General features: G+C 34.1%; 8 protein-coding genes and 1 long non-coding RNA gene across 15 annotated transcripts; 7 read left to right on the top strand and 2 right to left on the bottom strand.

The window, feature by feature from the left end:
• The first annotated feature begins 20,286 nt into the window (after window positions 1-20,286).
• Window positions 20,287-21,535, top strand: LOC129883002 (uncharacterized). Its single transcript, XR_008765866.1, has 2 exons — window positions 20,287-20,499; window positions 21,180-21,535. It is a non-coding gene; the product is annotated as an uncharacterized LOC129883002 (long non-coding RNA).
• LOC129883001 (uncharacterized) lies at window positions 21,115-33,253 on the bottom strand. 6 transcript variants are annotated; one of them, XR_008765864.1, is made up of 11 exons: window positions 33,050-33,253; window positions 31,089-31,183; window positions 30,403-30,467; window positions 29,924-29,967; window positions 27,592-27,669; window positions 24,286-24,439; window positions 23,436-23,615; window positions 23,039-23,098; window positions 22,842-22,956; window positions 22,129-22,284; window positions 21,115-21,305 (listed from the first exon to the last, which is right to left on the bottom strand). XR_008765864.1 is itself a non-coding variant. In XM_055957534.1 (10 exons), exons 1-9 carry the CDS (start codon window positions 33,190-33,192, stop codon window positions 22,846-22,848), a joined length of 930 nt encoding a protein of 309 aa, XP_055813509.1. In that variant the 5' UTR covers window positions 33,193-33,253; the 3' UTR covers window positions 21,877-22,284; window positions 22,842-22,845. The 6 variants fall into 6 exon arrangements, 3 of the variants coding, with proteins under 3 accessions (XP_055813509.1, XP_055813512.1, XP_055813511.1); XR_008765863.1 differs by having other exon boundaries at window positions 22,111-22,284; XM_055957534.1 differs by lacking the exon at window positions 21,115-21,305 and having other exon boundaries at window positions 21,877-22,284.
• A 15,672-nt stretch (window positions 33,254-48,925) lies between these two features.
• LOC129883688 (uncharacterized) lies at window positions 48,926-49,717 on the top strand. Its single transcript, XM_055958300.1, has one exon. It carries the CDS (start codon window positions 48,926-48,928, stop codon window positions 49,715-49,717), a length of 792 nt encoding a protein of 263 aa, XP_055814275.1.
• A 5,499-nt stretch (window positions 49,718-55,216) lies between these two features.
• Window positions 55,217-59,183, top strand: LOC129883003 (probable serine/threonine-protein kinase WNK9). 2 transcript variants are annotated; one of them, XM_055957538.1, is made up of 7 exons: window positions 55,217-55,473; window positions 55,608-55,645; window positions 55,808-56,035; window positions 56,512-56,732; window positions 56,999-57,156; window positions 57,246-57,681; window positions 57,771-59,183. In XM_055957538.1, exons 1-7 carry the CDS (start codon window positions 55,399-55,401, stop codon window positions 58,808-58,810), a joined length of 2,196 nt encoding a protein of 731 aa, XP_055813513.1. In that variant the 5' UTR covers window positions 55,217-55,398; the 3' UTR covers window positions 58,811-59,183. The 2 variants fall into 2 exon arrangements, with proteins under 2 accessions (XP_055813513.1, XP_055813514.1); XM_055957539.1 differs by lacking the exon at window positions 55,608-55,645 and having other exon boundaries at window positions 55,376-55,473.
• An 8,392-nt stretch (window positions 59,184-67,575) lies between these two features.
• Window positions 67,576-87,498, top strand: LOC129883004 (uncharacterized). The gene is made up of 9 exons (XM_055957540.1): window positions 67,576-67,707; window positions 67,820-70,153; window positions 71,761-71,890; window positions 71,972-72,060; window positions 72,873-73,111; window positions 75,708-75,794; window positions 84,333-84,432; window positions 85,269-85,461; window positions 85,564-87,498. The coding sequence occupies exons 2-9, from the start codon at window positions 67,928-67,930 to the stop codon at window positions 86,661-86,663; spliced, it is 4,164 nt and encodes a 1,387-aa protein (XP_055813515.1). The 5' UTR covers window positions 67,576-67,707; window positions 67,820-67,927; the 3' UTR covers window positions 86,664-87,498.
• A 7,225-nt stretch (window positions 87,499-94,723) lies between these two features.
• On the top strand, window positions 94,724-101,836 carry LOC129883005 (imidazoleglycerol-phosphate dehydratase 1, chloroplastic-like). Its single transcript, XM_055957541.1, has 9 exons — window positions 94,724-95,056; window positions 95,367-95,488; window positions 96,671-96,775; window positions 97,025-97,117; window positions 97,752-97,826; window positions 100,523-100,585; window positions 100,736-100,845; window positions 101,288-101,355; window positions 101,465-101,836. Exons 1-8 carry the CDS (start codon window positions 94,816-94,818, stop codon window positions 101,313-101,315), a joined length of 837 nt encoding a protein of 278 aa, XP_055813516.1. The 5' UTR covers window positions 94,724-94,815; the 3' UTR covers window positions 101,316-101,355; window positions 101,465-101,836.
• A 1,636-nt stretch (window positions 101,837-103,472) lies between these two features.
• Window positions 103,473-106,829, bottom strand: LOC129883006 (photosystem II D1 precursor processing protein PSB27-H2, chloroplastic). Its single transcript, XM_055957543.1, has 4 exons — window positions 106,706-106,829; window positions 106,387-106,501; window positions 104,774-105,180; window positions 103,473-103,831 (listed from the first exon to the last, which is right to left on the bottom strand). Exons 2-4 carry the CDS (start codon window positions 106,463-106,465, stop codon window positions 103,694-103,696), a joined length of 624 nt encoding a protein of 207 aa, XP_055813518.1. The 5' UTR covers window positions 106,466-106,501; window positions 106,706-106,829; the 3' UTR covers window positions 103,473-103,693.
• A 2,565-nt stretch (window positions 106,830-109,394) lies between these two features.
• Window positions 109,395-121,202, top strand: LOC129883007 (uncharacterized). The gene is made up of 3 exons (XM_055957544.1): window positions 109,395-110,427; window positions 116,742-117,049; window positions 119,474-121,202. Exons 1-3 carry the CDS (start codon window positions 109,532-109,534, stop codon window positions 119,827-119,829), a joined length of 1,560 nt encoding a protein of 519 aa, XP_055813519.1. The 5' UTR covers window positions 109,395-109,531; the 3' UTR covers window positions 119,830-121,202.
• Window positions 121,203-128,706: 7,504 nt separating this feature from the next.
• LOC129883008 (FRIGIDA-like protein 4a) lies at window positions 128,707-132,612 on the top strand. The gene is made up of 3 exons (XM_055957545.1): window positions 128,707-129,691; window positions 131,247-131,422; window positions 131,907-132,612. Exons 1-3 carry the CDS (start codon window positions 128,788-128,790, stop codon window positions 132,369-132,371), a joined length of 1,545 nt encoding a protein of 514 aa, XP_055813520.1. The 5' UTR covers window positions 128,707-128,787; the 3' UTR covers window positions 132,372-132,612.
• The last annotated feature ends 8,740 nt before the right edge of the window (window positions 132,613-141,352 follow it).

Here is a 141,352-nt window from a genome sequence, read left to right on the forward strand (position 1 = left end):
AATATATGCATACTTCGAATATTTTATTTTTTATCATAAAATATTCAATCGCATCGGTTCCAAGTGTGCTTACATTAATATAATTGGTGCCTATCTTACATATTTTACTTCAAAATTAATCATGCGAAATATAATTCCCATGAAAAAATAAATTCTTTTCTTGAATGTAACAAATACTTATCTTAAAGTTAAATTTATTACACATCTGACTAAAATAAGCTTTATTCAGCCAACAATTGTTCATTTATTTGAAATATATTTTGAAAATAATGTTAATTTGTTGTACTATTGAAAAGTATTTAGTGCGGGAAATGCGACTGAGATGATTTGGGCATGTGAAGAGGAGAGACACAGATTTCTCAGTGAGGAGGTGTGAGAAGTTGGCCATGGATGGTTTCAGAAGAGGTAGTAGGCCGAAGAAATATTGGAGAGAGGTGATTAGACATGACATGGCGCAGTTACAGCTTACCGAGGACATGACCTTAGATAGGAGAGTGTGGAGGACTCACATTAGGTTAGAAGGCTAGTACATAGTCTCGTTATTCTTCCCTATTAGTAGGCGCATTAGCGCACTATAGTTCTGCTCATTGTTTATTGTCATTTAATTTCTGCATTGTATTATTGTTTATAGGTATGGGGCCGTTGTACTTTGATTATCTTATTTATTTATAGTAGTTAATGCCTCTTTCTTTCCGTACCATTCTACCATGACTTTCTCACTTTTGTTATTCCTTGTTTTCATCTGGTTTTCGATATGCTTATCCCTATCTGACCTTTTATCTTATTTTCCTCTCTTGAAGCCGGGGGTCTTTCGAAAACAGCCACTCTACCTTTTAAGATAGGAGTTAGGTCTGCGTACACTCTACCCTCCCCAGACCCCACATGGTGGGATTATATTGGGTTTGTTGTTGTTATTGTTTGGAAATTTTGAAGATGATTTTTCAAGTTTCAAAAGAGGTAAACTAGTTTTTAAAGTTTTTCATTTTCTTACTCACAAATTTTAGCTTCTTTTTAAGTAAGATGTGTGTCCATTTTTATTATATATATCATCTTTAAAAATAAATTTTAACTAAATTCACCCACGCAATCAAAGAATTTGAAATTATTATTATTATTAATAATAATAATAACAACAACAACAACAACAACAGCAACAACTTATAACTTAAAAAAAATCATTGATCGAAAAGACCAAATAAAAATCACTCATCCTTCAAAAACAGAAGTTGGTGAGCGACTTCTACCTCCTGCTGAGCAAGGAGAAGGTTCCTCTCGCATGCCTGCTTCTTCTCGAGGGCATCAAGGTACTTCTTAACTTTGGCGTTGTAAATCTCTTTTTTTAACTGTAACAAAATCGGAAATTATTAATACATGTATAAATCAAATCTGTTTACAAAAATAAAGGTGAATTTTAAGAAATAACCTGTTGAGTGAAGGTAGGGGACGCAACGCCTACAGTACTGCTTGAGTCCATAATGAAAGGAAAAAATTGATAAGAAATTGTGGTGTGATAAAGTTGAACAAGTAGAGATATATTTATAATAGTAGTGAATGGTTAATTATTAATATTATTACCTATAGTATTATTGTATAAAAGGTCTTTTTTTTACTTGTTTATTCTCCGAATCAGATACAAAATTATTTACTAATTCTAAAAAATTTCCTTTCAAATATTTGATTTGACTTTTCTATTAGTCAAATCATTACATTTAGATTTTCGTTGACGCACTTCTCATCGCCTATTTATTTCGTAATTTTAAAACTAAGTTATAAGTATAACAAAATTAATAACATACAGCATAGTATAGCCTGTCCAACTTGATTCAACTTTTCCCCCCTCTTTTTGAAGATCAATAAATATTTGTATTCACAAACAAGTTTTCATTCATGTTACTATTATGAAAATTTTAGAAATATATCTAATTTTGCAATCACAAAACATTATACTCCTCATTGATTTTAGGAAGAGTTTTTTGAACCTATGTTTTTTAAATATAAGATTAGAAAAAAAAATACAACAATAGTTATATAGCATCAGTTCTATACAAAAATTGATTTAAATTAGTCGAATATTAAAATGAATAAAAATATCAAGTGATAAATAAAAAAGAAAATTTATTTTTGTCATAAATCTAAAAAGCATTTTTGTTTATGTACTTCTAAATAAAAAAGGAAAAATTACCTAGTATGACAAACATTTGCTATATATTTACTATATGCCAATATAATTTGAAAGAATTACAATTTATAGCTATGATTAGGATTTTGTAGCTATTTTTTGTAACGATCCATTAGGTCGTTTTGAGTACTAGGGCTTTTATTCATAAAAGACTCACCCCGTAAATTTTTAATGGGTATTTTAGACTATTCGATAACTATGGTTATTTAATTTAGGGGTGAATTTAGATAACTTATTTAATTAATGGGCTAAAGTGGTAATATATTTAATACTCTATACTCCTTATTTATTAAAATAAATTAAAGGTATTTGTCACTTTTAATACATAAGAGTAGAAAAGAAAAGAAAAAGGGAGAAGAAACTAACTGCGAGCGAACGAAAGTGCGGCAGTGAACCACGCGCAAGGAGCAACCAATCAAGGTAAGAAATTGTAGCCAAAACCTCACTTTCTGTATGCATACTTATTGGTAGTCACGTGAACATGTAATAACTATGTATATAATGAGGTGAAAAGAATATTGGGGTAAATTGTTTGATTGGAAATTAAGGAATTGTTTTCATTATTAACTAATGAGAGTGGCTGTGATTGGATAAGGATTAGGAGAGGAGGGGTGAGATTGAAATGGTGGCAGTAGTAGCATTCTGAAATTGGTTTTCTTGATATGCCATTAGTTCGAATCAGTTGGCTTCGTTTTAAAATTTGTTCTTTAAATTTTTACATTATAATTCAAATTTTGATATATTGAGATAGGTAATTAATTTTAGGTGTATTATATTATATGAATATCATTAGATTTAGGTTATTTGGAGAAATTAAGGCTTAACCCTAGGATTGAGATTGAAGAAATTAACTAAAGTAATAGGGGTGTTGTTAGTTTTGAAATCTTATTGTGATCATTTATTTGATTAGATTGCACTGATTTGAAAAGCCTAAGGAAAAGAAAAGGCTCAAGTCTAGGAGTAATTGCTTGATCTCGATTCTTCGGTTGAGGTAGGTTATGATTTTTATTCTATATCATAGATAGACTCTTAATAGTGATTGATATTCATTGAGGAATGTGTAAAATTTACTATGCATTTAATTGTTGTGGTTTGGATGGTTGATATGTTGTTGTCATTGGTCAGAAATCTCGAGACCGTGAAATCCATAATCTTGAACTTGCTCTATCAAAAATGGTGCCTTGAATAAAGAAGGCTTGATGAAATATTGTTAATGAAGTGGAATGTAATCATGAAGACATGATAAATTAATTATATTTAGATCGGGTGTCACGTTCTGACATGGTATATTTGGATCGGGTGTCACGTTCCGACATGATATATTTGGATCGGATGTCACATTCCGACATGGTATATTTGGATCGGGTGTCACGTTTCGGCACGGTAATATTAAAAGAAAATAAATTAAAATGACTTAATACTACCCAATCTCCAATAACTCATCTTCCAAAAGAGTGTGATGTGGAGGCTTGAGTCCTCATGTGTGATCTTGATATTGTCGACTGGTTATGTAATTATTTATTGATTGCCACCTGTTAAGTGTTATTGTTGATTTCCCGCTATTACCTTATGTATATTAATTTCTATTTTGAGTCGGCCGATGATTCTACTCAGTACATGTTATCCTGTACTGACCCCTACTTGTATATTTTCTTGTTTTATTTTGTGGAGTGCAGCGAGTGTTCCACAGACTTCGAGTCGACCTCAGCTCTAGTCAGTCTCAAGATCATTGGATTTCAAGGTGAGCTATCCTTTTAGCTCGTGATGGAATCTCTCGGTTATGGCATGGTGTCTTTAGTTTTCGGACACATTTTGTTATTTGTTTATTCTGGTGTTTGATATTTCCAGACTTAGTTTTAGAATTTAGATGTCCTGATGACTTTCAGGTTTTGGAGAAAACGTATTTATTTAAGCTTCCGCGTTATTATTATATTTATTAGTTGGGATTTGTATCGTTGGTTCTCCCACCTAGGAGGTTAAGTGTGGGTGTCATTCACGACCCATTTTGGGTTGTGACATTTTTACTCTCCTTTCTTTCTCTCTTCATCTTCCCTTCGACTTTCTCCTCTCTCTACACTTTCACTCGCCTCTCTCCTCCCTATGTGCTCTCTCTCTTTCCTCATCCTCATTTCTAACAATTAATTATAAGAATACAGATGTTAATCAATTACTGATTCAAATACAAATGATACAAATATATAGATTTTCTTTGTGATACAAAATACAGGTACATACAAGGCAACAAATACATATAAATAATAAAAGGCAATAAATACAAATACAAAATACACATGGCAATAGATTAAAGCTCTCTTTCAGTAATACAAATATAAATACACATGAATACAAATGCAATTGTTATGAAATACAATATTGGTACAATTGTTTTCATTGAAACAAATTATATTTCGTTAATACACCTGAACTTGATACAATTTATTAATTGATACAAATTGTATTCATTAAATACAATTGTATTCATTGATAAATATACCAACTAGTTATATATATATAATTATCCAATTGATATACAAATAAAATATCACGATCGGAATCTGGATGTGACGGCACTCATCTCATCCTACCAAAACAAGCTATCCCAAACCTAAATAAATGCGGAAATAAAGCAAAAACAGTCTAAATAGATAGATAGATAAATATGTAAAAGCAAAAGTCTTAGTCATCTACAATATCCAAAGGAATGGTTGTCACATGTACAAGTCTCTAATACAATAGAAATGAAACATAAGTACAAGTCTCAATGCGTTTTTCGCTCGAACAGAATAAAACATATAAAAAGGAAACAAGAGAGATCACTGGCGTCGACAGCTACCTCTCAACTATCCTAGATAGCTGCGGATGAAGAAGAAGGGAAATTTGTATCACTGTCCGAGCTCAGAACCTACACAGGTGTAGATAGCAAGGGGTAAGTATAAAACAACATGGTACTCACCAAGTAATACAACAAACGCATGTAAAGCTAAATAGAAATAAGTACTCTTCATGCACCATCCGAACCTCCATAACTACAACATGCAAACAGAGCAACCCCATACAAATATAATTCATGTAGCACGTAAGTCAAAGTGTATCTCAACTGTCTAGACAGATATCATCAATATCGCATGTATATCAGTCACAATTACACATAGTAAGGGCAAATACTCAGATAATCAAAAAGATGCAATGAGATGCTAAAATAAAAATCACGACGGGTGGCACGTCTCTCGAATGCAATAAAGTAACAACCATGGCGTATAGCACGTCCCTCAAATGCATGCAATAAAGTAACAACCACGGCGCATGGCACGTCTCTCGAATGCATGCAATAAAGTAACAATCACGACGCGTGGCATGTCCCTCAAATCCTCTTTGTTTTTCTCTTTAATCATTACCTAGCCAGAATCATTTCACATCAGTATAATCATCAATTTGGACTTCAATGATAAGATTCAACCCAAATGCATATGAAATGCTAATGCAATCAGTGGGAATATAATGAAGTCCAATACCATATGCATTTCATATCAAGTATATCATAGTGTAATCTCCACAACGAGTCAACAATGACAATTAATTCAAATACCTCAATTCATTAGATCAAATTTCATTTTCATATCCCCAATAATCAACTTTAGGTGTATTCATGATTCATAATCAATCTAAACTCAAGTTCACATCAATACACGTAGCACGTAGCAAGAATACAAGGTTCTACAAAGCCTATAAAGGTTTAGAGTTTCACTTGCATTAATCAATATCCGATCAAATAGTTGTTTCAGTCTTTACTTTCCAAATAGACTCCAACTCACCACAATCTAGTTAAATTATAATTCACAATCAAGATACAAAACTAATGATATCAAAATCATAAAATTCGGATAAAAGAGTCAAAATGGCTCAAAATCCAATTTCAAAAATGAGGTTCAAATCTGAAATTTTTTGGATAAAAATATTCTTTGAAGTATTTAGAACTCATTGGTGAAAACCATTTTGAACATGGAGTTGTATTCAACTCAAAATCATCAAATTACTAAAATCAAGTTCTTCAATGAAACCCCCCAATATTTAGAATTAAAATCACTGATTTTCATGTTAAAAACGGGATATATTCAATGGGTAATCAACATTATAACATAAAGTCTCTTACCCAATAGTTTTCCATGAAAATTCCACTTAAAATCGCCTTCCCCGAGCTCTCAAAGTCCAAAATTAATGAAAATGACCTATTTCCCGATTTTGAAAATTATCTACTATTTCAGCTCACTAACCCTCCATGATCACGGCCTGAGGCCTGCGAATGCGGAGGTCAAACAGGTCACTTCGTGATTGCATCCCAGACCTCGCGAATGTGTAGGTCTAGAATCTGCTACCTTCGCGAACGCGACAAAAGTCTTCACGAACATGACGAAGAAAGGCCTGAGACAGATGACAACAACAACACAAAATACCAAATCACCAACTGGCCCCTTGAGATTCGATCGAAATCCTGTATACACAAACCATATATGCTACCATACTAATTTTGACGTTTCAGACTCAATAAAATTATCAAAATTCGAATTCAAGGTCTCCTTGTCCCGAAATCCGATAAATCACAATGAAACTAGTTTTAGGCCTCCAAAACACCAAAAATCAAAATCGCGACCTCAAAAAATTCAACTAAGATCACTCCTAGACCTAAAATTATCCCCTGAATCATTGAAATTCAATTCCAAGTATCGGATCTCCGAATGTTAACCAAAATCAACTCTATGATCAAAAATTCAAAAAAAATCAACTTAAGACGTCAAATCTTCAATATAACTCCAAATTTGATTCCGTCAACTCTTCTAGATCAAATTCCACATTTCGGAGATGATGGAATCAACGAAATTTCATTCGAGACTCGAAACTCCAAATGACATCGAATATCAGTATTTCACAACTTAAACCTTCAAAACTCAAATCTTTTCAAAAACCTTAACTTTTCAAAGAATTTCTCAAAACCAATATTGAATACTGATCAAACATGACGCGAGGCATCCAGTGGCGGACCCAAAAAATTTATGAAGGGCGTTCAAAAAAAATTAAATACGCTAATCATATCTATAAATAAATGGATCGGGTCAAATATACCTATTTTGAAAGAAGCAGAGGTCTTTCTACAAGTTTTTTAGTTTCTTTTGAATTCTCTTTAGCTCCTGAAAGTGCAAATGGAGAGAAAATATAAACTTTTACATTTAAAAAGATTTAAAATAAACACCATCTCAAAATAAAAATACTCTTCCTCCACCAAAAAAATGATATAAAATGGCTTCAAAACAATACAAAAACACCCTGAATAATATAACTTATTATATCTTGATATGTATCACAAAACATAGTAATAATTACACCACCTTGAAGGGGGATTAAGAAATCAAACATACGAATAAGCCTATCAAAACATTGTTTTACAATTGAAATTCAACCACATACACTATTACAATTGTATTCTACAAGATTTCATATCTTGAAATGTCTTAATAATAGCATAATTAGAAATACTATCAAATACATCTTTTTCTAAATAAGGCACCAAACAACCACTCAAAAAATCATCACTCATTTGGCTCCGCAAGTCATTCTTGATAAACTTCATTGTCGAAAAAGCTCTTTCAACGAAGGCAGTGGCAACTGATAGAAGTAGAGCAAGTTTCACTAAACGGAATACCAAAGGATAAGTAAAATATTTTTTTGTCTGAACTAATCTTTTGGAAAGATCACAAAGCCCATTTATATTGGAGAACCTTTCATCAACATCACGAGCATCAACAATATAACTTGTAAGTTGATTCTTAAGAGCACTCATATTAGATTCATTAAAGTCATCTGGTTATAATTCCGCCATTCTCATTATTTTTTTGATGTCAAAACTTGAAAATGAGTTAATTGGATTCAAACAAGCAATTCCATGGAGCAAATCTGTAGTCACCTCATCAAAACGATTATTAAGTTCTTGAAGTTATCAATGAATAATATTGAAAAACACTTCAACACGATAATGATGTGAGATTGTATAGTTAGCAAGCTTTCGTCGTGATCTTAAAGGGCTAATATATGGCTCCTCAAATTTAGGTATCAAAACATCATGTTGGATACAAAATGTAGATATCTTAGCAATAAGAGAGTCCCATTCATCATCCCTTAAAACTTGCAACCTTCTCTTTGTTACTTCAACAAGTAGCATGGCATTTGCAATATCTTGCTCCTTTTTTTGTAAGCATTTATTAAGCTCATTTGTACTTCCTAAGACATCTCTCATCAAATGTAACATGAAAGCAACCTCATATGTTCGGCAATCTTCGAGATGTCCCATTGCCTTAGCTCTTTCATCCAAATTTCATGCATCAAGAGCAAGTGACTCAAGAATATCAAGAATAGAGCCAAACATAATAATAAAATTATTAAAGGATTTATAATGAGAACCCCAACGAGTGTCACAAGCTCTTGAAAGACCAAGTTGTTGATTCAAGCCACTAGGTTGTAAGTTCACCCATATCTAATGCCTCTTTAATTATTTCTTTTTGAGAATCACGTAATTCATCCATACGTTTAAAAAATGATCCCAATACATTTAAAATATTTGAGATTAATACTACAAGTTTTCCCATTTCAACACACTTTTTAGAGACCCCAACAAGAGTTAGTTGAAGTTGATGAGCAAAACAATGGATGGAATGAGCCGATCTACTTTCTCGCCTAATCAATATTTTACGGCCATTGATCTCACCTTTCATATTGCTTGCCCCATCATAACATTGTTCACGCACACTTGATGGACTCAAAGAATATTGAGAAAGTAAATTAACAATTGCCTCCTATAGAGAAGAAGCACTAGTATCTTGAACATGAACAATGTCAACAAGTCGCTCCATCACAAATCTCTTTCTTTCAATATATCGAATTACAATAGCCATTTTCTCCTTGCGTGACACATCAAAGGATTCATCAACTAGCAAGGCAAAGTAATCACCATTTAATTCATCAAGAATAACTTTAACAGTCTCTATTTTACAAGCACTCACAATATCTTTTTGAATCTTTGGAGAAGTCATTTCATCATTTTGAGGAGCATGTTCTAGTACATAATCACAAATTTTATCACATTTGTTTGCATACCATGAGAGAATTTCAAGAAAGTTACCCCTACTAAGTGATGATTTAGATTCATCATGACCTCAAAATGTAAATCCCTGAGTTATGAGAAGTCTTACTACATCAACCGAAGCACTTAAGCGAATTCAATATTCATACTTGAGTTGATTAGATTGCCTCTCAAATGAAAATTGAATAGACTGTCGTTGTCGTAATAAATCTTGACATTTCTTTTTTGATTGATTATGTATGCTATTTGGTAGACCAATATGTTTGTCAAGAGTACTCTTTTTATTCCAACTCTTAAACCCAACACTTGAAAATACTTCACCTCCTCCTTGATGAATGCTATGATCTTTAAATAGATAACAATACAAATAATAGACTGCATCTTTACTAACACTATACTCCAACTAATCATGATATACATCATCAAACCATTCATGATTAAAACAACGTATTGATCCAAAAATATTTGTTTGAAGATACTTATGCATCGCTAAATGAGGTTGGCAAGGACCATTCAAAAGGTATGCTCTTTTAATAACATCACGATGATTTGGATAATGGTTCATTATTGAGATTCTTTCACCAAGATCAAACTTTAAAGAACCCAAATCAAATTCTTGAGAAGAATGTAATGATACTTCCAAATGATCAGCATTTTCTTCTTGGTTAGATTGACTATGACTTTGAGAGGCTAAACTTGATTTCCAAACTTTGGTGAAATACTTCTTCATTGAAGCTTGAGACTGAATCGTAAAGAATAAGAGCACATAAATAAGACAGTAAATACCATTATACCAAAGCCAAAGCCATATAGATTTCTGGAAAAAAATTCTGAAAATTTTAAGAACCAAAAAAAATGAAGAAGAACTAAGAACTACCGGCAGTGGCTGAGAGAAACGGATAGCAGCAGGCGCCGGCAGCGGGCAGTGACGGGCGACGGCAGAGAATAGACAGCAGGTCAGCAGCCAGCATCAAAGAGCAGCAGGGCTCAGCAGCAAATTTGAAAGAGAAGAGAAGAGTTGGAGAGAAAATGAAATAATGAATCCCTAGAAAAAGAAAAAGAGGGTTTTTTTATTTGTTGACTTTTCAATTAAAGATTGAAAATTTTAAAAAAAATAATATGTTAAGAAGTCATTTTTTAATTTACATTTAATTTTAAAAACGTCAAACACTAAGCCTAAAAACGTACCTAAAATTAGGAAAAAAATGTGCTTATTCAGATTCAAATCCGCGAGCTGTGACAAACTAAGGTGAAATATTGAACCCCCTTTGCCACTGAGCTAGTCTTTTGACTTATGCTCAGGGGGTTCAGTATTAAAATATACACATAAATTAAAAAATTAATCTTATATATACAGTATAATTTTTTAACGAAAGGGGTTCGGATGAACCCCTGAACTGCACGTGGGTCCGCCCCTGGGGTGTCACGACCCAAAATGGGTCATGAGTGGCACCCACCCTTAATCTCCTAGGTGGGAGAACCAACGATGTGAACCCCAACTTATAAAGTATAATAATAACGCGAAAACTCAAACTTATAAAGTAAAAATTAACAATCCACAAGAGTTTACTACATAACGTTCCCCAAAATCTGAAAGTCATCACATTAAGGACATCTAAATTCTAAAACTAAGTCTTGAAATATCAAACACCAGAATAAATAAATAACAAAATGTGTCCGAAAATTAAAGACACCATGTCATAACCGAGAGAATTCATCATGAGCTAGAAGGATAGCTCACCCTGGAATCCGATGATCTTAAGACTGACTAGAGCTGAGGTCGAGTCGAAGTCGGCGAAATACTCGCTACACTCCACAAAATAAAACAAGAAAAGATATAAGTAGGGGTCAATACAGGATAATCGGCCGACTCAAAATAGAAATTAATATACATAAAGTAATAGTGGGAAATCAACCATAACACTTAACAGGTGGCAACCAATAAGCAATTACATAACCAATCAACAATATCGAGATCACACGTGAGGAATCAAGCCTCCACATCACACTCTTTTGGAAAATGAGTTATTGGAGATTGAGTAGTATTAAGTCATTTTAATTTGTTTTCCTTTAATATTACCGTACCGGAACGTGACACCCGATACAAATATACCATGTCGGAACGTGACATCCGATCCAAATATATCGTGTCAGAACGTGACACCCGATCCAAATATATCGTGTCAGAACGTGACACCCGATCTAAATATACCGTATCGAAATATGACACCCGATCCAAATATACCGTGTCGGAACATGACACCCGATCCAAATATAATTAATTTATCATTCTTCATGATTACATTTCACTTCATTAATAATATTTCATCAAGCCTTCTTTATTCAAGACACATTTTTTGATAGGGCAAGTTCAAGATTATGGATTTCATGGCCTCGAGATTTCAGACCAATCACAACAACATATCAACCATCTAAACCACAATAATTAAATGCATAGTAAACTTCACACATTACCCAATGAATATCAATCACTATTAAGAGTCTATCTATGATATAGAATAAAATCATAACCTACCTCAACCGAAGAATCGAAATCAAGCAAGTTAATTCACCGGTGATTTTCCTTTCTTCGATGCCTCACTTTTCCAATCTATCAAGTATATAATATTCGTAAGTAAACGAGTCTATCAACACTCATATTACTATATGTCTAGCCCAGACCCAAAAACTTACTCGAATCTATAATTAATTTTCTAAAACTCAAGTGTAGGGTTAAGTTTTAATTTCTACAAATAATTTAATTCTAATAATTTCCATATAATACAATACACCTAATATTTAATTACCTATCTCAATTTATCAAAACTTAAGTTTATAGTGTGATCATTATACAAAGGATCTGGAAAGAAGGAAATAATAAGGCTATATACGATTTAATACCTTGTCGCTAAACTACAATTTGCAGAAAACAATTAAGTCACCCTATTATCCACTAATCATTTCAACCCTTACTACCCAATCATTGGCCATCATTCATTAATGATGGCCACTAAGACGCTGCAACAGAATCACTTATGCCCACAATTATTTGGCTTCTTTCCAATTCAATTAATATAGTAAAAAAAAAGATTTTCCATCACTCCACTTTACAACTTATCAATAATACCTTAAGTTCATATATAAGAAGATATATAGACTGATTCTCACCTGAATGTGGCGTGCTCCCGTAGCGCAGGTAAATTCTCTTTCTTTTTCTTTTCTTTTCTAAAAACTCTTAAAGTGATAAAACCTATTAACTTATTTTAATGAATATAGAATAAGTGGTATAGGGTATTAAATATATTATCACTTTAGCCCATTAACTAAATAGGTTATATAAATTCATCCCTCAACTAAATAATCATAGTTATGGAAAAGTCCAAAATACTCAATTAAAAATTTACGAAATGAGTCTTTTATTAACTAAAAAAAAAAACTCAAGTACTCAAAACGATCTTATGAGTCGTTACATGGGGGCATCTACCAGAAGGAGTAAAACGATCATTTTACAAAAATTATCAAAAATGACCTTAAAGGTCATTACATACAAATTATCTCTCTCCTCTCTATGCCCTCTCTCGCTCGCCCGCCTCTTTCCTCCCTTTTCTAATTTCACTCGCATCTCTCCTCTTTATAACATATAGCTATGAATTGTGATTAAACAAACTATAGCTGAAGAGCCTTATTAGATTTCTAGTCTAAGCTATTTTGAAATTTCCTCATAAAAAACTAGTACTAATTATATGGGCTAAATCTAGACTTGACAGATGAATAAATCAAAGAATTGCATGTGGCGAATAGATCGTGAGCTCATCTGTAAGGAGATTTCCACCATCTGTTACTAAACTATATTTATATTATATTAATAAATTCATAGGTCTTGCTTCAGATTTTAGACACCAAATATACACCAAAATTCTAATTCTTTCACTCCTTTTAACTATTTTCTGCATTTGTATTCAAAATAAAAAATATCAAAAATTGTGTGATTTGTTTTGCAATTTGAGTTTACCGAAATTCTATAAATTGAAGTGCCACTTTTAGCATAATTTTTCGTTCTAGTCTGAGAGGTACTTACACGGTGTTTACGATTTGGGTAAAAATCAAACCAAATCGATCAAACAAACTAATTTTTATTTAGTTTGATTTTACATTTTTAAAAACAGATAATATTTGGTTTGATTTTGATTTTGTTCAAAAAATTCGAACAAATAACCGAATCAAACCGACAAATTATATACATATTTTTTTATAATTATATATATTACTTTTTATGAACATTTTTATGCAAAAAATACAACACATTAATTTAAAATAATAAGGTATGATACGTCTTTTATTTGTACAATCATATTATTTAGTAAGTTTATGTTGTTTAGTACATTGGATTATCTAACAATATAAACAAGAAGTTTAACATAATTAAAGTTCTGGTATAAGAATTATAAGATCCAAAACATCAAAGACAATTTAATTTTTTTTGAATGAATTATTGTTTTCTTTTCTATTTGAATGAATCATTTCTTTTTTGTGTGTGTGTATGATTAATAACCGAATAACCGATCGAACCAAATCAAATAAAATCGATAACAACCAAACTGATGGATGTATATTTTATTTAGTTTGATTTGATTTTAATAATTTTAAAATTAATTAAATTATTTTGATTTTGATTTTATCAATAACCGACCTAAATCGAGCGGTGACCACCCTGCTAACACGTATGCCCTGAGCAACACTGGAGGAGTTAAATTTTTAAGAACACATAAGCAAATGTGGGCTTAGAATAATTTTTTTTGTTTGTTTATATTTCTATTAATTAACTAACATCTCTCCTTCTTGATTTTTTTGATTATGAACATAGCACATCAACAAGCTTAGAAATTTAATATTTTTGTATTTTGTTTGTGGAGATGAAAAACCTATGCGATTGTCTACTCCCAATCTTAGATATTAAAATCTATGAAATTTTTTCTAAAATTTAATACTTGATTTTAAAATGTAAAAATTTCACTGTTTATAAAATCTGATTAAGAAAACAAAAGGTTAACAATTAATTTGGTGAGCGTGGATGAGATGAACATTCAAATTGGATAAATACCTACTATTGGGGTCCTCATTTATCTAGTTTTCACTCCATAAATTTTTGCTGGTTTATCCTCTCTGAAAAATAGGTCAGACATTTACGTTTGAAAGTCGTGTCATTGTGAATATCGAACATCAAATGTCTGCGCCTAACATTTAGGATGACTTGCAAAGGTTAATTTTTAGACGTTTTCTATTGAGGTGCATGTAAAAAAACAGTTAAACTTCAATCATGTATGTATAAATCTTCTCATGTATGTTTACACTTCAGTCATACATAATTGAAATACATGTAAAAACGAATTAAAATTTCAGATATATTCATCTAGACAAAAAATATTAATTTGTTCTTTGAATTTCAATAATTCAACACTCAAACATCTCTAAATAAGCTCAAATTTGAAATATGAGTTCCATATATCATAAAAATAGTACACAATCATCAATTTATCATAACACAAAAGTTCAAACAAATTCATTTAATATCCTTTATTTTTTTCAAGTGTGCACTTTAACCATGCATATATGACTAAACCACATGTAAAAATGGGTTAAATTTCAAGCATGAGTCTGAAATTTTTAGTCAAGAATATATTAGTTTTATTTTTCAAATTTAAACACACAAATTTACTCTAAATAAGCTCAAATTTGATATTTGATATATATAAGTTTCAGATATCTTAAAAAACAAACTTTAATCATCACTTTGTCAATATATCAACAAATTTAACATAACTCATTTAACACCTTTTCAATTTTTTCATATATGTTTGCGCCCAATTGATCATACATAAATAAAATACACGTTAAAATTAACTAAAGTTATCATAAAAGGTTTTAAAAAATTACATTTTTTGGCCTAAAAATGATCTAATTACAGATATTCATACCAAAAAAAACATAAGATGAATACTACTTAAATAAGGAGACCAAAGTAATATACCCCGTAAATTTTGTACATAAATTATATTAGTGAAATTAATATATAAGTAACAATCGGGCCACATAATGATATGAAAACATTTACTTGGTAGTCCGAATTAATAATTTAAGAATTATGGTAAATTTTACCTACTTACCTCCAAAAGAAAAACAAAATAAATTTGTTTTTTTACGAAAAATTTCAGAAATATAGAATTACCAAATTTATATTACAAAAATATAGCTCAAAACTTATATTATATTTTTTTATCCCAAAATACAATCCAATATACAATATTATACATATAGTATAGATTAATATACAAAACTTCATTTATTGCAAAAATATTTAGAAATTTGATATACAATCTTATAAATGGATAATTATGCACAATGTTAGCCCATAAACTTTACTTACCATTTATTTCGCCCAAACATATGCAAATTAGAGAAAATGGCTGTTGGGCCATATTGTATATCAAAAGACTTGAAACATCGAGAGAATTTCATATCTAAAATCTGAGACTGTTTAAAAGAGATTTTGAATTGGTTGGGATTAAATAGTCAGTGTATACTTTATTTATAGTTAATCTATATTCGACTTTCTGAGTGTATCATAATATATAGTCAGCGTATATTTTCTATGACTTTTAGCTATTTTTTATATAAATAAAAATATGGCTATATTCGTTGTAAACTAATTATTTTATTGTATATATTTTAAACTATCCCTATAATACATTCAATATATAATATTATACAAAATTATAAGAGGTATTTATGCACTAATGTACAAAAAACTGTCTGTCTTCCCTTAAATCCATTCATCATATTTATTCAAAAACACCTCAAAAACAACATAAAATCACCCGAAATTTTAAATCTAGACTCCTTAATACATAATCGATATTTTCAACAATACCCATTCAAAACAAAGTTACAAAAATCTAATTTTCAAACTTTAAAACTTCAAGCTTCAAATTTCAACAATAATTAAACAACAATTCTCTCATGAAAGAAGACATTTTCTCCACCTCACAAAACTCTCAAAAGAGCACAAATCCAACAATCTCCAATTCCACAACTAATTTATTCTTTTTTTCAAACTTCTCTTACCTTACTTAAAAGAACAAATCCGAAAATGTATTATCTGATTGCTAAATGCTAATTAAACAGTAAACTATGTCAAATTTAATTTCAATTTTACTAGATAATGATCCCATATTTTGGACTTGTAGTTCTTCTTGATCATTCACAAGTCCACATCACTATATATATATATATTATTATTTTTTTAAAAAAAGCCAATTAAGAAGTGACTTGCAACGTTTATTGGGAGGAGTATTCAAGCATTTACCAATAAAAGGATTATGAAATTGAGCCAATTCAGTTGAGCATTGAAAATCTTGGCTAAATTATGTAAAGAAAAAATTACTTAAAAGATTACTTTTTAATAAATAAAACTGATTTTATTAATATTTTTTATTTATTATCATTTATAGCAATACATAGCAATATTATGACTGCACTTTACATTAAAAGTGAATATAGCATGTAATATAAATATATTATAAGTGTTTTAAAAATATATTATGTTTGCTTAGTAAAAAATCGACACAATGTATTATAATTGTATTAAAGTGTGTAATAAATGTATTACCAATCAATAAAATTTGTATTATAGGTGTTTTATAAATTATTTTTTGTAATATGTATTAAAACTGTATTATAAATGTATTATAAGTGTTCAGCGAAAATAAAAATATTATTACAATAAATGATAAATATTTTTTAATATAATATATCTACGTAAGTTTCCCTAACTTTATGGGCTACACTAAAGTATACAATTCTCTCTCTTTCTATCTATCTAATATATATATATATATATATATATATATATATACACACACTTCAGTGCAACCCATGAAATTACTTTACATAATTTAGACAAGATTTTCAATGCTTAACTGAATTGACAAAACTTCATGATTGTTTTATCAAACCTTGATTGTTTAAATCACCAGGAAGTATTATTTTGTTGTTTTATAATAAGAGTTCTCTATTTATTTAGAACAGAAATTTGAAGAAGGGCCTAAAAAGGCCATAACTATATATATATATATATATATATATATATATATATATATATATATATATATATATATATATATAGTAGACACAGGTGCCCGTGCTAGCAGGCCTAATATTTATTTTTTTTGTCTCAATTTATATAATATAAATAGAATTTAAAGAATTAATTAAATTTTAACATGATTTTTAGATGTTTAAGTTGTTAATCCTTCTGATTTATAGTATCTTTTACGTATTACTCTCCTTGTCCCAATTTACGAGGCACTGAATAAAATTTTGAGAATCAACCTAATTTTTTTATATATCTTTCAATTTTTATTTTTTTAATTATTGTTAATCTATATTATTTTTACGTCATTTTAAATAATATATGTTACTCATCTATTTCTATTTATGTGGCACTTATTCAATCGAACGTTTTATATGTCTTTTAAATATTTTTAGTTGTTAATTATTGTGATTTATAGTATTATTTAAGTAATTTTCAAATAATAATATATATTACTCCCTTTGTCCCAATGTATGCAATACAAATAGAATTTCAAGAGTCAATCAAATGTGGTTAATTATTGATATTTACAATACTTTTTACATAGTTTTTAAATTAAATAATACATGTTACTTTTTTTTGTCTCATTTTATGTGACACCGATACATTAATTTCAAGAATCAATCGAATTTTTTAAATGTTTTTAAAATATTTCAAGATGTCAGTTGTCATGATTTATAGTATTTTTTATGCAATTTTCAATTATATAAAAGCTAAAAATTAAGATGAACAAATTAAAATGGAAGAACCATCAAAAAACTACAGAAATACCCTCAAGTTGCTCAAACAGACATGTTGAGCTGCTGCCTGGTTGAGCACTCAGAAACTCCCTCTTATAGTATAGTATATATATATATATATATGATACACATCGGATACACACAAACAAATCATAATATGTGTGTGAGAGAGAGAAAATTGGTGTGTGATATACAACAGTGTACAAACGTGATATTCATTGTCACAATTGGAGTTTTCCTTTTAAGGAAAAACTACCTAAGTGGACGAATATTCTTATCATATTTATTAATTCTCCCTATAATTAAAATAATTATATATTGTCTCACTAATAAATATTTTCATACCAAATTTCAACTCATCATACATATATGTTTGCTATCAAATACACTAAAATAGGGAGAGAGACGAGTAAAGATAGAAGGTAGGCGAGAGAGATAGTCTATATATTCCAGATGTGAATCACGCCAGATGTATGTATCTGAGATACCAGATACAAGGAGAGTGGCGAGCGAAATAGGAGAGAGTCAAATACATGCAAATTCACTTGAATACTACTTCCTCCGTCCAACAATACTTGTCCACTATTGACATTGCACAATTCTTAAAAAACTATAAATAGAAGGTTAATTTTACCATATCATCCTTTGAATATAATTAATGATAAAGATAAATTAGAAACTAAATTAAAATTATCTCTCGATTTCATAAATTGTACAAGTATATTTTTAGTGAGGGAGTATGTCCGACCGAAAATTCGATAAAAAAAATTCATGTCCTTCCTATTCTTTAATATCTTGTCTAAACAAAAGAAAGGGAAGAAAGGTGCATTTCACTTGCCTTTTTCCCTTCCATTTTCCCTTTATTTCATTTCCTTCTAATTTGTAAATCCAGTCTAAACTTTTGTTTGTTTTTTATCATTAATTACTTATGTCAGATACACGCACCATCCCAGTTTGCCATTAAAAATATAAACAACAAAACAGTTATATTTTGCTGATTAATTCTTTTCTGTTCCCTTAAATGACTCTTTGATTAAGCCATTGACAATTCTTTTAATTAATGAAACAAAACTTTTGAGTCATCAAAACTAATTAATACCTTGTCGTTATGACTTGTGACAAAGGCTAAACTCTAAATGGAGTAAATGGACCGATAGAAGCTCAAAAGTTCAAACTTGAAGTAGACTCTATAATAGAAATATTTCCTTGTAATGCAATAGGAACCCCTCTAAAATAAAGTTTATCGCAACTTAAAAATTATTATTTCATCATTACTAATAAGTTCCCCTATAGTGCAAAAAAATATGCTAGCTACTTCAAGAAAAACTATATTCAAACATCAAGAATTCAAGATGTGCTTGCAAGTATTTGCTTCTTTTTTCTACTAACATACTCCAAATGTAGTTTAACAACTCGCGAGGGTAAATAAGACTCATTTCTTTTAAATATATACATAGTTGAATTTTACACATTCACTTATCATTACATTATTTATACTTGTAAAATCATGCTAGAAGTTTTATTTTCTATGATTTTTCTAATTGTTTTAAACTATTACTGTATTTTTTTAAAATATAATTTTTGTGTTATTTTGCCCACCCACCCAGTGCTAAGTAAAACGCTCTTCCTCACGCCCCAGCCTTTTAAAACACTGATACTAACAAATACTAAAAGGTATTTTAAATACCAGTTCCTCACCAATAGATCGAATAAATCGGAATAATGTTCTACAACTTGAATTTCATTTTATTTTTAAAATCTTGGATGAATTTTATCACAGAACTCATGCAACAACAGTGTAAGTTTAAATTCCCCAAGGACAAAGATTACTCTATCAAAGTCTGTCTTTTGTCGTTTCCCAATTTCTGCAATTTTCTAACAAATAAGTAACTTGAAGAATAAGGGATGTCAATGAAGGGAAAGAAAGGAGATAATAAAGAAGAGGGGATCATAGAAAGTGTGAAAAGTACAAGTGATTGGTAGAGTGGCAACTTCTTCTACAAGGAGACAAGTATGATAGAGACATAACACCAAGTGAAAAATTGTGAAAGTAATGAATGCATGATTTGTTTACAAGGAAAATGCAAATGTTTACAAGGATAGTGACCCAAACTTCACCCTTTGTCTAAGCAAACTAAGACCCCCTTTCTCTGAGTGTGTGTCTGTCTTATTTCTCACCCCCCATTCATTTTTACCTACCATGAACTTCATCTACACCCTCTTTTCATCATGGGATGGCTTCAATCCCTCTTCTCTCCATTGAAGAAGCTTTGGTTTCGTCTTCACTCTACTCCCAAGAAGAGTATGTCCTCAGTTACTTCTTGTTATATTGTCTTCATTTTTATGTACTAAAGTTATCTTTTGTCATAGATTTTGTATGTATACTTAGATAACTAGCTCTAATTACCAGTGACGGATCCAGAATCTAGACATTGTGAGTATTGGGATGTGTTACCTCCATCCATACTTAATTTTTGCATGTAAATATAGGGTTCAGCCCAGAAACATTATATATATATATATATATATATAGAGAGAGAGAGAGAGAGAGAGACTTCAGGAACTCACTGTAGGATCAGCCACTACTCCTTCAATGGGAAAAAGTCACATCTATAGAACCAACATTTCATTCTTGAATCAAGCTCAAGCCTATTTTGATAGCTGAAATCCAATTGTTCCTGAATTGGAATAGTGCTTAGGAAAGAACCAGAAAAATAAGAAGTTTAATTAGCCATAGCCCTTTAACTGCTTAGGGGAACCAGCCTTCTTCAATCGAACCCTTTTCTATTCTTTTATTAACTGATTTATGTATCGGATTCCATTCACCCCACGTTTGAGAATTAATGATGAGTTGATTCCTTTGCATCCCTATATGTTTTCTTTTATAATGTAAACTTCCATTTGTATATTCTTCATCTATTCATTAACAAAACTGTAACTTTTTTGCTTGTACTAAACTTACTTATTCTTGATTTGTTTCAGGAAGAGGGATATATATACTCTACGAGGATGTTAAATCTTGCCCTTGTGAAGATGTTCAAGTGCTTTGGTCCATACTAGTGGAGTCTCATCCACATTCTTTGCCACCACGAAAATGAGGGTCTTTACCTAAGCACACACAAAAAAAGAGGGGAGATTTAATTTACAGTCACATGTACATATATCACACCACTTTTGTCCCAACATAGGTTTTCTTTTTCTTTTCTTCTATTTCTTTGGTTTAAGTTTTCAATCTTTTGTGAGTGAGGTCCATCCGAAAAGTCTCTAAATTATTGAAACTTATCTCTCTCTCTTGTTTTGAGTTGTACATTCTTCAAAATGTGGTAAATATATATAAGCAATTTTATGGGGGTTGAGCTAGTGAATAGTGGATGATAAAGAAGGAAGAAAAAGAACTGATACATAATGGAATTGCAATATTAAATGCTCGTAAGAGATTCAAAAGTATCCATTCCAAGAGGATAGAAAAGTTATTTTAAAGTAAAGTTTCATTATCTTATTTTCAATTTGTTGCCCTGTCAGTTTCAACTGTTGATGAGTCGACATACTTACTAATATTAAATAAAGTTGACTTAAGGGCTAAAGAAAGGACGTTAGATTGAGACGTGATTGCCATTTCGACATACTTGTTGATACTTTTGACTTAACAATTATACTCTATTGACTAAGAACAAGTCTGTAACCACCAAACATTTTTATCATTTAACAATAAACACATGGTAAACCACACCATTTATTTTTTGATTCCAGATTTGATCTCCTTAAAAACAGGCAACTTATATTTACTTCTCCCTTACATGTGAAACTTAAAACAGGACAACTTTACAAATTTTATGATCTTAAGTAAATGTCTATGAAACATAATAGAGAATATCTTGCAGAAAATGAAACAAAGACACATCTGAATTCTAACCAGGGAGAAGACGCCCACATTGAAATGACATGCAAATGCACAATTCCAATCCGTGCAGACTCATCATTCAGTCCCTTGAGTCCATTAATCTCATCTCTACAAACTTTTTTTGTTGTTGTTGAGGAAACATTTCATCTCTAAAACTTTTCATCTGGCAAATTGTTCAATGATAACCTACATAATATTAGAGCAAGTTCAGACCCAGATTAACCATTATAAAGAATATAATCATCAGAAATGAAGACGAAAAATAATCAAAACGATGAAAAGCAGTTTCTTTTTATTTCAAAGGAATATGAAAGTAAGATAGTACAATGATTATAACTTTTTGATTAGTAAAAGGTATTTTATTGATGTGCAGCGAAGTGCTGCGAGTATATACAGTGGGGATAGCCACATTACAAAATATGTGACAAGCTCAAAAAATAAACCATGGCTTTTGTGTCATTTGCAATTGCCAAGTTACACCATAAAAACAAAAGAGAAATGCATCTACACTTGATGCTAATTACTTATTTCTTCCTGGTTTCAGATATTCTTGAGTTCCCTCCAAATGAATCACAATGATCATAACTTTGTCCCACTTGGTCAAACTTTACGGCATAATCAAAGTCAAACACAAACACCAGCTTCAGTAGCCAATTGAATATTATTGTTAAGATAAAAACAGATGATATAAACCAGCCTTAGGGTCACAAGAGAATTGGGTTTGACTTGGAGGACCAACTTACAGAACTACAAAGCAGAGGAAGGGTAATGATCAACAACACTGGGCAGCCAATTCTGAAAGAATGAAACAGCATCTGGCTCTGCTGGAGACAAGCCGCCAAGGGGTGTGACAGTAATCTGTGATAAATGACAGTGAAAATAACAATCATAAGTCTTTCTCATCGAAGAACTAACAACCATATAAAACAATAGTACATACGTATCCTTCTTGGAGAGAACAGTAGTCTGTATCACCATTCTCCACTAAAATTCTTGTAACCTAGAAAGGGAAGAGTAATATCAATATATTACTACATTAAAACCTGTATAAATTACTTTCCTATTTTTCTTCTTTAACTCTCAAAAGAATCAGGAACAAACAAAAACCCGGTGTGTCATACAAAAACAGAGTAGCATCTTTCAAAGGGATATTTTAGTGAAGTTAATATTTACAATGGTTGTCTGGTTATTTTTAATAAGGAACAGTTGCCTGGTTTTCATAAATGCTGGTCCTGTATTTGTTGTAAGCAGTCCCATGGGGGAGAGGGGAGAGGAGAGAAATCTGTGAGATAAGGATACAGTAATTGAACAAGCACCTATAGTGAAAGGGATCATACTCGTCTCTTAAACAGTAGATGATCTAATGGTACATTTTTCAAGGCTCTAGCATCTGTACTTTCTGATGAATTCATCTCCATAGTCATTGTGGACAAAACGTTTCCTCCTTCTCTTTCAGAAGTAACTTGCCTCCATCCCATTTTCACAAAACTTTTTCCTTGTCTGGTAAGACGGTATCCCTACGAAAACCAAGATTAACCTTTTGATGAAATAGTTAAGGGTCACTGATAACAATTTGTAAAATAAAGAATTCAAGTTTGAAGATCCACCTTTCATCAAAGGGAAATTCAAGTTCAAATAGGCAAGCGTTCAAAAGTAAGTTGAGCCAGGCACATTATGATGGCTTGACAAAGTTTGTCTTATAACTTGTACATCAAACAAGAAAAACCACAATCCTAGGGAAGCTATTTATTTACGAGTACAATTTAATATAAATGTATAGGATATAAAGACAACAATGAAGAGACTACTATTCAATTTTTGTTTATACAGAGGAGACATTTGGTGCAGTTTGTTCAAAACTACCATGTCCATCCTTAACTACTTCATTTATACAGAGACTGGCTTCAGTGACTTGAAATGACTCATCTAGTCAAACTTCAGCTGTCAATAGAAATCTAAATGAAACAAGAGTCCAACAGTGAGTGAATGAAGTAAAAAAAATCTGACTGCTGACAAGGCCACAAAGAGATCACATAAATGAAAAGGACATCAAGGTGAAGACCAACTTTTACATGATACTTTTGCCAATTAGGAAAAGTAATCCCAACATCTACATTAACATTAAAGTTCCCTTTTCTAGGTGATTGTCTATCATAAACAACAAAAACAAGCTAGCATAAAATTTACCTTGTGATTGACAACATCTGTTGGCACATCAATATTGAGAAAGCAATTTTGGGGATAGTGTTTTGTCTTTATTTCAGCCAGTATAGCGCTGATGATGGGTACGCAAGCCTTAGCAGCCAGTGTGAAGTCATTAACATTGCTTTTTCCACGAACCCTGAATTTAGCAATCCCAAGGAATAAGGAACAAGGAACGAAGAACAAGATCAATGAAGCACCAAACAATTGTAGAATTTCTGTAGTGTGCCTCATTCCCTGACTCGTAGCAATTTTAAGCGGAAGAAATTCAATATGCTTAGTTGTCATGTTTAGCAATTCAGCAGCAAAAGTTAATGTCTCGTTCTGTTTCGCAAAAGTTAATGTCTCGTTCTGTTTCTTTCTTTTCTTAAATAAATATTTTTATAAGTCAGAATTTTGCTACTGAACACCAAGTCAGTGTCAAAAGTATGTACCAGTTGTTATCTGACTCAACGCAAGTTGCATCCATTAACTTTAAAATTGTTTATATTTCATTCTATTATTTGGTGTTACTATCTAAAAAATTGTCAACAAGAACCTAAATAACTTGTATGTGGCACCACCATCAATAACTACTTTAGCACTCATACCATTACACTATTACAGTAAGTAGCACATCAAAAACAGAGCTATTTCAAGTACATCATAGTTGCCAAGGGACATTGTAAAATAAAGCGGAATTTGTGACAGACTACTCGTCTGGGAATGACTTCTTACATTTGGCTAGAAAGAAATGCAAGGCCACTTATCTTTTTGGGACAAAGTGGTCTTTTATGTTTCTTTATGTAAACGTGCTCGTTCAGAATGTGGCAAGCATAATACTGCAAGGTAATTGAAATGCTTGGCTTAGATGTCTTTCATTTTTTCTTTTTTGCACTACCAGTATCTTAGTTTCCTTCTTCAATAGAAGTTCTTTTTTCCACCAAAAGTAATAAATAAATGGGAATAATTTTAGAAACCTTCCTTCAAGTTTGGCTTTGTAACACTAACTCTGCTTATCTCCCTTATTTTGATTTTTCTACAATAATTCTTTTAACATATTTATTCTAAATATAAAAAAAATCATATTTTAACGAATTTATACTTACTAATTTAATCTTTTATATATCAAATTCTTTAAGAATGAAAACCTAAACCCATTAGCTTTGAGTTTTTATTTTAAAAGAATTTGTTAAACAAAAGAGTATATTAGTAAGGATAAATTCATCAAATTGTAACTTTTTATATTTAGAAAAAATATATTAAAAAATTGCTACAGAAAAAATCAAAATAAGGGAGGTAAGCGTAAAATAGTAAACCACAAGGGAGGTTAGTGATACAAAGTCAAACCTAAAGAGAGGTAAACATGATAAACTGTAGAATTTATATAGTGGACAAATGCAAAAAGAGGAAGAAAATAAGTAATGAAGACAGATCAAAGATATAGGGATGTCGATGAGATGTATTAGTTCATTCAGTCTCATCCTGCAACATTGCAGGGAAGAAAAAAGAGAAAAGAAGGAATTACAATATGGGCCTTGACAAAAAAGAATTGGGATAGGTTTCTATAAGATCTCCACACACACCCCACCCCCTCCCTTTCAAAATAAAGTGTGACAGTTCCATTCCATCCAGCTCAAGTAGGTACACCAAATAAGGAATGAGTTCTCATTTCAAACCCTACATAATCCCAAAATTAAGAGGTCTCCTCCTTACTCAATTTCCCATCTTTTTTTCGATAACTCATAGATCCCCGAGATGCAATTTCCCATCCCTCTCAATTGGAGAGGATAATTACTGCATGTCATATGATTTCTTTTTATCAAGTAATGAGGGATGCAACACGAGGACCTTTCAGGGGGTCACCCATCCTAGTACTACTCTGCCTGAGATACATTACGAAAGAAAGACATGTATATGTGATGTAAGATGTAGATTCCCTCCATCCGTCTCTCCCTCCCTCTGATCACTGAAAACTTCAACCCGTTCACCTGCTGCAACCAGGAAAGGTATATCCAATTACCCTTTTTCCCAATCTTTCATCATGATTGTAAATCATTGTGTCTATCCAGCTTAAGCATAATAACCTTTTCTTCAGTATCAAAGAAAGTTTCTGCCACCCCTCCTTTAGATAGTATGTTTCTTCGTCCATATAAGACTTTCAACATACTTGATCAAAAACCAAAAAAAGACTTTCAACATATTAAGGAGATAGCATTTTTATTCAGGCAAAAGTTCACCATCAATCAATTATGCTATCCTATTACTCCTGCTATATCACAAATCAAATGACAATCATTGATTTCAAGCAACATGATTAACTTTTTGACCACTCATACCAATCTATTTAATCGATTCATATATCTGACTGCATACCAATGACAGTGATAAGAAAGATAACTTAATCTAATGCCATGGCATCTGAAAAGTGTTTTGTACCCACCTCACTCTAGGTCAATAAACCCCCACCACATACAATGCAGCACTGTCTGGACAGTATTTGCAGCCACCCTTAATAAGTACCTCATTTTCTCTATTGATTGGACTACCACATTTGAAGTTTATAATATATATATGAAAACCGAGTACATAGATATATAATATAAAGAAGAAAAGGCAGAAATCAGTAAGATGGAACCAGAAACTTGGCATCTTATCATTCAAATTATGTGTTGACTTAGTTAAATTCACTTGTTTCCACATACTGATAACTTCTTGGTGGAGAAACAAATTATTTTGAGGGGAAAAAAATCTTCAGGCTAAAGGTAGGCAGGCCATTTATCCATAACTGACATTCAAACAGCATATCAGGTGGTTATATTTGATTAAGTGAGTAATACAACTACTCGAATTTTAGGAGGTTAAGCAATATTATCCCTTTTCCACAACAGACAGCTTTGGTGTTTCAAATTTCTTACTTATCATAACAACAACAACAACAACATACCCAGTGAAATCCCACAAGTGGGGTCTGGGGAGAGAAGAGTGTACGCAGACCTTACCACTACCTCATGAAGATAGAGAGGTTGTTTCCGAAAGACCCTCGTCTCAAATGTATCAGCCCCAAGTAAGAGAAAAAAACAATAGAGCAATGTGAATTCTACAAGACAAAAACAATAACAGTAGCAAAATAATGTGATAATCGAAAAACAACAACAATACAACTATGCAAGTTTCAGCACTATTTGACAAATTATTGTTCTAGAATTCATACAAAATCAAAATCTATCTAAAAATGTTAACTTCAAAAGGTAAAATGGAGCAGCTCTCTCATGAGAAAACAAATAGCTCGGAAAGTTCACCAATGCATACCAATTATATGATACAGACACAGCAGGAATACCATTGAAGAAAGCCTCCCTAGCGCCAGCCACTGTACCCGAGTATACTCTGAAAATTTCATCAAAGGGCACAAACTAATTCTCACATAAGCAACTATAAAATTACATGGTTGTAAGTATTAGGAAAGTAGCCATAGTTGCTGCTAATCTAGGGGAAATCCCCATATATGTCCCTGTTTGTTCAGCGTTGCTTTTGATGATAATGGCTCTTTTTCATTTCTATGTGATCCGAGGTTTGCTTTTTGACCTTCAGTATTGGAAATGGCTCTGTGTCTATTTATCCAAGGCAAAGTTTTAACATTTTCATGTTAAGACTCAGATTGTAAAATTAAGATGAAGTTTAAGAAGCTATAATTCATTGCGACTTTAATAGATTAAGATACCCTAATTTATTCAGCATTTATATTTTTGGACCAGTCACTGCTCCACCTCAGGTATTAAACTTCCTGTCCCAAAGTCAGGTCTGTACCAAAACTCCAAAAGAGCAAAAGAAAGAAAAATGACACTATTTCCTATGAGCCATTTAAGTAATCAAACCGAATTCACTCAGCTGATGGAGCCTCTCAATCTAGGACAATCTATATATTTTCTTTGTAAAATTCCTTTACATTTAACATTTTGACTTTGCTTGAGTTTCAATCATAAAACTAAATTAACTTGAATAAAACATTATTCTTCAATGTTACGTTTAGGAATCATCTAAAAAGCAACAAGATAATGCAGGTTGACTGTGGATTCCATTTGACCCATATATATAATGTGCTCAATTTTCAAAATAAATATTGTTGGTTGATTCAATACAAAGTTAAAGTTCTTGTGAATAATTTAGGGATGAGAAGAGCTATTTGACCAAAGGTGAAAAACGCAAACTTTGAGAACATAGGATAATAAGAGTCAAATTATAAAGAGTTAATACCTCAAAAAAAGGCACAATACATAAATAGGCCCTTTAACTTAGCCTCATTTCACATTTATGCCCTCCAACTTTGGGTATGCACAAGTAGGCACTTAAACTTGTATAAAATTAAATAAGTAGACACGCATGTCCTACGTGGCACAATCACGTAGGACACAAAATTGACATGTAGCATGTCATGTAGGACAAATGTGTCTATTTGTTCAAATTTTGGATAGTTAAAGTGCATACTTGTGCATTAGTAAAGTTAGAGATCATAGTTGCCAGCTGAAGCCAAGTTAAGGGTCATATTTATGTATTATGCCCCAAAAAAACCTAAACTATCCACATTTTGTTAGTTTAATACTTAAGCTATGGGGTGTTGTTGTTACCTCCTAAACTATAACATTTTTTACCTAAGAAAACCCTGTAATGCAAGTGGCATGAAGAGTGGTCTCACTCTCTGTATAGTGTGTGAGAGCTAAAAAGAAATAGGTCAAAAAGAGCATCTACGGGGCATTTTACATTATTTTTATTTCTAATATGTGGTTTAGTACTCAGTAAAGTGGGAGAACAATGAGCTTTCAGGTTCAAATCCTAGTGGAGACAAAAACACATTAGGTGATTTTTTCCATTTGTCTAAATCTGGTAGGCAAAGTTATCTAATATACATGCTGGTGGGAGGTAACAGTACTTGGTAAAAAAGTCGACATGCGGACAAGCTAGCTTGAATACCACTATCATAAAAAAGTTAACATGGATCGAGGACTCAAAGCATAAGGACCTCATATGAGATTTCAACACACATTACACAATGTTGAGGACATGCTCTTTATATTTTCATTAGATAGTAGTGCCCACTATTTAACCGGTTCGGAAGATAAACCAAAAAAAATTAGTAAGAGGTATAAGTGGTTTGATGTTGTAGTAAATACGTATTATAAAATAAATAGCCCAATGTATGTACGATATGGAATTAAAAACAATGGTATAAATGAAAAAAGATAGGGTATGGGCCTAATTCAACCCCAAAGTTAGCTCATGAGGTGAGGATTTCCCCAAGACCATATAAAGAGACAAGTAATTTCCTAAACCAAAGTGAACACTTAACACCCTCTCTCCACGCCCAGATCTGGACAAATGGAACGAGAAAACATAACATGGGGGGTGGATACTGAAAACACACTAATAGGGATGGGTTTGGATTAGATACCATGTGAAGAAAGATAAGACCTTGGGCCTAATTGCACCCTAAAGTTAGTTGATGAATTGAGGATTGCCCAAGACTGGACTATATAAGGAGACAAAACTCCATTTCTAAAACCAATATGAGACACTTAACAGTAAAGCAGTGAGATACTTCACTATCACCACAGAAACTGAATGCTAGTGAAGGAAATCTACTAACATGTGATAGCCGCAGTTGTCACCCATATTAACACCACTGATAACCTGAAACCATAAATTAAGATTATTGCTAGAGTTTTCTAACCAATAACTTTTAATTATGCAACGTCCCAAGGAGTTGATACCTAAAGCCTGGCATGGATAAATTAGTAATCGAGATATAAAGGATATAGAAAACTAAGTATTGAGAATTTGGAAAATCTCAAATTAGTAATCGAGATATAAAGGATATAGAAAACTAAGTATTGGGAATTTGGAAAATCTCCCTGTAAGGTACCAATAACTGAACTCTGAGATGCCATGATGAGGAAAGGGGAAGCAATAACTTAAAAAGGCATTTTAACGATACAAGCTAGGGGAAAGAGAGTTTTATGTGTATGTCTGGATGCATATTACTGATGTTCTTCTTTTTTTCAAGGAGAAATATAATCAGAAGACTTGTTAGTAGAAGGATTATATTGGTTTAGAAAATTCAACTACCAGATCAGGTACTGAAGGGAAAAGAGCTTTAGAGATTCCCAGGGAAGTGCAGTCTGCTGGAGTTCCTGTAAGAAAGAAAAGAAAAAGGAAAAGGAAAGGGAGATCAACATTCACATCTTCTTCTATTACTTCAAATCTGGGATCTTGAAGCATGACACCTTAAGCAATATCATGCTTTAAGTTGAATTTGATTGACCATTTCTGGTCCAGTATCCCTTGACAGATTCCTGCTGAAGTAAGGTTCTAAGAGGACTTGCCAAGGAAAGCTCTACAATCTAAATTACAACTTTCCTTGAGTTAGATTGCTCTATTTAAAGTCACAAGATTACGTTCATCAGTATTTCATCTATTCTAATAGAAAATAAATAGAATGCCAGATTATGTGGCATAATCTCAAAAAACCGCAAGCATTCTAGAAAGGAAAGATTTCTTCATAATTCATATATATAAAACCAGTAAGATCTCTTCATATATTTGTCACTTCAATTTCCATAATTGTTTGGTATAGAAGTATAGTTGATTGACTTGTTTTGCTCAATCCTGAGGACCAACATGCCATAGCAGTAAATAAAACAGATGACTGTAGCACTAGAATATTAGAATTAATAATCCAATAAACTTAAAGTCAAGTACTCTAGGTCAGTCCAGAAATCTAAATTAGTAATTTGTTGAAGATAACAACCAACCTGAAACTGCAAACGCTGTTGCTCCGCTGATGTCAACTTGCTTAACAGAAAGGGCATTACGCCAGGTAATGCTATGACTAACAGCTGACTTTTCACTGGAAGTAGCAATAAGCACATAAGATATAGCATGTCTAAATTACTTATACAAAATTGTATCTGTGCAAACAACAGATTTGGCGACAAATTACAATATACAAGCATAAGTAATCAACTAAAAGCCAGTTAACTCCTAACTTTAAGATTATCCAACGGACCAACGGTGTATCTGGAGATAAAGAATTGCATGTTTCATCTCTGTAACTTGACAGTATAATAACTTCAATATCAAACAATCCTGAATTCTAACAAAAACTGGAATAATTAGACAGATTGCAGACATAAGATAAAAATTATTGACATGATAACACATATCTTGGGTTCATAACTTGCTTCATTAAGCAATGACACAGACAGTGCCTTTTGCACAAGTGGCTCTGTGGATGGAAAAATCAAAGGTAAAAATGGTATCAGCGACCCGTGCATAAACCAGGCAAATAATCAAGCCAAATTTTTTCTCTGATTAATTGTGTAGTGCATAGCAAATCATTCAATAGACTTAGATCACTTCTACCCCACCTCCCCACCCCACCCCTAAATTCAAAAGAATAGAAAATCCCCAAAATAGTGAGACAAGGAAAAGCAAATACTCCTTATTGCTTGTGAAGCACAGGAAGAAGCAAGAAAAATGAAATTTTTATAGCTACTTAGTGCTATATTTAAGTAACGAAGGATTGACCTACCCTTTCAAAAGAAAAAAGAAGAAGAAGATGCTTTGTAAAGACCAACCAACAGATCTTACTCTAAACTTTTAGTTGTCAGAAAAAGATTTATTAGCTAATTTGCAACTTCAAGTTCATCAATTGAAGTGAGCCAATACATGCTCAACTCCATTTTTCCTTGGCAAAATCATATAAGATTCACATTATGCTAGACTCCGATATGTAAAATCAAATGCATTCATTATCTTATCAGTCACGATGCTATAAAGTGTCGATGTCCTGTCACATGTTCAAATAAAAAATTAACGGCACCACGAGAAATTTGATATGCTCTACATGAGAGTCAAAGCATTGAGCCTTCCATTATTTTATCACGGCAATTGAATATCACTAATTTCCTAAAGAAGACTCACCAAAGAAATAACAGAGATCGGTCAAACAATGAAACTCAAATTACCAAGAGATCGTCAATATGCAAATTTGTTATCTGCCTATCTCATTAAATCATTCTTTCAATTCAGGAATGTTCCAATGGAGTGTACTTTTAGACAATCAGAAACTAAGCTTTGTTGCACTCGACCCTTTAACCAATAAAATCGAAAGCGCCACAGTCACACATCGTTAGATCAATATTTACATACCTACTTCTATGCTATGTCATCATGCTAAAATACTAACTTTGGGATGGAGTGGTAGAACTCCCTACACGCCAATAAAAGTTTGAATTCCCTAATAGAAGAGAAAATTCCGAATCCTCACTGCAAATTTGAGAAAAGAATATGTACTTTTTTCCATTTACCTAGTTTAATTGGCCACACCGCCCAAAAAAACGACTTGATCATAGAGACAAATTTGCACAAGTTAACCTCATGAAGAGAGCCACATTAACGAACCTTCGTCGGAAATTATGTGGTGTAGAAAGGTTAAATGTTAGTTATTATGAGTGTATAATTCTGCACACCTTTTCCAAATTCATAACTCTGCAACTAGTTAGCCTCAAGCATTATTCAACAACAGTGTTACGCCGGAATATGGAGGCAACCGAACTAAGAAAGTAAACCTAAGCTTAACACAATATCCAAGCCTCAGTGCCACATTTATACAGTTAAAGAAACTTAATTTAAAAACAGTATTAATAAGTGCAATTAGAAGCAGGAAATTGATAGTGAGCGTGTGTGTGAGAGAGAGAGGGAGAGATCATACGAGTCAGGAGCACAAACGAGGACGTGAAAGCGATTGGTGGAAACAAGCACACTAACTAGAGCTCTCAATCCCGGCGCATCAATTCCATCGTCGTTCGTCACCATCACCGTCGGCCGATCGCCGGCGATAAAGTTAGCCTCCATTTCGCTTATCGGAGCTTTCGGTTCAGTGGAGATGCAAATGCAATTTAAGGCTGATGTGCTTGAATAGGCCCTTTGTGTAAATTGATTATTAGCTGGTTGAATTGTTGGCCAGTCAAACACCAACAACAAAAAAAAAAAAAAAAAAAAAAAAAAAAAGGAAACAGCTTATAAATTAATTCAAATGGCTTCTATATTTCGGTAGCTTTTGAAAAAAAATAATTAAAACCCCACTTCAAATGTTAATAACTGAATTTTGAATTTAATACATAGTACATGTTTAATAAATGTCTTAGTATAAATATATTATTTAAGTAAAAGCTACTGAATTCGACGTACTAATATTTGATCTTATAGCTCCTCTGCCACTAGAGATGAAATTGATTCGGTTGCTACAAAATTCATCTAAAACTACTTGATATTTGTTTGCAACAAATTTTTATAGTGCTGAAAATTAACTGCAGTCAAAATAAATTTAAAAAAATAATAATTTTATTGATGAATATTTGTTTGTACAATTCCGTTGTTCTCTTGATTCTTCTGTCCTAATATGTTTTAGTAATTCAAAGGCCGACAGTAGCGTATTTCTCGAACATAGGATGATGCAAGCTTCCTTAAGATGTGTTTGATCTCAAGTTGATCTCCGAGAAGAACTCATTGACTACTTCCTCAAACAACTTACATAGTTGATGTTGTAGCTTTCTCCAATGCTTGAAAAATGTCCTCAGAAAATTATGTAACCCTTCTATTTACAGTTGTAGCAGGGAGGTGGTCCAAATGGGGAAGAACTCTTTTGCCTTCTTCTGATTGGTTCCAGTAAGTCTTCAAGCTCGTCACAAATACTATGTGATAAGATTGTTTTTTGATTGGTTGTTGAACTTTGATCAGGATTCTCATATCATTTGAACACATGACATCCTCTTATTGGTCTTGAACTTGACTAGAATGTCAAGTCATCTTGACACGTGGCATGATCTTGAGTCTCAAGATAAAATGGACCTTGGACTTGAATTAATAAAATGGACGTATTCATTTGTGAAGCCCAAATTAATTATTCAACCCAAATGAACATGCATTTAATCCAAATTTTATATGAATTAAATCCAACAAAATTTATGTGTCTACAATACTACTATTAATTAATTAAAGAAAAAAAATATTTGAGTGAGTATTTTTTTAATAAATAATTACTAATTTTAGCGACACTTTTTATTTGTTACTATTTATAACAATACATAGCAACATAATAATAAATCTGCAATACGTATTAAAAGTGAATTATACACGTGATATAAATGTATTATAAGTGTTCTAAAAATATATTATGCTTGCTTAGTAAGAAATTGACACAATGTATTATAGGTGTATTAAAGTGTGTGATAAATATATTATTCATTAATAAAACTTGTATTATAGGTGTTTTATAAATTGTTTTTTGTAATATGTATTAGAACTGCATTATAAATATATTATAAGTGTTTATAAAAAATAAAAATGTTATTGCTATAAATGATAAATATTTTCATAAAATAGTACTCCATTTTTAATATATCTATGTAAGTTTCCCTTAATTAAATCCATAAGTATCATCATTTTTAATAATTCCCATCTTCTTCTTTTTCCAGAATTAGGATGAAAGCTGGTCTCATTAAATATTCTATTGATTTGCTTGATTTTTAATGGTTATACAATGTGAAGATATTCCAAGAATCAAGCATAGGAATATTTATAGTATTAGTCATGGCAACAATTCTAACATTTTTAGTTACTCTACAATTTAGGCCATGTTTTAAATATCACACTAAAAGTGGCTATCTGATGTCAATCTACATGAAGAGACTACCTTTGTGAATGAAACTTAGGCCCAATGTAATAAAGACGGGGAAGGCCCAAAAATGAAATTCTGGTTTTCTAGTTTGTTCTTTTCCATCTTTTAATCTTTTTTGACTTTCATACAACGTACTCATTATAATTTGACGAGTAGTTTTTTGGAAGGGTGATGCGTCTTGGCTCTATCTAGTGAGGATAAAAAGGTTGTTTTTATGAACCCTCAACTTAAACGGAGCATATAAAAAATAATATGAAAAGTAAGAAATAATGAAGAAAATAATAATAGCAACAATAAACATAACGATAATTGAAATTAAGAAAATAACATGTATTCAATGTTTATATCTAAATTATAATTATAATAATTTGCTACAGTCTAGTGATAGACTGAAGTAATACATATTAGTTAATTATCAATATATGAAAAATAAAAATAAAAACATCTTATCGACGTGAATTAGTTTTCACCAATTTATTTACTTCACTCATTCCAATTGAGATGACGATATTTAATAATTAAATACAAAATTCATAATATTAATTTAACCTAAATAATAATAGTGGTAGTATTAGAAATGCAAAGTTAATGGTTGAAATTTGTTTCCCAACCTTTTCCGGAGCCTGCATTAAAATCCTTATTAAATTTGAATCGTGAATTGCAGTGTCCATTTAAATAATTTTATCACTGGACCACAATCCATGTTGGTGATTGAAAATTAGTTAATTACAGAAAAGATTAGATGAAAATTCAAAACGATTAGATGAAAATTCAATCTTAATTTTGTAAATTGATAAATAATTTGGGACAACTATTTATAGTAAGATGGACAAATAATATAGACGGAGTGTGTACTTGTCAATTTTAAAAAATCAAGATAAAACTAATTACATTTTTTTTCGTTTCACCCTTACAATTAATTCTTTTTTTGAAAGTGTCTAAATTTGTAAAATTCCCCGAAAAAAGTTTCTTAAAAAGTAAATTAATAAACCTATTTTTTTTATTTATGATTTCTTAAACAACTTATAAAAAGAAAATTGGATATGGTGCGTGTGATTAATCAAGTTACCAGATAATGATACGTACGGATGAAGACTAAGTACGGGTTTCACCTTAATTAGCGGACAAAACACTTTGATGAGTTCTAGATAAACACACATAGTGTCATAATTAAGTATAACATATGTCACGGAGCCATGTTTCCTTGTCTTTTCCCTTTATTGTCAGATGTCAAAATTACTTTATTTGTTGTTTATTGAAAATTACCCTTCACCAAAACAAAATAAACTATATTAATTTATAGTTATTTATTGACCAGATCTATACTAATAATTATTATTATTATTATATGGTGCGTTTGATGATCTGAATTTTCCTATTTTTTCTTGAAAAAATTGTCCAGATCTATACTAATTAATTATTAATATATGGTGCCGTTTGATGATCTGAATTTCCCTAATTTTTTATTGAAAAATTACTCAACTTTGCAGATAATGTTTGCCATGGCTTGAATTGAATTGGATCAGTTAGTTGTCATTGAATCTTATTTCAACATAGGTTTTAGGGACACTGTAACTTACGACGAGTGCTAATTATCTCTAAAAATATATTTCGCAGCAATTAAATTATTATCGTTAATTATTTATCGTTAAAGATTATTCATAGCGTGGTGAGTAATAAAAAAGATTAAAAAAAGGCTTACAATTTTGCTTGCACAACATAACAAATATAGTAATCTATCCGTTTAAATTGATTTATTTGTCTTACTTTTCATTTTTAGAATATTTCAGAAAAAAAATGTCTTTTCTTTCCCTTTTTAAAATTTTTTAATTTCAATTTTCCACATTACATGTTTAAAATCACAAAATTAAAGGACATTTTAATATATTTTACATATTTTTAGTTTCGGACCACAAATTCAATTAAAAACTTAGAATTTCGAACCTATATAATTTAAATTATCGCAGCGTCTCTGTTAGTTCATTAAATAATTAATTAATGAACATATTACATTTTCTTCACCTAGCTAATTACGTTAACAAGTCAAGATCATATGCTTCGAATAGACTCAATTGATGAGTCACAAAAAAACTGATGAGATATATAATAATGTTAAGTGGAGTGTCCACATATAAGTGGAATGCCCACCACATTTTTATATTAAAGTGGGGCCCACTAAAAGTGGGCATCCCACTAAATTAACACCTATATATACATTACCATGAATTGGTAATTGATAGTTGTAAAGAAAAAAAACAAAATATTCTGTGCTTTGCTTCTTCTTCAGTTCTCCTATTTACTCTCTCTTTCAGTATTAAATTGTTAATTTAGTCTCATTTTACAACACGTTATCAGCACGAGGCTCCGACTAATTTTTCAAGGTAACAAAAAGTGGTAAGAAGTTTATTTAAATTTATTTTCATAAAATGGCAAATATTTCAAAAATTGAATTTGTTGCTTTGGATATCTCTGGAAAAGATTACTCTTCATGGGCACTAGATGCCGAAATTCATCTTGAATCGATGGGTCTGGCAGACACCATCAAAGATGATAACACGGCATCTAGTCAAGACCGTGCAAAAGCTATGATTTTCCTCCGCCACCATCTTGACGAGGGTCTTAAATTACAATATCTTACATTAAAAGATCCCTTGAAATTGTGGAAAAATTTAAAAGAAAGGTATGACCACCTGAAGTTGGTCATGCTTCCACAAGCACGCTATGACTGGTTAAATCTGAGACTGATGGACTTTAAAAATATAACTGAATATAATTCTGCTTTATTTAGAATTATAGCTCAGTTAACTTTATGCGGAGATGAAATCACGGAACAAGATAAACTTGAAAAAACGTACTCCACATTTCCACCCGCGAATATGCTCCTGCAGCAGCAATATCGCGAAAAAGGCTTTAAAAAATATTCTGAATTACTTTCTCACCTTCTTATTACTGAAAGACATAATGAACTATTAATGAAAAATCATGATAGTCGGCCAGTTGGTTCTTTGCCACTCCCTGAAGTGAATCAGGCAAATTCTAACCAACGAGAAAGAGGCCATGGCCCCAGTCGTGGTCGTGGTCGTGGTCGTAATCAAAGAAGAAATTTTAATCATGATGCTCGGCTGGCACCGAGAAATAACCAGCAATATAAAAGGCAGGGTAAAAAGCCAGAAGCTTTACCGAAGAATAATTCAGAAACAATATGTCATAGATGTGGAGGTGTGGGGCACTGGTCGCGGATTTGTCGGTCATCAAAACGCTTGGTTCAGCTATATCAGGCATCGTTAAAGAGGGCAGAAAATAATCCAGAGACAAATTTTATCTCTGAGGACAATATTGAGCCCATGCATCTGGATGTAGCTGATTTCTTTAATTTTCCAAAAGTAAATATGAATGTTGATAAGCCAGATAATATTTAAACAATTATCTTTGTTGTTGTATTTATTAAATATTATGTTTGTATTTTTCTAGATCCATGTAATAAAATAAAATTTTGTATAATAAATTATGTATTAATTATAATATTTACTTTCTTTCTTTGTGAAGAAAATATGGAAATGCGTCAAATCTTGTTTGGATCAATGATAAATCACGAGGATATTTGTGTAATTGATAGTGGAATAACCCATGCTATATTTAAAGACGAGAAATATTTTTCCAATTTACTTAGAAGAAAAGCTAATGTTACTACAATTTCTGGTAATTCAAAAATGATAGAAGGCTCCGGAAGAGCTACTATAATTCTGCCTAAGGGAACAAAAATTGTTATAGAAGATGCACTATTTTCTTCTAAATCCTCACGAAACTTGTTAAGTTTTAAAGATATCCGCAGAAATGGATATCATGTTGAGACACTAAATGAAATGAATATTGAATATCTTGGTATAACCAAGAGTGTCTCAGGCCAGAAATATATTTTGGAAAAATTACCAACTCTGTCATCTGGCCTATATTATGCAAAAATTAGTGCAATTGAAGCAAATATGATCGTAAACCAGAAGTTTACTGATCCAAATATATTTGTGCTATGGCATGATCGAATAGGTCATCCTGGATCAATAATGATGAGACGAATTCTTGAAAATTCAAATGGACATCCGTTAAAGAACCAGAAGATTCTTACAAATGATGAATTTTCATGTGCTGCTTGTTATCAAGGCAAATTAATTGCCAGACCATCGACCCTGAAGGTTGGCATCGAATCTCCTGGCTTTTTAGAGCGTATACATGGAGATATATGTGGACCTATTCATCCACCTAGTGGATTGTTTAGATATTTTATGGTCCTAATAGATGCATCATCTAGATGGTCTCATGTGTGCTTATTATCATCTCGCAACCTGGCGTTTGCGAAATTGTTAGCACAAATAATAAGATTGAGAGCGCAATTCCCAGATTATTCAATTAAGGCCATTCGCCTTGATAATGCTGGAGAATTTACATCCCAAGCATTTAATGATTATTGTTTATCAATTGGGATAAAAATTGAACATCCTGTTGCTCATGTTCATACTCAAAATGGCCTTGCAGAGTCATTTATTAAGCGCCTACAATTAATAGCAAGACCTCTACTAATGAAAACAAAATTGCCAATTACTGTTTGGGGTCATGCTATCTTACATGCAGCAGCACTTGTACGTCTCAGACCGACTCATTATAATAAATACTCCCCGTCACAATTAGTATTTGGTAATGAACCAAATATAGCTCATTTAAGAATTTTTGGTTGTGCGGTATACGTGCCTGTAGCACCACCACAACGTACAAAAATGGGCCCTCAACGAAGGTTGGGCATATATGTTGGGTTTGACTCACCCTTCATAATTCGATACCTTGAACCGTTGACTGGAGATTTATTCACTGCTCGATTTGCAGATTGTCGGTTTGATGAAACAATTTTCCCGCCATTAGGGGGAGAGAAAAAGAAACCTGAAAAAGAAAAAGAAATTGCGTGGAAAGTTTCATCACTATCACATTTTGATCCACGCACCCGCACATGTGAGCAGGAGGTCCAGAAGATCATCCACTTACAGAAAATAGCAAATCAAATGCCAGATGCATTTACTGATTTGAAACGGATAACTAAGTCACATATCCCTGCAGTGAATGTACCTATCCGAATTGATGTCCCAAAAGGATCATCTACAAGTATCATAGCTTCTGAATCTCAAACACGCCAGAAGCGTGGTAGACCGTTGGGCTCAAAGGATAAAAATCCTAGAAAAAGAAGCGTAAGAAATAATAAAGATGATACTACACAGGAACTTCCTGAAGAAGGTCAAGGTTTGAGTAATCCTGATATTCCTGAAGAAATCAGTGAACCCGATACTCAAGTGAATGAAGAACTTTCAATAAGTTCTACCGGTGATGAGATAAATTTAGATCGATCAAAAATTACGGTGGATAATGTTTTTGCGTATAATGTTGCAATTAACCTCATGCAAGATAGTGAAAGTCTTGAACCTAAATCCGTCGAAGATTGTCGACGTAGATGTGATTGGCCAGAATGGCAAAAGGCAATTCAATCAGAATTAGACTCACTTGCTAAACGTGAGGTTTTTGGACCTGTAGTCCAAACCCCTGAAGGTGTAAAACCAGTTGGTTATAAATGGGTTTTTGTTAGAAAACGAAATGAGAGAAATGAAATTGTAAGATATAAGGCACGCCTTGTTGCACAAGGATTCTCTCAAAGACCCGGAGTCAACTATGAAGAAACATATTCACCGGTTATGGATGGGATAACATTTCGATATCTCATCAGTTTAGCTGTACATAAAAATCTTGAAATACACCTAATGGATGTGGTTACAGCTTACCTTTATGGTTCACTTGATAATGAAATTTACATGAAAATCCCAGAAGGATTAAAATTGCCTGAAGCATGTAAAAAGTCTCGGGAAGTATACTCAATAAAACTCGAAAGATCATTATATGGTCTGAAACAATCAGGGCGTATGTGGTATAATCGCCTAAGTGAGTACTTAATAAATGAAGGTTATATTAATGATGTTATTTGTCCATGTGTTTTTATTAAGAAAACGGAATCAGAGTTTGTTATACTCGCCGTTTATGTTGATGACATAAATCTCATTGGAACCCCTGAAGAGGTCCAAAAGGCAATTGAATATCTAAAGAAAGAATTTGAAATGAAAGACCTTGGAAAGACAAAACTTTGTCTAGGTCTACAAATTGAACATTTAGCAGACGGAGTTTTTGTCCATCAATCTGCCTACACTGAGAAAATCTTAAAAAGATTTTACATGGACAAAGCACATCCATTAAGTACTCCAATGGTTGTTCGATCACTTGAAGTAGAAAAAGATCAATTTCGACCTCCAGAAGAGGATGAAGAAATTCTTGGTCCTGAAGTACCATATCTCAGTGCTATTGGTGCACTTATGTATCTTGCTAACGCAACTAGGCCTGATATAACATTTTCTGTTAATTTGCTAGCAAGGTATAGTTCTTCCCCAACGCGAAGGCATTGGAACGGTATCAAACACATTTTGCGATACCTGAAGGGTACGATTGATATGGGTTTGTTTTATACTAACAAAGGTTACGCAGACCTTATTGGTTATGCAGATGCAGGTTATTTATCAGACCCACATAAAGCTCGATCTCAGACAGGTTATCTGTTACACACGGAGGGACTGCTATATCATGGCGATCTACAAAACAGTCCATTGTTGCTACTTCTTCAAATCATGCTGAAATAATAGCAATTCATGAAGCAAGTAGAGAATGTGTGTGGTTGAGGTCGATGATACAGTTCATCAAAGAAAGATGTGGTCTGGAAAATAATGTTAAAGTACCCACAATTATATTCGAAGACAATGCCGCGTGTATAGCTCAATTGAAAGGTGGCTTCATAAAAGGAGACAGAACGAAACACATTTCACCAAAATTATTCTTCACACATGATCTTCAGAAGAATGGTGAAATTGATGTACAACAAGTTCGTTCAAGTGATAATCTTGCAGATTTATTCACAAAGGCATTACCAACATCAACTTTTGAGAAGCTAAGGCATAAGGTTGGAATGCGCCGTCTCCAAAATATCAAATGAAGCTTTCATCAGGGGGAGTAAATACGCGCTGCACTCTTTTTTCCTTCACCAAGGTTTTGTCCCATTGGGTTTTCCTGGTAAGGTTTTTAATGAGGCAGCAATCAAGGCGTATTATCAGATATGTAGACACAACATCAGAATAACTTAGTATATTATTTCTTGTAAAGTGTTTTTATGTAAACACATTACACGTGGACATCCAAGGGGGAGTGTTAAGTGGAGTGTCCACATATAAGTGGAATGCCCACCACATTTTTATATTAAAGTGGGGCCCACTAAAAGTGGGCATCCCACTAAATTAACACCTATATATACATTACCATGAATTGGTAATTGATAGTTGTAAAGAAAAAAAACAAAATATTCTGTGTTTTGCTTCTTCTTCAGTTCTCCTATTTACTCTCTCTTTCAGTATTAAATTGTTAATTTAGTCTCATTTTACAACAAATAATATTTTATGGTATAGTTTTAGGTAGTCACTATGTTGAAACTATTACAACTACCTTTCAACCCTCCTATAATTGTTGTCACATTTCGGAAAATATTATTAAGAAAAATATTACCTAATGTAATTGATAAGCTTCATAAATATATTTTATAGGTAATAATTTTAAATAATTCTAAATAGCTATATTTTTTTATTTTATAGTAAATATATTTTGATATACATATCTTTAAATTGTAGGCACGATTTTTATATGTGTGCGCTTATTATGTATATATTGTCACTGTATATATAATATTTCAGTGTATATACATTGCGTATGTGTATATATTTGCACATTAATATTGTATGTGCACACAGATAGTCTATATATTATGTTTTGTATTGTATGTGCGCACATATAGTGTATATATTATGTTTTGAAAGAGCAACATGGGCTATGTTTTTGGGGGGGTTGGTGGGGATATCACTATTTATTTATTTATTTAAAAAAGACACTAATCTCGCTATTTATAAAATTTCCCTATTTTAAAATTATAATTAAGTCTCTTAATCTTTTGATTTGTGTCCCATTACAAATTCTTTTTAGTGTTAATTCAAAATTTTCAAGATTTTTTTGGCATGAGAGGTCTTCTATTCAAATTAAAAATCTCTGTGTTGAACTATTTCCTCGTAGGACTTGTGCGTGTGTCATAAACTATTTAAAAACTTTTATTACTGTTATTTATAATTTTGAAACAAATTATAAATGCAATACTTTCAAATGATTAAAGGAAGTGGTATTTGAAAAGGATATGAAAATCACAAAAACATATTTGACAAAGAAATCAATTCCCCTATGTCTTTTTTCTCCATTTACCACAAAAAGTTTCCCCAATTAAAATAATTCTGACCTCATATAATTATTATAAAGGTATTGTTGACGTTTCAAAATGGCGATAACATTCTCAAAGCTTGAGTTTGGAATGAAGAAAAATAATTTTCAAATTGATTTCTCAAATAATAAATTAACTTCTTTATTTATTTTCTAAAGTCGGATAATTAGTAAGCATAATGTAAAATTAAGAAACATGTTTATAAGTTTAAGTAATTGAAAAATTAATGAGAGTGAATTCGTCGAATTGTAATTTTTTATTATCTTAAAATAAACAAGTTAAAAAGAATTCTTACCCAAAAAAATTATAATAATGACTGACGTAATTGTAATATCGTAAACCACAAGTGGTACAAAGCAAAATCTAAGAAAAAGACTCTGAATAATTATTTTTTATATATAATCTAGACAAACATTATAGAGGTGAATATAGAGTGGCCGGTGAGATAGTAGGATGTGGATGTCTATATGGGGGGTTGTCACGATTCAAAATGGGCCATGAGTGGCACCCACACTTAACCCCCTGGGTGGGAGAACCAACGATACAAACCCCAACTAATAACAATAACGCGGAAGCTCAAATAAATACGTTTTCCCCAAAATCTGAAAGTCATCACATGAAGGACATCTAAATTCTAAAACTAAGTCTCGAATTATCAAACACCAAATAAATAACATAACATATCCGAAAACTAAGGACACCATGCCATGACAAGAGATCCCATCGCCAGCTAGAAGGATAGCTCACCCTGAAATCTTCTGAACTGGAGACTGACTAGAGCTGAGGTCGAGTCGAAATCGGTGGAACACTCGCTGCACCCCACAAAATAAAACAAGAAAAGATACAAGTAGGTGTCAGTACAGGACAACATGTACTGAGTAGGTATCATCGGCCGACTCAAAATAGAAATCAATATGCAATAAGTAATAGCGGAAAATCAACCGTAACACTTAACAGGTGGTAACCAATAAGATCAAGATCAAGTGACAACACAATGAACAATTTCATAACCAATCAACAATATTAAGATCACACTTGAGGACTCAAGCCTCCATATCACACCCTTTTGGAAAATGAGTTATTGGAAATTGGGTAGTATTAAGTCATTTTAATTTATTTTCCTTTAATATTACCGTGTCGGAACGTGACACCCGATCCAAATATACCGTGTCGGAGCGTGACACCCGATCCAAATATACCGTGTCGGAGCGTGACACCCGATCTAAATATACCGTGTCAGAACGTGACACCTGATCCAAATATACCGTGTCGGAACGTGACACCCGATCCAAATATAATTAATTTATCATTCTTCATGATTACATTCCACTTCATTAACAGTATTTCATCAAACCTTCTTTATTCAAGGCACCATTTTTGATAGGGCAAGTTCAAGATTATGGATTTCATGGCCTCGGAATATCAGACCAATCACAACAACATATCAACCATCCAAACCACAACAATTAAATGCGTAGTAAACTTCACACATTACTCAATGAATATCAATCACTATTAAGAGCCTATCTATGATATAGAATAAAAACCATAACCTACCTCAACCGAAGAACCAAAGTAAAGCAAGTTAATCCACCAATGTCTTTCCCTTTCTTCAATGCCTCAGACCAATCTCAATCTATCAAATATATAATATTTATAAGTAAACTAATCCGTAAACACCGATATTATATATGTGTTTAACCTAACCCCAATAACTCACCCAATTCTATAAACACATTCCTAATCTTGATGCTACTTAACATGTCAACTCCCATATTTTATGAAATAAAAAATTTCAATTCTCAAAACGACCTAATGGATCGTTACAGGGGTGAGAGGAGATAATTAGCTCAAAAATATCACTTATTTTTTCATACTTTCGCTATAAAACTCATTTTCCGTCGAAATTCCGTTTACATTTGCTCCATATCTACAAGCCAAATTCCATGTCTAATGCTTCCATAAATAAATACATTTTTTTTAGTCGAAAGATGATAATTTTGTTTCTAGTATACTTATAAAAGTACCTACTGATGCTTTTGGTGAAAAATTAAATAAATTACAGAACACCTAAAATTAGGTATAATATTTAATGAAGGATTTTTTTAGGTTCGTTTTAATTCTGATTAATTATGGTTGTCCATAGTCTACCAATCTATAGGCATAATGGTATTTGCCTTATGTAACCGACAATATCTTACAAATATCCCAGTTGATATGATATTATTTTTATTTGAGAAGTGAACGATCAATGATTTCAACGGGTAAAAGTTATAAATCATCGATTTTGAGGGATAAAAATTAAAAACCGTTTTAAAATAAGGGCATAAATTACGTATAAAATATATGTATTATGTGTTAATTTATATGAAAATATACCTATTTATCGACGATTAGGAATTGTAATGTCTAACCAAATAAATCTATTAGATTTATCGATCACCATGATTATATGAGATTTCACCCACCCCTTAAATTAAGACACATGTACTTAAATATTATGCCACTTCACTTACAAGATGTGGATTCAAATTCTCCGAAAAAAGGAAAAATCACAAACTTTTTTTTTTGGTCAAATAATTATAAAGTAGACAAACAAGAAAACAAACTTGGTGTTATTATTATATGGGGTTCAATGTATCCTAACTCCCAAACCACCACACAATATGAGATAGGAATTAAGATGAGGATTCAATCACTAACCAAAAGTATCACTTTCAATTTGTTTTTTTAGTTCTATTATTTTATTTATTTTCATTTGACATATGTATGGTGGTTTGTTTGATTAGTATTTATTATTCACAACAATAAATTTGTTGTGTCCACTGCAAAAAGTACTTGCCCGTATTGAGATGCACTACGTTTTTTTAATCAATCAATAAAAAATAATAATTTAAAGAAGTACTGAAAAATGGTGGACCATTCTATTGATTTTTTTAAACGTTTGCACCCCCACATACTTTTCTTTGAATTTTACGAACAAAGATAAAACTGTTTTTATGAAGACAATTTGTAGTAAAACGTACTAAAATATCAACTATTCACAATATGTGCAAAATTAATGACAGTGCTTTTCAATTTAATTTTACCTATTAACATTCTTTAGGTTACCTGTTAATGTAATATATAGTACTTCCTCCGTTTCAAAAAAAAATAGCCTAGTTTGATTTTGTACGGAGTTTTATATAAAAAAAAATTATCTTGTGGTCCTAAATTAAAGTTATGTCAAATGTACTAAAATATCTTTTAATTTTGTGGTCTTAAACATGTCACGTGAAAAGTTAAAATTAAAATTTTATCAAAAAATGAATCATTTTTTTAAAATAAATTAAAAAAGGAAGGAAGCCATATTTTTTTTTTGAAACGGAGGGAGTATATGATTATGTATATGACTTAAAAACTTTTTAAAAAAAGTAGCGTTGGTACTCAATTTCTTGCTACAAGACTTACGTGTGGCCAACTATAAGTTCACACTAAACCACTAGAAACTCCACAAGTGACATAACTAGTCAAATCTCTCAAATTCAATAATACTATGATTTGATTTATAACATATTTTTAGTCATTCATGCAAATAGATTCAAGGTCAGACAACCTTGATAATGCAAATAATTATCGCCTATTAATTTCAAAAATATGTTAGGGTATTACTCACTAACTATAATTAAATCCTAAAAGTCTATTTCGTATAAGAAACAATTAATCATTAAGAATTCTCGATTAGGTCATTTTTATATAATCATATCTTCTTCTATGTTATTTTATATCTACAACTTAATACACAAGATCTATTGATCGCTATTCTAAACTTCACTTATAAAAAAAAAACAAATATTTTGTTAATCATAATCGCTATCAACGATTCCACATTATGGTTACTATCTTTTACTAGAACAAATTTCAATTAGATCTGCTTACCAAAATTTAGTTCGACATAAAGAAATCACTTCTCGATTTTTATCACAATATTGTACCATTATTTTGTTAGAGCAAATCTCAATACTACTAGTTTTTTTTCCCTTTTCCAGCTGCTTAAGAGAAAAATAATTGTGGAAATTAAATTTCTTTTGTACTGAAACAAGTTTAGTATGCAATGCATTTCACAATGAAATGCACTGTATACTGAAATTGTTTCAGTGACACACAATTTAATTTGAAAAGAAGAAGTGTATATTAAGTATGCAATACAAAAAAAAAAATACGAATTTTGTTGATAAATTGTTTTTACCTAACAGATTTTTCTGAATACAGCTAATTAGTCACTGTATAAGATTAGCAGACAAATTTTTTTATTTAGTTATTGAATTCACAAATTAGAAAACATGAAATTAGCTACTTTGTAGAATTTATTGGTAATATTCTCTAGCTATTTTTTTTTAGCTGATTGAATTTTTCTTAAAATTCATAGCTAAATGGGATTAACATGGATTTTGTTATTTAGCTTCAAAACTTTGTCCATCGCTAATCCTTACTTTCTAGTAATCTGATGCTTTTTTTTTTTGGCCCGGGGGGGGGGGGGGGGTGTGTTTAAATTACTCTCTCTACTCGCTAGTCCATATTAAGCGAATTGTTGAGATTGTTTTCATAGTTTAAAATCAGTGAATTATTCAAAATTTAAGAGATTACTATTGACTTTGCACAATTCTTAAGAAACTATAAATAAAAGGGTAATTTTATATTATCACCATTTGAATATAATAAATACAATATCTTGAAAAATGATAAGGGTAGATTAGGAATTAAGTTAAAATTATATCTTGATTTCATAAATTGGATAAATATTGTTGGACATCTATTTTTAATATTATGGATAAGTAAAAATGGATGAAGGAAATACTTAATTTATGTCTTTAAATATTTTTATTAAGAAATAAGTGTCAAAAACACGTTGAAGTATCCCTATTTTTTGAGTTTCATGCCTAAACTATTGGAAGTGTGAGTTTCAGACATAAACTATCATTTATTAGTTTGAAAAACACACATCTCTCTTTTATTACACTCTCATCTTGTTGTGTATTACATTCTCCTTCATTTAAATAAAAATTATCACATCACGCTCCACATGTGTATTAAATTTCTTTTATAAAAATTTCTGAAAATTTCTTACTTTATCTCCCCCTCCCCCTCAAATTAATAATTTAGATTTTTTTATTTTTTTTAGAAAAAAATTCTACACCTCCCCACCTAACCCTCCGCTTTCAATTTTTTTTCCGTTTTGTGTTAGGTATATACATATGATTTTAGAAAAATATTTTTTACTTCCTGCAAGACTTTTCTTAAAATAAAATTTTATGTCTGTTATATTCGGTACACAAGTAGGAAAAAATATTTTCTTAAAAATATATGCACATATTTAACACAAAATAAGAAAAATAGTTCTCTTTGGAATCCAAGCTTACTGGTCCCAATTATTCATTATACCTACAAAAGTCCTGAAACTCATTGAGGCTTATTGTAGGAGCTTCATATGGTCAGGTACCAACACCATCACCAAGAGAGCACTGATAGCATGGGAGAAGATGTGCTTGCCTAAATCTGCTGGAGGAATGAGGCTCATCAACATACACCTATGGAACCAAGCTGCTATTGCTAAGACCTGCTGGGATCTTGCTCATAAAACTGATAAACTATGGATTAGATGGATCCATTCTTATTATATAAAATCCCATACTGTCTTTAATGTTCCTGTACCTCAACATGCTTCATGGATGGTTAAGAAGATACTTGCAGCTAGAGTGATACCAAAACAGATACACACTCAAAGAGACTCACCAACTACTGCAAACTTTTATGTGCATTTGCTGGGTAATAGACCAACAGCCCCCTGGAAAAATATGATGTTTAACAACAGTGCAAGACCAAAGGCTATTGTTACAATGTGGATCATGCTGCAGAATAAACTCCCAACTACAGACAGATTAACCTCCTGGGGAATAGATGTCAACCAACAATGCAAACTCTGTCAACAAGATCTGGAAAATAGAGAGCATCTGTTTACTCAATGTGAATTTACTAGAGCTATTTGGAAGAAATTGCTTAATTGGATTAAATGGCCACTCTTTCATGCTGATGCATGGGATATGCATTTGGAATGGACTCTGAAACAATCTAAAGGCAAGTCTCACAATGCACAACTCTTCAAATTAATATATGCTGAGTGCTCTTATGCAATATGGATGGAAAGAAACCAGAGAACTTTTGAAGAAAAAAGAAGAAACTATGAAGAGATAACTAAGGAAATAGCATATATGTGCACTTTGAGAGCTCCTTTGGCGATTAGTACTCGACTACAACAATCTCTCCTCTTCTGAAACTAATTGTAGGTTTGAGGTCTTAATTTGAGTTTTATTTCTTGTTGGATAACAAACTGTGATGTAGTTTGTTATGATTATGTAAATATCTCTTGGTGATTAATAAAAACTATTAGTTACCAAAAAAAATAAGAAAAATATAAAAATATATATAAAAAAGAGTGGAGGGTTAGGTGGGGTGGCTATAATTTTATTTTATTTAAAATAAAAATTATAACATTTTTTAGAAACTACCCTCCCCAGACCCCACATTGTGGGATTATACTGGGTTTGTTGTTGTTGTATAACATTTTTTAGAAAGGAGTGGGGGACGGGTGCAGTATGAATTTTTTTTAAAATATTTTATAAAAGAAATATAAAAAATTTAAAAAAATTAAAGGATGGGATTGTGGGGGGAGGGGGGAGGGGGAGGATTGCGTGAGCAAAATATTTTAAATTTTATTTTTTAAAAAAATATTTTTTTTAAAAAAAGTAATTTCTTTTATAAAAAAAATATTTTTTTCGGAGATAGAAATATTTTAATCTTTAACTTTTAACTAATATTATGTAGAATGTCATGTGGCAAGATTTTTTTCAAAAAATAGAGAGAGTAGAGAAATTGTATTACACACACCACTAAGATGTGTGTTTCTCAAACTAATAAGTGATAGTTTAGGAATGAAACTCACACTTCTAATAGTTTAAGTATAAACCTCAAAAAAAAAGATTAATTTAAATATATTTTTGACAATTATCACTTTTATTAAAGAATATATCCAACCTAAAAATTCAGTTAATATAATAAGATCATTGAACGATACTCTCTTTCTTTTGAAGGTTATTACGTGTGGTTTTGTCAGTCAATATCACCGTCACTTGTACGTTACAAGGACTATTGGATTATTGGAACAAGAACAAAGTTTTGATAAAAATACACAACACATTGTACTGTCTCTAGAAGCTTCGTCTTTTGTCGTGTTGGTTATTATTGCTTCAATAACAAAACATTAAATAAAAAAAACTACAATAAAAATTGTAATTATCTTGTTGCCTAAAGTTCACTATAATTTTTTAGTTAAAGTGACACAAACCTTAGCTAATTGTCTGTTCATAAATACTTATATTGAGCTAATACGGAAATAATTATCTAACAAACGTTACCCACTAGCTAAGTCATGCGCTTCTAAATATACAGAATAAAAATCTGTTTTTTTTTTTTAAAAAAAATACTTTATAAAATTGAAAAAGCAACTAGAAGAGGAATTTCTCACCACAAAAAGAGGTGGGGGTGAGCTAGACTGCAAGTTGGCCTCGAATAAAAAAACAAGTTATTTATATATTAATTTTTGTATAATTTATATAATATTTGGTAGGTAGTTAGAAAATAAATTATGCATATATTAAATTAATACGATGTTTGATTGATAATTTAAAAATCTGCATAACTAATATATCTATAAATTATGACGAAATATATGTATTATAATATGCAGAATAAAAGATAGAATAACTAATACATGTATAATTAATCTCTTCATAACTAAATCTTGTATAAAATAATACATAAATTTTCTCATGACCAATCTCTACACTAATTGTAATTGCATAACTCTAACCAACTACCAAAAAACCTTAAATAAAGAGTTAAAAACAACATCACTCAAAACACTTCTTAATTCTTCTGGACATATGGGCGGTCATTGATATCAATTGAACATAGTCCTTTCAAAACATAAGCACTTTAATTATCTCAGATTAAATTGATTTATTTTAAGTGATTTTAAATTAAATTACTAGCAATTAAGCATATTTAAGTGTTTGAGTAAATTGTCCTTAAGAATATTCCTTCGAAAATTCAATTATATTCACCGTTAGGCCTTTGTCCATAATTGTTTTCCAGGTCAACCTCCTGTCAACAAGCCGGCTAGGAGAATTTTGCCTATGACAAATTGACAATTTAAAGTATATATGAACAAGTTTGGTATTTTTCCAAATAACCAAAGAGAAAGAAACTAAAAACAATACATAATAATAGGAAAGTTTTAAAAAATATACAATGAAACATAAAATATTATACAACGTAACTCAATATATAATATTATATTACATTTGAAGGGAAAACATTACAATCACCCGTGGAACTTGTTTTTACCTATTTTCACAAAAAAAAGTTATTTTCTTTATTTTTTAAGAAACTTATTTTCTGAAAAAAAAGATTTTTCTCTGTACCGAACACATCCTTAGTGTCCTTTTCCCTTCCTTGCTTCTCCTTTGGGTTCCCCTTGTAGTAGGTAAAAGGAAATTTAGCAATCAAATAGTGTGTTTGTGGGGTTACAAACTTAAAGTCAGCTAGCATTATCACTATTTCAAAGGATTTATTACATGGTTGGTGTAGCTATATATTTAATTAAATGATTCTTCTTATATAGTAATAAAAAACTTTACCCTTTGACTACATTTTAGTTTGCTTTACCCTTTGAAAAAACGTCATATTAGAAGTTTCCAATTGATTGGTAATATAATATAAGCTATAAAATTGACTATCAATAACCTTTTGCACCTATATAAGATGGAGTAGTTTTTTTATATTACAGACGGTTCGTAATGTAAATTTGAACACTTAGTGGACACCCATTCCTAAAGCATAGACGTGGAGACTTTCAAGAGAAAACAAAATTATCAATATAGGTGGTGAGATGGTTGAAATTTTTCTATCATTAATCCTATTGAGAGTGTCGCCTCTTGAAATAATGAGCTTTTCAATATGCGAATCTAAATTTAATCGGACTCTAAGATATATATCGAACACCATTTAGAAAGCAAAAAAAGAAAAAGAAAAATTGAAAACAACATTTGAGACATCTAGAGCCAATATTGAAGCAATAAAAATCCTTTCTAGATGCAACTGAAATTGATTCTTTATTGGTGCTCCATTCACTCTGTAATCAGAATTGGGCCTGGAGTTAAAATCACCCGCCTTTAGAAGTCTAAAAGACTGCGCCTAAACTAGCCGGACTTGCTTGAATCAATAGGCTTACCAATTTCTCGAAGCAACCCCCAGGATCCAAATCTAGGAGTCAACTTTTTCGCATGAGCATTCGCTACATGTATCAGTCCGTGGAAGAGTGAAACGGTCACCATTACGTACTAAGGATCCCCACTCCCCCAATCTTAGATAGGCCGTCTGAGGGTTCGCTGCGGTTCATTGCGTTTCCGCTTCTTCCTTGAGATTTGATCTCATAGAATTCAATTCCCGTTTTTAAACCATGAACAATATGAGCCGAAACTTCTTCGTAGTGGCTCCCTTACATCCATCATTTTAGAGGGAACCTCAAAATGGCTCTATTTTATTATATTTACCCGGTGCTCATGACGTGCTACGGAACCTCCACTATGCCGGGGGAGGGGGGACCAAGCAGGACATAGCTAGCGGCATAGGAGTCGGCTCGGCATCAGCGACTTCGGGGTACGCAGGGGTGGATCTAGCCAAGTGGATCAAGGTAGTGGATTATGAATCTACCACGCGCGGGAATTCAATCCCCATCGTTTGCCCATCAATAAATGCGTTGGTCGTAATAGATCGACTTTCATGCTAGTTCTTGCTCCAACATAAAAGTCTATTTCAGAAAAAGACGACGTACTATGATACTTTTCATTTTATCAAGCACTGCTTTGATATCTAATTTGATGGTTATACGATCTTCAACAAAAATCAACAGGCTAGATTTGGAACAATTGTCGCTATCCTCGAGAAGCTGGAAAGTGAATTATGCAAAATTAAATGATGAGTATATCTACAATAGAAGGTGATCCATTGTCCTTTGTATTGTGTTAATCCATTAAATATATTGTAAAGTTGTGATATTTTATTAGAAATATATTTGAAACTCTTCTTCATAAATCATACTTTGAATATGATATTATTAAATATTTATTAATACTCTGTCTTTTAGATATCGGATACTAACTAGTTATCCAGAAAGAGGAAAAAAAAAAAGATGTATGTGACTCACAAGTGACTTGAGGAGTCAATGCTCCAGAGAACCATGTTATCCAATCAAAAAATATTCATGACACACATTATCTAACTTTATTCTATACGACTACAAGTTGTAAATTGTCAGCAATTCAAATTCTAATTATCCCATCATAAACAGGAGTACGTTAATATATAATATATATAGTATTAGTACGTTTTTGGTCCCTGTTTTACAAGCTGTTGCAAGATTGTCAGTTCCTGTAGGCACAAATTGCCGAATTGCCCTTGGACATATCTACACAGAAAATGGGTACTGTCATACTGATTCATTTCATTTTATGATTGGGGTTTATTTAAGTTATAAAATTTTAAAAGGATATGATTGTAATTTTACACTAATGGCTCTTCAACACCTTAATGTGATCATAAAGGTCATCTTACAATACTGATCATTTGGTTGCGGATTAAAATTACATCTTTTATTCGGTATAAACTTATACATATTAATTATGAGAATTTCTGAATTATAAATAAAAAATAAATTTAATTTTATAAATAAATAATTTATTTTTAATTAATTATCAAATATTGTGTAACTTATACAAAAAATAATATAGAAACATATTACCTCTTTATTAGCTACCATACAATCCCTATCCACGTGAACATGTCATACGAGTAAATAAAGTATGAATATAAAATTAAAAAGAATTTTCAGATAAAAGAGAATTGATCAAGTAAAAAGATAGGAGCTCCTAGGCAGGAGTAAAAAAAAAGAATTTCCTGATATAATCCATTTGGATTAGACTAAAAACTAAAACAATATACTCTATTTATTTTAATTGATTTGTCCTATTTTTCTTTATAATTTATTTTAAAATGAATATTATTTTTCTTCTTATTAACTTTATGTTTTCTTTTTTCACATGGACCATAAAAAAATTCTTTTGCTTTCTGAGATTTTGTATTAAATCAAAATAAAAAAAAAAGTGAATAATAAAATACTGGATATATATATATGTGTGTGTACGGAGAACATCAGAGGGGACAACGTGGGTGTGTTTTTTCTGGAATTTACAGCTCGTGATGAGATAGGGGAAAAAAGCAGGCGAAAATAAAGGTGTTTTGTCATGATATGTCTGTTTAATTTTCTTTGGTGGGGGTTGGGGTGGGGGAGTTCATAGCTTTTTTTTTTAATTAATGTTTGGTATTTATATTGAATTTTAATTAAATTTAATTTTATATTAAAAAATTTCATATAAAAAGTAAAACGCTTTCTAATAAAGGCAATTTTATATTTAGAAACTCAAATTTAATTTAATTAATAATAAAGGGGTATTTACCATTCTTACCACGATGCTGATTGGTGGGGGAGTTCATTTTTTTTTTTCAGGGGAGAATTCATAGCCTTGAGAAATCTTTGCCATGTGGGCTGTCTATGAGTTGTTTAGAAAAAAATAAAAGTCCTTTTTCTATTCAATGGACTAACCAAGGCCTCTTTTTTTTAAAAAAAAAAATTATTTTAGTAACAAATAAGATAAACTTTTTCACAAACAACATAGTCCCTAGATTTTCTTCTATTAATCTTGGTTGAGTGCCAAATCATTTGCCTCTCTCTGTTCTCTCCATAAATCATAAGAAAAAAAAAGAAGCAAGATAGAGTGAGTAGATTATCCTTAAATACAAACTTGCTGCTTGAATTTTTTAAAAAAATTTACAAGGAATGAATGGTGTTATTGACTTTGAATCAGATGATTCTGAGTTTATTGAAGTTGATCCTACTGGAAGATATGGAAGGGTATGTTCTTGTGTATATTCCAATTGTAATTTCTTGGGAATTGAGCCCCCTTTTCTTGGTTTATTTTACTCTCTGTTCTTTTTTTCCAATTTTTTTCTCATCATTTGAGCTCTTTTTTGTTTTCTTGAGTCCAGTACAATGAAATTCTTGGTAAAGGGGCTTCAAAGACAGTGTATGTGCCTCTCTTTCTTAGTTTTTTCTTCTGTAAAATTTGAATCTTTTTCCATTTTTGGCACATGGGTAATTCAAGAAACAGGCATTGCATTTATCTCATGTTTAAAAGTTTCCCTTTTTGATATTTTTTTTCTTCATTTTGGGCTGATTTTGGATGCAGATACAAAGCTTTTGATGAGTATGAAGGGATTGAAGTAGCATGGAATCAGGTGAAGCTTTATGACTTTATGCAAAGTCCTGAAGATCTAGAGAGGCTGTATTGTGAAATTCATCTGCTTAAGACATTGAAGCACAAAAACATCATGAAGTTTTACACTTCTTGGGTTGATGTTACCAATAGGAACATTAACTTTGTCACAGAGATGTTCACTTCTGGTACTCTTAGACAGTAAGTAGAAATGAGGATCCTTAATCTTGTTCTTCTGTTTACTTTTAGTAGTGTAGCCAAGTAATGTATTTGGTTCATAATTCCTCATTCCTTAGAACATTTTGAGGTTATCTGATCATGGTGTTTCTATAAGTAGTAGTCTGTTGTGATGTCTTATTGTTCGTTCATATTAGTAGTCTTAGTATTGCTCATGTAGTTTTTTGTCCTTAGATTTTTGTTACTATTTGTTGTTTCTTGTAGTTTCTGTTGATGTTACTATTTGTTATTATTTGTTGTTTCTTGTACTTCTGTTACTTCTTTTTGGGAATGCTTTGGACTAATTTTCCTTGAGCCGAGTGTGTATCGGAAATAGCCTCCCTACCTCTAAGGTAGGGGTAAGGTCTGCGTACACTCTACCCTCCCCAGACTCCACTTTGTGGGACTACAGAGGTATGTTGTTGTGTTGTGATGTGGAACTATATGTTAATCTTGGACAGGTATAGGCTAAAACATAAGAGGGTTAACATTCGAGCCGTAAAGCGTTGGTGTAGACAGATCCTGAAAGGGCTTCATTACCTGCATAGCCATGATCCTCCAGTTATACATAGAGACCTCAAGTGTGATAACATTTTCATCAATGGGAACCAGGGCGAAGTCAAAATTGGTGACCTTGGCCTTGCTGCCATCCTCCGCAAATCCCATGCTGCACGTTGTGTAGGTAATTCTAATGCTATCATTCTTGATACAAATCTTGAATAATAATTGGAACTGATCATGTGATAGAAAATTAGAAATCTGTTGGTGCATATTCACACTCTATCCAGCTTAAATTCTCCTGGAAAATGGTTAATTGTAGTACTATCATGCTAGATGAAAACTCTTGAAGAATAATTGAAATTAATGATGTGATTCTAGATATCTTATTAGTGCAAATTCATACACTATCCAGCTGAAATTCTTCTGAAAAATTGTTTGTCCGACCAGGGACACCAGAGTTCATGGCTCCAGAGGTGTATGCGGAGGAGTACAATGAATTAGTGGACATTTATTCATTTGGAATGTGTATTTTAGAAATGGTGACCTTTGAATATCCATACAGTGAGTGCACTCATCCTGCTCAGATCTACAAAAAAGTGACATCTGTAAGAACCAAACATCTTGAAACTTGCTTTAGATTTTGCTCTTTAATCCATATCCATCAAGGTAGCGACAGAGATTTGTTGTTGTGTAGGGGAAAAAGCCAGATTCCCTTTACAAAGTCACAGATCCTGAGGTTCGTCGATTTGTTGAGAAATGCTTGGCAACAGTATCTCACAGACTATCTGCAAGGGAGCTTCTTGATGACCCTTTTCTCCAAGTTGATGATTATGTGTCAGACTCAGAGACACCAAATTATTTGCAAGATTCTGATGAATTAGAGCCTACCTTAGGGAATCGACTCTCGAGCATATGTGATAACAACTCTCTAGTAAATGGTTGTCTTGGTTATCTTGGATATGAACCAGAGGATGATTCGTACTACCATCAACTTGAGTATGAGGCAAATGAAATTGATCTATTCACAGATAATGAGGAGGATGATATGGAAAATGTTGATATCAGCATCAAGGGAAGGAGGAGAGAAGATGATGGCATCTTTTTACGACTCAGGATAGCAGATAAAGAAGGTTTTACTTTATTATGGCTTCATATCAAGTAGTGTTAACTGTTAAGTAGTCTTGCTGTAAACTAAATTGCTGTACATTTACATTTACAGGTCGTATACGCAACATTTATTTTCCTTTTGACATTGAGAATGACACAGCACTAACTGTCGCTACTGAAATGGTGGCCGAGTTGGATATTACAGAACAAGATGTTACCAAGATAGCAGATATGATAGATGGCGAGATTGCTTCCTTAGTGCCTGAGTGGAAGAAGGGGTTTGAGATAGAGGAAAGCCCTGACTACATGAACCGTGGCTGCTGTCACAAATGTGCTTCTAATGGTTCTCTTGTGAACTACCTATCGTCCAATAGTCCAGTACCGACTAGGAACTTGCAAGTGTTACATTGTACCAAGCATGGATGTGGTGCTATGCATGGTCGTTTTGAGGAGATAACTTACCATTTTGATGGCTCTGAACCATGTCTCACTGACCGTGCTCCTGACGGCTCATTGGAATCTGAAGGTGTACACTATACTGATATTTGGGCACAAATTGACAAATCAAAACCACGTCCACAAAGCTCTGGTGACAATCACTCTGATGTTAGAGACACATCTGTGAATGAATCCACATATGGTGGTGAGGAGGAGGCTACAAATGTCGACAAGGATGACAAGTCTCATCCAAGACTACAAGACTCCCCCTCTTCAAATTCTTCAGGAGCTAGAACTCCAGTAGAAGATCATGAGAATGAGATACGGCGAGAGTTGAGGTGGCTCAAGGCCAAGTACCAAATGCAACTAAGGGGGCTTAAAGATCAGCAATTAGGAGTTGTTCCAAAATATTTGAGTCAAAGGTCCAGCAACAAAATCCCAAGAAATGATAAGGTATCGTCAGATTCAACTCCATCAATAGAAAAGGATCAGCTTCTACTACAATCATTTACATTAGGCAAGCACTTTTCCTCAGACATCCCCATAGAAATCGAGAACGAAAGTTCTAATTCTAAGGTTAGAAGATATCCACTTGCATATGGTTCTTGCAGCCCAGAGCACATGGCCACTGCAAAGAGTTTCTATACAGGGGCATTGCTTCCCCACTCACTTCACAGGGCCACTTCTCTGCCTGTTGACGCCATGGATTTCTAAAGCTCGTCCCTTTATATGACTCGCTCAACCGGACATTCATCCAGAACCTCAAAGCAACACTGACTGGCAGTAGTTCTGCATGATTCATGTATTTTCCACGTTAAGAGTTTTTTTCAACTTGTAGACTCTTCCAAGAGAATATTACTTTCTTTTGGAACGGTTGAATGTAAATAACCTTGGTAGAGAAATCATGGTCTCACCAAATCAACTTTCTTGCAATTCAACGAGGGACTTGTAGTAATCTCAAACAGAAATTCTATACAACAATCATGTATCGATAAGTGAGTATACAATAGACATTTTAATAATGCATTTATTTGAGTGCTTAACCAAGAAATTTAAGTGCACTCAAGAATCAAAAACTTGTTTGACATGAACAGCTTTCTCTTCCGTTCTTCTAAACTGTTATATTGTTCCATATTGGTTGAGGGGATGGTCAATTGTCTCCGTCTATGATATTGAGCAATCTTTCATCTCGGGTTGAGTCAAGCCCAACGTCCATTTTCTTCTCACATTCCAAGACCTTGTTCAACCTCTACATATCCATTGTGAAGTTTACTCTATGGGAACTCATGGCATTGCTCAATTCTCTTAGAGAAAGAAGTGTAAAATGGTCTAAACTATTATGCCACAGTTGCAAATTCTCTGGAGTTCATTCATTGCAAAGCTTCAAATGAAGGGTTCTTTTCTTCTTTATTGTTATTCATTTCTATGTTTATTTTTATTTGGTGAGGGGGTTGAGGGTCTATATTTGGTTTCTCTCCCCCGTTTTGACGCTCGATTAATCCATATTCACGTCGGAAAGTCCTACTTGGGGTAAAATACTCCTTACCAAAGACGAATCCATTTTGAGGCCTTGATCCCTAGATGTTTGATTAAGGATGGATGAGTACTTACCACCTAACCGCAACCTTTGGGAGTAAAATGCCTCTTACAAAAGTCGACTCCATTATGAGGCCTTGAACCCTAGACATTTGATTAAGGATGGAGGAATACTTACCATCGCACTAGTCACCAAAACCTTTGGGGATAAAATGCTTCTTACCAAAGTCGACTCCATTACGAGGCCTCGAACCATAGACATTTGATTAAGGACAGAGCAGTACTTACCACCTCACCACAACCTTTGAGGGTAAAATGCTCCTTATCAAAGTCGACTTCATTTTAAGGCCTTGAACCCTAGAAATCTGATTAAGGACGATGGAGTACCTAGCCTTTTTTTTTTTTGGTTGAAAGCCTATGTTTCTCAAATAACTACTCCTAGAGGTTAAGTGTCTTTTCTTGAGTTTCAACTCATATACATAATGTGAAAAAAGTACATCTTCTTTTCTAACATGCCACTTGAACTAGGTTATGTAAAAAAGTGATAAATAAGCACAGGCGTACACATTCTTTTGCTTTATGTTTCCTTTTTTTCCTACTCAAGTTCTTGATTTCGACCTCCCTGTGGTTTGGTTAATCAGATTGCTATATGTGACAGCTACCACATACCTGCCGGATAAAAAAGATCAATTTGATTTTCTAGAAATGACCACAACTTTCATAATAATGATTAATGGATTTGACATTGAAAAGCCCCGCCCCCCCCCACACCAGTGGCGGACTCAGGAATTTTATGAAGGGGTTCAAAAAAAATTAAACACGCTAATCAGAAAAAAAATGTGCTTATTCGGATTCTAACTTAGACAAGCTAAAGCAAAATATTGAACCTCATTTGCCACTGAGCTAGTCCTTTGACTTATGCTCAGGGGGTTCAATATTAAATATATACACATAAATTAAAATTTTTATCATATATACAATGTAATTTTTTAACGAAGGGGGTCCGGATGAACCCCCTGAACTTGCCTTGGGTCCGCCCCTGCCCCCCACACCCCACCCCACCCCAGAGTCAAAATAGGATAACCAGATTTGAACTTTATGTGATAATAAAAACAGTGTAGTTCCATAAATGGGATTCGAAGAGGATAGAATGCACTCAGATGTTATCTCTATCTATGAAAAAGTAGAGAGCTTGTTTTTTATAGACTTCGACGAAACGAACTATGAAAAACAGGCTCGCTCTAGGATAACAACCCAAATGTTAGTAATTGAGTTTTTAATTTAATTTTTGTACATATTTAGTAAATTTTTAAACACATATATGACCCGAGCCAAAGTTATTAATTTCTACAACAAGAAGCTGAATTTTCTTCGAAACAACTTTTTACTTGGTTTTCCTCCTCCTCCTCCTTTTTTTTTCCCTTTCTTTTGAGGGGTGACTTTCTATGTAGTTACTAGTATAATAAAGATGAACATTTTTTTTGTAAATTTTAGTTTGAAAAATCTTCATTAACATGAATTTCTGGACAAACTACCTTATTATAAAGATCACAAATTCCATTCTTCATAATAAGATTGATTATCTGTTACAACAAGTAATTAAATGTGATTTTATAGTATAAGGTTTTCTCTTTACATTGTCAGCTTAGCAAAGATGACTATTAACCTGCAAAACAAGGTAAATGACCTATTATAACATATAAAACTACAACGATGATGTAAATAACACGGGAAATTAACAATCCGAGGATCTATAAAGCAATCCTTAGATATGCTTTCTCCGTTCACTTTAGACTTTGCACATTCTTTAAGAAATAATGATTGATCTGAGTATTTTACGGAAAATCGTTGAAGAAAGTGAAGAAGTTTTATTAGAAGTCTAAAGAAATGAAGAGAGCTTCTTCTTTTCTTCTATTTTTCTGGATTGGAACAGTACTTGTGATGATAGGTGAAATAGCTGGTGAGTATGATATGCTTTTTTTTATGGTGATGGTGTGGCAGTGGATATGTGAAAATGGGAAAAATGAATATGTATGTATCTCATGTATATAATACTTTATATTTTAATAGAAAATTACGCGGATTGGCAAACATTACTATTAAATTATGCGATAAGGGTATAGTTTCAATTATTTACCCGAATTGGCTACAGTTTAATGAAATTTTCTATTATACAAATCTGGGGACTCATATACAAATCTAGAAGTGAATATACAGATCTGGAAGTGAATATACAGATCTGAAAGCGAATATATAAATCTGAAAGCAGATGTACAAATCTGGAAGCGAATATATACAATTTCTTTGAAAGCTCAATTTGTATAATGCAACGAGCTATACAAAAGAGAAAACCCAATTTGTATAATGCAGCAAGATATACAAACGAAAATAGGCATAACAACTGAAACTATAACTATAAAACATAATTAAGTAAACTGTAGCTAAGGAATCTAATTATGTTTCAAATCTTTATTATTTTTGAAAGTTTCCCTAAACGAAAATATGTGTGTGATATATTTCTGATTTCAAACTAGTGATGTGTATTTGACTCATTTCAAAAAGATTGGATGTGTAAAGAGTCGTAATGAACGATTGTGTCACAAAAATTTGATCTCAAATTTCAGGGTAGACTAAAATAATAGAGGAATTTTGTAAGAGATATTAATTGGAATACAAAAAAAAAAAATCAGTCAACTTTACTTTGACTTTAAGCCACATACTCAAGATACAAAGGTGCCATTTGACCTTAAATAGTTTTTGGAAAAAACTTGAAAAAAAACTTATAATTTATCATTACTTGACAAATATATTTGACAAATATCCCAAGTCCTCAAGTTCTAGAAAAAATTAGAACTTGGGAACTTGGGAAGTTTTAAAATTTAAAAATTACCCTAAAGTTTTATATTTTATAAAACACTCACCATTTATTATCGGGAAGAGATTGTTCGTAAAATGTGGAAGATTTTATAAAAGAATAGTTTGTTATTATCTCCTCCGAAAAAGAATAGTTTGAGTGACAAGATTAGAAAAAAAGAACAATTTATTTTTAATTCGATTAATGTATTGTTCTTTCCCATATTATTATTTTGTTGTTGTTGATTGTTATCAATTATGTTATAAGTTTTTTTTAACGGTTGATGTTCATTATAACATGATAACACAAACTTATGGGTATTTTTGATATTTTTTAGAACTTATGGTACAAAATAATATTTTTTGAAATAGTCAAATATTCTTGAGAAAATTTGTGGTCAAATGCATGATGAAGCTTCACCAAAACTTCACAAAATAATTATTTGTCAAGAATATTTGAAAACTAGGGGCCAAATGCTAGCAAAATAACAAAACATTCCCAAGTTTTATATTTAATGAGAAATTTAGTTGAGTGATTTTATTGATACAAATATCGAAGTTGAGTGATTTTATTGATGGAAAAATTATTTAAATACACATCTTATTTTACCATAATTTCTAAAATTTTCTATCATTTAAAAAAAAATTCAAAAATCCTCGCTCAGATACATCACTTCCCTCTCGTTGATACACCCCTATCCCCCTCTCAGATACATCTCTCCCTCCCTCTCTGATACATCCTTCCCATCTCGAATACATCTCTCCCATATGTATTCGGATGTCCTATCCCCTCTGTAATACATCTCTATCCCCTCTCTGATACATCATCCCCTCTCGGTTACAACCCTCTCATATGTATCCAAATGTTTGTTGATGCATCTGTAAGTCCATTAATATATTCGAAATTCATAAATTTTAAGAAATTTTTGTAATTTGGATGACCTTTTAAAATATCCCTTCGCCTTCTTTAGTGGCCAAGTTGAAGCGTTCAACGTCGGCCTACCACCTTTTTTTTTTCAAGGTTGAGCTAAAAACCCTTCTCTCATAGGTCGTTACAGTTCAGACCATTTACGATCATTTAAATGGCCTTGTATTATAAAGTATAAAAAAGTCTATCCCACTTTAACTTAAAACAATCCTAAAGTTTTTAAAACTTGATCAAAAGCATCCCTTTGTTAACTTTTTTTCACGTATTTTAACGGAGCTTTCTTTATCGCCTACAGTGCTTCTTTGTTTTATCTTTTAAATAATTTTTCATGAACTTTTATAAAACTGCATGACTTGGCTGAGGTCTGTAGTGCTCTCATTGTCTGAATCCATAATTTTTCGATACAAAGTACTAAAATTTCAACAAATAATGAATTTGACCCTATGACTTTAACAATATAAGAAATTCAATGCAAAGAATCTTAAAGATTAAACTCATTAAATTTGAAGCATTATTATAACCATTTAGCAACCCCCTCCCTATTTCTCGTTTTCCTACTCTATTCGTTTGTATTCTTAAAAAAAATATCTTCAAGCATACTTTACTGTATTTCAAACTTATCAATTTGCTGAAAAAATGATCTCTGTAGCTCTGTTAGTTTTGTACTCCGACCTCCCTGTTTCTCCTTTCCCTACCCCCAATTCTTTTTTAAAAAAACAAAAAACTTTTAGCAAACGTTTCATTATCTTTATTTTTTAGGCAAAACTATTTTCCTCCTTCAACTCTATTTTAAAAATCAAATAACTCACCAAATTTTGAATAATTGATACACTAATTCTTTTGCCCTATATAATGCCTGTTTTTACCTTTACCATTATTTATCTTATTTATTATGCTGTATTTTGATAAATTTTAAACTAATTACCCATGTCATATGTATATTTTTTATATTACAAGTGATATTTGTTTTTTCCCTTATCTTTCTTGGCAATAATAAAAATTAGGCTAATCTTACTATAAATTATAATTTAAGTTCATATAAAGTAAAAGCAGAATAGTTCTTTGATTTTATCAGCTCTTTAAAATAAAAACTTGTCACTATTTTTCTACGACACTGAAAATCAATTTTTCTAAGCTAAAATTTTAAATTTGAACATTGTAAATTCGAATTCATTACATTTCATTTAATTTATTATTGGGTTCACAACTTCTTCTTTTTTAAGCTTTTCAATAAGTTTTTATTAGAAACTATTAAATTCAGGATGAATCTATGAGTTATGAACTATTAGTATCAAATAAGAAAATAATCACAGGTCTGAATTATTTGATCATCTGATTTACAAAATATATAGGTAGTATATATATATATATACTATATTAAAAACATAAAAGACTTAATAATGTTGTTTGAACTTTTTGCCCTTCATTAAAAGACTGCGCTTTAGACAAAATCGTCTTTTCCTATCTTTCTTTATTATTATTACTTATTTTTATTATATTTAATTATATAGCCACATAATAAGGAGAACGAAAAAAGTTAGCATTCCAAATTACTTGAAAAACTTAGTTAATAAGGAGGATTAGGCACTAAGATTGTCTATATTAGGACTAAACTGAAAAAGTTAGCGTCTTTTTAAAAAAAAATTTATATATGGACAATATTGCATGTCTAAACCTGCGGGTTTATTTTAAATTTATATATGAAAAATATTGCATATTTATAACTAAACTTCATAAAAAATAATAATTAATATCCTTTTTGATTTATTACTCCTCTACTTGTATAAAAGGATTTATATATGATTCCAATAACGTATTCATGTCCGTTGCTTTTTGTCGTTAATTGATATAATTTCAATAACTTATTCATCGTTGTAGCTTTTTGTCGTTAGTTGACATCTTCTTCTCAATTTTGTCACATCGTTCAGCTTTCTATCGACGTTTTGTTCTCAATTTGATCGCAATTTTGATTCAATTTTCAGGTTTTCTTTATCTTAAAATCTCTCTTTTTCCTTTTTGTTTCATATATATTGTCGCAACTTTGTAAAGTAATCTTCTCATCTCATAAAATTACTTTTGTTATAAAATTATATATTAATATTACTAGAAAAATTATGAACAATTTATTTTAGATGATCTTGCAATGGATTCTGAAAATGATTTGATCAGCGAAATTGTGTCAATTAACATCTTAAGAAGATCCTATTCTTATTGAATAATAAACGTCTTAGTCATTGAAAGTAGAGCAACAAAAGAGGAACAAATGAAGGTACATTAGTTGATCAATTTTTTATTCGTATTATATTTTATATTTTTACCTATTACATATATATTTTAACTATTACAATTTAATGTTTTTTCATAGGGCACAAAAGTAAATTCTATGCTTTCCAAAAAATCATGTTGTAAAGTGGGAAAAATCTTTACAACAAGCCAAAATTTGTTACGTCATAAACAGACGAATTAATGGTTCTAATCCTAATTTTCTATACAGAATATCTACATTAATATATATTTTGATCATATTAGTAAATTAATTGGCCGAAGTATATATATTGGTGGATTTTCTTTTCCTATTCTATTGTCGAGACGGATGCGGCAAATCCAGATGACTATCGCATCAACAAGAAATTATTCTTGTCCCTTTCTCTTATATGTTGAAAGAGATATTTTAATTTTTACGTTAAATTAAAATAAGGTCGTGTTTTTTCTATTGCAGCCAAGGCAAGAAAGTTGCTATTAGACCATGTTTATCAACCAAAAAATGTTATAACTCTGGAAGTGGTTATTTTTAAGGTTTATATCGTATTTGTTTAGTTATTCTTTAAATAGTTTATGCATGTCAATTTGTCAATAATTCTTTTAGGTGAAGAGAACATTGTTAGATGTGATCTACGTATTAATGAAGTTGGATAAAATTATAAAATACGTTACATGCATAATTCACTTTTAATACATAGTAGATATATTATAATATTGTTATACATTGCTATAAATAGTAATAAATAAAAAATATCGCTAAAATCAATAATTATTTATTAAAAAAAAAAAATTCTAGTAATTTTTCCATATGAAATTGTATTTGATAAAAAATATTCTACACGTAAAATAGAATTTCTTAATAAAAAAATAAATTAATGGAACTCTCTAATACGAAGTCAAATGAAAAAAGTCTCAACTGATGAACAACGGTCTGCTCAACTGACACCAGCCTCCACATCTAGAAACTCCCATTTACAGCTCCTATCAAATCCATTCTTGGATTCTACTGTTCCTCTTTTTACCCTTTTTACTACTACCTGCAATTGCTGCCTCAAAATTCCACCTAATTAACACTTTTTCTTCAGTAAATTATAATTCCTCTGTTTTATAATAAGTTATGTTTTTAGTTTGGATACATTTTTAAAAATAATTATTCACTAGAAAGTAAGAAGTTTTATTTATTTAAGTAAAGATAAAATCGAAAGAAAAAAATAAATGTCCTTTTGATTTTACAAAATACTAATTATTTTGAAATAAAGTAAAAAGATAAAAAATATTACTTATTTTGAAACAGAGAAAGTAAATGCTTATTTACGTGATTCGAATTCGAAACATTTGGTTACATCTCATCACAATCTTGTTGATGAGGAGAACTATTTCTTTCGTTCTATATTAGTTATCCAATTTTCATTTCAGACACCATTTAAGAAAATTATAAATAAGATGAATAGTTAGACTTATCTACCTTTTTTCATCAATACCAAGTATGATTCAAAGTTAATGAAATATCCCTATCAACATTATTTATAGTGTTAAAATAAAAAAAATTAATCAATCCTATTTTAATTTTATAAATTGATAAATAATTTGAAATAGCTAATTTTAATAATATGAAAAATTAATATGGGACAGATATTTGTGACTCAACATCAGAATATTTTCCATAAAAAAAATCAGAATATTAACATATTAATTGAACTCTTTATCTGTTCAAGATACAGAATGTATCAAGTTTAGAACTACATATGAATAAATATCAGAATTTAAAGATACTAAATTAGTTCAGCTATTAACAAAAAAAAAATAACTATATTGTGTGCTACAGTATTTTTTTAAATAAAAAAATAATATCTTTTTGTGTTTTTGGTATTATATTGGTTCTGTAATATTGCCCAGAACCAATACAATTCCTCTCTTTGCTTCTTTCTCTATCTTTCTTGTGCGATTCGCTTTCTTCGCCGGAGAATTACGTCACTGATCGGATCAAAAAGGTAATTCTGCCGCCGATTCAGCTCCCAAACTTTCCGGCAAGGTAAAGATCGTCGCCGATTCTTCTCATGCAAATCAAATTTACTGACTGAACACAAGGAAATTTCCCCAATTTTTGTGTAATTGAAAAATTTGTGTTTTTTTTTCTATTTCAGATCTGTTAATGTTAGATAACTGAACGAAGAATTTGGATATCTGAAAGCTCGTTCGAGAATTTTTGGGGTGAATTTGCAATTTTTTTCTTTATGAATTAAGGTTTGAGTATGGAGGGTAGTGTGAGATCAGGGGGTATAGTGAAGAAGAAAAGTTCATCTGGGTGTTTGATAATTAAGAAGAAAGATGATAGAATGGGTATGGGTGGAGGAGGGGGTGTGGGTTCTTCAAGGGGTTCACAGAAGGTGAAAAAGAGGCCTAGAAAGGTTGAGAGTGATTCGGAGTCGAGTGAAGAGTTACTGGAGCCAATTAGGAGGAAGGGTGGAGAGAAATTTCACAATGGGTCAGTTGGCAGTGTAAAAAGTGGTGTGGAAAGTAGAGAATTTGGTAGGAATGGGAAAATTGAAAGTGAGAGGAAGAGAAGTAAGTTAGATTTGTTTGATTTTGACGAATACGATGAATTCAATGAGGAGATGAAGTGGAATGCTGCAAGAACTGGGAGTTCTAGGGAGTTTGTAAGTGGTTCTAGTAGGAATATGAAGATTGAGAAGAGGAAGCACTCTAATATTGATAGTTCTAGTAACTTGTCAGCTAGTAAGACTAAGGGCGATGAGTATGGTGTTAAGGAAAGGCATGATTTTGATGATGACGATGAAGCACATATGCCAATTTCATTTCTTAGGTTGAAGAGTCAGGAATCGTCTCAAGAACCAATCAGATTTCAAGGGAAAAATGGAGTCTTGAAGGTAATGGTGAATAAGAATAAGAAGATAGACTTATCACACAAGGATTATGATGTTGAAAGTAGGAAAGGTTTCAGTTCTGATGATGTTGTCAAGAAGGATTTGCTACGCCCAGCTTCTTTGCACTCAGATTCTAAACGTCCTGAAAAGCCACCATTGTCCATTAAAATGGAGAAGGCTGAGTTGAAATCACAAAAATCTTTCTTGGCAAAAGGCATTAAGTCTATAGACTCTGAAAACGATGGAACTGATACATCACTTAAGTTGGCACCACCTAGTTCGCAGCCTGCTAGTTCAAAGACGAGGAAGATTAAGGAAGAAAGAAGGTCTGTAGCAGCTGAAGATGTTACTCCTGCTAAGAACAAAGAAGGAAAATTGAAACGTCGTGGGAGTATGGAGAAGCAGCAGCTTCAGCCTGCTAGCTCAAAGGCTAGGGTGATTAAGGAAGAAAACAGGTCCATAGCAGCTGAAAATGTTACCCCTTCCAAAAGCAAAGAAGGAAAATTGAAACGAGGTGGGAGTACTGAGAAGCAGCAACTGCGAGAGAGAATTAGAGGAATGCTTATTGAAGCTGGATGGACCATTGATTACAGACCAAGAAGGAACAGAGACTACTTGGATGCAGTGTATATTAATCCTACTGGAACAGCCTACTGGTCAATAATTAAGGCTTATGATGCACTGCAAAAACAGTCAGGGGAAGATCCAGGAAAAAGTAAACTTGATGGTGGCTCTACTTCGTTTGCTCCATTAGCTGATGATTTAATCAATAAGCTAACCAGGCAAACACGGAAGAAGATTGAGAAAGAAATGAAGAAAAAAAGAAAAGATGATGCCAAGAACCGAGATTACATGAAGTCTACTATGCATGAGTCTGCAGAGGACACTGATGATGATCAGCATGAGGAAAGGCTAAGTAGCTATGTAAAGAAGAAAGGTAAGTTTCTGAAATACAAGTCGCATGCAACAGATCAGGAGACCGATGGTGATACAAGTGGTGATTCTTCAAAGGGAGGAGGATCTAGGCAGGATATGTCCGGAAAATCTTCTATTGGAGCTGCTTCCAGTGAAATAGAGGGAAGAAAAAGTAGGATACTTGGGCGATGTACATTGTTGGTTCGCAGGTCTGATAAGGAGCAAGATTCTGAAAGCGATGGCTATGTTCCTTGTACTGGAAAAAGAACCTTATTGGCCTGGATGATCGACTCTGGGACAGTGAAGTTAAGTCAGAAGGTTCAATATATGAATCGTAGGAGGACCAGAGTAAAGCTAGAAGGTTGGGTCACACGAGATGGCGTCCACTGTGGTTGCTGCAGTAAAATCCTTCCAGTTGCAAAATTTGAGTTGCATGCAGGAAGTACATTGCGTCAACCATATCAAAACATAATCTTGGAGTCTGGTGTTTCTTTGCTGGAGTGCTTGGTTGATGCATGGAATCGGCAAGGAGAATCTGATCGTGAAGATTTCCACACTGTAAATGCAGACAGTGATGATCCTGATGATGATACTTGTGGTATATGTGGTGATGGTGGGGACCTTATCTGTTGTGATGGCTGCCCTTCAACTTTTCATCAAAGCTGTCTGGGTGTACAAGTATGTAGAATATGCTTTTTTGCTCACTGTTAGCATGTTTCCCCTCTTAATTAGTACTGTGCCTTCCTGCATTGTTAATCTTTTCTTTTTGTGGTGGTAAATATAAAATTTATTGTCATCTTTTCTTTTCCTCTATACTTGGTTATTGGGTAGTTTCCTCACTTTTAAATGTATGAATTTCTTGTTTTCCTTTGTGCGAGGATGTTAAAGTGGCCCTTTGTCGTAGGAAATTCTTTAGATTTTTATAACTACTGAGGAGATGGAGACAAACAGTAAAGAACAGAGTTTGGGTTTGGGGAAGGTCAAAATCATAGTCTGAGACTAACATTTCATTTGAGAAACCACCATAGTACTATGATAACTAGAACAATAGGAAGAACCAGGTTACAGAAATGGAGGAAACAATGTATTTTGAGATCATCTTGCAACTCTATACAACTGATCTACAAGATATGTAGTTTCCGCTTTGCTGAATTTCCAATGAATGGTTTCACTTTTTATTAACACATCCATGTGATATTTACAATAACTGAACAGAACAGAACAAACAGGTTAAAAATGGAAAGGTAAATTACAACCCTGTTGAGTTGATAAAGAAAAGAAAAGACAATGGCTCTACTCCAAGTCTAAAAAGGAAAAATAAGACTTGTAAGAACTTTAGTAATGATGAAAGTCCTCTACTTAAGTACCCTAGTGTACGGCCTAGTGGTCAATGAAGCAGGAAGAGAACCATGAGGTTCAGGTTCAAATCTAGTAGAGGCAAAAAGCACTGGGTGATCTCTTCCCATTTGACTAAGTCTTGGTGGTCAGAGTTACCATCGGTACCTATGCTGGTGGGAGGCAACAGGTACTCGCTGGATCAGTCAAGCTGTGTGCAAGTTGGCCCGGACACTCACGTCAATTAATAAAAGGTCCTCTACTTATTAACAGTAATGTTTTTGGCTGTCTTGTAGCTCTTTGTGAGCAGATCAATGTTCTTTAGTGCTTCATATGAATCGGTTCTCTTCTTGTTTCTTGGGGCAGTTATTCCCTTCTATGATTCCTGTACCACCATCTTGGTCAACAGACTTGAGCTCCATATGCTAGTTGATTATCTGAAATTATTGAGTGCACATGTCCCTAAATCTCAAGCATAGATGCAACCATAAAGGAGCCATATGACAGAAGCCAATCAACCGCAGTATGCAATCTAGCCCATTTTGTGTCCCTGATCTTGCTTCAACATCTGTCACCAGACATCCTTATAGCATAACTGTTCAGTGAAACCGATCAGTAAGTCATTCCAAAATAACTCTGTCCTCTTCTCTTCCACCTGCAAGACTGTTTTAGTTTGTTGAATATATCCTTAAAAGAATGGAAAGAAAGATAAGTGCATAAATATCAGTAAAATTAATTGTGTAATATGGAAATGAGCATTAATTAGGATATTTATTTCTTAGAATATCATACTCTACCTAGGCATCTCCAAAAGATGCAACATATGCAGGCTGGGATTTTGAATTTTTCTGTTACTTTATAATATTGTTTATGTGCTTATTCGAAATAAGCCTAGAAGATGACATCTAGTCTCTATAAGCATTCTGTTTACATGTTTCTCTTTTCTGCAGATGCTTCCTCGAGGTGATTGGCACTGTCCAAATTGCACATGCAAATTTTGTAAGACTGGCAGTAGTATCACAGAGTTAAGTGAGGGAGCTGTGGATGAGCTTCTCTGGTGCAGCTTCTGTGAGAAAAAATGTAAAGCTGTTTTGCTTTTGGAGGTTTGGTCACTTGACATCTTCTATACTTGAGCTGAATTATTGAACTTTCATTTTGCAGATCACAAATCATGCAGTCTGGATATGAGTGCTTTACCCTCTAGTTCTAATAATCCATCTGTATCATTTTGTGGGCAGAAATGCCAAGAGGTATTTCTATTATTCTGTTTGTGAGTTCTCCTGTCTGATATATAGCATATTAAGAATCACTAAGCTGATTATCAAGCTTCAGTGTTCACTATTTTGCAATTGTTGTCCTGTCGCAAATCCTAATGGAGTTAAGTTTCATTTACCTTCATATCAAACAAATGACATTTGGCATAAACCCTTATCCATGTGTTGAAAAATGCAATCATGATCACCCAAGCTTTAGAACCGTCAGAATTGAATTGGTCATTGTCATTACATCTCTCGCTTTTCAGTCTCTTGCCAAAGAAGCTGAGTTGAAAAGCGAAAATTCTTCTGCATTAAGTGCCTGCTGGATGATATGGACATAAGGCATGTCTTTGACATCTTTCAGTTCTCTGGATATTAGAGCACCTTTCAAATGAAAATTTGAGAGCATGTGGAGGGAGTGAAGGGGAAAAAAATTCAAGTGAGGATTTTAAATTAAGAAGCACACTCTGGAAGTGCTTTCTTGCGAGCACTTCTGTTATTTTATTGAGAAATTGAGAGCATACTGGAGTTTATTTTCTCTCAGAAAGTTACCATGCAAATGCATGATCTCCAAAACTACCAGCTTTGTAGCAAATTCAGTTGGACTTCTGTTATTTTATTGAGAAACACGCAATTAACGTTGAATATTGTGTGTCCTGAAATTATAATTTTTTCTCTGAGAGTTCAATACTGTTTTCAAGCTCGAAAATAGTGAAACTATTTATTGATCTGAGATAGTCTGTGTTGCCATCTCTCACAGGATGTGTTTGAATAGTTTGACTCATTTCTCTTCTCTGTTTTTGCAGCTGTATGATCATTTGCAGAAGATTCTTGGTGTCAAACATGAGATTGAAGCTGGATTTTCATGGTCCCTAATTCAACGAACGGATTTAGACTCTGATCGTTCTCATCATGCCTTTTCTCAACGGGTGGAGTGCAATTCTAAACTAGCTGTTGCACTGGCTGTTATGGATGAATGTTTTTTGCCGATTGTGGATAGGAAAAGTGGCATCAATATTATTCATAATGTTCTTTATAACTGCGGGTAATAATCTCTTTACCTTCTATATTCCCTGTTGTACTTTTGTAAATGTTGTGAACAATAAAACACCCAATTTAATAATTGAAGACCCATTATTTGATTAACTTCATTAAGCTGGCTGAATAATTTAATATCAGCATTTGCTAATAATGTAAAATGTCATAGAAATACGAATTTGAAGATTGATGTACTATCATTTAAGATGAGAAATGATCACATCACATATAGGATGCAAGTAATGCATAGAAGATAAAGAGCTAGGAGGTTGCTTGAGATAAACTAGACATATCCTCTAGATGCAGAGGTTCATAGGTGTGAAAAATTATGGTGATGGAATGTGGAAAAGGGGAATGGATTCACTATAAAGAACAACTTTTCAGGATCAATACAGATTTAGCTAACAAAGAACACACTGGAAGCACAGGATCCATATAGGAAATACCAGCTAATAGGGAGTAAGGTTTAGTTGTTGATACACTTAATTAAGTGACGTCCGGTGCTTGTGAGGAGGACTTTTTATTCTAATAGAAGACTTGAATGTCCATATAACAGTAAATTTGTGATTTTAGAATGTAAAGTTTTAGAAATTCCTTGTTTTGAAAGACCAAATAGTTAGTATTTGAATGAAGATTGAATTGAGAATGAAATAGAGGATTTTAAATATTTATTATGAGAGTGTTTAATATGTTTTTTTTAATTTCATTTAATTAAAATTCAACAATTAAAATCAAAATATTTTTTTTGATGACAAGGGAAACCCACACGCGCTACCCTTAAGGTGCGCACAGGGTAAACCCCCCGTTCCTATGCAATAACCTGCACTAGGCAAGCCCAGTGCGACGAGCTCGACCCAGAAGGCAAACCCTTACTTTCGCTGGCAAGGGGTTTCGAACTTGAGACCTCCAATATGGAAGTCCCAAGCCCAAACCATTGGGCCACCCCAAAGGGTAAAAATCACAATATATATATATATATATATATATATAGAGAGAGAGAGAGAGAGAGAGAGTCTATGAGACTTTGGTCATAGATGTGTTGTGGACAGTGCATGAGGTTAGTTGTTGCCCATTGGGGGATAGTTTGGTAAATATAATTTTTTAGTAACGACGTATATGTCCCGGAAAAATGAAAAACAATTTCTACTTCTGCTTCCAAGGAGAAGCTATCTTCATCAAACTTCTTCCTCACATCAAAAGACATTTCTGGTACTACTCAAAACACTTTTTTCCAGAAACTTGGCCAAACATCATAAATCTCCCAGATAAGCATTTGAGAAAAAAAAACATTTTTAATATCCCCAGAAGACAAAAGGCTATTATTACTTGGCTAGCGTTTGGCCATAGTTTCCCAAATATTTTTGGCAAGTCATTTTTAGGTGAAGTTTCACCATGTGTTTGGCCATAGATTTTGGTAGAGATATTTGATTTTTTTAAAGAAATACGATTTATACCCATAAATTCTAGAACTAGTAAAAATACCCATAAGTTTGTATTATCATTTTATAATGAACATGTTTTGTGAAAAGTCAGGACAATGAACACAATTGATATAAATCTAAAAAAAAGGAATAAAACACAAGGAAAAAACCATTGATTTGTATACGAAAACTACTATTACTACTTGTAATTGGAAGTGACTTTGGAGAGCAAGCTCCGATAAAGACGGTTGTATATAACTATATAAATTTTGTACGACGAACTAGGACTGAAATTCAGTCCAAAACTATAAATGATAAGTGTTTTTATAAATATAAAAGTTTGGGGTAATTTTCATTTTTTTTTATAGTTCCCAAATAATAGAATTTGGCCCAAATACTAGTTTTTTTCTAGTATTTGGGAATTTGGATTTTTTGCTGAAAATATTTGCCAAATAATGGATGAGTGTTTTTATAAATATAAAAGTTTGGGGTAATTTTCAATTTTTTAAAAATTCCCAAATAATAGAATTTGGCCCAATACTAGTTTTTTCTAGTATTTGGGAATTTGGATTGTTTGCTGAAAATATTTGCAAGTAATATGGACAAACAATATTTGCCTAGTTTTCCCCCAAAATATGGCCAAACGGGTCCTTAAAACTGGTCCGACTGATTGCCAAAGCCCAAAGGTAAAGCAGGACATTCAATTTGAGAGGGGAGGGAGTAAAAAATAGATTATGCCCATGCCTTTTCTGTCACCAAATAAACCCCAAATGGCACTGTGATGTTAAAAGCCATATTCATGGGAATGTGTCTATTCCTTCTCCATTTATTTGTGATTCTTTATAATATAGTTGCCTGTTAGAAAAATGATTTATTTATTTTTGTGGATTGGGTTTTTGAAACCCCAAATATCTGCGATCACCGAGGGCAATATATTGATTTTATTGGAGCAACCCTTATTTTAGCCGAATTGTCAATCTAGCCACAGACGATTTCTATTTTGATGTCTGAGCACAATATTTCCCTATTTGCTTTATCTTTTTGCGGAACTATGTGCTTGCGTGTTTTTGGATTCATCTTTTACCAGGTTGTTGTGTTCAGAGTTCTTTCCCTTTTTACTTTTCTTTGAATTTGGCTGTATTATTCAGCAGTTATCTGATGCTGTTTTCCCCCCCAATGAAGCTCAAACTTTACTCGGCTGAATTTTCGTGGCTTCTATACTGCAATCTTGGAAAGGGGCGATGAAATAATAGCTGCTGCATCCATAAGGTATACTGGATTGCTCAAATTGTTTCCATGTGAAAATTCAGTTTATTTTTCAGATAATGATAGAGTTGGTGCATGAATATGGATATGTTGTATGGTTGAACTATCTCAGCTATCTCAGAACTTACAATTGTGTTCCTTGCATTGGGATTTATGATCTTTAAGGAAATGTAATTGTGCTGTATCAACTAGTCTTAGAATTTATTGCAATAGTGGACCATCCTTTTTGCCAGCATTTAACTGAATGTATCTCAATGGCAGCTACTGCTCCAAATTATTCTCAGAAGCAATTTCTTGTTTTATGCTTCTTCCTTCCATCTTTTGGCGTATATTTTGGACTGCTAATATTTTGACACTATTCTACTACTTTTTTTTGACGATGTAAATAATTTTTTTTTAACATTTGGGAGAAACCCCATATACAAGCCTTATACCAAAAGAAGAGAACCTACACCAAAATATGGTTCTCAACAAAAGAGATCCAATCCTCTATACAAATTGAGACCTCACAAGTACACCAAAAAGAAACTAGGGACAAAACACTACTCCGCATTTTTATAAAATCAAGTTTCAGCCCATCAAAAGCCCTCCTATTCTTCTTTTTCCAAATGACCCACATGATTGCTAAGGGGGCAACGCACCATGTCCTTAGGCTTTCCTTCCTCCTATATGAGTCCAACTTTGCAAGGCCTCCTTCACTGTACCTGTCATGACCCGTTGCATCCTAACAATTTAGAGACACCCTCCATAACCGACTAGCCACCTTACAATGCAAAAGAAGATGATCTACAGTTTCACCTGCACTTTTACACATGAAACACCAACTGATATAGGTGATTCTCCTCTTCCTTAGATTCTCCGGTATTAATATCACATCCCTTGCTGCCAACAATACAAAGAAACACACCTTTCTTGGTTCTCTAGGGATCCAAATGGAGTCATGGGGAAAGGTACCTTCCTCTCTCACTAGCAACCTCTTATAAAAAGAGCAAACATTGAATAAGTCGTCATCACTCTCCTGCCACCTCCATATGTCCAATAAGTTGTTTGGTGTGTCTAGCGCATACAAAAGCTCTATCAGATTGTGAAATTCTTCCATTTCCCAATCATGAAGGTTCGTTCTGAATCTTAAGTCCCAGTAAATAACACTCTCATGAGACCTACAAATTTGTTGGACTGTCACCTCTCTCTGGCGAAAAATGCGATATAAATTAGGGAAGGCTTCCTTCAACTCGATCTTGTTGCACCACTTATGTGCCAAAAAACTAATCCCAATTCCGTCCCCAACCTTAAAAAGTGATTTGTCCACTAAAATCTTCCTACATGATACTCCAAAAATCACATCCAAATGAAGTTACAATGTTTCTTGTCCACCATCCACATACCATATTTTTCCTCTACCACCGCCCTCCAAAAATTGTTCTCCTCCATCCCAAATCTCCAGATCCACTTCCCAAACAAAGCTTTTTTGTACACCTTGAGATCTTTCACTCCAAGCTCTCCCATCTCTTTGGATGTGACAACTCTCCAATTCCCAAGATAGATCTTCCAAATGCCTTCTTCTGAGTCCCATAGAAAGTTACGTTAAAGTCTTTCCAGTCTTTCTGTCACTTTGGCAGGGCCTGCAGAAGTGACATGAAATATGTAGGAATACTAGAAAGAGTGCTTTTGATCAAAACTTCCTTTCCCCCCTCGACAAATACCTCTTTTGCCGTCTCGCTTGCTGCTTCTCAACTCTCTCAACCACTGGATTCCACACTAAGAGATCTTTGCTAGAGGCTCCCAAAGGTAGTCCCAGATATGTAGGTAGGTAGATTACCCACCTTACAATTCAACACCTGCCCAATCTCCTCAATATTATGTACTGCTCCCTCCGGTGTGATTTCACATTTACGGAGATTGATCTCTAAGCTTGACATCATCGACAACCAAATAAGGATCAAAATATCATCTATGAACAACAGATGTGTAAATGTCATGTTGCTCTGCCCTCTAAATAAAGCATCAAATCCCTTCAGAAGATCTCCTTTGATTGCCCTGTCCATCATTTTGCTCAAAGCTTTCTTTACCAAAAAGAATAACATAGGAGATAGAGGATCCCCTTGTCTCAATTCTCTCGAACTCCCAAAGAGTCCACATGGACTTTCATTTACCAAAACAAAGAATCTGGCAGAAGAAATGCAAAACTTGATCCATCTCCTCCACTTATCTCCAAGCCAATCGTCAACATAATGTAATCCAAAAAATTTCAGTTGACATGATCATAAGCTTTTTTCAAGATCCAACTTACATAAAATTTCCAGTTCACCTTTCTTCATGGAATCAACCACCTCATTTGCTACCAAAGTTGCGTCTAGAATTTGTCTTCCTTCCACAAAAACATTTTGAGAAGAAGACACCGTCTTGTCCCGGACCTTCTTGAGTCTGTTAGCAATCACCCTAGATATAATCTTGTAAATGCTTCCTACTAATCTAATAGGTCTATAATCCTTTATACTCGTCACTCCTTCCTTCTTTGGCACATGGTGATGAAAGAAGCATTCAGACTTCTTTCTAACTCTCAAATTGCTTGGAATTCTACAATGGTCTCCATCAGCTCACCTTTGACTATCCTCCAACACTATCAGAAAAAAGCTCAAGTGAAACTGTCTGGTCCCGGAGCCTTGCCACCCGCACAACCTTGCATGGGTTCCCACACCTCTTCTTCCCCTATAACCCTTTCCAATCCCTCCCCCCCCCCCCCAATTTTGGTTGCCACCTGACATCTTCCTTAACGAATGTACATATTTCTCCTCATATTTGCTAATGCCACCCTATGAAAGAATTTTGTATTAGAATACCCCTCTTTCAACCACAACACCCTCGATTTTTGTCTCCAACTAGTTTCCTTAGCAACCCCATTCGCCTCCTCTGTAATTTTCTCCCTCTCTTCTAACCCCCTCAACCCTTCAACATGCTTTATCTCCCCCATCTCATTTATTAACTCCCTCATCTTAACTTCCACCCACCCAAATACCTCATTGTTCCACCTCCTTATTTCTCCTTTTAGCATTTTCAACTTGCTAGCAGGTCAGAAAACAGGTGTCGCAAAAATTTTGTACCTGTTCCGCCACACATTTGCTCTATCCAAAAATTCTGGTGCTTTGAACCACGTGTTCTCGAATATGAATGGAATGCGCAAACTCCTCCTCCTACTCTCCTCTAGCAAGATAGGCGTATGATCCGAGGTCAATCTGGGTAATGGGACTTGCGACACATCTAGGACCAACTCTTGGTGGACACCAAGAATCTATCAAGTCTAGATTTGATGTGGAATCCACTTGCTCTGGCCCGAGTATATTTTCCATGTCAAAGGAAGATCAATAAGTCACTGGTTATCAATAAACTCCTTTCACTCCTCCATCGCCCGGAAAATCACGCTACAATCCACCCTCTCCTCCTAAAATCGTAAGTGTTAAAATCCCCCCCTAACGCCCAAGGGACCTATCTCATGATGCCATGCCATAATACTGGACATCTCTCCCAAAAGCTCAGCTTACTTCCCTCCCTTACCGAGCCATATAATCTTCCCCTGCCCCCCCCCCCCCACACACCAAAAAAAAAAAATCCACTCTTCACCACTACCCAACGTTTTTACCCGTATTTGTGATCATGAACTCCCCCTTACTATGATACCCCATGCATTCACTTATGTCAAAACCCAATCATATTTCACCACCACCGCATTTGTCACCACACTTGACACTGCTTGCTAAGGAAACATTTGGAAGGATCTTTTTGTGGCTACCTTTTCAAGAAGAATCTTTTTTTATAGCTATTAGGAGCCGTTTGATTTTACAAGTAAGGAGAATAGTCTTCTCGCTAAGTTCTACATAACTTGTATATTGTTTGGTCGCTTGAATAAGGAGAACTCTGAAAATCAATAAGAACAGACACTTCTTCTACTTTTTCCTTCCTTCTCCAATTCTTCCTAAAAAGTTCTATTGAAGGTTCTTTGAACGTTTCTCTCCGAAGATTGTGGAACGAATCTATAACAAGCCACGCGCCGTCACGCGCCGCCAGCAGCCCCAGATCTGCGACGCCACGCGCTACACGCTCCGGCGCGTGTGGCAGTTTCCGGCCATTTTTCGGCTCCGTTTTTTCTCCCAGGGTGGTCGCCTCTGCATTCCGAGGCTGACCATATATTTGTATCCTGTTTTCCGGCGAGTGAACAGTGCTCCGGCGGGTGAACAGTACTTTTCGGCAGTGAACAGTACTTTCCGGCAGTGAACAGTGTTTCGACAGTGATCAGGTTTTACTAACTTGGAGTTGGTACCTCCAATAGTCCATTTCCGATATTTTAGCCTATAAATATTTATTGCAGTGCCAAATTAAGTACCTGTCTCACTGTTCTTAAACAATTGCTAACTTGTGCTATACTATTGATCGTCCGTTTATCTGAGAATTACCTTTCAGTAGCGTATTTCTGCTTTTCTGGCTTTAGTGTGCGATGGTAGAATAGGGTCATGTCCTCGGTTGGGATCAAGGGCCAGGGTTGGGAGGGCTAAGGGGGCGGAGGGAGCTTCTAGATTGAGAGTAGGGTCTTGGAATATTGGGACCTTATCGGAAAAGTCCATAGAGTTAGTTAAGATTCTTAAGAAGAGGAAGATTAATATAGCTTGCGTCCAAGAGACTAAATGGGTAGGACCTAAAGCTAAGGAGGTGGATGGGTTCAAACTTTGGTTCTCGGGCAAGTCGAGGTTTAAGAATGGAGTAGGGATATTAGTAGATAGCGAGCTTAGAGATCAGGTGGTAGAGGTTAAGAGGACAAATGATAGGATGATGACGATTAAGTTAGTCGTTGAAGGGATCACCCTGAACATTATTAGTGCCTATGCGCCGCAAGTGGGGTTGGACGAGGAGACAAAAAGGCGCTTTTGGGAGGACTTGGACGAAGTGGTGGTCAGTATACCGCCTACTGAGAAGCTATTCATAGGAGGAGATTTCAATGGGCACATTGGGTCTGTTTCGACGGGCTATGACGAGGTGCATGGAGGATTTGGTTTCGGGTGCAGGAATAGTGGAGGAGCCTCACTCTTGGATTTCGCAAAGGCTTTTGGTTTAAGGGTGGCCAACTCGAGTTTCCCAAAGAAGGAGGAACAATTGGTAACCTTTCGTAGCTCGAGGGCGGCGACGCAAATAGACTTCTGGCTCCTTAGAAAAGAGGATAAAAGCCTCTGTAAGGACTGCAAGGTCATACCAAGTGAGTACCTTACGACCCAACATAGACTATTGGTCATGGACTTGGAGATAAGAAGGAAGAAGAAGAAGAGGGTCGTGGATGACCGACCGAGGATTAGGTGGGGTCGTTTGACTCCGTCTAGTGCCCTAGAGATGGGGGAGAAGCTGATGGCTATGGGGGCGTGGGATAGTAGGGGGGAGGCGAGCAGTATGTGGGATAGGACGGCCAGCTGCATTAGGGAAACAGCTAGAGAGGTGCTGGGGGTCTCACGAGGCCGCCATGGCAGGCACCGAGGGGATTGGTGGTGGAATGGAGAAGTCCAGGAAAAGGTAGAAGCAAAGAAGCAGGCATATGCAAAGTTGGTATATAGCAAGGATGATGAAGAGAAGCGAACGAACAGGAAAAAGTATAAGTTAGCGAATAAGGAGGCGAAGATGGCAGTTTCGACGGCCAAAACGGCAGCCTTTGAACGCCTTTATGCAGAACTAGAGGAAAAAGGCGGGGATAAGAAGCTATTTAAGCTTGCCAAGGCGAGAGAGAGGAAGTCACGCGACTTGGATCAAGTGAAGTACATCAAGGATGAGAATGGTCAAGTACTGGTACATGAATCCCGCATTAGACAGAGATGGCAGTCATACTTTCACGAACTCTTGAACGAAGGAGGGGACAGAGACTTTGTGTTGGGAGACTTGGAGCACTTGGATAGGCGTCGCGACTTTGGGTATTGTAGGAGAATAAAGGTTGAGGAGGTTAAGGGAGCTGTTCGTAGGATAAGCAGGGGAAAAGCGACCGGACCTGACGAGATCCCTGGGGAATTTTGGAAGAATGCAGGTAGGGTAGGATTGGAGTGGCTGACTGCGCTGTTTAATGTCATTTTCAGGACATCGAAGATGCCGGAAGAATGGAGGTGGAGTACAATCATTCCCGTGTACAAGAACAAGGGAGACATTCAAAGCTGCAACAACTATAGAGGTATCAAGCTGCTAAGTCACACTATGAAAGTGTGGGAAAGGGTGATAGAAATGAGAGTGAGGAGTAGTGTGTCTATTTCAGAGAACCAGTTTGGATTTATGCCGGGGCGCTCGACTACAGAAGCCATTCATATCTTAAGGAGATTGGTAGAGCAGTATAGGGAGCGGAAAAGGGACTTACACATGATATTTATTGACCTAGAAAAGGCCTATGACAAAGTTCCAAGGGAGGTCCTATGGAGATGCTTGGAGGCGAAATGTTTACCTGTGGCATACATTAGAGCGATTAAAGACATGTATGATGGAGCTAAGACCAGGGTAAGGACGGTAGGGGGGGACTCGGAGCACTTTCCTGTTACGATGGGGTTGCACCAGGGATCGACTCTTAGCCCGTTTCTATTCGCCCTGGTGATGGATCAATTGACTAGACAAATACAAGGTGAGGTGCCTTGGTGTATGTTGTTCGCGGATGACATAGTCCTGATTGACGAGACTCGCAACGGAGTTAACGACAAGCTGGAGGGCTGGAGACAGACGTTGGAGTCTAAAGGATTTAAATTGAGTAGGACCAAGACAGAATACTTGGAGTGCAGTTTCAGTGGACTGCCGCGTGAGGCTGACGGGGAAGTGAGGCTTGGTACCCAGGCCATTCAAAAGAAAAGAAGCTTCAAATACCTTGGGTCTATTATACAGGAAGATGGGGATATCGACGACGATGTTTCACACCGCATCAGTGCAGGGTGGATGAAATGGAGGCTCGCCTCCGGAGTGCTGTGTGACAAGAAAGTGCCACCAAAACTCAAAGGCAAGTTCTACAAAGTGGTGGTTAGACCGACCCTATTGTACGAGGTGGAGTGTTGGCCAATCAAGAAACTTCATGTCCAGAAGATGAGAGTCGCGGAAATGCGAATGCTGCGGTGGATGTGTGGGCACACTAGGATGGATAGAATTAGGAATGAAGATATCCGAGACAAGGTGGGAGTGGCATCGGTGGAGGACAAGATGCGGGAAGCGAGACTGAGATGGTTTGGACATGTGAAGAGGAGAGACACAGATGCTCCAGTGCGGAGGTGCGAGAGGCTGGCTATGGACGGTTTCAGGAGGGGCAAAGGGAGGCCGAAGAAATATTGGGAAGAGGTCATTAGACATGATATGGCACAGTTGCAGCTCTCCGAGGACATGACCTTAGATAGGAGGCTATGGAGGACTCGGACTAAGATAGTGGGCTAGGTGGCCGATCGGTTCTCCATAGTTGTCGTAGTCGCGCTCATCTGTCTTAACATATGATTTTGCATGGGATTACTGCTTATATTAGTTGGCCCAGTCTACTTTGGGTATCCTATTTTATCTATAGTAGTTAATGCTCCTTTATCCCCGATCTTTCCTACCTTGACTTTATCGCTTTATCGCTCTCATTATTCATATCTTTATATTGTCTGTTATATGCCTGGCTTCACTGACCTATGTCTTGTTTTTCCTTGTTTCTCCTCCCTTGTTTCTTCTCTCTTAAGCCGAGGGTCTTTCGGAAACAGTCGCCCTACCTTTTAAGGTGGGGGTTAGGTCTGCGTACACTCTACCCTCCCCAGACCCCACATGGTGGGATCACACTGGGTTCGTTGTTGTTGTTGTTGTAATCTCATCATTAAATTCAGCAAAACTAATACTCCCTTGGTCCCAATTTATGTGACACTCTTCCTTTTTAGTCAGTCCCAAAAAGAATTATCAGTGGCCTATTTTGGACCACAAATTTCAAAAGTCTTCCTTTCATTCTTAAACTTTGTGTTGGGACGGAGGGAGTACTTTGTTTGGTTCTAATTTTTCCTCTTCTTATAAATAATATACTATAAGTTATGCACTAAACTTTGTATTATTTTATATGGGGTGGAATGTGAAATAAGAATACATGAATTTAAACTACTAAAATGACAAAGATACCTCATCTCTTAACTCATAAATCTTCCTCCAACAAGAAATAACCCCTACATTACTAATCTCTAACCCCAAATAACCCTTGCGTTACTAATCCCTGCATTATTAGTCTCTGCATTACTAATCTCTAATCCCTGTATAACTTGTCTCCAAATCGAGCAACCTTTTAGATATTTTCCTTGGTTGGAGGGAGCTTTTATTCTTGTGATGTAAAGGAACTTTCTAAGGCATTTGACTTTCATATAAAGGAATTTTTTTTGGGGGAATCCATGTAAAGGAACTTCTCTACTCATTATTCTCTGAATTTAATTATTCTGTTAGATAATTTCTTGTTTCTCTTTTTCCTTGTTAGTTGTCTTTTGCTCATGTTTGTTTCATCGTGCCTTACCAATCAATAAACATGTTTTGGCTGTAATTTAGGATCCATGGAACTCAACTTGCAGAAATGCCATACATTGGGACCAGGAATATATATAGGCGCCAAGGGATGTGCCGCCGGCTTCTGTCTTCTATTGAGACGGTACGAGAATAATTATTGCCGCCTCACTTTATTCATCTAAGTGTTTTGAAGATGGTTTTGTGTACATAAGAGATCATTGAGAATATGTCACATACTTTCATGTGCATTTATTGCTATGCAATTTTAAATGAGCTATTGAGAGTCATCATTTTGTTTACGCTAAAGGATTCATCGGAGCAAAGGACATCCTAATTGCCTTTTCGTTGGAGTGCTGGTTTTCAGAAGTAGAAAATAGATAATTTTAATTCAGCACTTTGTCAAAGTGACAGCTACAACTGCAGTCACTTGATGTGTATGTAAGAAACATGACAAAGCAAATAATTGTGTGGAAATGTATGATATGTTAGGAAATGTTGTAATACTAGATGCTCTAGAAAAAAAAAAGCAATACTATCTATTTCTTGAAGTAACATTTGAATACATAAGAATGTCTTTAAGTTCCCAAGAGTTAGTCTCCAAAGAGGCTAAGTAGCACTGGAAAGTTGTATTCTTACCGAAAGAAAATGGTGACATTGTGAAAGAAGAGACAGGAACCTGACTTCATCTATTTTGAAATTCTGTTCATTCTTGTTGCTGCTTTCATTTCCCAGTGACGGGCATATATTTACGTTCTAGTATGTAGGACATCTTAAGACTTGAATTTCTTTGTGCTTGCTAAAAGTACAAGTGATTTTTCATGATGTTTAATATGCATGTCATACCTTTTCCAGCTATCCATGCATCTGCTTTCAGTTAGTCAGGCATTTTGTGATTGCATGTCGATTATGTTCTTTGTATTTTGGTCTTCAATGTTGGAGTGCAGATCAACAGTTTAATTTGTGGTCCCATCTTTCCAGGTCCTCTCCACTCTAAAAGTTCAGAAGTTGATTATTCCTGCTATATCTGAGCATATGCATACTTGGACCGTAGTTTTTGGATTTAATCCACTTGAGGAATCACAGAGGCTAGAGATGAAGTCCATCAATATGTTGGTGTTTCCTGGGACAGATATGCTACAAAAGAGGTTACTAAATGGAGAGACCCTAGAGGGTAATGCTATTATTTTTTTTGCTCGCCTTTTTAGGAAAACAAATTGATATTTAAATCTTTACTGTCCATGTTTGTGATTTGGACTTCTGGATTTTTCTGTAGCTGGTGTAAATGCTGGTGATTCGAAGTATAGTGTTCCTCGGTTGCCTGCTTTGGTTGAAAAAGCTGATAAGGACTCCCCTACTAAGTGCGACGGGAACTTGCTTGATCAAGCCTGCGTAGAAAAAATTGATGATGGTGTTAGTGCTTCTGATTCTCCATCTACACCTGTCGATTTAAGTGACAGTGCTATGGTTATAACAGAAAGTACTGATTGTGGATCGTATAATCGAATCACCAGTAAGGAGGCTACATCTGTCCAATGCAATATGGAGAAGAAGCTGCCTGAATCGACCACAAAATCAATGGCCTCATCTCCTTCCAGTGCAAGTATAGGAAACGCTGATTCGGGAGATTCTTCATCGGGTCCTTCCACAGAAGTTGATGACCAGTCATTTGAGCCGGTCCATCAAAAATTGTGCATTTCATTGGATGAAGCTTCTGCCAGAAACATTGAGGTAGAGAAACAGAATGAGGAGGTTTCAGATAATACCTCCATTGATGCCAACGGGAAAGGTTTATCGGCAGATATCAAAGATAGCTGTTTTCTAGAACCTGCTGCATTAAGTGCAGAAGAAGAAACTTACAAGACAAAAGTTTCAGTATGTGTATCTGCAACTTGTGAGAGTACAAAGCCTGCCATAAATGTCCTCTCAGACTCTACTCAACTAAGTACACCTGACGTGCAGAATGGGCGAAATGTGGCTTTAAAGCAAACTTCTGATATTAAGTGTCTTGGTGACGGAGATGTTTCCCTGGAGGAGGGTAATTTGGATGCCTCTCCAATTGGTGATAATGAAAATAATGGTACTGAAGTTTCTTCTTGTAAACCTGCAATTGATTCCTCGGTTGAAACTTCTTTGAATGCTGCCCCAGAAAATAACACTGACTGTCAACTTTCTATCTGTCCTGGATCTCAAGCATGTGGCTTGAACCCTTCTGATAGCTGTTCTGAAACAAAAGTTTCTCTTGATGAGAAGATAGTTTACTCTGGGCCTAGTCAGGTAGAAACTCATGAACTAACTATGGCGGGCAGTTGCAGTGGAACTGTTGATTCTTCTGCTGATGTTTCTGCAGAACTTGCTGCTGAAGAAAAGATTTAGACTCTGGTCTAGACCTATTGATGCTAATCATTCTGACTATGCTACTTAAACATCACCGTAATCAACATAAGCTTGATGTAGGATTTTACACGAGGTCTCCTATGAAGTTGTTTCCTCACCTGAATTACCTTTGGGTAATCAAGGTCATCTGACGTTGCTGAAGCTGTTCTTGTTTTGTCAATTGAACCAATTTTGATTCTTCAGTGTGTTATGTTGTAAAGGGAAAAAAGGAAACAGTTATTCAGGAAGGCTATAAAAGAATTGGTCTAGAAGTTGTGCAATTTCTGTGCTGTCATCTAGGTGGAAGGTTTCAGAAATGTATAGCAGCTTTTGGTTGGATGCGCTGAAACCAATGTCCTAAACCATCTGTGGAAATTGAGACACTCGGTGCCCTTCAGGAACTGGTGTAATGGAAATTGTGTTTATGGATGTATCAGCATAATGGAGTGTCTGTCTGGTAGTAGTTTGGCGGTACAATCACCAGCCTATTAGTAGTATCATTATCAAAAGGGCATGTGAATTGTACCTCGTGGATAAGGCAGCAAATTTTGTGGACCTTGTGGATTCCGTTGGTGAGACACTGACGAAGATTTTGAATGTACATATGTAGTTTTGTGTAGATCTAATATTCTATTACGAAGGTCCTCAGTGATCCTTGTAATTCATCAATTGAAATGATAATAGCACCAACATATTCAAGTTTCTGGTTAACTTCTTCACAATGAGATACCCCGTATTTACTTCTAAGGACTCTGCCTGATCTTGCTAGCTACACAGATTCTTGTGAGGTACATATATTTTTCACTTATTGAATGGTTTTGAGTTCCTGTTGCTATCCGGAAGTGTTAACTATTTACAGTCTTCATTTCAACAGATATACCAAGTTTTGGTATTTCTTTCCGTTTGTTCATATTTGATGGAATGAGTTAGATACATTTATGTTTGAAATTTTCTTTGTTTTATCTTTATCGATTATCCAAGAATCTTTGAAGGTGGAAATTTATGTTTATATATCATATTCACAACAACTGACAAAATAATTGTAAGATGGAATCTGTCCCAAATTCTTGTCTGGTAAGGATGGATGTGGATGAACTTTTGACATCTTTATGCACACACACATGTACTTGACTTCCTTGCTATATTCTTTACTGGTAACTCAGAAATTGATAACAAACACAGGACGTGCAGGCATGTCTACTTTGTTCTCTTGTCCCCCCACCTCCCACCCCTATAAATGACCATATCTATCTTTGTAGAGTCAAAATTACAAATTCATATCATGGCATACAAGAGATCTGGGATGGATTCATACACAGGTTTAATACCTTATCTTCATGGTGTAGTTAAGAGAAGGAAATATCTCCAAGGATTTCAAAGGCTCAAGAGAGAGAAAATCCTTTGTACTTCTGACGAAGAATGGAGACATAATAAGTTGATTCTTTCGAAGAACAGGGAACAACGAAGCATGATGCCAGTTTGTGGATTGTGGAAATGGTAGTAATTCTTGGAAACATGGAAGACAACCTATGATATGTATTTATCAGAATTTGGATATTTCTTTTTCTGAGGCTACTTTGAATCTCTAAAATGTCTCTCCATAATTGATCAACGGATTAATAAAAGTTGTCCATCACTAGTTTCTTTATAATTCAGGGAAATCTCTCTTGTATATTTTCCGAGGGTTGTATAAACACCTTAATAACATGTATTTATTTCATCTTTGAAAGGTAACTTTACGATTTCCTGTAGCATGAAATACCAATCATAGTTCATGAAATTGATTCAACCAACATCTCCAAAGACTCCAAACCAAGACCTAAATTCAATATGATTACTGTTGGAAAAGAGGAACACTGCATCAGAAGAAGAGAAGAAGAAGGAAGAAGGCAGAAGAAGGAGCTGGAAGTTGAAAAATAAAGCAACAAGAAGAAGAAAAAGAAATAAGAAGAAGCTGAAGAGTTTTACTCTTCAGCACAAATCCTCTGGCACGTACACGTGGAGAAACCCTCTCCACATACAATTATATATATATATATATATATATATATATATATATATATATATATATATATATATATATATAATACACCACAAACAGAAATTAACATGGTACATTTAATATATTTATGCCCATACAATTATGGGCAAGTAGAGTATAAATTTTGTACAAATTTGTAACCCATACCTTCTTGTCTCTATTATATAACTCTATATAAACTAATGTACATAGTATCAATAATACACAGAAAATCTATCTTAGTCTCTTTCTCTCTTTAAATTCTAACATGGTATCAGAGCATTCCTAAGCTCAATTCAATTCTGTGTTTATCATCATCATCACTGATCTGTATTTGCATCATCATCACTGATCTGTATTTGCATCATCATCATCAGTTTCAAAATCTGTGTTTGTATCATCATCATCAGCTTCAAAATCTGTGTTTGTATCATCATCATCAGCTTCAAAACCTGTGTTTGTATCATCATCTTCAAATTCCTATTGAAAATGCCTGAATCAACTCAAGTTAAGTCAGGAAGTGGAGAGAAAGGAACCACGTACGAAAACAGCCATCCTTATCACTTAAACAATTCAGACTCACCTGGCATGACGCTAGTCAACAATGTTTTCGACGGAAGAGGATATCCAGGCTGGAGGAGATCCATCCTCTTGTCCCTATCAGCTAAGAAGAAGCTTGGCTTCATCAATGGAACCTGCAGGGCTCCAGAACTGGAATCTGCAGATTTTGAACAATGGAGTTGTGTTAACGACATGATCATATGTTGGATATCAAATGCACTCTCTAAGGATATTGCAGATAGTGTGATGAGTTCCAAAACTGCTAAGGAACTTTGGGACAGTCTGGAGCAGAGGTTTGGTAAGTCAAGTGGAGCCAAGATCTACCACCTACAAAAGGAATTAACGAGCCTAATACAAGGGAATAGTGACATTGCAGGTTACTTCACCAAACTTAAGAGACTATGGGATGAATTGGATGGGATAAATGTAATTGTTTGTTGCTCATGTAAATGCACTTGTGATGGGAAAGCAAAATTAACAAAATCACTAGAAGATCAGAGGTTGATTCAATTCCTAATGGGACTAAATGATGTATATGCCCAGGCAAGAGGAAATATACTCATGATGAATCCCTTACCTGGAATGGATGTTGCATATTCACTGCTTTTGCAGGATGAGAATCAAAGGGAAGTATATGCAAACACAAACTACATCTCTGATTCTGGATCATTCCTGGCAGCAAGTCAAGCAAAACAACAGGACAACAAGCTAATTGCTGAATTTGCAGCATTCATGGCTAGTGGACAAGGAAGAAGTACACAGAGATTCAAACACCAAACAATGAGAGGAACAAACACATATCAGAGGTACACCAATCCAGGTCAGAACCAGAGACATGATAAGTCACAGAACAGGTTTAAGGGCAAGAAGAAATATGATCCAAACCTGTCATGTACTCATTGTGGAAAAACAGGGCATGTACATGAGAATTGCTACAGACTGCATGGGTTTCCTGCAGATTTTGAGTTCACCAACTCAAGAAACTATCAGCCTCAAATCAAAGCAAATGCAACTTTGACTCAGCAAGCAGATGAAGACTTCAGGAGGACAGATGCTGAAATAACTGACAGAAATTTTGAGGAACAGTTCAACAAGCAGCAGATTGCAGAGATGATGCAAATGTATAAACAAAGCAAGTTGACACAAACAAGAATCAATGCAAATGCAGTAGCTGGTACCATTTTTAAATACTCAAATTCTGTGCCCACTAATCTTAAGCAAAACACTTGGATAATTGATTCAGGAGCCTCAGAACATATGTGCTTTGATCCCAATTCCTTCTTATTTCTAAAACCCCTACCTATGCCTTTGAACATTAATTTACCTAACTCTTTCAAGGTAAGTGTGACCCACATAGGTAGCATCTCTATTTTGCCAGGACAGGTCATAACTGATGTACTGTTTGTGCCAGACTTTAAGTATAATCTACTTTCAATTCATAAGTTCTGTGTTCAGTTTCAGTGTGATGTCCTATTCACTGCCACTGGATGTTTCTTGCAGGGCCTTTCAGTGAGGAGTCCTCAAGTTTTTGGTGAAGTTAGAGAAGGACTCTATTTATTGGATTCCAACACTGACAGCTCTAAAAATAGTTTCAATGATGTATCTCCAGATCCCATCCCACAATCATTTTCAGTTTTTAATTCAGTACATGTTAATGCTACTCCTAGTGTGAAACTTTGGCATGTAAGGTTGGGACATCTTCCATTTTCAGCAATGAAGCATTTAAGTTTTCTTCCATGTGAATCCATTTCTGATTTTGTTTGTGACATATGTCCTAGAGCTAGGCAAACTAGACAACCCTTTCCTACTAGCAACATAAAATCCACACATATTTTTGATCTCATTCATATAGACATTTGGGGACCCTACAAGTGTAGTACTTACAATGGTTTCAGATTTTTTCTCACCATAGTAGATGACTACAGTAGAGGGACATGGACATTCTTACTAAGCACTAAAAGTAATGCCTTTCCTGTGCTAAAAAGCTTCCTATCCATGGTAGAGAGACAATTCAATGTCAGGGTTAAAATGATCAGATCTGACAATGCTTTAGAATTGGGGAAAGGAACACAGGAAGCAGCATTCCTTGCTTCTCAAGGAATCTTACATCAGTTGTCCTGTGTTGCTACACCTCAACAAAATGGAACTGTTGAGAGAAAGCATAGACACCTCTTAGAAATTGCAAGAGGGTTGATGTTTCAGTCAAAATTGCCAATGATTTACTGGGGAGAATCTATTCTAACTGCTACTCATATCATTAATAGACTACCATCTAGTGTTCTAAAGGGAAAAACACCTTATGCAGTACTAGTTGGACAGGAACCTACCTATGCCCATTTGAGAAACTTTGGCTGTTTGTGTTATGCCTCTACACTGGGACAAGGGAGAAACAAGTTTGATGAAAGGGCTACTGGTTGTGTTCTCCTAGGATACCCTTTACAGCAGAAGGGGTACAAACTGTTATCCCTAGACACAAGGAGGGTGTTTGTCTCCAGAGATGTCAGATTTCATGAATCACAGTTTCCTTTCAACTCACCTAATATCTCCCACACACCTACTTTTTTGAACTACCCTTCTTACTCAGATCATGATCCCAATTTCCACAATCCTTCAGCCCCACATGTTCATGATCCTTTATACCCATCTACACTATCAGTACCTCCACCTAATACTTCTACCTACAGCCCCCAATCCGAATCCACACTTCCTCACCAAACATCTCCACCTGCCCCAGATACTCCTACCCCTGCTCCTATCACAGATATACCAAGAAGATCTAGCAGGATGTCTCATGAACCTGGCTACCTAAAAGATTACATTTGCAGTAGTGTAATGTTTACTGATCCATGGACAACTTGTCTTGCTCACCCTCACAAGCCGAAAGGCTTTGCTTTCTCCTCTCTATCCCTCCACAATCAGAAACTGCTCCACTCCCTCTCAACTATCACTGAGCCTAGCTGCTATAACCAGGCTTCCCAACATTCAGCATGGAGAGAGGCCATGAACTCCGAACTTCAGGCCTTGGCAACCAATCACACCTGGGATGTTGTCTTGTTGCCTAAAGGAAAGAGAGCCTTACCTTGCAAATGGGTATACAAGATAAAACATCTCTCAAATGGAAGGATTGAACGACTAAAGGCCAGACTAGTAGTAAGGGGGGATATACAGAGAAAAGGTATAGATTATGGAGAGACCTTTTCACCTGTTGTGAAGATGACCACTATCCGGTGCCTACTTACCATTGCAGCTAAAAAGAAGTGGTCTGTTTCACAATTGGACGTCAACAATGCATTTTTGCACGGGGACCTCCAAGAAGAGGTTTTTATGAAGTTTCCAGCAGGACTCACACCTCCTACTCCTAACCATGTCTGTCTTCTGAAGAAATCCCTATATGGTTTAAAGCAAGCTTCCCGGCAGTGGTATGCTCGCCTTGCAGGAGCCTTAGCTTTCAAAGGCTATTCCTCCTCTTTAAACGATTATTCCCTCTTTTTCAAACACAATGGGAAACTTACTTCTATCTTAGCAGTATATGTCGACGATATTCTCCTCACTGGAAATGATTTGTATGAACTCGACAATATCAAATGCTTTCTCAACACAGAATTCAGAGTCAAAAACCTAGGCCAAATTCATCATTTTCTTGGCATGGAAATTTTGCGAGAAGATCAAGGTTTCATTGTAAATCAACGGCAGTTTACCATGGACCTTCTTCAGGAATTTGATGTCTCTCATCTGCCTTCAGTCAATTCTCCGCTGGATCCCTCCTTCAAACTTCGAGCTGACGACAGTCCTCGCCTGGATAATCCCACTCTCTACCGTCACTTGGTTGGCAAGCTGAATTATTTGACCAACACTCGCCCAGATCTATGCTTTGCTGTTCTTGCTCTGAGTCAATACATGCAGCGACCCTGTTTGTCTCATTTCTCGGCTGCCTTACGCGTTTTACGCTACCTGAGCACAGATCCAGCTCAAGGCATCCTACTTTCCTCCGATCCCTCTTTTTCCTTGCTGGCTTTTTGTGATGCGGACTGGGCATCCTGTAAAGATTCACGCAAATCAGTCAGTGGTTTCTTTATTACCCTCGGAGGGGCTCCAATCTCTTGGAAATCAAAGAAACAAATCTCGATCTCCTTGTCCTCCGCAGAAGCAGAATACAGGTCCATGCGTCGTGTTACTGCTGAACTTACTTGGTTAGTTCGCCTTCTTGAAGATCTTTCTGCTCCGATTTCCCTTCCGATTCCGCTACGCTCAGACAGTCAGGCAGCCATCCACATAGCTCGAAATCCGGTCTTCCATGAGCGCACCAAACATGTTGAGCTTGATTGTCACTTTGTGCGCCAACAGTTTCAATCTGGTCTGATTTCACTCTCTTTTGTTCCTTCCAAAGACCAACTCGCCGATCTCTTCACTAAGCCCCTTTCTGGGGTTTCTCATCAGGCGTCCCTGCGCAAGTTGCAGGTGCTCACACTCCCCTCCAACTTGAGGGGGGATGTTGGAAAAGAGGAACACCGCATCAGAAGAAGAGAAGAAGAAGGAAGAAGGCAGAAGAAGGAGCTGGAAGTTGAAAAATAAAGCAACAAGAAGAAGAAAAAGAAATAAGAAGAAGCTGAAGAGTTTTACTCTTCAGCACAAATCCTCTGGCACGTACACGTGGAGAAACCCTCTCCACATACAATTATATATATATATATATATATATATATATATATATATATATATATATAATACACCACAAACAGAAATTAACATGGTACATTTAATATATTTATGCCCATACAATTATGGGCAAGTAGAGTATAAATTTTGTACAAATTTGTAACCCATACCTTCTTGTCTCTATTATATAACTCTATATAAACTAATGTACATAGTATCAATAATACACAGAAAATCTATCTTAGTCTCTTTCTCTCTTTAAATTCTAACAATTACCAAGGAAGAGTGTAATTTTCTAGTAGTGAAAAGCAGCAAAGTCTGTGTAGGAAAAGAAAAGGAACATAAAGTTACTTAAAATAGAAGAAGTTGGGATCCCCCAAAAGAGTGGCCAAGTGGTGGAAAAGATGTCGCAGTGCTAGAGAAATCATACAAATATGATCAAATTTTCAGAAGCCTTGGGAAAAAATACTAGGTGCTTAGAAATAATCAAAATAGTTGAATAGAAGGATTACTCGCTATGTTTATCAAACACAGATTGCCCTTCAATCATTTGCAGTAAAATTTTCAAATTTATTTAGTATGAAAATATCAGCACAAAAAGGCAAATTATCATTATCTATCAATTTTTTGCTCTATAATGATTTTGAGAACTAATGTATGAATTTGATGGAAGAATACCTTGTTATTTTTCAAACTCTCGACAAAATTAAAATCCAACTTCAAGTTGAATTTCAAAATTTTATGCCAAAATGTGTCTTTCGAAGTTCACACTCCCTCCCCCAAGACCCAACCCCAACCCCAACCCAAAAGAAAGTTGATATTTTTCCATTTTGTGTAAACGAAAGTGGCTCTTACCCCTACTTTTTGTTCCTTTGGTCAAATAGCTCACAATCATTTTTCACTCTCTTCTAACATATGGAGCTATCACTTTCCTCTCATCGTCTCTTCAACTCTTCTTCTTCTTCATCATCACTACCTTCGCTATTCAATTCAAGAATTAAGTTTTCACAAACCCCTCTCTTCTCCTTAAGCAGTCATCACCAAAAGTTACAACTTTTCACTGTATTACACCACAAACTAGCTACTTCAATGGAACCTCAAACAAAGATTCCTCATGCTTTCGATAATGGGTCTTCCATAACTTCCTCTGAAACAGGTAACTCCATTTCCCCTATCTACCCAATAATGGGTTTTTGATATTTGGTAGGTTTTTACACTTTTTTAATCAAATGGGTTTCTTTATAATGCATTCATACATCCGATTCTGAGTAGTTGGGATTGCGTGCAGCGATTGATGTATCTTGTTGGGTTTCTGATTTTAGAAATTGGGTTTATATTATTTTTTAATCTGAAATGGATTTTGATAGAACTGTAATGAAATGTGCTGAATGGAGTTTATGTAGCTGAGTTTAACTAGTTAGGGATTGAGACAAAGTTGGTTGATGTATTTGTTGGGTTTTTGATAGGTCGAATTGGGGAAGTGAAGAGGACTACGAAAGAGACGAATGTGCATGTGAAGATAAACTTGGATGGAACAGGTGTTGCGGAGAATAATTCTGGGATTCCATTTCTTGATCACATGTTGGATGTAAGTGATATTTTTTCTGATGAAAAGAGACTTTTTTTTCCCCATCTCTTACACCTTGTTTGGAGAGTTGTTACCCGTTGTAGTGTATTGTATTACTTAAATTTGATTGTATCGTATCATTTAAATTTATCGTTAGGTAACAGCGAAAAGTGTGATCGCGTCGTTACCTTAATATTCTCTTCTTATTTTGTCTTTATTTAATTTAATAATCTTAGTTTATCATTTACTCTGCCTTGTCATAATAGCTCTACCTCGTATCCTACTTTTCTTGTAGGTTTATCATTCAAATTGGTGATTTGTGACATTATCTAACGATTGAGAACGATACAATTTATACAAACATTGTATTCATTAAAACAATACAGTACGATACGATACAACACAATACAATACGATATAATACATTATGAAACAATAGCTAACAACCATCTAAACAAAGTGTTAGTTGATAAATAAATAAATAACATGGTATGTTGCAGATTTAGAATATAATGTCTCTCCATCCTTCAATAGAAAAAAATACACGAACTTGACTTGGGGGGAAAATCAGGTCCACACTTGAGGTGTGTTGCATATTTAGTATATAGTGTTCCATATCTAATATCCAAGATTTTAGAGGGTAAAACATGCTAAATTTCTTGAAGATCCTGTATGGTGTGTTATACTCGAACATATTGATAAAGGTTAAACAATCTGAGCAATAAAGAATTGTTGGACTGCTACTGTTTTTCCTTTTCTTTTGTATAAAAATATGAACTTTGTTGAAATCTTGTTCCCCTGTTCTATATTAAGAGGCTGTAGAAATAGTAATTATAGAGATTTACCTCAAAGGAAAAAAAAAGGTTCATTTATACCTTTTGTTTCAAGAGTTCTTATTCAGGTAGACCATTAAGAAATAAGAAAACTGCAGAATAATAGGAGAAGGATTGCATTTGTATGCTGCGATTTTAAGAAAAGAGTTGACATAATTCAATAGTTAAAGATTCTATCTTTGTTCTCTCCTTCAATTACATGTTAATTTCTACTTTTTATGATATAGTTTTTATGAAGTTTACAACCTAATTTACATTGTTGGATGTGGAGGAGTAGCTATTTGATTTCTACTTCTCAACTCAGTTGCTGACTACATCTGCATTGCTTCTGGTATTATGCTAGTACTGAAACTTGTTTATGTTTTCTTAGCAACTCGCTTCACATGGGTTGTTTGACGTACATGTAAAAGCTACTGGGGACATTCACATTGATGATCACCACACAAATGAAGATGTTGCACTTGCCATTGGAACTGTGAGTTCTCAGGGAGCTTAAAACCAGTAATTCAGAAGTATATTCAGAATTACTTGTTTTCTTTCCATGTGTTGGTCTCTTTACTCATTTTATACGTACAAAAGTGGGTGCAACATCCATTTTGATGGAGATGCTCTTTTACTTGCTTGAGTCACTCTGCATTGTGTGCTGCACTCCTTATTTCTTTCTCTTGAGAATCTTGACTTCTATCTTTTGGTGACTTCTACTTTTATTTTTTTGGCTATCCAGGCATTGTTGCAAGCACTTGGCGATAGAAAGGGAATCAATCGCTTTGGTGACTTCTCAGCTCCATTAGATGAAGCTCTGATGCATGTTTCACTGGTAAGGGATAACCTCTTGGGAACTTGAAGTCACTTATTTTGTCAAATATTCTCTGTCTGAAGGGTATTGCCCTATCAGCCTTCTGCAAAATTACAACTATAAATAAGATTACATCTCAAGTCACCACTTTGGCAGAATTTCTACATACCTCCATAAAGCAAGATCTATAAATTCTTGTTTCTTTCACTTGGAACATGGCGTCATAGAATCTTCTGCATTCACTGATTAGACAAGATGAATATTTTCTCTGGTATGGGAACAAATATTTCTTTGGTTGTAGATATTGATCTTTTTATGCAGACTGAATGCTAGGAAAAGAAGTTCGAAACAGTCCCATTGTGCTATGATTCTTGTGGAGGGAAAGAAATTACAGGACTTTGAATTTATACAAAAGTTGAATACTCTTTGGTGTTTTAGTTGTCTTATGGTGTAAAGAGGAAATTCTTGTTTGTGTAAATAGTTGGTTACAATTTTGGGGATATAAAGGCATAACTATATTGTTTCATTTTGTTACAGTCACACCAACCTGGTGAGATATTAATAAAATGTCATGATTTATCAAATAAAATCATATTGTCCTATCTATGATTATAATCTGCATTTATAATAACTATTTGATATCTACTTATTGTAGGATTTATCAGGAAGGCCACATTTGAATTTTGATGTACAAATACCTACTCAGAGAGTTGGAACATATGACACTCAGGTTTGTCTAATATTCTCGTTCTACTATGAACACAGTCAGTATCTCCAAGTTCCTTCGTCATTTGACTTCTATTGTGAATTAACATTTGTCTCTTGTAAGGTCGATGGAAGATTTTCTATATTCCCAGTATTAGATAGGTTGTCTCCATGGCTATCATCTGTTTGGATTTGGCTAATCCAATTTTAGTTGTTGAAGATAGAAGAAGTTTCTACTTTTCTTTATACCAAAAACACAAAGAAGGAATACCGTTACATTTGGTCTTTTGTATGGAACTGGATCTTCCTTCAAAGATCCTATCATTTCTCTCCTTCCATATGTTCCACCAAATACAAGCTGGTACTGTTCTCCACCACTTTTTTTGACTCTTGCGTCCACCCCATCTGATCCAGCAGCTCAGTATATCTGCAGTATGTTCTGGCATTGTCCATTCCTCCCTCGCCAAACAGATGAAAAGAGCCCGGGCTTGTGATGTTACCTTACAATGTAGGAACAAAGGGCTATTAGTTTCTTCTGCCTCCATACAAAGAGGGAATCTAGATTCTATCTGTATTTTCCTCCTCTTAACTGCTTCAAGAGTGAGACATGCTTTCTTCACCACCAGCCATGAAAAGCATTTCACCCTTGATGGTGCCATGCTTTTCCAAATAGCTTTCCAAGGACCCTTAAAACTTCCTGCCAGCTCATACAGTCTTGTACACTCTGTTAACTGAAAATTGCCCATCTTAATTGTGCCTCCATCTGATAATATCAGGACTAGTAGTTATCCCAGTAAAAGTTCCCACCCTTTCTAACAGTGCAGCCACCCTTTCCACTTCCCAATCATACAGTAATCTCCTGAAAACTATATTCCAGCCCTGTGGTGACCAAATTTCTCCTATTGTAGTATACTAGTGTCTGGATTGGTGCATATAAAGAACCGATCATGGAAGGTTTCCTGCAAAGTTCCTTTCCAGTCCAATTTTCCTTCCAGAAGTGTATCTTTCTACCATTGCCCATATAGTAACTTATATTCCTCCTCAGGGGTGTCCAAAAGGACCTGATAGTTAATCCAGACCCCTACTCCAAAGGTTTGTGACCTCATCAGTACACCATTGTCCATTCTGCCCATACTTATGTTGGATCACATTCTTCCAAATAGCTTGATTCTCCATATTGTATCTCCATAAGTCAACTGTTATTCTGTAGTTTCAAGTTTCTAATCCCCATTCCTCCTGGCTTTCAACTCTGTTGTACTATGTCCCATTTCACCAGGTTAAAGCGTATGGTCTCTTTATTATCATGCCAAAGAAAGTTCCTTCTCAATCTAAATAATAAGGTGACTAAATATTCTACAAGTAAACACAAGATATCCTAAGGTATCCTATGAAATATTCGATGTAATTTTCCTTATTCAAGTACAATAGACCTGGGACATGTATAATCTAGGCACATTCTCTTGTTCTGACATATTTTTCCAAACTCAAAGTGGGGAAACCAACTTGAGTTTCTTTACTTTGAAAATATAGAAAGTTGACACTGAAATCTCGATGGGATTCTGTACTATCAACAAAAAGAGAACCGATTCTGGAAATCTTTCCTCCAGAAAGTCGTTGGTTGGTCACTGCACAAATAAAGAGAGTGCTTCTTGCCCTACACACGTAAAGGAATCTCTTATCAATATCCAAAAAGAGAAATGTTGTTGCAAATCTCCAGAACATTATCAATGTAACTTGATTTGGCATAACACTGACAAGAAATTCAAAGTTTAGAGGACAGTGTCAGTCATGTACATAGTAGCAACGCTGCTTGCCGGATAAACGAGTGGTGCATGGGCAATCCTAAAGAGAGGAGTGGCGTCGATAACGTGTGGGCTTGATTCTTTCAAGGATGTGGCTTGATTCTTTCAAGGATGTGAAAATTCTTTTTGATAATGGCATAACACTATCAAGAAATTCAAAGTGTAGAGTATGGCACCAGTCGCGAACAAAGTAGCAGCGCTGGTCGCCAGAAAAATGAGTGAGTGCACCACACAGACACGGACTCCATTGTGCTTGGTCATCCACTCCCATGTGATGTTCTTTCTCCTTGGTGCATGAACGATATGGAAGAGAGGACTGGTGCATGAAGCGGATTTGATTCTCTCTTACGATCCAAACATAAGAAAATTATTTTTGATAATGGGTACCGGTGAGACTCGAATCCAGGAGCTCTACTTCCTTTGATACCATGATGAAGTGTGACCATCTCATCTAAAAGTTTAAGCAATTAGAGAGGCCATGCTTTTATTTATTATCTCTTCAACATTAGCTTCTAAGTTTTGATCAAATCTATTGCTGAACCTTTTCATCCCTCTATTAATGTATATAACAAAATTTAGTTTGTGTACACTAGGTTTTTCATTGGAGAACCATCATATCATGGTTTGGATTCAGGCTGTTTAATGTATGAAGATTGAATTTTGGGATGATATAAAAATTAATAATTTTCTATTATTGAAGTGATTCAATTTAAAAGGTTCAATGATAGAACATGTGTCAACATCAGGTGTACATGCTGAATACTTTTACACCTACTTGTTATTATAGTTGAGAAAAGAAAGAAATTATGTGTTCTCCTGGCCACAAAATATTAATTGTTTAAGCTATGTCTCAAGTTTATGCTCATTTCTATATCTGCTCTTTGGATCCCGCTGATTTGAATCGCATTCTTATGTTTAGCTGGTGGAACACTTCTTTCAGTCCTTGGTCAACACGTCTGGAATGACGCTCCATATTCGACAGGTAAATGCTTGTATGACCTTTTTAGGGGGTTGTTGGGACGATGGAAAAGGGCGCTTTTCACTTTTTCGGTCACTTACCTATCTTTCTTCCCTTCTTTACTCTGGTTTTATGTTCTTACATACTAAGATGTTTGAGTTTGTCTGGTCACAGCTCGCTGGAAAAAATTCTCATCACATCATTGAGGCAACTTTCAAGGCGTTTGCTAGAGCTCTTCGGCAAGCAACTGAACATGACTTGCGTCGTGGTGGAAGTGTCCCCAGGTTTGGTTATTTTTCCTCCCCTTCAAGTTTTTAACACAGCTAATAATGTGTCTGAATCATGGAGGTTATTGTTTAGGGTGCCTAAATTTGGTCTTCCCTGCAAGTTTGTAGAACTACTTGTCTAAAAAAATCATTGGGCTTGAATTGTGTAAATGTCTTCTTCTCTTCTTCATGTTACCATTCTTTACCGCATATATTCATAAGAAAACCCTTTCGTTACACCAACACACCAGCAATTTCTGCGTCATCCTAGCATGGTTTTATATCCAAACATGAACCCAGTAGACTTACATGTCAGAACAGATGCACAACATGATAGGAACTAGCGTGTGTAAGCAAGAATGGAATTTTTTTTTCCTTTCTTTTTTTCTGAAACTCAATTTTTTTTGTTTATGAATGGGAGTTGCTGAAACTCAATTTTCCTCCTTTTTACTGTTTGCAGCTCAAAAGGGGTTTTGTCTCGATCATGAAATATCTTTTACCGCAAAGATTCGGATTCTTTGAGCAAAGGTCGGTACTTCTGTATTTTGAGATATACAAATGAGTTACTTTTGTGGATGATCCTTCTGAAAATATCAGTGGGGGATGATTTCTGCTTATTTCTATTTGTCCCTTGCAGTAATTTACCGCACTGCTATTCTACAAGGTATATCATAATTATTGAAGCTCTGTAGTAGTAGAAGGTGGATTGAAATGCATCAAACGCTTCTCTAGCTCTTTCAAGAAATTATTTTGATATCCACAAATGCTACAATATGAATGGAATTGCGGGCAGCTACTTTCAGTATTTCAGCTTTTATATTTGAAATGTTGGAGGTCTTACTGGTGATAGAGGGCATTTGGCTTTTGATTTGGTTGTATACTTTTTTTTTTAATTACCAATGGTCATTTGTATGTTTTGTGACCTTGTTCTTTTAAGTTGCCTATTACAATGATGATATTTCAGGAGGATATATGAATGAGTGAATGATGTTTCTCTCTGCTCTCTAAATGACGCCTTTGGAATGTCTGCCGCTATCTGTACCAGCAAAAAATGAGATGTAACTTGATGCTATGTTAAGTCCAAGCGATTGTTTCTGTATCTTGTGGTTACATGCAACTTTGAGCTTCATACGTTCTGTATTTTCATAATTTCAATTTTTGGCGTTGATAGTGAGTGCTTCATAGTGGATGCTGTTAATGGGGAAAATAGCACTTTCTAAACCATCTATGCAGTATGTGACAAAATGCAGTCTGCATGGCAATGCATGTTGGGGTGTGGATTGTGTTGTCTTGGATGTTGGACATAGCGTAACATTAAGAGTTGTCGTGTAATCAAGAGGTTGGAGTCTAAGCCGTGGAAACAACTCCTAGCAAAAATGCAAGATAAGACTGTATAATAGATCCATGAGGTGGTTTACTGGTTTACTGAATGGCTATAATAAATTGTGTGGTGGCTGGATTACTCATGTCCTTGGTACCTTCCTATTTAAGGTCGTGTCCTCATAATCTGAAGATATGTCATATCCTATCTAATGAATTCTCCTAGTTCTTTTTCGGCTTACATCTACCTCTCCTACAACCTGCTATTGTCACCTCTCATATCTCCTTACTCGTGCATCCGTACACCTTTTTACATGCCCGAACATCACCTTGTCTTGTATAACTTTATTTCTAATCCAATCTCTTGTAGTATGCTAACACATTCATCTAAGCCTCATACAACTATGTAGTCTAACCTCAAGCAGAATTGTAGTAACATACATTATGAAGTAGTTAAGGTCTCTCACGTTCAAAAGATGAAAGTTGCCGAGATGAGAATACTGAGGTGGATGTGTGGGCATACTAGGAGAGACAGGATTAGAAATGAGGCTATTCGGGATAAGGTAGGAGTGGCCTTGGTGGAAGACAAGATGCGGAAAATGCGACTGAGATGATTTGGGCATGTGAAGAGGAGAGACACAGATGTCCTAGTGCGGAGGTGTGAGAGGTTGGCCATGGATGGTTTCAGAAGAGGTAGGGGTAGGCCGAAGAAATATTGGAGAGAAGTGATTAGACAGGACATGGCGCAGTTACAGCTTATCGAGGACATAACCTTAGATAGAGGGTGTGGAGGACCCACATTAGGGTAGAAGGCTAGTACATAGTCTCGTTATTCTTCCTTATTAGTAGGCGTATTAGCGCACTATAATTTCTTGTTCCCTGATTTCTGTTATTATCTATTACTTTCTATACTTTGATTACTTTATTTTTTTTGTATCGCTTTCATTATTTGCTTTCCCATATCTCTTTGAACTTCTTAGCCTTATCTGACCTCTTTTTATGCTTTTATTGAGCTGAGGGTCTTTCGGAAACAACCGTCCTACCTTGGTAGGAGTAAGGTCTGCGTACGCTTTACCCTCCCCAGACACCACGTTGTGGGTCACTGGGTTGTTGTTGTAATATACATTATGAAGTAGTTGCATAACTTACACTCATGGTTACACCCAAATGAAAACTTTGAATTGAGGAGAACTTTTTATATTCAGATAATGTTCCTTTCCTTGTCTAGTATCTATTTGTCACAAAATTTAGGTCACGCTCAGAACAGAAGATTACGCCACTCGCTATCAATCAAAACATCATTGGCAGGGCTAATGAAAAAAAAATGCAACTAAAAATAGTTTGATAAAATGTAAGTTTATCAAGAAGAGTAGATCTTATGGAGCATACTGCAACAGAAGGTAATATATTACATTGGCCTCTTTTGTTATGTATATCAAGAACCATGATACAATTCTTTTGTTCTCTTTTATATAATGGTTGTGTCCGAGCCAACTTGTATACACCTTGACTATTACACCGTGTGCCTGTGACTTTCCACCCCATGTTACAATCCTTCTTCTGCTTTGTTTAGATCATCTAAGATCTCTGACTTTAACTCTTCTGGAAGTGCAGCAGATGGGCCTGCCTTTGAATAAAAACTGGCCAAAGATCTAATAGCTTTCTCTAGCATAACATATGACTCCTGCAAGTTGAGCACTATGTCAAAACAAAGACCAGATGAAACAAACTCGGGAAGACATGGAGAAAAACGCACTAAACTATAACTCTTGTTTTGCATGCTAGTGCAGATTGATGCACAAATGCATGTCAACAATTCTACATCATCCAGGTATAGACAAGCGTGATCATCACAGGACTCGAGGAAGAAGCCCCGTCTAACTCCTGCCAGCAACCTTGGTAGAAGGGGGCAAGTGTTCTTTCGAATGACTGGCTTAGGTCCAGGAAAGGAAGGGATTTATACTAATTGATCAGGTTATATCACAAGATCTCTAAAAGTTCTTTCAGACAGTTGATTTGTACAAACTCTGAAGCCATAACAAGCAACAGTAATTGCTGCAGAGGTGCATCAGCAAGTTTGCTTCTTCCGTCTTCTTTTCTGCAATCTGTGCTCTAGCAGCGCAAAACTCAAATGCATTATTGGACTGGTAGAGTCTGCTTATCGTACAACTTGAATTTTTTATGGTGCCACAAACATATGACTCTAAAATGAGGAAACGGCACAGCTATTCTAGCCCTCCTATCCAAATAAGTCTAAGAACCATTTAACAAACAACATAATTTAAAAATTGTATAGGTAGATGTTCGAGAAGAAATAACCTCATTCATACTGACAGTAGACAACTAGAGGTAACTGCATATAAGGACTGGGCACCTAAAAGGCGCTGAGAAACCAGAAATAATCTTTGAAATGTCATCTAATTATAATAACAACCTGAGAAGTCGAGGATCAATATAATTGAAATTTGAAGTCAGTAGGTCATGTTTGCGTCCTTCTTAGTCAATTATGTTTCAAATTTGCTAAACATTTTTGGAACAACGAATCCACTGCATTGTGCAAGTACTGAACTTTTCAGTGAGCTACAGTGCAATAACATCCACTTTTTGTTTGTTGAAATAGGATTACCTCATTGACTACTAACTTTTGTCCTCTCCATCCACCCAAGTATCCCCTGATGGATTCCTTTGCTGCATCAGCTGTTCGTCTGAACTTAGACATGTCGTTTGGGTCTTCCTTTAATGATTCGCGCAATGTCTTCACCACCTCTCTTACAGAGTTCAAGTAAGCCTTTGGTAAGACTTTTCCTGACTTTGTTGTCTCGTTTGGATCAAACAAGGACTTAATAGCCCCAACCACACTTTCATCCTTGTCTTGAATCTCTTGATCCTCTGCCCAAGCTGGTAGCACCGTTAAGCTGCAGTTGTATGTTAAAAGCGAAACCAAAGGACTGGCAAAACCTACTGCAAGAAGCTGGCGACGAGTTGCTTCTCCTTTAGATGATAAGATACCAGAACTCCATGATTGTAGTTTGTCTGTTATGTTAAAAAGAATCGCAATTAGGAAAAGAAAACTCTCCCAAATCAGGAACAATTCAATCACGATACTGTGTGGATAATTTAGTATGTCAAGGACACAATACAACATAAGAAAAAGAAGAAAAAAGATCAGACTGGACATTGAAACAGCCTCGTGATGATTGAAATCGGAGGGACAATAAAAATGAAGCCGAGAGGCAATTAGGTCTTCTCCATTGGACATAAGAATAAGGAAGGAGGACAGATCCCCTGGTTAGCTCTGACTTTTGACTTTCAAGCTGTAGGCAATAACATAGTTAATATTTTTGAACAGTCCGGTCACTTCATAAAGCATTTTCTCACAACATTTGTATCAAGGTGATCTATATAAAGCTTCTCAGCATGTTCACATAACAGAAGTCCTAGTAATCGTATCAAAGTTTTATTCCTTCGTTTTTGTTATCCTATATCTATCAAAGTCAACTTGTTTCTCCAGTGCCTCACTCCTAAAACAATCATAGTCAGCCAATTGTAGGATAACAACAATTGAACTGTTGCAGTCCAAGAGAATGTGTGTCTACAACAACTATGTCTACGGCTATATGAATCTTCACTATCCATGTAACTTGATATAAGCCCATCTCTGTTCACATTATAAAAACTTAGTCTCTTTAACACAACAAGAAGAAAGTGTTGTGCATCGTGGTGATAAATTATACTCCTTCCATTTCAATTTGTTTGTTTGGTTTTGACTTGGCAGGGAGTTTAAGAAAGTAAAAAAAAAACTTCTAAATCTTGTGGTATTAAATTAAAGACATGTAGAATGTATCAAAATGTTATTTAATCTTCTGGTCTTAAACATGCCATCATGTGTGAAAGTTGGAATCAAAGCGTTGCCGAAGAAAAAAAAGGAAAGAGACATTCTTTTTAAACTGACTACAAAGGAAAATAAGACAAAACAAATTAAAACTGAGGAAGTAGTACAATATTGATGGCCATAAACTAACCAGACCAGAGACTGAGAATATACAAATGGGATCCTAGGTATGTAGTCACAAGTAAGACATGCATTACATAAAAAGAGAAGTCGACGCTTATATTGCTTAACTAACAATCAGATGGACAGCATTTTGGGTGTTGCAGGAGGGCGGGGCGGGGGGGGGGGGGGAGGGGGTTGTTGCTGTTGAACAGAGAGAACTGGAACTTCAAACATGAAAATCTTACATTCATCAGAGCCTTGAATCTTCTGACTAGAGCAGGAAATGGCAGATGGACATACATTCATTGGAATGAAGAAAGCCATCCTAACTCAAGCTACCCCATACACATCAGAAGAAACCTTCACAAAATAAGAAACAAATTAAGAATCAGTAGCTAATTACCTCATCAACAAGAAAGAATCAAGAACATATAAATGATACTTTCACAATATAATTCTTTCTTCTTAAACATAGAAAAGAGGAATTGGGATAGACCCAAAAGTCATAAAGGAGCTTTCTTTGGGTAAACTAGTTCCAAGAAAGCAAAAATATAGAATACCCACCAAAGAATAGGCACACAGAACACTCAAGAAGCTAAAAGACTTCAACTTGGGTGGAGAAAAGAAAATCTGTAGATGAAAATTGACAGAGAAGAAGAGTAGAAGTGGCAATAGTATGAGATAGCTTTCTGTTTGGTTCACAGGTTGAAGGGACAAAATTGTAGCCAAGTTACAATAAGCACCCTCGTATTACTTTTAAGTTGCACTTTGGTACCTTCGATAGCTTAAAAACATTTATCTAATTACATATTGATAGGAGTAATAAATACTATTAAGTGATAATAAATGGTGAATAAAAAATTAATTATATTAAGTTAGATTATATTGATCTGCGAGGTATATAACCACTATTGTCGGTCGTTATCATGTTTATCACCTCTATCATTATAAAATATAATTATATTCATCGTCACTATTATTGTCGTAGTCACCACTATCACTCACTACTATTATTGCGGTGAATCCCTACTTCCAATCACCTCCACCATTATAACTAACAACATCGCCATTTATTACCAACACATCGTCAATCACAACACATTTTTCAACCAACACCAACTACTAATCTCAACCAATTTCACTAATACTGTCAACCGCCATCATTACGAGGTATTCATTCAGATTCAAACATCTTGATTTTAATGAAAATATATAAGGCCTAGGTATGTGTTTGACGATATGATTTGGGATTCAAATTTGAAAGTTTGATTTGAAATCAACATTTGTTTATCAAATGTGAATAAAACCTCAACTTCAATTTTAAATTTGGAATTGCATTTCAAATTTTAAGTTATGATGTCAGTTTTCTAAAATGTAAAATTTGACTTATACATTTATATTTTGTAAAAATAGATTCATTATTTAAAATTTACAAAAAATAAATTAAAAAATGCTCGACATTATTAATAGATTATATACTATTTATTCCACTATTTTTCTTCTTTGAATCAGTTGATCTTTTGTAAAATTATGTATATTTAAAAGAGATATCTCAAAAAAAAAAATCCTCAATTGCAAGAGTTAGTAGTTATGTGCTTCTAGCTCTCTTTGATAGTAATAATGCGATGACAAACATCTATTTATAAAAAGAAGATAAAAATATATAATTTATTAATGCAGCATTTTAAAATATTTTGATATTTTTATTTATAAATTATAATTTGCGGATTGAGAAATTTTTGAGTCTGACTGAATAAGTGAAAATTGACACACAAAAGCGATAGGTCGAATATGAGTCATCGAAAGCAGCGATGGAGAGACTTGGGAAGCAGTATTATCCATGAAAAGTTCAATGTGTTATCATTGCTAACCGGTGTTGTGACTAGAGAGAGCCCATCTAGCTTCGGAAATGTAACTGTCCGTAAAAATTGAACTGATTAATAAATTGAATTAAAAAAAATGTTATTGATTTATTGTTATTGAGTTATTGTTATTGAGTTATTGGTTAATAGCTATTTAATGGTTTTATAAAAAATAATTATTAGATTATCGATTCGGTATTAATTTATTATATTAGGTAAATCGATAATTCATTAAGAATATAATAATGTACTAATTTAATTTTTAATTTTTTTTACTCATACACAAATATCAAACAAAAATTATTAATATAAATTTATAATCAGTTAATTACTATATAATATACTATTTAGTATTTAGTATTTTAGTATTTATCCTTTAGGCTTTGCCATTTTAGGTTCACCGCAAGGGTTTGCAAGTTGCTATGACAGCAGCTCCAAGATTCGTATATTTATTTTAAAAGTTTTTCTTATTGGTTAAACCGATAAACCAAATACTGATAATAAATATCTTATTATTTCGTTATCGATTTAACGTATTTAAAAATTGAAAATCGATAAATCAAATCGATAATACTTAAAATCGAATCGAATCGACCGATAAACACTCCTAGCAACGTCGAATGCAAGACACAAATCGAATTGGAGCTGTTTGAACAATCAATTATTACACCAAGATTTTGAGATCATTGCCAGTAATTACTCAACAATAATAATAAATAAATAATAAACTTTATAAAGGTATGTTTATGGATCTTGTTTTTTTGATAGTTAGCTATAAATACAGTTTTGATTTCTTAGTAGAAGACATCTAAATTTCATTCTTTCGCAAGCATTATACTGTAAGTTTTAAATACATAAAATTGCTAAGTTGAAACATTTAAAAGGCCTTTTAAGTCACCGTTTGTAGTAACATCACCGATCAAATTCTTCGGAGCTCAAGATAAAACTACTTTTTGTCTTAATTTACACGGTTCTAGTTCATTATTGTTATAAAATAAATTAACTTAACAAAATAAAAATAGAGAGTAAGAAAAAATAAAAAAAAGCAGATAAATTTTTTGTATATATATTTACATTTGCAGTGGGCAAATGAAGAAAGCAACAAATTGATACAATTACATAATAGAAAAAAAAGGAAAAACGTAGAAGCGGAAAAGGCAACATCCAATTACATAATAATTATCTAATTTTATAAGTTACCTTATCATAATCTCACTATCTGATCAATTCAATTTATATGTCTTTAAACCATATATATAAATTTAACTGTATCATTTTCAAGAAAAATGGAAAAGTCTTAATAATTTTTATACTTATGAAAAAAAATTAAGATTTTCAAATTACATGTTCAATCAAAATTTTAACTTTAAAAATAAACTTGATTTCAATAAATGAAGACCCTAAAAAGCATCTGTACCTTCTTTCCCTGCACCTTGAATCTTGTTTTCTCCTGCTACTTATAACTGTGATGATCCCTCTCAACTCTTCCCAATACTAGGTTTCCACATCAAATTATTACCCCAAGAGGATGGCAGGAGGTAACCCTCCAAAACCCTCCTCCAATAAGCCAGATCCTTCTTCCGCCTCCGCTTCACACCGTAAATCCCGATGGGAATCCACCACCGGAAAAAAACCTTCTTCCGATTCCAAAACCACCGCCTCCACCGCCGTCGCCGTCGCCTCCGCCTCCGGATCGGGCGATCCCAAATCGAAGCCCTCTCCAAAACCCACAAACCCCAATCACCCTACGACTCCAAATCCGAAACCCATTAACAATCCATCACCAAAACCCGACCCGAATGCTCACTTTGGCTTACCCCCTTTCCCTTTCCGTGACCCACCTCCACCCCCTTTATACGGGTTTCACATGCTTGAACGTAGAACCATAGTTCTTGCTGATGGTTCTGTACGCTCTTACTTCGCATTACCCCATGATTATCAAGATTTTCCAGCTTTTCCCCGGCCGGAGTTTCGTGGGCCGCCGGGGTTAGGATTTGAGAGGCAGTTTCTGGATGATGGGTTTATGAGGAATAGGAATCCGGATCATTGGAATCCCATAGGGCTAGAGGGGGGACGTGTTGGTGATAATTCAATAAAGAGGAAGTTTGGTGACGAGGGAAAAGATGGGCTTGAGAGGTTAAGGCAACAGGTGTTGGAACACGGAAATGCAGGGGCGGCTCCACCCGGGTCGAGTAGTTTGTATATGGGTAGAGGAGGAGAAGAAATGAATAGGCCTGCAAAATATATGAGAAGTGGAGGTTTTGAAGGGAGTGCGAGTAGGACTAAGCACAATGAGGTGGATCAAAGTGCATTGAAGAAGTCATTTTTGCTTATGGTGAAGTTAATTTATGATAATGCTAGTCTCAAAAGGAGTTATTTGGCTGATGGAAAGCAGGGGCGTTTGCAGTGTCTTGCTTGTAACAGGTGTGGGAATATACTAGGGTTATATTGCATTTCTAGTGTTTCTAGATTGTTGATGTGTAGATTGAATGCTTGTTTTTGTTGGTTCAGTTTTGAGATAGGACTGTCTTTGGATAGGTAGTAAATTGACCTTCAGTTCAGCTTTTCTTCAGTAGATGCCACTTTTCATGCACATATAAAAGCATCTACTAAAGAAAAGTTATTCTATGCTTTTGGGGCCACACCTGCATCTGTCTTAAATCTACTCATCAAGTGCTTTTCCCTAGATGCCCAAGCTAATTGGTTATTTGTTTAGTCCTCTAAGCTCTTGAATTAAAACTTTTTATTCAATATAGAGCTGCGGATGTCAGTAGTGTGTATTTCAGGTTTTGGTTTTCCGATTAATCTCTGTTAAATTTGGACTATTGTAGTAGAAGGTATTGTAGGTAGGGATTAAGGGCCTTTGGCAGCTAGATAAAGAACTATCTAGCTCCAAGTTAATTGGAGAAAGTGTTTGATTCTTATAGAGCAGTGATATAACTAACTTTAGTTGTTAGAGATGCTGATTTAAGGTGCTGCCATGGTTGAGCTTGTGTCTTGACTTGTCAACAAATAACTAGGAAGCTTCAATTTAGAATAAGAACGACTCTGCTTTGCATTGTAAATCAATCTTTGTTGGTTAACTCGTTACCTGCGGCACTTTGAGTTCTGGTCAAAATTTTTCTTGGGGCAAAGATTGGATGGCTTGTTTTCTGGTCTGCTTTAATTTTAGATTCTTTTGATAGGCTTTTGAATTTAGTTTTGTCGTTTCCTTTGAATGTTGGAAAATGTGCTAGATCCCTCTCTCTCACACATGCTCTCTCTCTCTCTCTCTCTCTCTCTCTCTCACGCGCGCGCGTCAATCTTCATCTCCTTGAAGGCGTTATTGCAATATCACTAAAAATAGATATGTGGTGGTATGTTATGTTTTAGAAGGTCATTTGTTTTACCTCTAGTATATACTAAATGTTGTTTCCCAATTAGTATTGGATTGAGATGTTGTTGTTGGTCCATGATTTATTTGTGAAGGTATCATTGTGAGTCATTGTCTCTTGTTTTTGAGATAGCATTCTTGAAGCCATATTGTTTGCTAGCTAAGCTACCTTTATTACTAATCCTATCTAATTCTCAAGCTAATGATAGTGTATCTAGTTCCATGGTAAGTTTGCCCCATAGCGACCTATGTTACTAAAAAGTGATTGCTCCATGCCGGTGAAGCGGAGTTAGGGCCTATTCCTTCTGATGTACGAAGCAATGCAATATAGAGAAGCACGTGCTTAGGATGCAAATCAATACAAGGGAGAAATGAAATCTTTTTATTATTTTATTGGATCTCAAGAGATGAAAATAAAAAGAGTAAAAGGTAGGAAAAGATTTGGCCGTTTGTTATATGATTTCTAGGACTCCTCCCTAGTTCGTTTCAATTGAGGTACAATTTTGTCATTTGCTTATTCTCTAGTTTGCAAATACTTTTGGTTGGGTGCATTTCTTGCATTATTGACTATGCAATTCATGCTTCTTCTTGTTTGAATGTGAGAATTGGAAGGCACAAAGTTTCCTACTAACTTAATTGGACTTGTCTAGAACCATGAGATAGTTCCGCAATAGGGTGAAAACTTTTCTTTTGTTTGTGGCCTCTATTAAAGGAGTTATTTTTTCCTTCTAACTTGAAGGTATTCTTAAATGTGTACACTAATAGGTTCAACATCAAATGCCAATAGTATGAGAGATATGACTTTTTTTGAATCCCCTATAACATGTGACTTCACGTACCTTTTTACTTTAGCTAATAAAATTTGTCTAAATAACCCAGGCAACTTGTTGCCTACGTTGCTTACTTTTTTTGTTGTTTCTTTTAAAGTTTTTTCCCCATTTTGGCTGTGTGAGAATATTTATTGAGAGAGGATGGAGTGTATGGGGTCCGGGGAGGGTGCTACCTATTTAAATCAAGCGTAGAGTGCATTATGCAGTAAAAACACCTTCGTTCTGTAACCTTTCATGCATCTCCTTGATGTCTTTCTAATACAACTTCTTATTTCATAAGAAGAAAACACCTGATTTCTTGAGGTGGGATGAAAACAGTTGGGGACCAGAGTTCAAATCCCAACACAGGCAACCAAATGTCAGGTGATTTCTTTCTATTTTTTCCCAAGACTTCACGGACAAAGTTACCTTGTACTTGTGCTAGTGGGAGTAGCCGGGTATGCTCTGAAATCCCCCGAAAATTCTTAACAAATAGTCAAACCAATCAATTACCCACCTAGTATTGTGACGTAATACCACTGTACTTTCTCTGTCTGGCTATCATAATTTATTTTCCACTTCTATTCTATTCACGTGTTCCACTTTGCCTCTTTTTTTGCTTCCATTTTTTTTAAAACATTGGTAATACAGTATTCCTCAGCATTAAGGATATGCAGGTGACCTCCCAAAATTAGTACACAGAAAGACTAATGACAAGGATCCTAGAATATCCACTAGATGCTCTACCTCCTCTATACAATCCTGTACACCAAAAATACAAATATGCAATACAATTTTCTTTAACTTTCTGTATGGAGTTTGATTTGTTCTCATAGCATCTTTCATTTCTTTCCTTCCATATTGACCACCATATGCAAGCTGGAATCATTCTCCACCGCTTCTTTTGGCTTTTGCTTTCTCCTCTCCTGGTCCAACAACTCAGCATGTCAGCAGTATGCTCTGGCATTGTCTATTCACTCACTGTACTTTACTTCTCTTTTTGACTGTGGGAATACACGTTCCGATTTCTTTGAATCTCTATTTGAATCTCTATCTCCACGAGGTAGGGGTAAGGACTGCATACACTGTACTCTCCCCAGACCCTGTTTGTGGGATTTCACTAGGTATGTTGTCTTTTCCTATGTTGCTCGGACTCTTCAACAATGGTAATGGGTGCATGTCGGATTCTCCAAAAGTAGTGTATTTTTGGAGAATCCGACATGGGTGCGGCATCGAAAGTGAAGAGTCCGCGCAACTTAAGTCTTGCCAAACCTAACTTGTCTTATCTTTCTATGAGATGAACATGGACCCAACTCTTCATTCATGCTCTCTTAAAAAAATTCAAATTCCCTTTCCAGAGTTTGAAGTTGAACTGCCTTATAACCCTTTATTTTTGGTGTAACATGTCCTCCCAAAAGAGGCGGAGGCTATTACTCACTTTTTATATAGTTTAGGAGGGGTATAGATGATAGTTCTTTTGACTTTGCTTACTGTATACTCCTGATGTTACATCACTACTGAAATACACCTTTGGTGTATTGCTGTCTATAAAATGTAAACTTTATCAACAAAAAAAAATCAAATTGTTTGTTGTCTAATTAGGAGGTACATTTTCCTAGATTGATCTTAGCCGTTCGGAAATGATTTCTAGTTGTCGTCTAAGCTATTTCTTGCTCTCGTTGCTTATTCTGAGTTCTCATTCTTAATCCCTCTTCAAATTCAATAGCGACTCACATATTTATTTCCTTGTTCTGATAGTCTTTTTGCTTTACTGATTTGCTGTGAGTAGATTATATACTTTATATTTCGTGTAAGATTTTTCCTTGTTCTATTTGCACCTCTAATACTGATTTCTTCAAAATGATCTATGCTCGGTATGTAAATTAAGTGTTGGAATAAATCGATCAAATGTAGGACTAAGTTAACTTAGAATTTTGTAGGTTTTAGTGGAGAATATAGGATTGTATCAGGGAGCAAACACAATATAGGGTTTATAGGGGTGTTATACTACACATATTGTAACAAGTAGTCTCTATATCTCATGTTTAGTTCATAGGATCCAAGTGCATTGGTCGAGGTTGGAATCTGTTCTAATGCACAAGAATAATAGTTGTTTAGTGGAAAAATAACCCAAAAGAAGACTAATATAATGAGTAGAGGTGGGGAGTAGTTGGTGGTTCAGGTGACATAGCTCAGAGATCGTGAAAGGATGTTGAGTGTACAGGAAAGGGTTGTTTGAGTTTCTTATTTTAATTCTGAATTGACAGAGGTTAACAATAATAGAAGTAACAACAATAATATTTTCTCAACATTCAAAATTTGTTCTAGAAATGTAAGTAAAATAAAGCATTGTAAGAGACCCACCCTATTAGTTACGAGTATCTGTTGAGGCCTCATTTGTTTATTGTTTTCATCTTCTATCATTGTCCCAGTTTACGTATTTTACTTAGACCTATGATTGCTTTAAAAAGTACAATACTAGTGGTATAGTCACAGATATACGAAGCAAGGGAGGCATGATCCATATACACGTTTCGGGAGAGAGAGAAGGGAGGGAGAGCCTTTCATATTTGATAGACAGTTATAGCTTAGTTGCTGCATGTGTAATGTAATTCATTAGTTTCTCGAGATTAGCTTTTAGCTATACGGAGCCTTATTGTGTTGATTCTTTCTTCTTTGTGGTGAGGCATTTTAAGCCTCGGAAGCTACTCCGTCATTGAAGCCTTGGAAACAGCCTCTGGCAGAAATGCAAGGCAAGGCTGCGTACAATAGACCCTTGTGGTCAGGCCCTTCCCCGGACCCCGCGCATAGCGGGAGCTTTAGTGCACCGGGCTGCCCTTTTTTTTTTAAGCTACTCCGTCATTGATTGGTTACCTGAGCTATAACTCTTCCCTGCTTGTCCTGTGTGACGATCACCATGAAACTCTTACAGATTTTTTTTCTGAAGAGCTTTATTCTATCCATGAATTAGATGGTTGATCACATTAGTTTGTGATGAGTTGAGTTGCCTTTTTGGTTCCCGAAGGTAGAACATGAAGCAAAGATTCTAGCACCTTACCTGCTTAAATGCTTGACTAGTGGTCCTTTATGCAATAATACAACTGCGTTTGACTGAAGTTTTTCTTTCTCATGTTTTAGATGTATGTGGATTGACAATCATGATTTGACTATTTAACATATGGAAATTTAGTCATTTGTTTTCTTTATAATGGGTGTGATGCAAGTATCAACTAAATAACTTGAAGGCAGTCAACCTTCGTAGAATCCCACCAATGTGTTCATATTTTGTAGGCACAACTCTTTCAGAGTTTTCATTATTTGAATAGGTTTCTTTCATAGATTACTAGGCCGTAGAAAAGCTTTTCTCTGTACCTTGTTCTGAACTTTGTCAAGAATTCTAATTTTATCTCATTGTGAACAAAAAAAGTTCTTGTTGGTGAAGGAGTAGCTTCTACTTTCACAATGTTGTGTTATCTCTATGTGGCTGAACCACATTTTTTTTGGGGGGGGGGGGGGTAAAGCTGGCTGAACCAGCTTGTTGCGTTCCAAGGAAGATGAAAATGGTAGGTTATTGTGTGGATAATTGGAGCATTTTTTAGTACATTTACCACTTTTTAGTGTGGCCACTCTTTTAAGTTTCAACAGGTCAATGCGTGCAACCAAATCATGGACTTCTTGTTTATGAATTTTTGTTGTGTAATTGCTGAACTTCTCCATTATCTTGGTTGTGGTTGGCTTTTTCCATTTGGTGGTCCACCTGGAAGGGAAGTAACTCTAGATATTTTGAGAGCAAAAAAAGAATCTGTTAGATAGTCCAATAGAAATGTATTTCTACACCTCCTTTTTAGTGCAATTTGGCTTCGTTTGATGATGTTGAAGCCATGATTGAATCTTTGAGCACTTTACACAACTTGTACTGATGCTAATTGCACTATCTTCAGCACTCACTGCTAGTAATTAGTATATTTACCCTTTTACAGTAAAAATATAGTATGACAAAGGCTGTTTGTAGAAAACTAGTGAAGGAGAAAAATCAAATAGTCATTGTCCTATTAATTTCTTCAGCTGTGGTTTTCTCCCCATCTTGGTATAGGACAGAAAAAGTAGTTAACACTCATGGTTCGTAATGTAGTTCATAGTAAGTTTGCAATAGGTGGTATGTGTATGATGGTAGTTTGTACGGCATGTTCTTTAATCCTATCGCACCGTGGAGAAAATCTCACTGTTCCATTCAAATGAGACTGACTTGTTTGACTTCCCTTTTCCATCTGTAAAGAAATTTTTTTCCCTTCGAAGTAGGTGTAAAGACAATTTGTTAATTGGTGGCAATTTACGTCTCATGTTTGGGTGAGTTTTAGCTGTGATGTGCGACCTGTCAAAAACTCAAAAATAGTGTCATTGCACCTTGTTGAGTTTCACACCTTGAAATAATACTGCCCAACTTCCCTTTTATTGCTCAATGCTTTTGCTTTTGCTTACACTTAAGTTTATCTTAACTTGGAATTTTGAGGAATAACTCTGAAGCACTTCGTAACTTTGACATGAAAACAACACAGGACTTCAAAAGATTGTCCTGATATGCACTCTCTCATTATGCACGCCTACAACTCGGATAGTGCTGATTCACTTGTGGAACATTTGGCCTTTCACAAAGCATTATGTGTTCTGATGGGATGGAACTATTTGACACCTCCTGATCACTCAAAGTCATATCAGATGTTATCTGTTGATGAAGCAACTGTAAACCGAGATGATCTAATTTTGTGGCCGCCTTTGGTTATAATCCATAACACTATCACAGGAAAACGTGATGATGGGCGCATGGAGGGTTTGGGAAACAAGGCAATGGATAGTTACCTTAAAGGTAAGCCATCCATCTCTGTTTCTTATCATTTCCATCGTTTCATCAAGGGAATTTTCCTGCTTTCTGCGCTTATCTGTTTGCAGGCGTATAACAGTCATAGCTACTTGCCACATTTAAAAGATCTCCACCCAATATCTATGGTCCTTTTTCAGAACTACTTGCTTAATTTGTCTGATCCATTTGATTAATTTACAATGCCCTTTTTGCTGATGGTCTGTGTTTCGGCATTGTCAGTGGTCACTTAATCACCACTGTCTTGCACACTAGCGGTCTCTGGCGATTTATTAGTCTACTTTCAAGTGTGCTCTTTGTTAGTGTTCTGCGAGGGGTACCTCTTAGACCAAGAATCATAGGATCTGAGGCAGTTTAGAATCTTAAATCTGTTAATCACGTCTTGCAGTAGACTGTAAAAGCAAACTTGGTGGCTTGTACAATTAGTTTACCGGAGCTTACACCTAAATTTTATGTGTTTTTGTTGATTGGATGATTGTTAAAGAAATTGACAAGAAAGGCCTCACAGAGGAGGGAGAGAACATCCTATCATGTTTAGGGTGTTAAATCACATCTGAAAATTGATATTAGAGATGGTACTTGTAATGGCATTGCAGCTAACTTATTTTATGAAAAAGCGCTCTAAAAGCTTGTCAGGTTTTTTCTTTTTGCGGTAGAAGTTCAAATGTAAATGAAATAGATTCCCTCGTAGGTTTCCTTAGTTCCTTACATTTACAGAGGGACACTGAGTTTTTGCATTGTAAATACTCCAGCACCTTCGTGGGCTGCCCTTCAGACGAGATGAATCATCTACTTGTCAAAACATTCTATAGTTGCTACTATCTGGAATGAAATCATAGTCAACTTCTTATTTTAGAAAAGCCCCTTGGCTCTTCTTAAAATTTCCATAATATAAGAACTCTGTTACCTTTGGAGAAAAAATGAATTTGGCGGATTGCATGCCAATTGTAGTGCTAACTAGTAGCAGAAGCAGCAAAAAGCGTTGTTTATAGGCAGATATGCTCATGCACTTTGATGACAAAGAATGTATATCTTCAGTCATGTCACTATACTGGATCTTTAGTCAGCAACCAATGCATTTTTCAAAGAATAATGTGGATTGCATGGGATCCAGCGCAGCCTGCCATTTGTGTTGCTAACTTGTATTCAGAGCATGAAATGCATTCTCTTAGACTAATTCTATTCTTCATACATTTTTGCGTAACCATATCTGTTCTTCATGCATCACAATGACCAAAGGCTGAAATCTTTGCCAATGATTGGTATAGTGAATCTGTAGTGTGACTTCAGTCATGGTTCTACTTTCAGTGAGATGTTTGGCGATTGCTATAATTGATATCTTCCCAGAAGTAGAACCTGTGGAATTCTTTGTGAGGAATTCGGTGATATGATTGTATTTTAATTGTTTGTTTCTACATGGTCATCATGTATGAGATTGCAACTTGATTTTTCTCATCTTCAAGAGCTTGGACCTCAGCTTCCTGAAGTTCTTCTATACATCTCTACTGTTGAAATGCATCTGGTTTGGGTTCAATAAACCTTCTTTTCAGCAGGGGTAGTATCTTTTCCTGGTCCATGCTAAACTTGGTTCTGGATACAGTGAGAGGTAGTTTTGTGCGCCCGTTCTAGTTTACTGATGTGTTTTTTTGGGTAATGTTAAAGAGACTTGATGGTTTTGCCATCAAATTCATGAAGAATATCACTGTACAGTTGGTTTAATGAGGAGCTGTTTGCATCTTGTTTCTATTGAGGAATCTTTATTCATAGAACTGGTGCAGTGCCTATTTTTTTGAGTTCCATAGACAATGATTAACTTGAGTTTGAATCCGTTTTCTGAAGATGCTTTAATGCGAATTCAGTTTGGCTTTTTGATGGTTCCCATTTCTTTGTGAGCTTGAGAATTTTGGTGTTCTAGGAGTTACATTATTATTGTTATTATTAATATTGTTGCTATTATTATTATCACCACCATACCACTTCTACTGGTCATCGAGTGTTGCTAACTATGGATTTTTCTGTTGGAGGATTCATGACATGAATGCCCTTGTCAATGGTTTCATTCTTGGGTTCATTATCAGCCCCTCTTCTTTCTTGTCCTTGCCTTTTTCACCTTTTTCTGAAATGAATAGCTGAGAGTATAACTTCAGATTGGAACTTCATGTTAAACATTTGTTATCATTAGTGTTTGTGTGTGGAACTGCGCTATAATGATTGTTGCTTTTAAGATTATATCTTTCTTGGCACCTCCTATGCTTCATTTTCCTATTTTTCTGTAGATAGTATATTGCCACCAATTTATGCATGTGGAACTGGTTATAAGGCACCAGTGTCATCCTTTCTCCAGGCTTGGTTTTACCTCTACGTCTGCATTTCTTGACGTTTCTGTACTGCAATTGCCAATTTCTCTTTCAGGTATTGGATTTCATGGTGGCAAGGCAAAGGCCTTGTATAGCAGAGACGGTCATCTAGGTGTTACCCTGGTTAAGTTTGCAAGTGACCAATCAGGTTTGATGGAAGCCATGCGGTTAGCTGAATATTTTGATAAAGATAACCGCGGGAGAAATGGTTGGGCTCGACTGCAGCCCTTGACTCTAGGCAAGGATGATGAGAACAATCCTGACCTTTGCAAGTTTGATCATAGGACTGGAGAGAAGAAGAGAGTCTTCTACGGTTACCTGGGTACTGTTAACGACTTAGAGAAGGTTGATTTCGACTTTCGAAAGAAGATTACCATTGCTAGCCGATTGGATTACAAGCCATCTGGTTAGAACCACTTCAATAGATTTGCCTTAAGATGTGCTTCAGTTGAGAATATTACATTTCCCTGCACTAGATATTGTGGTTTCAGTTACTTGTATTGCCCATAGGAATTGGTGGGCTGGGGTTCTCAGGGATAACAGTAGAACTAAGTTATAAATGCCATGCATGTCTTTTTTCTCCTCTTGTAGTGAAACATTTCTGGTGCAAGGTTAGCGGTTTTGAGGTCCAACAAGACTCACTGATGGTTCTTGTCCTTGTCCGTCCCACTTCCTCAGTTTGAGGCTGGGTGTACCATTTGGGTGTGGATAAGTTCATGGTTCAAAAAATCGACCTGAAAATTGGAAATTCATTATTGCCGGCTAAACTCCCAAGCACTAGTCACTAGATTGAAATCAGTAGTAGTAAGTTCTGATGCAGTTTAGACAAAAAGTATGGTGCTCCTCCTCAGGCTAAGCAGCAGCAGCATCTTGGTCTTTGCCTTTTGGTGGTTTTCTTTTACTGATAAGTTTAGATAAAATCTTTTTTTCCTCTTTATATGTGAAAAAGTTATTATTAGAAGATAAGCATGGTTTGAAGAGGCTCTTATACGGAACATCCCGAAGTAATATCAATTAATTGAAATTCCGAAGCCTAAATATCACCTCTAGCATCAATAGGGGTATTAGTTGGGGGCATTGTAACACAAACCTAGTAAGGCTCAGCCACAGGTATCTGAGCAATTCTTCCAATTACTTTTTACAGAATTCCTTGTATCAACAAGCGATTGCCCATTGATACAACATCAACATTATTCGACACAAGTATTACGAAATCTAGTGATGAACACTCGTTCAAGATATATATTTGCTGCTACCACTAAGATTGGCATTGATAGTAGTTGTTCCCTGGCTCACCCCCAAGGTTTTTCAGCGACTGTCGTGCCCTCCTACTCATCTGGGGCCTGACACTTGCTTTGATGGCTGGGTGGTTGTGCGTTTAAGTGTCATCCATTAATTGATTTGGCAGGTGAGTTGTTACACTCTTTATAGGATTTAGACTTTCATGACCACTGTCTTGCTATCTTAATCGACAGACACCTTTTGTGGGAGATTTGGGTTAGTACGCGCACCGTAACTTGGCTTTTTGGCTCATCCCGCGGTTATCACGAAAAGTTGATCCAATATTAAATATATAAAGCAAGTAGTATTTGCTTGAATTTTTTGTAAAATGTCATGTTACTAAGATTTGATGCCACTTTGAAGTTGTAAAACTTTCTTCTTTTCCTCCTTGGATTTTGTCTGGAGAGGGGAATATTTTTCATTCCAGTCAAAAGTAGGACTCAAGTGCCTTATCTCTCTCCAAACTTTAGTGGTCAAGAAGGAATCAATTCTCTGTTGGTATTTTTTGGCAGAGTTCTATTTATTTTGTTTATTTTTATTTTTCTAATGGTAAAATGAACTTGCGTATAGTGTTTCTCAAATCATTTGTGTAGAAATAAATATGAACACATAAATTAATAGTTGTATACATTATCTTGATTAAACTTTATACTTAAATTGATCTTGCATTTTATCTTTTTTCATTGGGAGTAGCTAAAGGATTCCTCATTAAAAAAAAAAAAAGGATTCCTCATCTATGTTGTCACGCAAGAAATAGCGAATAAGTAGTTCGACGCATTCTTTTAAGAAACGCCATTAACTTATAAATACCAATACCAAAGAAATGAACAATACAACCTCCTAACAGTATAAAGATATACAGTTGAAAATCACGAGGTCTTAAATTTAAATTTTAATGGAGGTAAAATTTTAGAGAATTTTTATTATTATTATTTATCAGTGTTGATGGGAGATAACATGTACTTCGTAAAATTAATTGAGATATGTGTAAATTGATTGACCAATACGATTATATAGGAAATAGTAGAAAAGCATACTTTTTGAATTTTGACAAATAAGTTAGGCAACTAAATGTAGATGAGCAGTGGATATCATTATTGTCCATGAGAATTATCAAATAACAACAAAGAGTCGAGGTAAAGAGCATAATTAATTAAGGCTAATCACATGCACTCATAATAATAATACCCACATATTGAAATTAAATATTAGCAAAATATTATGGTCTCATTTCAACCTAAGATTCCATCAACCTTTTACTATTTATTGAGTTATCGTAAAGGTAAGAGTAGACAGAGAGGACACTATCAACGTGTGTGTTGCAGTGGAATAGTTGAGATTCATTCATTATTTATTAAAGATCTCGAGTTTGTATCTTTGGAAATGAAAAAGAATTGTCCTGACAGTATTGGCCTAGGAAAAAAACTCATGTAATAAACGAATTTAAATTTAATCAAATTTCAATATAAATATCAAACATCGAATCGCGGAAACAACAAAGTGAAAAAGACAGAGAGGACAGCAGTCAGTGCGCATGCCTGTTCCATTCTGTTATCTTCTGTTCATTTCATATCATTCTACTACACGTTCATACTCTATAACATTTAACTAAAGTTTAGAGTGTGACTGTGTGAGATAGGATATTGAATTCCTCACACAGTCTCATATTAAATATGGTATTTGATTATCACATTACAATCTCATATGTATAAGTTATGAATTATTTCATATGTAATAGAAGATTGAATAATTAATATTATATTAATAATTATATCATGAATTACTATTATCTGTATAATTCTAATTAGCAATCGAACAACCTCTTAGGATATGAGTTGAAGAATCAATAACCTCTCAGTAAGAAGCGTTTTATGTCCTTTAGGCTTTAGATGTATGCTTGGATTTAGGTAGATTTTTTTTTTTTAATAATAACATCTCATGTCTAAATAAATTGCGACCGATTATATGGATCATCACCTCATGACATATTATAAAAACTCATTATGAAGTAGCTAGTTTTAAGCCGACTGATAGAACTTATAACTATCATCTTTCTTTATGAGGTTTTGAGACCGATAAATTGAGAAAACTCACACTAACAAACAAGAAAAAACCTATCTTAGAAAAAAAATGAGATTTAAATAACTTGGTTGATACAATATTTTAACTCACTGCGAGTACGTACATTACATTTTTTATCATGTTAAAAGTTGTAATAATAATGAGTTTAATGTAGTTAAAGTAAATTATCTTTTTCGTAATCAATAGTACCATTTTAGTGTTATTTTTATGTGATAATGTTTCGTTCGATAATGTTTATAACATTAATTTGATCTATATATCATACTAGTGGTTAATGTATATTGACACGTGTTAATCCGATGAGAAAAATTCAAATCAAAGTTTAAAATTCCATTCGTTAAGGTTTTTTCTACATCACTGTGATGTTTATTCAAATATGTTTACTAAGATGACATATATTTCATTACTATTCCATCCATTTTTACCGCTAATTGTTAGCATCACTGCCTCACCATTATCAACTACTATCATGTATCATCCACCACATACGTATACAATCATTGTCGACAACAATCACCAATATCACTATCAATTATGTAAATGAGTTGTGACCAGCATTAGCTATCATTTACAATGATCACCCCAAATCTATAACGAAAGATCACCACAATTTCTCACCAATATAATTGGGGTGAGTGTGTATATATATCCCAACTATCGTCATCATTCGTCACCATCAATAGCTATGATTATCATCCATCACAATTATTAGTTGCTACCATCAATTACCACGATCAATAATCAATATTAGTTACTATTGTCAGTCACCATGCATCACCACTAACTACATCCGGAACCATTATTACCACACAACACAATTCCTAATCGACACCTACAAGCACTATCACTAATCATCATCACTTTTACTTGTCATATAATGTTTTTAAAAAATACTTTATTAATAAAATATTAGCTTAATTTAGTATTTTATTTAAAATTGTATATTTATTAATTTTTATAAACATAAGTTCCACATTTGAGATCCCCTCATTTTCATTATTGCATGTTGTTTCATTCGTATTATTTGACTTGCTTTTTTTTAATTGTATCATGGTTTGAGTATATTAGTTTTTAGCCTAAATTTATCCTAAACATAGAGAACAACTTACATTACCCTTTTATATTTCACTTAGAAATCATTTGGTAGAATATATCATAAAATCAAATACATGTATTAATTATCATATTATTAAATTCTTTATACGGTAGGATTTTTAACTTGAATTCATTTATATACTTTATTCAATATTATAAGGTGTATGATTTATATATCATAAATTATAATATTAACAATACTTGCGCTTATGCTTTTAATACACCAACTCAAATATCAAATAGTAATAAGAAGTTGTTTTAATGTAATTAATATACTTTATTCCAAATTATTCAAAAGAAGGGAAGCTGCATAAATTGGACGTATGAGGCAAAGTATTTATTCAAATTGGATCCAATCCAAATATACTTATCTAAGTTGGATCCATGACTCAAATTATTTATCCGTCTGCCCTCTTGTTTTATCACTAAATCAGTGCTTCTTCATCCTTGATACCACCGGAGTGTGTATATATATATATATATTCTGATGATATCAAGTAGTAATTGACTAGTATTTTCACTGAAACACTACATGTTATATATACTTTAACGATATTAAAAAGTAATTGAATAGTATTCTCTATTTTTCTTTAATACCATAAAAATATATAAAATGTCATATAGTAAACATAAATTAACAGTTAAAAACAAGGGGGAATGAAACAAATAATTATTTATTTTTTTGGTAGAATTGTTGTTTTCCATTAAAAGAAAGTGTAGAAATAGAGAAGGCAAGCAAGGCTAAGTGAGAGTAGAGTTGTAGTGTTTGAAGGCAAGGCCGGCAAATAACTTTACTTTATCTGACTTAACCATGTGAGAGTATTGGACCCTACCTTCCCACTTCCTCAGACTTTTTCTTTTGTTTTCTTTTCTTTTCTTTTGCTTTTGCCCCCATTCTTCGGTTTCTGGGAAAAATTCTTCCTTCCTTCATCAATCCACTATCCAAACAGTTGTCTCCTCATGTCATTCTCATTCCTCACATGCTTACATATACACCAATATACATACTATAAAATATCTACCTTTTCTTTTTTGTTTGTTTAAAAAAAAAATTCAAATATGTCATCGAATTTTGATAAAAAATTTATTTATAGCATTCGTTGAAAGTTTGGCTCATTTATGCCGTTTTTGTTTGAGAAAGGCTCATTCATGTCATTATTTGTAAACTAAAAATATTTTTCGTTTTGCAAAACTATTTTGTATACGTAGTCAATTATGATTTGGCCACGTTATCAACTAAAATATTAGTTAAAATGGAAAAGGTTCAAATATGCTATCGAACTTTGAAAAAAGTCTCATTTATGCCATCCGTTAAAAGTTTGGCTCATCTATGTCATTTCTGTTAACAAATAATGGCATAAATAAGTCTTTTCTCAAATGAAAATGGTATAAATGAGCCAAACTTTTAACGGATGATATAGATGAGCCTTTTTCTCAAAATTCGATAGCATATTTGAGCTTTTTCTCAAAGATCGATCGTATATTTGAGTCTTTTTCCTTTTTTTTAAAAAAAAATCTACTCACCATACAAATTACAAAATCATCTTCTCTCTTATGATCCTATCTGGTAAAATTAAGTAGAATCGGAATTTTCACTCGGAATTTAAAATATAATAAATAAATTTAAAAAATTGATTAAATAGATAAGACATGATGCAACTTAGTATTAACAAAGACATGACCTTAGATAAAAAAAAAAGTAAAAATTGAGTATTATGATAGGAGGTTAGTAGGGGTAGAGTGTTGTCATACATTGTGTATTGTATTTTAATTATCACGCTATTTTATTGTTGGTATTGTTGCTTTCTTATAGGTGCTACACTACTATCCATATTTATTGTTATGTTTTCTTCGTTGTTTTCTTCTTCTTTTACTTGAGTTTGATACATTTGAGCGGCATGAGGGTCTTTGAAAAATAGTCTCTCTACCTCCACGAGGTAGTGATAAGGTATACGTACATTCTATCCTCCCCAAATTAGGGATGACAATGGGGAGGGGAGGGGTGGGTACGAGATGGGTTTAGAGCTAGGCGGGGTGGGGCGAGGCAGGTTTAGAGTTATGTGGGGCGGGGAAGACGTGGGTCGGATTGAAGTAATTATTATCAAAATTATTGTGGGGTGGGGCGGGTTGCGGGTTGTTGCGTGTTTAAGGTATCAAATAGGAACCCGAAAAAAATTAAATCTTCGTAATGGGTAATAATCAAAGATATAAACTTTTTTATATTAAACTTTGAATTTAATTTTAAATTCCTTCTTCTCTTTTTTAAAAAAATTTAAACTAGACAAATATTAATTAGAGTTAATTAGCAATTAAGAAATAATTATTGAAATATTAACTAGAAACAATTAATCAGTAGTTGAGATGTTAATTAGCGAAAAATGAAAAAAAAATTATGAATTTTATTTTTTATATTAAACTCAATTAAAAAAGAAAAAAAAATAAAAATTTATGCGAGCGGGTTTATGCGGGACGGATCTATATGGAGCGGGGCGGGTTGAAAATGAAAAAAATTGTTATGAGAGGCGAAGCGGTTTAAAAAATTTGCGGGTTGAACTCAACTCGCCCCGCCCCATTGCCATCCCTACCCCAAATCCTATTTAGTTGGATTTCACCAAATATGTTGTTATGTATGCATAAAATATATTTTATAATGATTCTTGGTAAGTTAAGATAGATTACTAATAAAATATTTTTTGATCCGTTTTTAAATTTTTTGGGTACACCTTTGATTCATTTTAAATTCTCCCCCATCCCATTTTAATTGTCATGTTGTGCTTTTCGAAAGTCAATTTGACTAATTTTTAAAGTTAAATTATATTACTTTAACTCAATATTATAAAGTAAAAAATTATATATTCAAAAACTATATGAAAAGTACTATAAGTTACAATATTTTTCATATCAATACGATAAAAAATATATCTTAAAATATTAGTCAAAATTCATATAGTTTGACTTTCAAAAAGAAAACGATGACAACTAAAATAAAATGGAGGGAGTATCATTTAAATTTTCCATCTTATCTCTTTTCAAAATGGATAAAAATAGTTGAGATATTTTAAAACAAATTTGTAAAAATCATTTATTGAGAAAATGATTGATTTGAAAAATAAATATCTTCTTAATTTCCTATAGCAACACTTATTTTGGATCGAGTTTATGTAGCTAAAAAATGACATTACAAAAGGATTAAGGTTAGTGTCAGTATATCAATGTTGAATCATATGTCATATATTGAAATTTCTTCTAATCTTTTCATGTTCGATATTTATTAATTCGGGAGAGTTCTATAATATTTGTTAATGTCTTAAAGAGAGTTTATAAATGATAATGAAATTAAATTCAGAAAAAAATTTAAATTTTGAATTTATCACAATATTATTGAACTCCATAAATCTCTCCTTTTGACTCCTAAAGTTCTGTTTTCCTTAATTTTTCCTAAAAGTCAAAGAAATCCTAGGGTGTTGATGAAAATTTAGTTAAATTGATATATAAACCTTGAAATTAGAATTCATAATCTTGACCATTTGACTCATAATTGACTATAAATATACTGACATTTGTCAAAATCGTTGATTGAGATAAACAAAAACATATTATACAATCAATTCTTAAATCTTAATGAAACAGACAAATAACCAAATAAAATAACAAAACAAAACAAAACGACAGGAGACCAAAATTGTTATTTCTGAAACCAGATAATCATAATCCTTAACTTAAGCAGCACTCCACCTACATTCCCCAAGCACATGTGAGTAATTTCGAAAATAAATAAATAAATAAGGAATTTACTAAACAACAACAACATTAACGTATACAATATAATCTTATTATGGAGTATAGAATATACGTAGACATTTCGTTAACTTGTTAGCTATAGAGATTGTATATATTATTAGTTTTAATTATTATAATAAATAACTTATCTTATTTTTAAGATTGTAAATTCTAATTATTTTAGGAAAAATATTTGTTGATATTGTTTTTAATAATTTAATAGTGTAAAAAACTTCTTTCCACAAAAAATAAAGCTTTAACTCATAAATTTTATCACTAAAATTACAGTTTTAAATGTTTAACTTTTTAATCCTCGGGGCTTTGATTAGTTACAAAAGCATATACTCTTATAACGAGTTGGAGAGTAGATAAAAGTGATACTTCTTCCGTTCACTTTTAAAATTTGATATATTTATTTTAAAAAACAATTAATGTAATTATTTTATAATACTATCTTTATTAATTGATATTTAATATTAAGTCTTGAAAAATTATTTAAAAAATTGATAATTAATATTAAGAATAAAATAATTACATTTTTTTAATATATTAAAAATAACAAATAAAAATAAATTTATTTTTGAAGTGGTGAACAAGTAAATGTAAATAGAGTGAATCCTTATGTAAAAATAAATAGAGGAACAATTCATTATCTACCAAATTTGAACTATATATGCATTACTAACCTTCCTAAATTAACTTTCAATGTTTTTTTTTCATTTGATATTTGATAAATATATTAATATTTGATTAAATTTAAATTTAGAAAAACTTCATATTAAATGTAGAATATTTTTTAATAAAAATAATTTTATATCAAAGAAAGAAGTATTTGCAACTTTACATCAACGAGTTAAATTGATTTGTTTGTCCTTAATGTAAAGATCAATTATGGGGAAAGTATTTCCCCCCCCCCCCCCCCCCTCTAGTTGAAATATAGAAACTTCCTAAATCCTCTCCGCAGACAAAAACACACGTGCCAGAAAACATCTCGTCCACGTCATCATCTCGTACTGTTTCCTCTTAACCTTAACTTTATCATCACCACCAAACCCCCTAAAAAGTTTTGTCCCCTTCCCCAATTCTCCCTTTCAAATTTTTCTAGGGTTTCCTATTTCCAATAATTCAACTATGGGTTCACTCGCCGATCCCGGCGAACTCGACTCGGTGGAGCCGCCGCCGTCGCAGCCGAGTTTCGATGAGTTCCAGCGACAAACTTCTCTAATGACAAGTTGCACACTTCTCTGGAAGGAACTTTCCGATCATTTCACTTCTCTTGAACAAGACATCCTCAAAAAGTCGGAAGCTTTGAAAGCGAAAATCCAAACCTTGGATACCGAAACCAAAGCATCTCTCGAAGTTCTCGAACAACGCGAGACTTCAATGAATGTTTCGCTTTCAATTGCTTTACAGAAGGTTTCTGAGAACAAAAAAGCTGCTATTTTAGCTTTGGATGAGTGTGTAGAACAACCAGAAGTAGATGATTCTACTGGATTATTGTTAAAATTGAAGAGTTTTTGTGTTAAGATGGATTCTAGAAGTTTCTGGAACTTTCTGACGGCGAAGAAGAAGGATTTGGACTCACTGAGGGTTGAAATCCCGAAAGCGTTGGGAGAATGTGTGGATCCGCCCAGGTTTGTGTTGGAATCGATATCGGAGGTGTTTCCGGAGGATAAAAGGGTAGAGAAGAATGAAAGGAACAATGATTTGGGATGGGCTTGTGTTTTGATGTTGGAATCATTGATTCCAGTGATGATGGATCCTGTTTTGGGGAATGAGAGGAAATTGGTGACTCCAAGTGTGAAAGATAAGGCTAATGAGATAGCGGAGATTTGGAAGAGGAGTTTGGATGAAAGAGGTGGGATTGAGAATGTGCAGACACCAGATGTGCATACTTTCTTGCAGCATTTGGTGACTTTTGGAGTTGTGAAGGATGAGGACTTTGATTTGTATAGGAAACTTGTTGTTGGGTCTGCTTGGAGGAAACAGATGCCTAAACTGGCTATCTCTCTTGGTCTTGGTGATAAAATGCCTGGTAACTTTTTGTGTTTATGTTATACCATGTTGTTTATATTGTTGTTTTGGCTTAAATAATAGGAGTAATTTGTCTTCCATGGTGAAATGAGTCTAAATTAAGAAAAGTGGCTTGGGATTTAGTGGTAGTTTTTGTTGTCATTGGTCTTCTGTTCTGAGTAAGTTTGCAGTTGAAAAGGTCTTGTTAATTAGGAATTTTTTTGCCTAGTAGCTTTGATTGAGTGACCATGTAGTGCAATATTGTCATTTTGCCCTTCTTTTTCCATTTCTTGAGCCGGGATTCCTTATGGGGTGTTTTCTCAAAGCCAAATTAGGCTTCTTCTTACTGAGATCTACTGTTGGTATTAGGAAATCTTACTTTATAAGGTCCATTATCAGACCGGAGAAGTGGGTCCTTGCAAGGGAACTTTTGTATTTGTTTGAATGGTGGAGCAGCTTCTGAGGTGTCTCCTAGCTAGTCATGGGAATGGTCTTTTAATTTATGCTAATATTTTTTTCACCCTTCCATTTTATGTTAATATGTTCAGCTAAACTGTTGTAATCTGGGAGCATTCTTACTTGTGTGGTGGAGTAGATTAGGAGCTTTATGAGATAGATCTTATCTTCTCTACTGATGAGAGTCCCATTTGGTAGTTAGCTGTTCCGTCATGGTTGGCTGTCTCCTTGTCGTGGAAACCTTGCATGGTGACTTTCAATTTCTTTGTTTGTGGTTGAGCTCGAATTCTGTATTTTCAAAATAGATATCTAAAGCATGTGTACTGAGATCCAGCCTTTTCTCCTCTGATCTTCATTACAATATAAAAACATGCATTCCTCTTGCTTCTTCTGTGGAAGCGCAATGCCTAATCCTTTGACTATCAGTAGCATTGTCAGACCACAAGCTAAATATGTTAAGTAACCAATTTTTTTGTACCAGTTGATCTAAGATTGGTTATAACATTGATTGATAACGGGCTCAGTTGTCTTGTCCTAGAACAGTATCAATGGCTACTTGATTTAAATATTTTAATTAGCTCCATCATATTTGAAGGGTTTTTTAGTTATTTGAACTGGGTTTGGTTTCTTATTTTGGGATTTTTAGAAACAAATTATGTCTTTTAAATAGAGGCATAGTTGATGAAAACGAAGCAAAGCAAAGCGAAGCAAGGCACTAGACTAGTCACATGCCTTAAATTTCTTTCTATAGTTCTATTTGTAAAGTATGGTGCATCAAATATTATTCTGTAGTCCTCCATTTTTGTATTAAACTGTTGAAAGGAACACAATGAGAACATGTCGAGAGCAGGATCTAAGGTAGTATTTCTGGGCAAGTAAATTGTGCTTATGCGCATGAAACCTGCTTTTGGGATCTCCAGAGCATCCCTCTTTTTTCCGATCTAGATGCTTTCATATTTATATGACATCTTAATGGGGTTTGTTTGGCTGTAGGTATGTGGTGCAGTAATAGGTTTGAGGATTGTCACGGCACCTTATATGCTTACAGTTTCATTTTTTTTCTCTGTTACTCCAAGAAATGATTCTTGGTATGTAATCATACTGTTTTTTTTTGTCTGCAGAGATGATTGAAGAATTGATCAGCCGGGGACAGCAAGTTGATGCCGTACATTTCACTTATGAAGTTGGACTTGCAGATAAGTTCCCACCTGTTCCTCTTCTGAAAGCTTTTCTAAAAGATGCGAAAAAGGCTGCTGCTGCAATCCTGGAAGATCCGAATAATTTTGGTCGAGCTGCGGTATCATCCAATTCCTTTTCTCCTTTTATATATATATATATATATATATATCATCTAGTTATCATGTATCTTGCTTAAATCATTTTCCAGATTGTTTCTTTATCTACAATAGTGGTAACTGGCTATGTTTGTCTCTGACTCTTTCTTCTATCCTCTCGCTGCCTACAGTGCTATTAGGTTCAGTCATGATTTCTTTACCTTTTTTGGAAAAATATTTGGTTCTCAGCTTTACCAAGCCTTGCATACTTCCTATGGAAGAGATCTTAGCTCCTGTTGCAGCATGTCTGTCCTGATATGCGATATGTGTGATGCCATTGAGCTCTAAGCTCAAAGGTTCTTATGAAACTTTAGTGATGTTGTGGTGTATGTCTTTCCGGTGTATTTAAGTTTATAACGACAAAAGAAACATGCGGGTTATTTATGGATGATAAGGCACTATTTTGTTATTCGAATCACTTATTAGTTGCTATTCCATGTTTAACAGCATTTTGCTGCTAAAAAAGAGCAATCAGCAATTCGTTCTGTTCTCAAGTGCATTGAAGAATACAAGCTTGAAGCTGAATTTCCACCGGACAACCTTAAGAAGCAGCTTGAGCAATTGGAGAAGCCCAAGAATGAGAAGAAGAGGCCAGCTGCTGTACCAGCAAACAAAAGAACGAGAGCCAGTAATGGAGGTCCTATGCCTCCTGCTAAGGCAGGCCGTTCGACAAATGCATATGTTTCATCTTTCCCTGTAGCTCCAGCGTTTGTTAGGTCTCCACCACACACCCAATACCCTCAAGCAGTTCCAGCATATGCCTCACCACCAGCCATCTACGGTAGCAGGAGCCCGCCTTACCCTTACTCCCCTGAAGCTGCCCCATATCCAGGCACCCCAGTGAACTACTCTCCATACGGAGGCTACTGCAATGGAATGGCCCCAGCTTACCAGCAAGCTTACTACCGATAGGCATAACATGAATCTAAACTGGTGACAACTGATATGATGACCCAATCTAAATTTCTTTCTTTATATGGCTTGTAATCAGTAATCACTAACCTTTAATGGTAGCTTTATGTGTGTGTTAATTCCTAATTCTGACTTTTATCCTGTTGTTTTGCTCTGCAATACTGCAGGTTGTATTTCTGATGTTAATTGAATGTGTAGTATTAGGTGGTTGTGAAAAGTAATCGATATGCTTAACACATGACTATTTGGTGTTTGCGGGAATGACTGGTGAATTTGTTTCGTGTCCTAAGGTTATTTGTTCTGTGTCTGAATTTGTCCGTTGCTGTCCGATGATAATATCTGATTAACAAAAAGTTTTGAGGTCTTTTCATAGTTTCTATGTTGGATAGATTGGTTTGTTATTGCCTCTTTTTTCTGAATCTTATTTGCTAGTTGCCTTTCCAAATTTCCAAATATTTCTTGAACAATATCCCCAAATATAGCGTTTAAGAACTTTATGCTTGATTATTTCTGACTTAATGATTCGGTTAGCCTGATCATTTCCATCTTAATAACTTTTCTATATTCAACCCGATGAGAAGAATGAGATCACTTATGAACTCGTTGAGAATAATTAATAATGATCGATTGATATTGCTTCGTTGACTGGAATGCTTGGAAAGTTTGAAACATGGGAAATATGTTGTAAGTCGGGATGATTATCTCGGGTTTACTACGAGCATCCATGTGAAAGGAAAATATCATCTAATAAAAAAACTTGACAAAGAGCTCAACTCCTCCAATATCTTAATTCAAAACCACAATGATCAGTCCATGGCTTGATTCGAATCTGTGACATGTGTTTAATTCATACATCACGTGTTGGGCTCTTAACGACCAAAGCTACTGTGGTGAACATAGTTTTATTATTATTTTGTATGTGTCAGATATAAAATTCACTTATAGGATTTACAATTGAAACTTATAAGCTTTCATAATGGTATATCATCAATCTCTAGACATTGTCTACATGAAGATATGATAGATTTTCAACAACCATTGTATTTCTTCTTTTTTCCCTTGAGCGGTCCACTTTTTTTTTTCAAGATCTTCAATTGATGCAGCTCTAGATTAGTAGTCAAGGTATAATTATTGAATACTTAGTATATAATTATTGTATAATTGATTTATCCTCATTGTATAATATTTATATACAAATTATATATTGATTATAAATTGATAATACAGAGTAGACAGTGAATTTAATTATGGGAAAATTACGAAATTAGGCAAAATTATCAACTTATTTACATAGAATAGCTATAGTTTAATAATAGGAAAAATTACACCTAATAGATCAATTGTGAAACTATTTATTCAAATTGGACCCAACCTAAACTATTTACCCTTAATAGACTCATGACCCAAAATATTTACCCTCTTACCCCACTTTTTTCTTTTTAATTTCGCACATGACATCATGCTGACGTTAACATCACTGCTCCTCTTTGATACCATCAGAGTATAATATACTCATTAAGCAGTTTCGCTGAAACACTGTTCGTTCTTGATACCATCAGAATATATATATATACTCTCATAATATTAAACGTGTATTTATGCCAATGCCCCTTCCCTTGTTCCTCTTTGATACCATCAGAGTATAATATACTCTGATGGTATCAAGAAGAAAGAGACAGTGCTTCGGCGAAACTGTTTGATACCATCAGAGTATCAAATGCGCGAAATAGTTAAAAATAAGGGGTATGAAAGTAATGGGGTATCCAATGGTAAATAGTTGCCTTTTGGGGGGTATAACAATAATTATCCCTTAAAAATATTGTAAAAAATATATATATCTTGTTTTTATAGCAAGATCTTTAGTTTTAATTATAATCCTAAAATACATTCTATTTTTCTTCCCCCTCAACTACACTCTCTCTCCTCAACCGCACTCTCTCTCTCTCTTTCTCTCTCTCTCTCTTGTGATTCATTCGTGTCCACTGAATTGCATTTTATAAAGTCATCTTGTATTACAAATCAATTTGTATTCTACTTATTCTTGCATTACAGCCTTACATGTATTCATAATATATTTTTTTTGCATTCTAGTGTTACACTTTATATTTCAAAATAACTTGTATAAAAAGTTCATTTGCATTACAAACTAATCTGTATCCTCAACTAACTTGTATTATAATATTATTTGCATTATAAATACATTCTTTGTATCCAAGATTTATTTATATCCCAAATTTACTTGTATTCTAAAATTATTTTGTATCCCAGATTTCTTTGAATTATAAATATATTTTTTTAATTCAGTCTCAATTTGTATTCTATTCTTATTTTGTATTACATTCATAGTTCAATTACATAAGTGTATTCACCACCTAAGCATCAAAGTTGTATCCAAATTCAACAGCATAAAAATACATTTCCACTTGTATTCTGAACTTAATTCAGCACCAAAGCATTAAAGTTGTATCCAAATTCTAATTTATATAATGTACAATTTTGTATTCGAATCTTTGAACAAACATATTAACAAGGAATCCCAATTGAAAAACATTCAATATACAATTCGAATGATATACCAAAATTGTATTCACAACTTATTCAAATTATAAATCTCACAATTTTGTATTCGAAATTATTCCTATTTACACAAATAAATTATGAATAACACAGATTCAGTTATAATTTGGAATACAGATTAGACTATATTTAGAGGGGAAATAGGGAGTCATTTCATTAACAATTTTGATTTGTATAACACTTCAATGTCTCCAAACGAGCCTTGTTTTGTAAGAGTATGGTGGAAGAGCGATGAAGAACTGCTCCAATTTTCCTTGTTAGATGCATCAAAGTTTTTGATTTTTTTAGAAAAACAAACGAAGGAAATTGATGAGTTTTTGAATTTCATGGAAGATGAGAGATAACGATGAATCCAGAGTCCTTTACGTATAAGGAATAATGAGGAAGGAAACTAAGGGAGTTTACCAAATATAATTCGTAATTTACTACAATCAGTTAGGTTGATTTTTTTTGTATGCATTATGAGAAAAATACAGAATTTGGAGGCATAACAAATAAAAATATAGCTGTATTTTGCAAATATTGAAAGTATAGCTAAGAAGTCCTATTCAAGGCTTAAAGTTTGCTATTTATAAAAATTTCCCATTAATTAAGGGGATAGTGGGAAGCTTTTTGGAAACTTTAGTTAGTGGGTTTTGGTAGAGGTCATTTTGGGTTACATTTTAAGGAAAATTCCACGGATAAATAAACATATATTACTTAATTAGCTAACATAGCTAAAGTTTGAATTAATTATGGCTCGCAACAAACATCTAGTTGTAATTACAGTTTGAGTTTTGTATAATTCGCGTGATTTATACAAACGATGTGCACGAATAGAATCATATAGCAAAATATACAAATATTACAAATTGTATAGCGAATTATACAAATATTGTGCATGAATTGTATAGTGAAATATACAAACGTTATACAAAATTGTAAATTATATAGCGAACTATACAAACGTATACAAACACTGCGCGAATTATACAAACATTGTTATAACTATAGCTACAAATTGTAATTAGCAAACTATAGATATGGAGCATAATTAAGGTATTTTTGAGTGACTATATGCAAAAATTCCCCTGCATTTTATGGCTAAAATAAGAAATACTATTAGTCTACGATAACAAAGAGTAATGCACCCTCTCTCTTTTTTTGGTTATTTACACCCCTCTCCTCTCTTTATTGTTTGTATTTTCACTTCTCTTTTTTCTTTATATTTTATATTTTGTATTTTTACTTTTCTTTTTGTATTTTGTATTTTCACCTCTCTCCTTCTTCTACTTTTTGTGTTTTGTATTTCACTTCTCCTTAGACAAGGGCTAATCATGGCTACCTCTACCAACCTCAAGCCTCTTGATATAAATCTAGACTCATTAGAGGTTGTTAATTCTTTACAGCATGGTCATCAACATTCCACTTTATAACAACTTGATTTACGAATGCAGGTCATTGATAAGGAAGCTGGAAGCAATTATGCCGATGCACACATTCAGGGAACAAAATAGGACATCAGATCTACTCAGCAAGGAGGGCCTGAAGTACACAGTTTTTGAAAGACCCAATTTTTTGATAGTTCCTCCAATGTTTGTGAATAGCACTTTCTGGACAGACATTCTAGGAACTATGTATATTTAAGAAAAACCAACGTTTGTAATGATCTAGAAATGGCCATACCACGGCCGGAACATACACTGCTCTTGTTGCGTGCAACACACCTCTTTTGCTTTAAATTTTATAATACATATCCTTTGAACTACAATAACATACCCATTGAAATCTCACTAAGTAGGGTCTATGGAGAGTAAAGTGTACGCAGACCTTACCACTACTTCGAGGAGGTAGAGAGACTGTTTTCGAAAGACCCTCGGCTCAAGTGTCTCAAATCCAAGTTTTAAAAAAAAATTAAAAAAATTGAAGAAAACATGGCAGTTAATCAGCAAAACAATTGTAAAGTCTACAAGGAAGAAACAATAACAACCATAAAATAGTGTGATAATAGAAACACGATACACAACATAACGTGCTAAACCTCCACTAATCTTCACCCGTACTAGCCTTCTACCCTAATACGCGTCCTCCACTCCTTTCTATTTAGAGTCATGTCCTCGGTAATATGGAGTTGCGCCAAATCATGTTTAATCATCTCTCCCCAATATTTCTTCGGCCTACCTCTACCCCTCCGGTGATCCCCTACAACTAGCATCTCGCACCTTCTCACTGGGGTGTCAACGCCCCTTCTTTGCACATGTTCAAACCATCTCAGCCTCGCTTCCCTCATCTTGTCCACCTATTTTCTTCTAACCTTTGAATTAAAAAAAATAATCTCTCCCTTTTTATATTTTATATTTTCACCTCTTTTCCTCTTTATATTTGTATTTTCACCTCCCTCTCCCTCCCCTCTCCCCCTTTTTGTATTTTTTATTTTTCACCTCTCACTCTCCTCTTCCTCTCTCCCTTTTTGCATTTTGTATTTTCACCTCTCCTTCTTTGGATTTGTATATTGTACTCTCTCCCTCGTTGTATTTTGTATTTTCACTTCTCTCCCTCTTAGTATTTTCTATTATCACCTCTCTTCATCTTTGTATTCTGTATTATTATCTTTCTTTCCAGTTGGATTTTATATTTTAAATACAAGTAATACAAGAGTGAATGAATACAAGTGATATAAGAGCAATTGAATACAAATCATACAAGAATGAATGAATACAAGTGGTATAAAAATTTTGAATACAAATGATACAAGAGTGAATGAATACAAGTGATATATATATATATATATATATATATATATATATATATATATATATATATATATACACACATATAAGGGCAGATAGGTAAAAATATAAAATACAACCTAAATGCACGCATGAATACAATATATACAATCGACTAACACCTCAAAAAATATTGGAATACATAGAGAGAGAGAGAGAGAGAGAGAGAAAGAGAGAATATAACCTAAATGCATGCATAAATACAATAAATATAGTTGTCTGACACCTCAAAAAATATAGTAATAAAGAGAGAGGAAATACAAACACACAAAGTAAAATACAAAAAAAAGGTTATAGAGGGAGAGGGAGAGAGAGTATACAATTGATACAAATACAAAATAAAATACAAGAAAAAGCTATATATAGAGAGGGGGAGAGAAAAGAGGATGCAAATATACAATTGATACAAACACACAAAGCACAATATATGAAAAAAGGCTAAAAAAGAGAGAGGCATTGAGAGGAGGAGGAGAGGGAGAGAGAGGAAAAATAAATATACAATTGATACAAATACACAAAGCAAATATATATAAAAAAAGCTATAGAGAGAGAGCGAGAAAAAAAAGTAAATATACAATCGATACGAACACACAAAGTAAAATATAAGAAAAAGGGCTATAGAGGAAGAGAGAAGGGGGAGAGGGAGAGAGAGGTGAAAAGAGAGAAAATGCACAGTCGATACAAACACAAAAAAAACAAAAAACAAGAAAAAAGCTAAAAAAGAAAAGAGTCAATGAGAGAGGGAGAGAAAATATATACAATTAATACAAACACAGAAGCAAAATGGTTATAGGGGGTAAGGGAGAGAAGGAGGAAGAAGAAAATATACAATTAATACAAACACACAAAGCAAAATATAAAAAAAGAAGTTAAAAGGGGCTAGAGGAAGTGAGAGAGGGAAAGAGAGGGGGGGGGGGGGGAGGCAGAAGGGAGGAGAGGTGAGAGAGGAGAGAAGCGAGCAAGACTGGGGGAGGGGAGAGAGATTTGCTATAAAACTCAAACTATAGCTACGAATTGTAATATTTTAAAATTATAGTTGTATATAGTAAAAATACATATCATATATTTACTTTATAATGTAATTTTTTTGTTTGTTTCCTCCTTAGAATGAAACTTTATATTGATGATAATTAAAAATTTATTTATTATATAAAGTTTAATATCATTTAAAAGTATTTTTCATGTAAATATTTATGATTTTCTTGTACAGTGACATAGGAAATGCATTAAATCTTCTTTTCGTATTATCAAGCTATTATTTCAATATCTTAAGTTATAATTAGTTTTAACTTTTCAACAAAAGTCTTCTTATAATCGCAAGAAAAAAATTATTATATGTATTACAAAGTTACAATGAACATTTAGAAAAATTTAATTTTCCTCATGACATTAAGAATGTAACAAAAAGAAAATTTAAATTTTATGTTAAAAGTTAAATGACAGTACAACTTCATTGAATATTTTAGAACTTTGAATAAAACTACTTAAAGCTTATTATCCACCAATAAGATTTTTTAGATTATATAATAAGATATTGACACATTATATAAATAGCTACAAACTATAAACACGTAGGAATAACTAATTATATAATAAAATAACATATTAACGTAGGATGACAATAATAAGGTGAAAATTTTGTGTAACAATTAGTTATTTTAAATATTCAATAATTTACTTAAAACATTTTGTATGACTTCAAATATTCATTAATTTTTTTAAAAATAAATAGTTACAGTAAAACTTTAACAGTTGAACAACAGATTTTGAATAGTAAAAATCTAATCCGTAATTAAAAATCGCATTGAGAGATTTTCTTTACTCATGAACCTTTAAGCCAAGTAAAAATAATCATTACAAGTCACATGAGCACACCACATAAGGATTTCTTTCTCCAATGATCTACTTTGTTTATAAAGTAATTATAAATTTCTTGAACATGAGGAGCCTGTGTAATGGCGAAAAAGATAATATTATAATATGCTTTCTTGTTATTTGTCAATATACATTATGTTAACAACTGTGGTTCATAAATGAGTAATATTTCCACCATTGTTGACACTATTACAAGGGAAACGTGACTTTTCGAGATTCATCATTTGAGTAACAAACATATAATTTGTTCATATTATTAAATATCAAATATTTTAAATAAATATGAAAAAATTAAATATTCTTTTATTCTCATATTTTTTCTAACAAATCTTGCATCATATTATCTCATATTTGTAATGTCCGTCCTATTAGGCATATATCTATCAAATTCTTTGATTCTGAGAAAACAAATTTATTTAATTTTGTTTTAGTTTTATCTTTTATGAACTTGTATGCCATGTTTTTTATTCTATAAACCGTGGAGATTCTTCTCAATTGTAAACACAACATTGACTCAAGACACAAGAATTAATCAACCTAAAGTAAACATATTTATGATTTATTGAGACAAATGCATATAATTAAAGGGGACGAGATATTTTTTGTGGTTTTAACTTAACTATCTAATAGACGAATGAGAACAAACACAAAAAAATTCAAAACTTGAATCAAAAGTGTGATTAAAATACTTTATTAGAAGTTGAGGTATTCTTTTGAATATGACTTAGGAGTGTCTAAATAAAATATTCTGACAAGTTTAAAGGACCGACTATGTGACAATAGAAAGTTGCCCGGACGGTAAGCATCCCTCATTTCCAACCCTGAGGTTGTGAGTTCGAGTCACATGTCCGAACTTCTAGAATTTTTCAAGGCAAGTAGATTTCAACACAGCAACTCAAGATGAGTTTATATTATGCTGTTCTACTTTGGTGTAAAGAGAGTAGAATAGAGAGACAGACTCCTTTCCTTCCAGGTGGACCACAGAATGGCAAAAACTTCCATTGTCACAGTACAACCACAAGTCCACAACCAAGATAATGGATAAATTCAGCATCACACAACAAAAAATTATTAACAGGAGGTCCGTTATATGGTCGGACATATTGACCTGTTGAAACTCAAAAGGAGAAAACACTAAAAAGTGGTAAATGTACTAAAAGTTGCTTTGATTTGCCACATAATGACCTACCATTTTCATCTGTCATGGAACACAACAATCCAGTTCAACCAGTTCAGCACATAGTGATAATACAACATTGTGAAAGTAGAAGCTGCTACTCCACCTACAAGAAAAAATCTTTTAAGAGTTTCATGTTGATCGTCACACAGGACAAACAGGGTAGAGCTATAGCTCGGGTAACCAATCAATGAAGTAGTAGGTAGCTTCCAAGGCTTAAAATTGACTCATCACAAAGAAGAAAGAATCAACACAATAAACTCTGTACAGCTAAAGCTAATCCCGAGAAACTAATGAACTACATTACACATGCAGCCACTAAGCTACAACAACATACCAAGTGAAATCCCACAAGTGGGTATGGGGAGGGTAGAATGTACACAGACCTTACCACTACCTCGTGGAGGTAGAGAGGCTGTTTCCAAAGCTACAACTGTTTATCAAATTGCAAGTTAAGAAAAGCATATAGAAAAGACTCCCCCTTCCCCCATGCGTATATGGATCCTGCTTCCCTTGCTTCATTATCTGTGACTATACCACTAGTATTTACTTTTAAAAACCAATTATAGGATTAAGTAAAATGC

Source organism: Solanum dulcamara, chromosome 3, assembly GCF_947179165.1.
Source record: "Solanum dulcamara chromosome 3, daSolDulc1.2, whole genome shotgun sequence".
Taxonomy (NCBI): Eukaryota; Viridiplantae; Streptophyta; class Magnoliopsida; order Solanales; family Solanaceae; genus Solanum; species Solanum dulcamara.

Excerpts from the sequence above, each read along its gene's own strand:
- LOC129883004 (XM_055957540.1), top strand. The coding sequence starts at position 67,928 with ATGGAGGGTAGTGTGAGATCAGGGGGTATAGTGAAGAAGAAAAGTTCA. Across the intron at positions 73,112-75,707 it reads AATGTTCTTTATAACTGCGG|CTCAAACTTTACTCGGCTGA; the intron begins GTAATAATCTCT and ends CCCCCAATGAAG. Across the intron at positions 84,433-85,268 it reads TTCTGTCTTCTATTGAGACG|GTCCTCTCCACTCTAAAAGT; the intron begins GTACGAGAATAA and ends CCATCTTTCCAG.
- LOC129883001 (XM_055957534.1), bottom strand. The coding sequence starts at position 33,192 with ATGGAGGCTAACTTTATCGCCGGCGATCGGCCGACGGTGATGGTGACG. Across the intron at positions 24,440-27,591 it reads GTGTCTGTATCATATAATTG|GGTTCGTGGAAAAAGCAATG; the intron begins GTATGCATTGGT and ends TGCTAAATTCAG. Across the intron at positions 23,616-24,285 it reads CAGATGTTGTCAATCACAAG|GGATACCGTCTTACCAGACA; the intron begins GTAAATTTTATG and ends TGGTTTTCGTAG.
- LOC129883003 (XM_055957538.1), top strand. The coding sequence starts at position 55,399 with ATGAATGGTGTTATTGACTTTGAATCAGATGATTCTGAGTTTATTGAA. Across the intron at positions 55,646-55,807 it reads AAAGGGGCTTCAAAGACAGT|ATACAAAGCTTTTGATGAGT; the intron begins GTATGTGCCTCT and ends TTTTGGATGCAG. Across the intron at positions 56,733-56,998 it reads CCATGCTGCACGTTGTGTAG|GGACACCAGAGTTCATGGCT; the intron begins GTAATTCTAATG and ends TTGTCCGACCAG.
- LOC129883005 (XM_055957541.1), top strand. The coding sequence starts at position 94,816 with ATGGAGCTATCACTTTCCTCTCATCGTCTCTTCAACTCTTCTTCTTCT. Across the intron at positions 97,118-97,751 it reads CTCTGATGCATGTTTCACTG|GATTTATCAGGAAGGCCACA; the intron begins GTAAGGGATAAC and ends TACTTATTGTAG. Across the intron at positions 100,846-101,287 it reads CGTGGTGGAAGTGTCCCCAG|CTCAAAAGGGGTTTTGTCTC; the intron begins GTTTGGTTATTT and ends TACTGTTTGCAG.
- LOC129883008 (XM_055957545.1), top strand. The coding sequence starts at position 128,788 with ATGGGTTCACTCGCCGATCCCGGCGAACTCGACTCGGTGGAGCCGCCG. Across the intron at positions 129,692-131,246 it reads TCTTGGTGATAAAATGCCTG|AGATGATTGAAGAATTGATC; the intron begins GTAACTTTTTGT and ends TTTTGTCTGCAG. Across the intron at positions 131,423-131,906 it reads ATAATTTTGGTCGAGCTGCG|CATTTTGCTGCTAAAAAAGA; the intron begins GTATCATCCAAT and ends CATGTTTAACAG.
- LOC129883006 (XM_055957543.1), bottom strand. The coding sequence starts at position 106,465 with ATGGCTTTCTTCATTCCAATGAATGTATGTCCATCTGCCATTTCCTGC. Across the intron at positions 105,181-106,386 it reads GATTCAAGGCTCTGATGAAT|ACAAACTACAATCATGGAGT; the intron begins GTAAGATTTTCA and ends TTAACATAACAG. Across the intron at positions 103,832-104,773 it reads AAAAGTTAGTAGTCAATGAG|GAGTCATATGTTATGCTAGA; the intron begins GTAATCCTATTT and ends CTCAACTTGCAG.
- LOC129883007 (XM_055957544.1), top strand. The coding sequence starts at position 109,532 with ATGGCAGGAGGTAACCCTCCAAAACCCTCCTCCAATAAGCCAGATCCT. Across the intron at positions 110,428-116,741 it reads CAGTGTCTTGCTTGTAACAG|GACTTCAAAAGATTGTCCTG; the intron begins GTGTGGGAATAT and ends AAAACAACACAG. Across the intron at positions 117,050-119,473 it reads AATGGATAGTTACCTTAAAG|GTATTGGATTTCATGGTGGC; the intron begins GTAAGCCATCCA and ends TTTCTCTTTCAG.
- LOC129883688 (XM_055958300.1), top strand. The coding sequence starts at position 48,926 with ATGTGCTTGCCTAAATCTGCTGGAGGAATGAGGCTCATCAACATACAC.